The sequence below is a fragment of the Bombina bombina genome, chromosome 3 (genome assembly GCF_027579735.1).
Source record: "Bombina bombina isolate aBomBom1 chromosome 3, aBomBom1.pri, whole genome shotgun sequence".
NCBI lineage: Eukaryota > Metazoa > Chordata > Amphibia > Anura > Bombinatoridae > Bombina > Bombina bombina.
In genome coordinates, this window is record NC_069501.1 from 470,095,019 (window position 1) to 470,239,197 (window position 144,179).

At 40.2% G+C, this 144,179-nt stretch overlaps 1 protein-coding gene across 1 annotated transcript; it reads right to left on the reverse strand.

The window, feature by feature from the left end:
* Positions 1-30,588: 30,588 nt before the first annotated feature.
* On the reverse strand, positions 30,589-108,613 carry SORT1 (sortilin 1). Its single transcript, XM_053706761.1, has 20 exons — positions 108,342-108,613; positions 106,502-106,558; positions 106,273-106,346; positions 104,993-105,095; positions 104,727-104,891; positions 89,309-89,382; positions 84,382-84,431; positions 84,183-84,310; positions 72,295-72,442; positions 70,394-70,549; positions 70,167-70,273; positions 67,909-68,011; positions 67,663-67,831; positions 66,143-66,333; positions 65,659-65,848; positions 56,512-56,628; positions 56,184-56,298; positions 32,224-32,330; positions 31,588-31,708; positions 30,589-31,479 (listed from the first exon to the last, which is right to left on the reverse strand). Exons 1-20 carry the CDS (start codon positions 108,561-108,563, stop codon positions 31,465-31,467), a joined length of 2,412 nt encoding a protein of 803 aa, XP_053562736.1. The 5' UTR covers positions 108,564-108,613; the 3' UTR covers positions 30,589-31,464.
* Between the last annotated feature and the right edge of the window lie 35,566 nt (positions 108,614-144,179).

A 144,179-nucleotide genomic window follows, 5' to 3' on the forward strand; every position in this document is an offset into this window, starting at 1 on the left:
CTGATGGAGTCAATTTTGTTATTGAAGTGGCTGGCAAAGTCTTGAGCTGACAGAGAAGTTGTATTAGGAGGTGGGGGTGGGCAGAGAAGAGTATTGAAAGTGGAGAACAGACGTTTTGGGTTTGAAGAAAGATTAGAGATAAGAGTAGAGAAGTAATGTTGCTTATAGAGATTATGGGCAGAATAGTAGGAGTTCAAGATGAATTTGTAATGAAGAAAATCAGCTGAACTCGAGATTTTCTCCAGTGCCGCTCAGCAGTACGGGAACATGTGCGTATCAGAGTATTATTATAGGTACCGTATCAGAGTATTATGACAGGGCTGAGGATAAGTGTGTGATTTCCGAGATATGGTAAGAGGGGCCAGATTGTCAAGGACGGATGTGAGGGTGGAATTATAGTGGCAGTTAGATAGGTCAGGGCAGAAAAAGGAGGAGAAGGATGAGAGGAGAGGTTTGAGGGAATTAGCAAGCTGTTCCTGATCTAATGACATAATGCTTCTGTGAAGTTTGGTGTGAGGAGGGAGAGTTGTAGGGAGCAATGATATGTTGCAAGTGAGGAGATGGTGGTCAGAAAGAGGAAAAGGGGAGTTTGTGAAGTTTGAGATAGTGCATCGATAGCTAAAGATCAGGTCAAGGGAGTGACCATCTTTGTGAGTGGGAGAATGAGTCCATTGTGACAAACTGAAAGAAGAAGTGAGATGCAGAAGTTGTTTTGCAGAGGAGGCAGTGGGATTTTCAAGATGGATGTTGAAGTCGCCAAGAATGAGGGTAGGGGTGTCTGAGGAAAAGAAATAAGATAGCCAGGCAGCCAAGTGATCTAGGAATTGAGTTGAGGAGCCATGGGGTAGGTATATGACTGTAACACTTATAGAGAGGGGAGAAAATAAGCGAATCATGTGGGTTTCGAAAGAGGAAAATATGAGGGAAGAGATGGGTTGTATTTGTTGAAAGGTACAACGAGAGGAAAGTAAAATACCTACACCATCTCCTCGTCTATTACCAGACCTAGGAGTGTGGCTGAAGTGGATATCCTGAAGTGGAGAATCTTAAGAACTTGAAGTGATCCTTGTGTATTGGCACATGAAGGTAAGCATCCTTCAAGTCTATCGTGGTCATGAACTGTCCCTCTTGAACTAAGGGCAGAATAGACCTTATTGTCTCCATCTTGAACAATGGCACTGACAGAAACTTGTTTAAGCACTTTAGGTCTAGAATCGGGCAAAACGTACTCTCCTTCTTTGGGACCACAAAAAGGTTTGAGTAGTATCCCAGACCTCTCTCTGCTAGAGGTACTGGTACAATGACTCCTAAGGAGGAGAGATCCCTCACGCACCCCAGAAAGCTATCTCGTTTTTCTGGTCTTGAAAACAGGTTTGATAAGAGGAATCTGCCACTGGGTGGATGAGATTTGAAACCTATCCTGTAACCCTGGGCAATGACCTCCAGAACCCAAGGGACTTGCACATCTCCCAGCCAAGCCTCCACAAAGAGAGATAGTCTACCCCCAACACGATCCAGTGACGGATTGGGAGCCGCCCCTTCATGCCAATTTTGTCTCGGCAGGCTTCTTGTTCTGCTTGGATTTGTTCCAAGATTGAGATGGTTTCCAAGTTCCCTTGGACTGATCAGGTTTTGCGGAGGGCTGCTGGCATTGGGACTTATCCGAAAGAAAGGGACGACACTTAGGACCCTGTCCTTTAACTTTATTCTTCTTATCCTGCGGTAAAAAGGCACTCTTGCCCCCAGTGACCGTGGATATGGTTGCGGGAACTGGGAAAGATTGTGGCACCACCCTGCCCTCATAAACCTTATCCAGCTTAGGAATAGAAGGTTCCTCGGGTAACTTAGGTTCCGGAACCTTTAATATAGCCAACACTTCCTTTAACAGAAAGTGTAAGTGCTCTATCCTAAATCTAAAGTCTGGTTCCTCCGCAGCCAGAGGCTTAGAGGCCACAGATTCCGACCCAGAAAGAGCCTCCTCTGAAGTATCAGAGGCGTCTTCATCAGCGGATAATCTAGTATCAGATAAATCCAACAAGTTGGTAAATGACCCCTGGGAAGGATAGCAGTATTTAACCTTTCACTTACGCTTAGCAGGGCGAGGTAAAGCACTAAAGGCCGCAGACACTGCCGTTTGCAACTGTTCAGAAAAGTCTGGCGGTAAGAGGGACCCTCCAGAAGGAGGATTAGTAGTGCAATGGGGAGCTGCATGTGTAATAGGAGATGATTGCAGGGAACACACCTCGCAGGACGGAGACCCCTCAGAGGTGGACGGCTCACTAGCACTAAACATCTTGTTCTTTTTGGATATACCTACTTTATCAAGGCATGTGGAACATAATTGAGCAGGTGGATATACTGTAGCCTCCTCACAATAAAAACAGGTATTAGATTTGGTTAAAGAGGGCATACCCTCTAACACATCAGAGTCCTCCATAGCTTGCGCTTTTATGATGGACTACAGAAAAAAATAAATGCCACCTTTATATCCCCAATGGCCGGGGCACCTCCTATGACACAGGCCCCACAGAGAAACCACTTTGTCTCCTGTAAACCGCACAGTCAGGAAAGAGGAAGTTAATGAGGCCACACCCAGTCACATGGAGTGCCATGCAGGACCACCCCTGCTGCAGGAAGAAAAGTGCACCAAACTGACAGGCTGCGCAGTATCCAAAGCGAAAGTAAAAACCAGAATGTTCCCATATCTGCCAGAGTCTCATCTCACACATGTCGCAGCATAAAACATAATAAAGCAAATCATGTATAAATCCCCCCCTGTTCAATAATCCCCTTCCGGAGATATTAACCCTTGATTCCACACAGATAAAGGAGTCACACTGTGATCCTGTCTTCTTACGTTATCATATGAAATAAAATGGAACGATCTTACCAAAATCATAGCCGTGGAACAGACACACAGCCTCTCAAGTTTGACAGTCTTGTAGCATCGCACCTGACATGGACTTGAGTGAAAGAAGCAGGCATTGAAACTAGTCAACACTGGTTGCTTAGGAGTTCTTAATACGAGTCTGGATGGTTTCACAGAAAGACTCTCCCTGCATCTCCAGACCCAAACCTTTGTCAATGCTCTCACTGAGAGGCTGACAAGACTACTTGTTTTTACTAATTGTGGGAGGTGTATGTAGGGATAACCATTCTGTGGAATTAAACATATCTTTAAGAAGAAATCTTCCATTATTTCCGTTTGTGAATGCGCGCATCCAGTAACCAAGGATATAAGATCCACTATCGTATGGGCAGGGGTTTTCAATGGTCAAGCTTAGTCTCATACTGTGTCCGAACTTGCCTGTGTTAAGGCAAGTCCCGGACTTGAAAAGGGTCATTCTACTAATTAAGGATTTACAATTTCTATCCTTCCTGTCTAATGCACTTTTGGGTTTATATCCCCAGTCGGGGGCTGGCCCTGTATTCCATCCCACCGATTCCCAATACTTACAGTCCTTGCCCCAATAATTGTCCTCTACACAAATATAGATAGATCGGGAAGGAATGTCTTGGTATATGCTACACTGCCATGGTACAGGGGGGCATGAAACAATGTTACAAAAGTCAAAGGAGTAAGTGGCGACATGGCTATTGGAAGAATTATACCAAAAGGTGGTAATATAAGGCCTTTGCTTGGTTTGTGTAATGGCCACTTGTGGACAGTCCTTGTCCTGCATCAGGGTTCTCCTGAACCTGCGAAGGCTGTGAGATGGTTCATGCTTGGTTGTGTTCTGTTCCGGGGGTGAGTCAGGGGGGAAGCCGAGGAAGTTACAAGCAGGGGCAATAGTATGTTGTTCATCCGGTGTTTCATAATAGCAGGAGGCTATAATTCATGCTGGTACTGCAATCAGGAGCACCGAGGAGAGGAGGAAAAGGTACATCAGGCAGGGAGTTTTGGAACCCTGAATGGCGATCATGGTGCAGTGGATATAGATGTTACAGAAGGGAATATGCGACTAACTTCACCCCTCTTTGGACTGACAGCTGAGGACGATATAGGTGTTACAGAAGGGACTTTATGAACACTTCACCCCTCTTTAGGCACAGCTTTTATCCTGGATCGTCCTGGATGGGTGGTATAGATGTTTCAGAAGGGACTAGGCAGCCAGCATCACCCCTCTTTGGACAGAGCCTAGATGCGTGGATCCAGATGGGCTCCTGGGCTGTGAGGACGGCAGTTCGTGTGACGGCCACGACTTCAGTAGGAGGGCCGTATGGGAATCCTCCTTTCTTCATTTTATTCAGCTGTCTGATGCACACTGTGTCTCCGACCTTGAAGCTGTGGGTTGGTTCCTGTGAGGGAAGAGGGAAACGAGAAGCCACATTACCATAGTTGCCATTGAAATCAGAGATCAGTTCATGTACATATCGTTCTCTAATTAAGTCTAAATCACCAGTGACTATGTGTGGGGTCCTGGCCCAGGGGGTGGAGAACGGTCGACCCATTAAAATCTCAAAAGGGGATAGCTGAGTGGATTTGCTTGGGGACATCCGTACCTCAGCTAACACTGCAGGTAAGTGATCCTGCCATTTAACCCAATTCCCTCCCGTGGCCTTAAGGAGTTTTTCCTTAATGGTCCGGTTCATTCTTTCTATCACCCCTGAACTCTGGGGGTGGTATGGTATGTGAAATTTCCATTTTATCTGTAGGTGAGATACCAATTCCTGCAATACCTTGCTAACAAAGGCAGGGCCATTGTCTGAGTTAATCTGCAGGGGGCAACCAAATCGGGGAATGATGTCAGTATAAAGGTGTTTAACAACTGTTTTTGTGTCTTCCCTAGTAGTAGGGAAGGCTTCGGGCAAGCGGGAGAATTGGTCGACTATGACCAATAGGTTTGGATCCTGTTTTAGGGATGTGTGTGAAGTCTATCTGTAGGTGGGTGAAGGGTGTGGCTGGTAGTGTTAGGTGGTCATGTTTTGCGGGTTTGTTGTTGTGTTTGGTTTGAAGGCAGGTAATGCAGCGATCTATATAGGATTGCACATGTAACTGTAGGTTTTGTATGCAGAAGTAAGGCTTTATTAACGCTAGAGTGTTGTGGATGCTCAGGTGACAGACACCGTGGGCTTGGGAAATACAAATGGGTGCACTGGTTTCAGGAATACCAATGACCGTCCCACCTTTCCCCTCTTTCGAATAAAACCCATGGGGGTTTATTTCGAGATTCTGGGAGAACCAATATTTGATATCAGAGGTGGTGGCGAATTGTTGGAGGGAGGAAGTGAGTACATTGTCGACCAGGGAAGGTGCGACGAGGACGGCGTAAACATGGTCTTGTAATGGGGACGTTCGTGCTGCTTGTTTGGCTACTGTGTCAGCTAGTGCATTACCTCTAGCGACAGGATTGTTAAGGTTAGTGTTTGTGCGGCAGTGTATGACGGCTATTTCCTCTGGGAGGAGGATGGCTTGTAAGAGGGCGGTGATGAGAGTGGTGTGGGTAATACCCTTACCGTCGGCGGACTTGAAACCTCTTTGTTTCCAAATCATGCCGAAATCATGTACCACCCCAAAAGCATATCTGGAGTCAGTATAGATATTTACAGAGGCATCAGCAAAAAGTTCACAGGCACGAGTGAGAGCGATTAGTTCAGCTGCCTGGGTGGAGTTATGCATGACAGGGCCGGACTCAAGGATTATGTCGGGAAGTCGGTTTACTGCATACCCTGCACAGTACTTTATGGTGAGCTCAGAGGTGCTGGTATCTCGGAACCACTAAGTCTTTGGGCAGTCATGTGTTGTGTCTGGTTGTTAAGGAGGTGCAGAACCTGATGGGAAGTATGGAGGATGAGGGGTTGTCCCAGGGTGATAGGTTCGCACATCTCAACGGCCATGGCACACGCAGCAAGGGACTGCAGGCATGAGGGCATACCCTGCACAGGGACGGGGAGTTTGTTAGATAGAAAGGCTATGGGGCGGAAGGAGTTACTACCATGCTCTTGGGCACAGACGGCCGCCATGGTTTTACAATTATCCTTGCGTACAAATAGAAAGGTTTTGTGTAGTCAGGGAGTCCGAGGGCAGGGGATGTGGTAATGGACCTGGCAAGTTCATTGTATGCATGGGTCAGAGTCTCTGTCCAATGAATCGTGGGTGCAGAGTCACTTTAGCAAACGGTGCGGAGGATTGAGTCGTAGTGGGAGCAGTCTGGTATCCACTGTCGACAATAGTTTATCATCCCATGAAAGGTCAGCATTTCTTTGGGAGTGGCAGGCTTGGGCAGGCTTGAGAGGGCTTTTACTGTTTTGGCACTGAGTTCTTGTTTGCCTTTGGACAGGACAAAGCCTAAGTACTCAACTTGTGGATGGCAGATTTGAAGTTTCTGCTTAGACACCTTCGAGGAACAACAAAAGGTCCAATAAGTCCTGTTCCCCTGCCTCGTATGAAGTGTTACACAATAACAGGTCATTGACATATTGCTAAAGGACGGAACCACAGGGCTGGTCCAGCCCTTGAGCATGGTATTGAGGACTAGGCCCAATGTGGCCGGACTGTCCGTGAAGCCTTGAGGGAGTCTTGACCACGTTATCTGGGCTCCTTTATACACAAAGGCGAACAACTGTTGCGTGTCCCCGTCAACGGGTATAGAGAAGAAAGCATTGGCCAAATCAATGGTAGAATTTTTTTTTGCATTGTGGGGAATGGCCGTGAGTAGTGTGGTCACGTCTGGGACTAGGGGAGGGAGAGGGATGATTATTTTATAACGTATAGATGCCTTATATGGCGTGCAGTCAATGGTCTCAGTGTCATATGGACCGGTGGACCATAGGGTAGAGGGAATACGGTCAAAGAGAGTGTTTAAATTTGCAGAGGGTAGTTTACAGTCGATAATGTGGTGTAATTCGTCAACCAACTGTGCGGTCTCCGATGACAGTGAATCCTGGGGCGAATCGCCAGATTCACTGAGGCCAAAGTCGACAGTCATACCACTGTTCCGAGAAATAGTCATCATTATTCCCAATTTACCCATCAAATCTTGACCCAGGAGATTCGAGGGGCAACCCTGGATGACGTGAAACGAGTGGTACATTGTGTCGGGAGAGTCTGGGATTTGGACAGTGAAGAGTGAGGTGCGGAAGGTGGGAGTGGGCACACCAGTGATTCCCACAGAGGGGTTAGACTCCTGCAAGGGTCCACCGTACAAATCGCCTGTGATAGTGGAGCAAGTTGCTCCCGTATCCACGAGGAATCGTAATTCGGTACCTTCTATGTTAAGGGTAACATAGGGCTCACGATAATAATGTGATGTAACCTTGGGTAGGAGCAGGGTGCCTCCCTCCAGGCTTCCCTATGGCCATTGTATTCTGTGTTGTGGGGAGCGGTTGTCATGTCGGGGGGGGTGAATGTGGTCGGCCATTGTCTCTGGGGTGGGAGTTATCCTGACTATTTCTGGCCCCTCTTTGTCTGTTACGTTGTGGTGGTAGTGTATTGTCATTGAACTGGACATATGCGCCCTTGGTGCCCTTATCAAAACATCCCGCTACGTGACGGGATTCAATAGCTGATAGTTGTTTTGGGGTCATTGTGGGCCACTCGGGTATAAGTTGTTTTACCAAAAGGCTCTCAGAGGCGGTCATACATCCTAACATAGTCTGATTCTTTAATATGGCCATGTCATCCCCGGAGGATAAGCCTCCTTCCTCTGCTTAACATTTAAAGAATCGTTTAACAAAGTCTAAAATTGCCTCACCGGGCTTCTGTTTACATGCTAAAACTGCACTCATGGGTTGCCGGGTCTTACTACAACGTAGCATTTCACGCTCTAGTTCGGTCCACATGGTCGCTCTAGTAGCGGGGTCTGCTAAACCATATGTGGAGACCTGGCATCATTTTGGGCAATTGTATTAACGTTAGCCCAATCCCATTCATCATTTTCATGATAATTGTACAATTTATCAAGTATCATCCTAACGTCCGTCTGGGTATACATGGCTCCCTGCAAGTGTCATTTAAGGTGAAGGATACAGGTGGCAGGCTGTCTCAAAGGGTCGGGGCAGTCCTTGGTAATGTCACTTAGTTCACGTGCCGTAAGGGGTTTAATAATCATTTGGTCGCCTGCAATTAAGTATGGCATGGTAGTTAAGGTACTAGGACCGGGACCAAGTCAGGGGTCTGCCCAGTTATTGTCAGTGAATCTCTGTATAGGTATTGGTATACGGAGTGGTCTACCACGGTCAGATGGGTCCGGAGAACTGGGTGAGTCAACTCCAGTGACCAATAGTTGGGGGTCAGGGTCATTTTTAGGAGTTTCATGGGCGTCTGCAGGAGCAGACACCTTGGCCCCTTGTAAGTGTTGATTAAGGGGGGGTGGTCTGGTCGTAGTATAAGCCACAATGATATCCTCGTCCTTATGTTTAGTAATACTGGGATATAATCCTGTATATGGTGGTGGCGGGGCTGGCGGGGGTGGGGGCGGTTGACGTAGTCCCTGAAAAGTGTTGTAGGTAAATAGGGGGTCTAGATTTGCCTATATTGTGTTTTTTTATCAGTGGTGGATTTATATCCATCACAATATTTTAACCAATATCGGGCTGACATACTCATGTACCTTATATCCCAATCAGGGTCCCCCGTGTATGATGGAAATGCTTTTTCATCCCCTAAACATAAACCCCTTATCATATTTTTATGAAATGTACAGTTATCTCCATCCCTTGGAAATGCATTATGGGGGTCTAAGGATTCTGTCCACCCAGCAAGATTATCCACAAATGGATCCACCATGATCCAGCCTACATCTTCCTGTCTGGCCACATACTCTTTACATGTCTCCCCCGGGATTTGCTTTTTAGACTGGCTAGTCCCCATGATCCCCTGGGCAAGTAATATTTGTCGCACACACAGTCAATAGGATTAAGCGTCTAATGGAGGCAAGTCGTAACTAGTCTGTCACTAACATTAGCTGTACCATACACAATTACGTGTAGTCAACAAAACTGCTAGTTAGGACGAGTATTGGCACTTAAAGTTAGTTGTCTCCACTAACTCATGCGATAGTAGACACAGGACTCAGATACCACTTGCAATCATCTATCCGCGTATAATTAGGTTTCCCTTCAGCACGGTAAATGGGGCGTCTTGCACCCAAGTCCTTATGTCCTTATAATAGAGTAGCAGCACTAAGACACACAAGCCATGCAACACAAATAGCAGCAATAAGATACTGGTTTTGCCAAGACTTCAAGGGGTCAAATTATACTTATACTTTTACTCCGGAGGTCTGCCACAGACACTTTTTCCACCAGGGGTCTACCACAGACTAATCCCCTAAGTAAGTGGATGGGCCTTTATGGACCCCCCTCTAGGGACGAAATTTATAGACAAAATTACTTACCCCTTCAGGGAGCACCTGGACCATCCCACTTCTGACACATGACTGTTAGGACTAGGGACTTTCTCGGGACAATTCTTGGATGCTGAGTCTTGGCAAAAGCAGGGATCTTCGGAATTCCGAAGCACCGCAGGCATAATATTACAAGTGGTGTGGTAGCACATAATATTACAAGTGGTGTGGAATGAGTGCGTGTGAATAGGTAATATTACCTGACAATATATACTGACAACTACTTAAAGAATGGCATAGTTGAACAGCACAATATGATGTTGAATGCATGAAAAAGGGGGAAAACACCCTGTATAAGATGTACCCAGGTTATAATAGAATAACAATTCACACAACATGTAACTCATCTGGCACGTCAATAGCTAATTTCTCTCTCTTTATAGCAATTGGAAGGCAAACATAACATTGAACCAATGCATTATTTGGATATAAAATTTATTTCTTGGAAAGTTTTTGTCATGACTGCCTAAGTTCTTTGCTTTATCCTTTGTATAGCTGTGTCTTTTCACACTTACATAATCTCCTCCCCATCAAGCTGTTTAAATTTCCCTCCTACTCATACCAAATTGCTTGATTGTTGAATCCAGCTTTTCACCCTCAAACTTCCTTGCAACCTTTGAGACAGACGCAGCTCACCTCTCTACCAAACACAGGACCGGAACCGGCAAGCGGTGACGTCACACGCCATCGCACACGCTGCAAATCCCCAGACTCTGCAGGGGAACTACTCTGTGTCCGGACACCACTCACCCATTACTTTTATAGTAACTTTAAAAAGCGCTTCCTTCACTCCTGTACCGCAGTAAGTTACCATTATTCAACATTTACTCCAGACATGTCTCAGAACCTTTAGTTAAGATGCCTTCGTATTCAAATACGCTAATAATTACCTAACTTCGTTATTTGTCAGTCTCAGTACCTTAAAAAGCTCAAGTGTCATTAGCTGTATTTTGCCTTATTCTTGTACTGTTATCTGTGCTGCCAATTATGATCAGATACTATCTGTTTAACTCTTTAACCTTGCAATTGCATGTTATTATTTAAGTGGGAACCAGTTTGTCAATACTGAGTGGGGCTATATGCTCTGTGGTCTCAGCCATTGTCTCACCTATCCTTATAATAAAAGTGAACTGTATCCATTGATTCTGAACCTTGCTGCCTCCCTTCACCTATACAGAATCATTGATACTTTCACAACACTTTTAAAACTGCAGTTGTGGTCCTAAAATTCCCCTCTCTCCTTTACAGGGGTGAGATTACCTTCCACAGGCTGACAATAACAATCAAGCCTATACTATGGACCCAGCAGCCTTATTAGCTCATGTAGAGAAATTAACACAAACTGTAGATAACCTCACTACAGGGTTAAATACACTACAGTTAGAAAATTCTGCTTTAAAGCAATACATCAATGATAAAATTGATACACTCACTACAAGTATTGGTTCTAGTGAACCCCAACCTAATCCTCCACAAACATTTAGTGGTATTCGTTCAGAATTTAGGGAATTCAAAAATTCATGTTCCTTATACTTCCAACTAAAACCCAAAACATATTTCAATGATCATTTGAAGGTTCTCACCACAATCTCTTATCTGCGTGGTGAACCACGTATATGGGCTAATTTGTTTTTTGAGACCAATGACCCATTGCTGTACTCATTTGATCAGTTTTTTAAAGCAATGGGACAGCTTTATGATGATCCCTACAAACAGCTGTCTGCTGAGACAGCAATGAGGTCTCTGAGACAACATAAAAGGCCTGTGGAGGACTACATCGCAGAGTTTAAGAAATGGTCCCCAGATACACAGTGGAATGACCTCTCATTACGCAATCAATTCCGCCTAGGCCTCTCAGATACTCTCAAGGATGAGCTAGCCAGACAACCCCTCCCAGATACTTTAGAACTCCTAATAGATGCAAGCATCACTTTAGATAGACGCATCAGAGAGAGACGCTCAGAAAGGTCACACTTAGAATCATCCACTAAACATACAGCTACTACATTACCCCCACCTAAAACACCTACAAAAACTTCTGAAATTCCTATGGAACTCGGTTTCATCAGAGGTCCATTAACTCAACAGGAGAAACTAAGAAGAAAAGCTTTAGATCTCTGTATGTATTGTGGAGGGATTGATCACACTGTAAAGGACTGCTCTCAATTACAGCGTAGGAAGGGTAAGATGAACACTACAAATATATGTCTATCTGCTAAACAAACACAGTCTAATCATTGCTCCCTTCCTATCTTATTACAGTGGGATCAGCAAAGACTCAACTCACAAGCAATCCTTGACTCTGGAGCGAGCCATAATTATATAGATCACCAATTCACTACTGTAAATAAAATTCCACTCGTTAAGAAATTGGTGCCTAGTGTACTTCGATTTATTGATGGTAATGAAATAACTTCAGGACCCATCTTATACCATACCATACCATTAAGGCTCACCACACATGACCAACACACAGAGTATCTTACTTTTGATGTTATACCCTCACCTCTATATCCCATTATACTTGGTATCACTTGGTTTAAACAACACGATCCCACTATACAATGGTCAACTTCACAAGTTCTCTTTAATTCTCCATATTGTAAAAATTTGTGTCTCCATCAGGAACAAATTTTACTAGATGTTCCATTACAAATCCCCAAGGAATACATTACATTCGCTGATGTCTTTGATAAAAAAGAATCAGAGAATCTACCACCTCATAGGGTTTATGACTGCCCTATTGATCTCCTGCCAGGTGTTGATATACCTTACGGCCATATATTTCCCCTCTCAGAACCTGAGTTACAACACCTTAAAACTTATTTGGCTGATAACTTAAAGAAAGGCTTTATACGTCCTTCCACCTCCCCAGCTGGGGCTGGTATATTTTTTGTTAAAAATAAAGATCAGTCCCTAAGACCCATTATTGATTACAGAGAACTAAACAAGCGTACAATAAAAAACCGCTATCCTTTGCCTTTAATTCCCCAACTCCTTGATAGATTACAAGATGCTACTATATACACTAAATTGGATCTCAGAGGGGCTTACAACTTAGTACGTATCAAGGAGGGTCATGAATGGCTTACAGCATTCCGTACACGTTACGGCTTATTTGAATATACTGTGATGCCATTTGGCCTCTGTAATGCCCCGGCTACTTTTCAATACTTTATAAATGACATTTTTAAGGATTTTTTGGATTTATTTATGGTGATATATTTGGATGATATACTCATATTCTCTACCTCACGTACAGAACACATCAAACATGTTACCCTAGTATTAACACGGTTGAGAGAAAATTCTCTATATGTCAAACTAGAAAAATGCTTATTTCACTCCAAAGAAATAAAATTTCTAGGTTATATTGTATCACCCCAAGGTATCCAGATGGATAATGATAAGATATCGGTAATCCAAAATTGGCCTTCCCCAAAAAGTAAAAAGGATATACAAAGGTTCATGGGTTTCGCCAATTTCTACAGGAAGTTTATTAAAAATTTCGCTGATTTGACAAGACCATTAACTAACTTGACCAAATCTGATACACACTTTCGATGGAACGATGATTTAGAACAAATTTTCAATTTTTTAAAAAAGGCTTTCACTACGGCCCCTATCCTCCAATTCCCTAATTCTAAGTTACAGTATATCCTGGAAGTGGATGCATCTAATTATGCTTTGGGAGCAATCCTCTCACAGAGGCTGACTCCTAAGGACCCTCTACACCCTGTCGCCTTCTATTCACGAATACTTAATTCAGCTGAAATCAACTACCCAATTGGGGATAAAGAACTGTTAGCAATCAAGACTTCATTAGAACAATGGAGAGACCTTCTGGAAGGGACCATTCTTCCAATCTTGATCTATACGGATCACAAAAATCTAGAATACTTACAATCTAATAGGACTCTTAGTGCACGGCAGGTCCGATGGAACCTATTCTTGGCTAGGTTTAATTATCTTATCACCTACCGTCCTGCAAACAAGAACAAGAAGGCTGATGCCCTCTCAAGACACTTGGTGGACCAAGTTCCGCATCCAAACCTCTCACCCTTAATTCCTCTTGACAGGTTCTTAGCTTTAACTGTAGAACAAAACAATCAGTTCAAATCGGCACAACAGGCTGACTCAAATAAACCATTACAGGTCTTGGATTTACACACGGATGGGTTGTATTATCACCAACAACAAATCTATGTACCCAACAGTCTCAGACCAACAGTCTTAAAAACTTTACATGACTCCCCATCTGCTGGACATATGGGCATAAAGAAAACTCAAGAATTAGTCTCCAGATACTTTTGGTGGCCAACTTACCTCTCCGATATCGCGGATTACGTTAAGACCTGTATGATCTGCGAAACTACTAAAAAAGGGAGGACTCCCCCGTACGGAAAATTGATCCCCTTACCGACTCCTGACCGTCCTTGGAGAGACATAGCTATCGACTATATAGTCGACCTGCCTATCTCAGAAAGGAATAACACCATATTAGTAGTCGTGGACCTATTTAGTAAAATGGCACATTTTGTGCCCTACCATAAACTCCCAACTTCTTCTGAAACCATTTCCTTAATGATCCACCATGTGTTCAAGTATCACGGACTCCCGAATAGTATCACCTCAGATAGGGGTACTCAATTTACCAGCCACTTCTGGAAACAACTTTGTCACTCACTAGGTATTTCTAGACGTCTCAGTACCTCTTTCCATCCACAAACTAATGGCCAGACTGAAAGAACAAACCAGTGCATTGAACAATACTTAAGATGTTTCATCTCAGCTAAACAAGAGAACTGGACCCAACTTCTGCCATACGCAGAATTCGCCTTCAACAATTCCATTCATTCTTCTACTAACTCCTCACCGTTTTTCATTAATTATGGTTTCCATCCCTCTTTTGAATGGGATTCTATGGTCGGCAACACTTGTCCTGTTGTGAATGACCTCATCAACACTATTAGTGAATCCTTTTCATTAACTGCTGAAAATATTCGCATCGCCAAGGATCGGTATAAATTTCATTTTGACAAGAAAAGGATTCCCTCGCCTAAATATGCTGTAGGTGACTACGTTTGGTTATCGACACGTAATCTACATTTACCCCTTCCTTCCAGGAAACTGTCTTCCAGCTTTATTGGACCATTCCCCATCGTAAAGATTGTGAATATGAATGCTGTCACCCTCGCTTTACCAGCAAATCTGAAATCCCATCCTACCTTTCATGTGTCTCTCCTCAAGCCTTATAGACAGCTTCGTCACCATGATCCTTCTATTCCTATACTTCCTCATCTGCAGGATGCCACCCTGGAGTATGAGGTACAAGATGTGTTGGACTCCCGACGCTTTCGAGGGCAGCTTCAGTATCTGGTTCATTGGAAGGGCTATCCTGATTCTGAGGACTCCTGGGAACCGGCTTCTAATCTATCTGCCCCCTGATTGGTGGCCAGGTTCCATGAACGTTGTCCTGATCGCCCTGGACCCGATCCCCGGAGTTGATCCTTGGGGGGGGGGTCCTGTCATGACTGCCTAAGTTCTTTGCTTTATCCTTTGTATAGCTGTGTCTTTTCACACTTACATAATCTCCTCCCCATCAAGCTGTTTAAATTTCCCTCCTACTCATACCAAATTGCTTGATTGTTGAATCCAGCTTTTCACCCTCAAACTTCCTTGCAACCTTTGAGACAGACGCAGCTCACCTCTCTACCAAACACAGGACCGGAACCGGCAAGCGGTGACGTCACACGCCATCGCACACGCTGCAAATCCCCAGACTCTGCAGGGGAACTACTCTGTGTCCGGACACCACTCACCCATTACTTTTATAGTAACTTTAAAAAGCGCTTCCTTCACTCCTGTACCGCAGTAAGTTACCATTATTCAACATTTACTCCAGACATGTCTCAGAACCTTTAGTTAAGATGCCTTCGTATTCAAATACGCTAATAATTACCTAACTTCGTTATTTGTCAGTCTCAGTACCTTAAAAAGCTCAAGTGTCATTAGCTGTATTTTGCCTTATTCTTGTACTGTTATCTGTGCTGCCAATTATGATCAGATACTATCTGTTTAACTCTTTAACCTTGCAATTGCATGTTATTATTTAAGTGGGAACCAGTTTGTCAATACTGAGTGGGGCTATATGCTCTGTGGTCTCAGCCATTGTCTCACCTATCCTTATAATAAAAGTGAACTGTATCCATTGATTCTGAACCTTGCTGCCTCCCTTCACCTATACAGAATCATTGATACTTTCACAACACTTTTAAAACTGCAGTTGTGGTCCTAAAATTCCCCTCTCTCCTTTACAGGGGTGAGATTACCTTCCACAGGCTGACAGTTTTATTTTTGCTTCTATTCTCTTCTGCAAGGAAAGTATCAGAATTTTCAGCTCTATCATGTGAACCGCCTTATCTTTTTTTTTTAAGATCTATATTATACATATGTAAAAAAACAACAGGTGGTATGAGCAAACACAATGAGTTCCAGTTCTGATTATATACTCCATCTCATCAGATTTCCATTTGCTTAGAGAGCCAAAAGTTCTTGTGAAAGATGAGAAGGAAGGTGGTGGTTTATCCGGGATCTCGCTCCCAAATCAAAAGTCTGTATTTGCTCTAGTAGAAAGCTCCATAGATTTTCTAATTAAGTCTCTGAAATTCCATATACACTTTTTTAACATAACAAAAAAAAAATTTCATAATATTATATTTTTGCTTATCACAAACTACATGTTATTGATATACACAAGATTTAACCTGTATGAATGTCCGTTGTTACTACTCAGGACAGTATGGGTGTATTATCCCATTCATAGCTTGGTATAATCAGTGGCGTCCCCCAGGGATCAGTACTGGGCCCTGTTCTTTTTAATATTTTTATAAATGACTTGGAGCAAGGATTAAATAGCAACATCTCTATTTTTGCAGATGATACTAAGTTAAGTAAGGTCATTAGGTCAGAGCAGGACGAACTCTCTTTACAAAGGGATTTGCTAAAATTAGAACTATGGGCAAGTGAATGGAAAATGAGATTTAATATGGAAAAATGCAAGGTTCTACATTTTGGAAGTAAAAATAAGCAGGCTACGTATTTTTTAAATGGGACAAGACTTAGCCAAACACAGGAGGAAAGGAATTTGGGAGTAGTAATAGATAACAAGCTAAAGATGAGTGCACAATGCAGGGCAGCGGCTTCAAAGGCTAATAAGATACTAGCATGTATTAAAAGAGGCATTGATTCAAGGGAGGAAAGCATAATTCGGTCATTATATAAAGCCCTGGTAAGACCTCACCTTGAGTTTGGAGTGCAGTTCTGGGGACCGATTGCAGAACTAGAAAAAGTTCAGAGAAGGGCCACAAAGCTAATAAGGGGATTGGAGAAATTAACCTATGAGGAGAGGCTAGCCAAACTGGCTCTGTTCTCTTTAGAAAAAAGGCTCTTGAGCGGTGACATGATTACTTTATATAAATATATTCAAGGCCCATATATAGAGATGGCAGAAGCTATGTTTATTCCAAGAAAATTGTTTCTGACAAGAGGTCATAATTTAAGGTTGGAGGAAAGGAGATTTAATCTCCTGCAACGGAAACGTTTTTTCACTGTAAGAGCAATAAAATTGTGGAACTCATTACCAAAGGAGGTAGTGAATGCCAATACCATTGATACATTTAAAAATAGTCTGGATAAATTTCTGTATATAAACAAAATTCATGGATATGATTGCTAGTATTAAATGGGTCACATTTTAATGGGGTTATTTAAGCTTAACTGGAGCTTTTTGTAAGTATTTTAGATTTGTATAGGTTAAACTCGATGGACTTCAGTCTTTTTTCAACCTTATCTACTATGTTACTATGTATAGGGTCATAGTCTAACACAACATTGGGTATGGGGGCTACAGGACAGGATAGGCTATGGGAGAAATCAAGATAGGAGTCTATGGAGAAAAAAATAGGGAGGGAAAAGGGGGAACAAGGATGAATATCTGCGGAAGAGGGGCGATAGGATGAGGTCAATTGTTGTTAGGGGAGTTGGGTAACATTGAGAGCATGTGTGAGTCATTTGTGTCTGTCAGTGTGAATACCTATAAATGGGCATAGTTGTGTCTGAGTACAAGGGCACAAGTGGGATTCTCATTATTTCTAAGTGATCATGCGATTTAGTGTTCTGATGTTTGATCCCTATATTTCAAGCATGTATTCATGTATTTCGATCCTGCCATCTCTCAAGAATCGAAATCTCTCCAGCTGGAGAAATCTATCTACCTGTGTTCTCCAGTCTTTTATTTTCACATTTTTGGTGGATCTCCAAAATTTATGAATCAGGGAGTTTGCACTACTGAGCATAATGTAGAGCATGTTTATTTTGGCTTTATCTAATGATTTAAGGAGATTGTGGAACAGAAGGAAAGTTGGTGAGAAATTGAGTGTTGTATGTATTTTCTGTCCTGCCTTCTCTAATACATCTTTCCAAAATTTCTCAATTCTCTTGCACCCCCACCATATGTGTAGGAGGGTTCCTTCCTCCCCGCAGCCCCTCCCGCATTTCCCGTCAGTGCAATTGTATATTTTTTTAGCTTGTGCTGGGGTTTGTACCACCTGGAGACAAACTTATAGTTCATCTCCAAGATCCTAGCTGAGACTGAAACCTTTATATGATTCAAATGGATTCTCTACCACTCCTTTTCAGGAGAAGTAACTATAAAGCCGTCATTAGCCTTACTAGTATCAACAAATATTCTAATGTCTAGCATATGCCCCAATAGGAGCTGCAAAGTTATCCCCAAATTTTAGCAACAATTGTATCCAGAGCGGATATAACTTAAACCAAGCCGCTCGTGTATGCTGTGTAATTGCTAGCAACCACGCTCAAACAGACTCCGCCCGCCTAGACATTAGAATATTTGTTGATACTAGTAAGGCTAATGACGGCTTTATAGTTACTTCTCCGTTACATATGTATAGCTCAATTTGTATCCACTACATACAGGGTCACCTCTTTTTACTGATATAGACAAAGAGGACAATGATAATGACCGGTAGTATTGTACATAATATTTGTATGCTGCGATGTGTGTGTGACATATAGATATTGTATATAGGGAATTCAGTCAGAAATCGGCCGACTCTGTTAAATCAGAGCGGTACGCAGGTAGGAGGTCGCCTTTGAGCGCACAGCTTTATAGACAGTGTGAATACTGTTGGGAATTGGATTGATTGTGAATCACTAAGCATCCTACCTTTTTTGAGTTTCCTAATACAAGCCGACTAAAATCAAACGCCATTACAGACTCTATAGCCCTTATTTTTAATATAGATGCTATTTAAAGGCAACTGACTCATAGAAACTGGTAGTGGAATTCCCAAGTTTCTTTATGGCCTTTATAGTATCTTTTTTAAATTGTAGATAGATACTGTATTGCTTAAATCTTATCTGTGGGGACTGGAAGGAACTATACCCAGACTCTTTTTGAACTATAGTATCTACCTATGGTAATGTTTGTTTTTGCATATTTGTTAATAAAGTGTTAATTTAATTTTCTATAATTTATTCTAATAATGAGTGTATAATTCTACACTTGGCTTAAATGCTAAAATCCCCCCATTCTCCCTAAACTATAACAAAACTATATACCCCATGTCATTGCATAAGTATGTTTGCAGAAGTCAGTTTATGGAACTTCCTACAATGACTCTATACTTGTATAGAAAAGTGACCCAGTATGACACTACAACACTCTATACAACATTGATACCTAACAAATTTGACCATACACTTAGAAGCTAGTCACCCAGAACATCTTAGCACTAGATGATCTGCTTTCTGTATCTTATAGCCATCTTCATACTGTATATACTTTGGTACGTATATATCCTATAGTTAGTATTCATTACTTAGTAGAGACATATGGCTAGGAGAAGCTGGTCATCATATATCCTGCCCTGGTACTAAAATACATTTTATATGGCACAGATACATTTTACTGTCTCTTACCACAGTTGAGGTGGTTCACTGATTTTACTGAAGTGGGATGTGTGTTTACTATCTTTATTCCCATATCTACAAGATATCCTCCAGGATGGATTCATAGGGTTATATGGCTTCACTGTAGTGTCAAAAAACGCCAAGTTTATCTAATCTATGTAATTTTAAAACAAAGCACTAGCTTTTTCAATATGGCTTACATACTTATTAGAGCTCACCTTCTCCAACAACAAATTAATACTAGTAGTAATGACATTTCTGTTTGTGAGAACTGCAGATATATTGCTCACACTATTTTAATAATAATATACCCGTATATTATCTTTCTTATATCAGTTGCTCATTCCTATTTTTATTATATATTAAGGTCCAACAGTGACCATGACAATCAGCTAACTCCCCTTACTTTTATCATTTCAGATAAGGTAGGTCCAAGAGTGACCCTCTGTGTAATATGGGGAACATACGTTTCATTGATATATGTTCTAGACACCTATGTTTGCCATAGGCTAATTGCTTTTATTGTTATTCTTATATATCGTACATTTTACTTGTAGCAGAACACAATATCTCTGTCTATGCGATTAAAATACAAGACAAAGTACTATGGTTCCTGTTAGCAGCTACTCTCACACTATAGAAATTGCTCTATTATATAATATATATTTTCATTCATATATATATATATATATATATATATATATATATAGCGCTTATAATTCCAATACTTGTATCCTTTTGTTTATGTTCAAGTTTGTACATTGTATGAGATCTGCACGATTCTTATTATCATGTTTGATTTGTGTCTGGACATATTCTCTATGTTGTAATCTCGCATAACCTCAATAAAAAATTAAAAAGAAAAAAACTGCAGGCAGGGATGTGCTAGACTTGGTGAGGGTTAGCAGAATAGTGTCCGCATACATGGGCAATTTGTGTTCCGTTTGTCCTATTTGCAAACCGGTTATGTTTATGTTAGCCTAATTTTTTGAGTAAGTACTTCTATAGACAAGACGGAGAGTAGTAGGGATAAAGGGGACCCCTGACACGTATCATTCCGAATTGGGAATGGTTCAGACAATAGGCCATTTACTTTAAATTGTGCAGTTGCGTGTGTATACAAAGAGAAGATATTGCTAATAAATTTATTTCCAAATTTAATTTCTGACAGCCCTGCTCTTAGGAGTCCCCAATTCACCCTATCGAACGCTTTTTCTGCGTCGGTAGAGACTAATATCGTGGGGATATTATGTAGGCGAGCATAATAGGTCAAATGAATAACAGATAATAGTATTATCTTTCACTTCGCCTGGTCAGTGCGCCTTATCTTAGTTTAAATCAAGATAAAGCTGTTTTAAGAACTAAATTAGATTTTTTTTGCCAAAAGTAGTATCAGCTGACAATATAAATCAAGAGATTGTTGTTCCATCTATTTGTCCTAAACCACAAAACTCAAAGGAAATACTTCTTCATAATTTGGATGTGGTTAAGGCTTTGCAGTTTTTATTTGCAGGCTACCAAAGATTTCAGACAATCTTCTAGTCTCTTTATTCAGTTCTCAGGGTACCAGGAATCAGAAAGAGACGTGAAATGCTAAAATAATCACACCTTTATTAAATAATAACAAAAAAATAATACAGAGTCCATAAGCCAAACGACAAGCCAGGAGTCATAGCCAGAGCTGGTAGTCAGGCGAGCTGGGTCAGGAGCCAAAGCATGTAGTCAGACGAGCCAGGGTCAAGAACACAAAGATCAGCAGAGTCAGTAACAAGCCATGGATCAGGAACCAGAAGGGATGTCAAACAAACCAGGTTTTACACAGGAACTCACAAAGAAGTTTGAGATAATGCAAGGGCAAAGGAAGACTGAACTGATGCACTTTAAATAGTAAGTGATGACATCATAATTCTGGGACTGCAACCTGTCTCTCACTGATAATGTTCTCCAGTTTGGCCATAAGAGGGGGGCCTGGGTGTAGTGAGCAGCGTTACACACTCTGCAGCAGGCAAGGAGGGAGACAGGTGAATAAATTTGGCAGCCAAGCAGCAAGTAAGAAACAAAAGTAGGGTAAAACCCTAACAGGTCTTCAGAAGGGTTTGAAGGCATCATCAGCAGTTTCATTAGCTGCCTTTCATTCACAAAGCTTACTTGGAGACAGGAAAGTCCTCCTTAGAAGCAGCCTGTGGTAGGAAAGTTATTTTGGCAGCTCTATATGTAAAATATAATCTTGCAGCTTTCTTTTCTTATCAATCGTTACCCTCCCATCATTACTAGTGGACTCCACGGCTTTGGTACAGGGTCCAAAGTTTAATTAATTTGTGGACTCTCACCACCTAATGAAACAAAATTTATACTTTTATCTGATAAATTCCATTCTTTCATGGTGGTGAGAGTCCACAACCCCACCCACATTTTTAAGGGGTAAGAAAATCAGTTTGTTTTGATGATGGTCCCTATTTGCACCTCTGGTTTCCCTGCTTTGTCCTTTCCTACCATGTTTGTCTTCTATTCTCCTTGCTTGGCTATACGTATAACTGACATACCAGTGAGGTGGTTGGGATAAAGTACTCTTGAGAGTTTTGAGGAACTTTGCCTCCTCCTAGTGGCTAAGAAGGGAATCCCAGGCCTAATGAATTTGTGGACTCTCACCACCATGAAAAAAGGAATTGATCAAGTACACATACATTTCGTTTTTTTATATTTTAAATAGCTGTTTTTGTTAATTTAAATCACTACCAATTGTTCTTTAAAGAGACTCCAAAATTTTTTCTTTCATGATTTGGAAAGCGCATGCAATTTTAAACAACTTTCGAACTTACTTATATTATCTAATTAGCTTCATTCTCTTGATATCCTTTGATGGAAAGCATATCTGAATAGGCTCAGCAGCTGCTAATTGTTGGCTGCATAGATGCCTCATGTGATTGGCTCACCTTGTGTATTGCTATCTTTTCAACAAAGGATATCAGAAGAATGAAGCAAATTAAATAATACAGGTAAATTGGAATGTTGTTTAAAATTGTATTCTCTATCTGGATCATGAAATAAAAATGTGGGGTTTAATGTCCCTTTAAGAACATGCCTAATCAAATGGGACAAGCCTGCTGGAAGAGCATACCTCATCAGTGTTATTCACAGAAAATTTTGCCAGCCACTTTTGCTGTTTGGGGGCAGTGCAATACTTCATAATATTTTCTTTTATTTATAAATGTTACTTAAAGGGACACTGGAACCAAATTTTTTCTTTCATGATTGAGATAGAGCATGCAATTTTAAGCAACTTTCTAATTTACTCCTATTATCAATTTTTCTTCGTTCTCTTGCTATCTTTATTTGAAAAAGAAGGCATCTAAGTTTTTTTTGTTGTTCAGACCTCTGGACAGCACTTTTTGATTGGTGGATGAATTTATCCACCGATCAGCAAGGACAACCCAGGTTGTTCACTAAAAATGGTCAGGCATCTAAACTTACATTCTTGCATTTCAAATAAAGATACCAAGAGAATGATGAAAATTTTATAATATGAGTAAATTAGAAAGTTGTTTAAAATGTCATGCTCTATCTGAATCACGAAATAATTTTTTTTGGGTTAAGTGTCCCTTTAAGCACAAATTAATTGCACAATTTTACATTAATTGATTTAATAATAATTTGTAGAAAAAACACTGAAAAAATGCAATAGCAAATTTTAGCAACACCCTATTGCATTTATTTTTATATTAGATTTTGGAGTGCATAGCACTTTTTGTGTTAACTCATTTTTTATTTTATCAGGATTATGGGCGTCTGGGAACTTGGTGGGTGTGTCTGGGTGGTTTGAGGACATATCTGGGCAGTCTATTTGTGTTTAAGGGAAATTCTACAGAGCTCAGAAATAGGGACTGTACCCTAATAGAGACAGTTGGGAGGTCTGATACTTGTATTTTATATCCCCCATAAGCAAAGGTCAGTACTTAGGTACTGAAATGTTCATTATGGGTGGTGGTTTCAGTGGGCAAAACCAGCTATTTTAATTACAAGGTATCAGGGGCACTGGGCTGCAATGGTTAAACCCCTGCCCCGCTACTACCTCACCCCTGTTGTTTCTCAGCGGTATTGGGCTCCTCAGAGCAACTGCAATCTCTAGGAGTCTTAGTTGGCTTGTTTTTGTGTTCCTACAGAGCTGGTCTCTGACTGGAAAAACATAATTTATGCTTACCTGATAAATTTATTTATTTCCGGATATAGTCCACGGATCATCTTAATTACTGTTGGGATATCACTCCTGTCCAGCAGCAAAGAGCACCACAGCAAAGCTGTTAAATACCACCCCCTTACCCATAACCTCCAGTCATTCGACCAGAAGCAAGGAGAAAGTAAGTGACAAAAAAGGTGCAGAGGTGCCTGAGGTTTACATAAAAAATAAACTGTCTGAAAATAAGGGCGGGCCGTGGACTCACTATATCCGGAAATAAATACATTTATCAGGTAAGCATAAATTATGTTTTCTTTCCTAAGATATAGTGAGTCCACAGATCATCTTAATTACTGTTGGGAACCAATACCCAAGCCATAGGACATGGATGATTAGGGAGGAACAAGACAGGCAACCTTAAACAGAAGGTACCACTGCTTGAAGAACCTTTCTCCCAAAAGAAGCCTCAGCTGAAGCAAAAGTATTAAACTTATAAAATTTAGAAAAAGTGTGTAAAGATGACCAAGTGGCAGCTTTGCAAATCTGTTCCAAAGAAGCTTCATTTTTGAGAGCCCAAGATGAGGAAACAGCCCTTGTGGAATGAGCCGTGATTTTCTTAGGAAGCTGCTGTCCAGCAGTCTCATATGTCAAAAGAATAACACTCCTCAGCCAAAAAGAAAGAGAAGTAGCCGTAGCTTTCTGACCCTTGCGTTTTCCAGATCAGACTACAAAGAAGAAGACTGGCGAAAATCCTTAGTCGCCTGTAAATAATATTTCAATGCACGAACCACATCCAGGTTGTGCAACAAACGCTCCTTCTGAGAAGAAGGATTAGGACACAAAGAAGGAACAATAATTTATTGATTAATATTCCTATCCGAAACCACTTTTGGAAGGAAACAAGGTATTACGCAGTATCACCTTATCTGAATGAAAAATAAGGTAAGGAGATTCACCCTGCAGTGCTGAGAGCTCCGAAACTCTTCTAGTCAAAGAGATAGCAACCAAAAACAAAACCTTCCAGGTTAACATTTTAATATCCAAAGAATGCATAGGCTCAAACGGAGCCTGTTGAAGAACTCTAAGAACCAAATTAAGACTCCATGGAGGAGTAGCAAACTTAAACGTAGGCCGGATTCTAACCAGGGCCTGATAAAAAGACTGCACATCTGCCAGACGCTTGTGCAACAAAATAAAGCAGAAATTTGACCCTTCAGGGTACTTGCAGCTAAACCCTTCTCCAGACCCTCCTGGAAAAAAGACAAAATCCTAGGAATCCTAACTCTACTCCAAGAGTAGCCTTTGGATTCACACCAATAAAGATATTTACGCCATATCTTATAGTAAATCTTTCTAGTAACAGGCTTGCAAGCCTGAATCATAGTCTCAATGACAGATTCTGAAAACCCACGCTTAGATAGAATCAAGCGTTTAATCTCCAAGCAGTCAGCTTCAGAGAAACGAGATTTGGATGAAGGAAGGGCCCCTGAAGTAGAAGGTCTTTCCTTAACGGAAGACTCCAAGTTGGAAGAAATGACATCTCCACCAGATCCGCATACCAGATTCTGCGAGGCCATGCTTGAGCAATGAGAATCACTGACACCCTCTCCTGATTCGAGCAATGACTCGTGAAAGGAGAGCAAACGGAGGAAACACATACGCTAGGCTTAAGTCCCAAGGAACTGCCAGCACATCTATTAGCACAGCCTGAGTATCTCTCAACCTCGACCCATACCTCGGAAGCTTGGCATGCCATGAGATCCAGCTGTGGCTGCCCCCACTTGCGAACCAAGTTAGCAAACGCCTCCTGGTGAAGTTCCCACTGCCCGGGATGAAACGTCTGTCTGCTCAGAAAATTTGCCTCCCAGTTGACCACCCCTGGAATGTGGATTGCAGACAGACAACAATTGTGGGTCTCTGCCCACTGAATAATCCTGGCTACCTCTGTCATGGCTAAGGAACTCAGAGTTCCTTCCTGATGATTGATGTAAGCCACTGACGTTATATTGTCCGACTGAAACCTGATAAACTGGGTTGAAGCTAACTGAAGCCAGGCCAGAAGAGCATTGAAGATTGCCCTCATCTCTAAGATGTTTATGGGAAGAAACGCTTCGTCCAGAGTCCATAGACCCTGAGCCTTTAACGAGCCCCAGACAGCTTCCCATCCCAGCAGGCTGGCATCCGTGGTCACAATCACCCAGGAAGGCCTGTGAAAGCAAGTTCCCTGAGTGAGATGTTCCTGAGACAACCACCACAGGAGAGAATCTCTTGTCACCTGATCCAGAACAATTTGCGGAGACAGATCCGCATAGTCCCCATTCCATCGACTGAGCATGCATAACTGCAGGGGCCTGAGATGGAACCGAGCAAACGGAATGATGTCCATAGTTGACACCATCAGACCGATTACCTCCATACACTGAGCCACTGACGGCCGAGGAGAGGACTGAAGGGCAATACAAGAATTGAAGATCTTTGTTTTTCTGGCTTCTGTCAGAAAAATCTTCATCTCTAGTGAATCGATAATGGTTCCCAAGAATACCACCCTTGTAGATGGAACCAAGAAACTGTTTCCTAAATTCACCTTCCAACCGTGGGAGCGCAGAAAAGAAAACAACTCTGTGTGGGAGTTTGTTGTTGAAAAGATGACGCCTGGACCAGAATGTCGTCCAGATAAAGCGCTACTGCAACACCCCGCAATCGGAGAACTGCCAACAATGCTCCCAGGACCTTTGAGAAAATTCTGGGAGCCGTTGCCAGACCAAAAGGAAGGGCCACAAATTGAAAAGGTTTGTCTAGGAACACAAACCTCAGAAACTTGTGATAATTTTTGTGGATGGGAATATGTAGATACGCATCCTTTAAATCCACAGTAGTCATGAACTAACCTTCCTGAACCAGAGGAAGGATGGAGCGAATAGTGTCCATCTTGAAAGACGGAACTCTGAGGAATTTATTTACACTCTTGAGATCTAGAATTGGTCGGAAAGTTCCCTCTTAACAGATTGGAATAAAACCCCAGACCTTGTTCCTGTATTGGAACATGAGCTATTACTCCCAGGTGGTACAGATCCTGAACACATTTTAAAAATGACTCTCTTTTTATCTGGTTTACAGATAACCTTGAAAGATGGAATCTGCACCTGGGAGGAAAACTTTTGAACTCCAATTTGTACCAGTGAGACACTACGTCCACTGCCCTGGGATCCAAAACATTCCGAACCCAAGCCTGAGCAAACAGGGAAAGTCTGCCCCCCACAGGATCCACTCCCGGACCGGGGGCAGACTCCTCATGCTGACTGAGTCAGAGACGGGCTTCTTAGACTGCTTCCCCTTGTTCCCGGCCTGATTGGACTTCCAGGAGGACTTGGACTGTTCCTGCTTAGCAGAAAAACAGGAAGGTTTGCCTGAAAAGTTTCGAAAAGAACAAAAATTACTCTGGCGACCCTTGGTCTTATTTCTCTTATCTTGAATGAATGACCCTTACCTCCTGTAATATCAGAAATAATTTCAGCTAATCCTGGCCCAAACAAAAAGTTTTACCCTTGTAAGGAATAGACAAAAGCTTAGATTTTGACGACACATCCGCAGACCAGGACTTCAACCATAAGGCCCTGCGAGCCAAAACCAGACATTTTTGCTCCCAACCTAATGACCTGTAAAGAGGCATCCATGATAAATGAATTAGCTAACCTAAGAGCCTTAATCCTATCTTGGATCTCCTCCATAGGCGCATACTTCTGAATAGAATCATACAAAGCATCAAACCAATATGCTGCCGCACTGGTAACAGTAGAAATACACACCGCAGGCTGCCATTCCAGACCCTGGTGAACATAAATCCTTTTAAGCAACGCTTCCAACTTCTTATCCATAGTATCTTTAAAGGAACAGCTATCCTCAATGGGAATAGTGGTCCTCTTAGCCAAGGTGGAAATTGCTCCCTCCACCTTGGGGACTGTCTGCCAAGACTCCCTAACAGAATCAGCAATTGGAAAAATTTTCTGAAAAATAGGAGAAGGGGAAAAAGGAACCCCTGGCTTCTCCCACTCCTGTGCAATAATCTCAGAAGCACGGTCAGGAACAGGAAAAACCTCCACCTCTGAGGGAACATCAAAATACTTGTTAAGTTTATTAGATTTCTTTGGAATAACTATTAACGTAGTATCAGAATCCTCCAAAGTAGCCAAAACCTCTGTAAGAAGCGCACGGAGGTGTTTAAGCTTAAATCTAAAAATCACTGCTTCAGAATCAGAATAAACAACCATACTCTCTGAATCTGAAATTTCCCCCTCAGACGTTATGGAAGAATCCTCCCCCTCAGACCTATGGGAAGAAACATTCAGCATAGCCATACTTGATTCAGATACCTTGACAACTGAATCCTTATATCTCCTTTTACGCTTTACCTGAAACACAGAAAAAAACCGCCAGGGCATTAGTTACTGCAGAGTATATCTGGGTAGAAATGTCCTGCAAGGAAACTCCAACTGGAGTAGAAACACTGGGCACTGCATGAGAGGACACTGAATGAAGGGACACATGAGGAGAAAGCTGCAGCATATTCTGAACAGGAGACCCCTGAACAGCATCCACCCCAGCTAAAAATGGCTCAGGAAAAATCTTTTCCCTACACTGTAAGGTCCTCTCAATACATGAGGCACAAATAGGCATTGGAGGTTCCACATTAGAATCAAAACACAAGCTGCATGTAACGTCTTGCAAAGCTTCTTTCATCTTTACCAAAAACAAATCAAATTGGCTTAAAAAACAACAAAAAAAAACAAAACGTTACTGTCACTTTAAATTTTAAACTGCAACTTTTTTACTGCAAAAAAATAAGATTGCTTTAAAAATTAAAAAACACCTTCAGGCACCCTCTTTACCTCAAAAGACCCTGCTGAAGTGCCTACCTGACCCCCTGAAGCCGGAAAATATTGACAATCCGAACCCAGCAGCCTTTGAAAGCAATGAAAACCCCAAACAGATTAAGCCCCGCCCCGACGTGGATGCGGCTAAAAGACCGGCTTCCATTACAGTGAAGGGAAAAAAAACACACACACGCAGAGCCTCTCATAAGTGTCATACAGTGCCCAAATATAAACTCACACTGGTTTAACAGTCCCTGTACCCATCAAAGTGCCAAACTCTCTTAATAAAGAAATAAAAACCTACACTTACCTGAGTCACATCTGCCCGGCAGGAGGGCAGCTCACAGATATGAAAAGGCTTCCTCACTCCATAGACCTGTGGAACAAATGAAGGACTGACTAAAGTTAATCAAGCATTCAGGGTAGGGCAGCACCAAACATGAAAAGCACGGTGAAATGAAAAATCCCACCAGTTTTCAAGTGCTCAAAAGTCACCACAGCTCTACTGAAGAGATTGATGTGGAACGCAGCTAGACACCAGTAAAAAAACAGAACAAACAGCTCTGCTTTAAAAATAATAAACTCTTGATTGAAGAATCTACAGACACCTAAAAACACAATTTATGCTTACCTGATAAATTTATTTCTCTTGTTTATGGGTAAAGGGGTGGTATTTAACAGCTTTGCTGTGGTGCTCTTTGCCACCTCCTGCTGGACAGGCGTGATATCCCAACAGTAATTACGATAATCCGTGGACTCACTATATTTTAGGAAAGAAAATCCTCCTAGGCTGGCTGGGCTCCTGGAACTCCCAGTCAGGCACCTCACAACGGACACCTGCCTAACCCCTCTCAGGCTGGCCGGGCTCCTGGAACTCCCGGTCAGCCACAGAACACCCGCTAAATTTACCCCTGGTCGCTCCAGTGGCCCTTTGCCCCAGAGCTCCGCTCTTTTGGGGATTGGTAGCCCCTAGGGAGGACAAGAGTTGGGGGAATTACCGGAGGGAAGCTCCTTTGGGAACCATAACTTCAACGGACAGTATCTCCGGTGCCCAGTAACGAATCGCACATTTTCGGACTGTGGCATTTGGGGACCAAGAGCTTTCAAATGACACCCTGGAAGTGTCGCCGCTCCACCGGATCACCCCGAAACCGCCACCTACCCCCCTATCTTTACCGGGCTGTAACTCCGGTGCCCAGTAGCGAATCACAGCGGATTTTGGACTGTGGCATCTGAGAACAGAGAGCTTTAAAAGGACACCCTGGAAGGGCAGCCGCTCCACCGGGATCACCCTGAAACCGCCGCCCCTGGGTACTGGGATTCTGTGGGACTGTGACTGCTATAAAGGCGTCAGCCTGTCTGGAGGGGCGGGAATGGCGGAAAATTGTGGGATTGTCCAGTATCTTATCAAGATGAGCTTTGTGTATAAAAGGAGTGTGTGTTTTCCAATAAAATTAGTTCTTCTTTATTCCACCTAAATGCTAGTTGTCTAGTTATTTGGGTGGGGATTGCTGAAATCACTTTCTCTCTGATACATAGCGGCTGGTTCCAGATGTTGGAAGATCGTTTCAGCAGAGCTACCCAGTAGGGGTAGCAGGGGATCCGTCAATCCAACAGCAGTGTTCTTTTAAGTAAAAATTGCTTAAATGTAAAGTAAAACAGGAAACATTATCTCTTATATGTATAATGTCTCTTTAAATTCCTACAATGGTAAAATGGACTAAAGTATGAAAAGTGCTTAAAACTGCCCATAAAAATTGTGAGGTTTATAAATACATGTCCTCAGACTATGGGAATAATGTGCACATGTTCATACTAAGAGCAAGTGGGCTATAAAGGTGCTAAGTACTTGTCAGCACCCTAAACCACGGTGCTTACTTCAACTGCAGCAACTGCTTCCAGTAGACTGGCCCTTTGAGGCAGTGCAAGCACAATACCAAGGATATTCCATGTAACAGCATTGTACAACAAAGGTGATTGGCAGATAAATCCGCATTTTACCTGTGGATCCCATCAATTAAAGCTCACTGTAGACCAGAGAATTGGCAGATAAATCCGCATTTCACCTGGGAGGCTGGATTTAAACTCCTAGTGGTAAGGAGGATAATTCCCACATGTAATGTCTTGTGGACTCTCACCATCTGATGAAAAATCCCAGATAATTTAATCTTGATACATTTGGACCAACATCGGAACAAGCAAAAATGTAATGTGTTTTATTTTATTTTTTTATAACATTTTAAATCACAAATATACAGAGAAAGTTCAGTACAAAGTATTTATCACAGGCTATATACAAACCCTCCCGACAAGTGCTATACAACCCTTATACACACACAGATGCCTTGCTCCTGTGTACAAGCACTGACATTCAGCTCTGTAATCTGTATAGAGTTAAGACAAGGGAATTATGTTACGGTACCCTTCATTCTGGAAAAGGGGGATTTTCGATTAAAAAAACAAAACAAAACAAACAAAAAAGTTTAAATATTATACAAGATCCAAAATAACCAGGAGTAAAAACAAAGAACCTTCCACTGCGCAAATATCTGATGAGAAAATTAAGATTATTGATATTTGAGAAGGGGTGTGGGGTCAGGATATTAACTGAAAAATTCACAGTGTCTCAGCTAAAAGGTAGAAATCAGTGTTTTAACCCTATTACAATGAAGCAGCTTTCAGAAACCAATAATTACTGTATTATTAATAAGATTCTTCAATATTTACTGTACAGAGATTATCTTAAAAGCTAAGACCTGACATAGGATGGAAGTGATGTTAGGGTCATGATGATTTCCATGGCAGAGGGAAATTTTTTTAGTTTTCCAAATTTGAAGGCTACACATTTTCACCATTAAATATTAACCCACTGGCCAACATTCACTTTCTCCTATCAATTCTTCTGATCAGCAGTAGTAGTCTTTATCTGCAGAGTTGCCGGCACAGCCAGGGCATGGTGAAAATTAGGGTTATGGACACGGCCAAATGTCCTCTGTCTCATTTAAGATTCATGTCATTGTAAAGACAGAAAAGCAATTGATTGAACAATGCTATTATCTTGCTGGAGCTGTTAAGATCACTCTAAAAGATCCTGGAAAGAAAGAAAGGAAGAAAGGAAGAAATTAGAGAGGTATATACCACTTGTGAATGGTGGACTTTCTAACTCAGTCTTTCCCCTCCACCACTATCTTGCACTCACATCATCTGAGTCATCGTGAAACCCTCCACCTCTTCGAGTCTCCCCTATACTGGTGTCCAACTGCTCATCCCCTTGTGGGTCCATATGCTGCCGCAAGACAGAATATCTGTGCACCAGGAACCTGTAAGGAAAAGTATGATTGAAAAATAAAGATACGTTCTCATGAAACACATGGTTTACAAAATGGATCAATTAGTAAAATTGGAATATCCTTGGAAAGAAAATGGAAGTCAGTCCAAACATACAAAAACACAGACCTCAACATAAAAGCATAAGGCTGTTTGGAAGAACTGGGTTTTGCAGGTAAAGTGTGAGGGGGTAGAATAAAGAAGAAAGCGAGAAACATAAGAGTCACAAAATGGACGACATGAGGAAAATTCTACATATATATTTTAGGAAAGATCCATAGGGTTCAATTGTCTAGACAATTTAGATCAAAGAGAAAATGCTTTAGTAACCATTCATAGATCCCTATTAAAATAATGCCTCAAACTTTATGATGGTGAAGTCAAAATTGCAGGGCACCTTATGTTTATATGTGTTGGGCTGGCAAGTACAAACCTGCTGTAATACTGGAATATTGGAATATTTTATTCAGACACCTTCTTGCTATATAAAATGTTACCAGGTACTCACCTTCCACCACAGACATATTTCTTGATTATCAGAACAGCAGCAACTATTGCGCAAAGCAGTACAACAACCACAGAGATAATAACAGGAACTGTGGTTGAGGATGAAACCTGGAAAGGAGGGGGGAAGGGAGGAGAGGCAAACATTAATGGAAGAAGGGGATATATATAATATAAACATACAATATAGGAAAGGGTTTACTGAGCTAGAAACCCATCGGCTACATAAAAAAGGGAAGAAATATATCTCTTTAACAAGATTAAATTGCATTGTTTAAAGTGTGGAACATATTATAGAGACAGTCTACTCCAGAATTTTTAAATTGTTTAAAAAGATAGATAATCCCTTTATTACTCATTCCCCAGTTTTGCATAACCAACACTGTTATATTAATATAGTTTTTACGTCTGATTACCCTGTATCTAAGCCTCTTCAGACTGCACCCTTATTTCATTTTTTATAGACTTTAACCAATAAGTGCTGACTCCTAGATAACTGCACAGAGGGTGAGCACAATGTTATCTATATGGCACACAAACTAGCTGTCTATCTGTGAAAAACTTTTAAAATGCACTGAGATTAGAGGCGACCTTCAAGGGCTTAGAAATTAGCATATGAGCCTACCTAGGTTTAGCTTTCAACAAAGAATACCAAGTGAACAAAGCAAATTTGATGATAAAAGTAAATTGGAAAGTTTTTTTAAAATTGCATTTAAATCATGAAAGTTTAATTTTGACTAGACTGTCCCTTTAAGTTATAAAATAAAGTTTTTTACATATATTTTTTAAGCTTGGCAAGTAAACAAATTATGCTTACCTGATAATTTCATTTCCATCCGTGGGAGGAGAGTCCACTGCTTCATTCATTACTTGTAGGAATTAAGAACCTAGGCCCCAGGAGGAGGCAAAGACACCCCAGCCAAAGGCTTAAATACCGCGCCCACTCCCCTCATCCCCCAGTCATTCTGCCAAGGGAACAAGGAGAAAAATCAGGGTATAAATGGTGCAAGAAGAATAAATTAAAATTTAGGTCCGCCCACCGGAGAAACGGACGGGAGCAGTGGACTCTCCTCCCACAGATGGAAATTAAATTATCAGGTAAGCATAATTTATGTTTTCCATCTTAATGGGAGGAGAGTCCACTGCTTCATTCATTACTTGTGGGAACAAATACCCAAGATCTAGAGGACACTGAATGAACAAAACTGAAGGGTAAAAGGAGGCAGACCCTATACTGAGGGCACCACAGCCTGCAGAACCTTTCTCCCAAAAACAGCTTCCGCCGAAGCAGAGACATAAAATTTGAAAAATTTTGCAAAAGTATGTAAGGAGGACCAAGTAGCCGCCTTAAAAATCTGCCCCACAGAGGCCTCGTTTTTAAAAGCCCAGGAAGAGGCCACAGCCCTAGTTAAGTGAGCCGTAATCCTCTGAGGAGGATTATGTCCCGCTGTCTCGTAATACAAACGGATAATGCTCCTAAACCAAAAGGACAGTGAAGTGGAAGAGGCCTTCTGCCTCCTACGCTTCCCTGAATACACAACAAATAAAGACAAAGTCTGTCTGAAATCCTTCGTGGCCTGAAGATAAAACTTCAAGGCTCAAACTACACCCAAGTTAGTTAGATGAAGAAGGGTTAGGACACAATGAAGGAACTACTATCTCCTGATTGATGTTACGATCTGACACCACCTTGGGAAGAAACCCCAACCCAGTGCGAAGCACAGCCTTATCAGCGTGAAAAAAACAGATAAGGGGGCTCACATTGCAAGGCCGCTATTTCAGAGACTCTGCGAGCTGAAGCAATAGCCAGAAGAAATAGAACCTTCCAGGAAAGAATCTTAATGTCAAGCGTATGCATAGGCTCAACTGGAGCCCTCTGCAAAACCTCAAGAACCAAATTTAAGCTCCAAGGAGGAGCAGAAGTTCTAAACACCGGTCTGATTCTAGACAAAGCCTGAACAAAGGACTGAATATCAGGAAGCTCCGCTAGCTTCTTGTGTAACAGAACCGATAAGGCCGAAACCTGTCCCTTTAAGGAACTGGTCGGCAAGACCCTTATCCAGACCATCTTGGAGAAAAGCCAGAATCCTGGATACCCTAACCTTGTGCCAGGGATATCCACGTTCCTCACACCAGGATAAATAGGTCCTCCACACCTTATGATAGATGCGACAAGAGACCGGTTTCCTGGCCTGAATGAGAGTATCAGTCACTCTTTCCGAGAACACTCTCTTGGCCAAGACTAGGCGTTCAATCTCCACGCAGTCTCAGAGAATCGAGATTTTGGTGGAGAAAGGGACCCTGAACTAACAGATCTCTGCGACAGAGTAACCTCGATGGAGGAGATGACATTCCCACCAGATCTGCAAACCACGTCCTCCGTGGCCACAACGGAGCAATCAGAATGGTCGAAGCTTGCTCCTGATTGATGCGGGCCACCACACTAGGAAGAAGTGGCAACGGGGGGAAAATGTAAATTAGGTTGAACTCCCAAGGTACTGCTAAGGCATCTATCAGCTCTGCCTGGGGATCCCTGGACCGCGACCTGTATCTGGGTAGCTTAAAGTCGAGCCTGGATGCCATGAGATCTATTTCCAGCGTTCCCCATCTGTTGCAGATCTCCGCAAACACCTCGGGATGGAGAGACCATCCTCCGGATGAAGCGATTGTCTGCTGAGGAAATTCGCTTCCCAGTTGTCCACACCCGGTATGTGGATTGCTGAGAGCGAGCAATTGTGGGTCTCTGCCCATTTCAGAATCTGAGATACCTCCCTCATGGTTAGGGAGCTTCTCGTTCCCCCCTGATGGTTTATGTACGCCACAGAGGTAATGTTGTCCGACTGGAATCTGATGAAACGGGACAACCCCAAGAAGGGCCCAAGCCCTCAGAGCAAGGAATATTGCTCGTAGTTCCAAGATATTTATCGGTAGGGTCGACTACTCTTGAGTCAACCTGCCCTGTGCCTTTCTGGCACCCCAAACAGCTCCCCATCCTGATGAACTTGCATCCGTGGTCACAATCTCCCAGGATGGTCTCAAGAAGGATGTCCCGTGGGACAACTGTCCCAGACGGACCCACCAAGAGAGGGATTCCCTCGCTCGATTGTCCAGATCTGCTGGGATAGATCTCATTGATCGCCGTTCCAGTGTCTCAAAATGCATAACTGCAGATGTCTGAGATGGAACCTGGCGAAAGGAATGACATCTATGCTGGAAACCATGAGCCCAATCACTTCCATACACCTGGCCACAGATGGCCTTGAGGAGGTCCGAAGGACAAGACAGCTGGACGCAATCTTGGAACGTCTCTGATCGGTCAAGAATATCTTCATAGATACGGAATCTATTATCATACCCAGGAACTCCACCCTGTTGCTGGGAACCAGAGAACTCTTTCCCTCGTTTATCTTCCATCCGTGGGATCAAAGGAGAAGAGCCCTCGAGTGGTCCTCCGCAAGACTGCAGGACGGAGCCTGAACCAGGATATCATCCAGATAAGGAGTCACCGCAATACCTCTGGCTACTCGCTACCAGAACCTTCGTAAAAGAATCTTGGGGCATTCGCCAGACCGAAAGGTAGGACCACAAACTGGAAGAGTTGGTCCAGAAAAGCGAATCTTAGGAACCTTAAGTGGTCCTTGTGGATTGACACGTGAAAGTAAGCATCCTTCAAGTCTATTGTCATCATAAATTGCCCCTCTTGAACTAGGGGTAGAATCGATCTGATCATCTCCATTTTGAACGATGGGACTGACAGAAACTTGTTTAGGCACTTTAGAACATGCCCTCCTTCTTTGGGACCACAAAAAGGTTTGAATAGTACCCTAGACCTCTTTCTGCTAGAGGTACTGGAACAAATACTCTGAGAGAGGAGAGATCCCTTACGCACTCTAAGAAGGCGTCTCTCTTCTCTGGACTTGAGGATAGGTTTGACAGGAGGAATCTGCCCCTGGGTGGATGAATCTTGAACCCTATCCTGTAACCCTGGGAGATAACCTCCAGAACCCAAGGATCCTGTACGTCTCGCATCCAAGCTTCTGCGAACAGAGATAGTCTGCCCCTACGCAATCCAGAGACGGATCGGGGGCCAAGATTGAGCTGGCTTCCAAGATCCCTTGGACTGCTCTGTCTTTGCAGCAGGCTCCTGGCATTGAGACTTGTCCAAACAAAAGGGACGAAAAGTAGAGCCCTTAGGCTTATTCTTCTTATCCTGCAGAAGGAAAGCACCCTTGCCTCCCGTGACCGTGGATATGATAGAGTCTAGCCCTGGATCAAAAAGGACTTTCCCCTGAAAAGGAAGGGATAGTAACCTAGACTTGAAAGTCATGTCCGCAGACCACGACTAACCACAGAACCCTGCGAGCTAGAACCGAGAAACCCATCTTGGCATTCAGGCGAATAACCTACATATTAGCATCACAGATAAAAGAATTAGCTACCCTTAAGGCCTTAATCTTTTCCTGTATCTCCTTGAGAGGAGTCTCCACCTCGACCATAGCCGACAGTGCATCACACCAGTAGGTAGCCGCTCCTGCCACCACAGCGATCGCCGCTGCTGGTTGAAAAACAAACCCGTGAGTCGAAACATCTTCCTCAACATGGATTCTAATTTTTTTATCCATGGGCTGTTTGAACGACGAACTATCCTCGAGGGCAATAGTCTTACGATTCACAAGCGTGGAGATAGCTCCATCCACCTTAGGCATGGCCCCCCCAAAGATGCCCAAGGAAACAGCCAAGGTTAAGGCTGAGAAACACGTTGCATTAACCCATGCTTGTTATTGCTTTTAAATTGTTTTTAATAAACTAACTTGTTTTATACAAGCTATGGTTTAGCACCTTTTTTGAGCAGCAACATTTCTGCTTTTTGACAAATTCTATCTATATATCACTCACTGTTAACCCTGGGCCCAAGTTAGGAGTTAGCTGGGGAGGGGGAGATTGGCTTACCTCCTCCTCCTGATACTCCGGTGGCCGTTGGGAAGGGAGGTCGATGCTCTCCGCTTCCTGTGGAACATGCTGCGGCTGGGGAGAGAGACCGGTTGTCTCCTCTCCCTGGAAGGCACACTCCGGCTGGGGAGGGAGGTCGATGCTCTCCCCTCCCTGTAGCTGGGTCTGTCGCTGGGGATCTGGGCCGCCTGCCCAGCATCCCTGTAGGGCCGGTAGAGAGACTGCGGTCCCATCTCCACCTGCCTGCTGGGGGTCCTCCCAGGACCAGTCTATGAGGCCTGCTGCCTCTAGTATCTCTGGTTGGGGTTGGGGAAGGAGACCGGTTGTCTCTTCCCTCTGCACAGTATACTGCCGCTGGGGAGGGAGGTCGCTGCTCTCCTCTCCTTGTGGAACATGCGGCTGGGGAGAGAGACCAGGTGTCCATACCCTCAAACTCCACAGTTGGCGCTCAAAGGCTCGTGCCGCTTCGTTCTCAGTAGCCAATTCCCGGATGAGGCGACTGACTGTGCAGGGTCTGGACCATATCGGACTAGCCGCCTCTTTACCTCTGGAACGAAATCAGCGCCCTCATAGCGACGGATCAGGTTGAGGTGCTCTTCACAGGGTTCTGACCAGTGTCTTGTCAGCTCCATGCTGCTGTAGGTAGGGACGCTGCGCAGTGGCTAGCGTTGCCCTCAATTACTCTCTTACGATACCAGTGCTATTGTGGTGCTGCTCCTTGCGCTAGGACGCAATCCCACCGCTGCCGCCAAATGTTACGGTTGCCTCCAGGCTGGCTGGAAGTTGGACCGTAGAAAAGGCTGCTCCTAGCGCTCACCAAAGGAGCAGCAGCACCGTAGACTCTATAACTGCTGCTTAGCCACCATAAGTAATGCAGACTCTATGAACCACCGCTGCTGGGCTGGTATCTCGCCGTCTGCTCTGCGCCCTGGACCTACGACCAGGCTCCAGTAGGTGAACCTCTTCCTTCTGTAGCAATCCCTGTAGCTAAGGGAGTATGAAAAGCATAGCAATCCCTGTAGTGATTATAAGCTGTATCCTACAAACATGAGTCAAAGCTTCAAGTTAGAGGGTCAACATAGGTCTGATGTGCTGGAGCACACAGCCTGCTTTTTATTGAGGTTACATGCAAACAGGACACTCTCAGGGGGAGGCATAAAATCCCCCATCACACATTTGATATTAGAAATTGGGAAAATACCCTTTGACAGGCCACAACATTACTTCAGCAGATAACATTTTACACACAATAAAACAATGCAGTCCACCTTATCACTACTAGAAGTCTGATTAGACAATGGGAATGTTTTATCACTAAACTTAATTAGAGCTGATCCCAGCAAACTTGTATTTAGAATGCTTCTTGAAGCTGAACAAAGTTATCTCTGTAGTTCTGACCGAAGGGTCTGTCACATAGCACTTAATGGCACACAATGAAACTGAACCAAGTGGGAGAAAGCCAGGGACAAGTCATTTCACAGGTCTGGGGACATAGTCTTAAAGGGGCATTGTTCACCAAAGTCACAATATGTCCCCAGACGGTTCTTAAAGGGCCATACACACCCAATAAAAGTCAATATGTCCTCAGGGGCACAATCTTCCAGGGGCCAGTCATGTGGAAGGAGGCTGGCAAATAGGCTTCTCCAAAATCCAGGGAAGCAGGGCAATTTTCCATTTAAAGGGCCAGTTACAAATAGCAGTTTGTAACAGTGAGTATCCATTTGGCTCTTTCATCTAAATGTCCTTTTTTTGATACACTGATGCACACATGAGGCGCCCCTCTATTGTCTCATTTCATCCCCCCCAAAACTCAAGCTTTGAGTCCGGAACGGGGAACAACTTTTTAAAAGAGGTAGAGGGAGAAAAGGATGAGCAAAGTTTCTCCCACTCATTCTCAATAATAATAGCCATCTTCACGGGAACTGGAAAGGTCTGAGACACCACCCTGTCCTCGTAAACCCTATCTAGCTTAGGGATAGATGGTTCTTCCGGAAGTTTCGGTTCCGGAACCTCCAACATAGCAAGCACTCCTTTCAGTAAAAAGCGCAAATGCTTCATCTTAAAACTGGCCGATTCCGTCCCAGAGAGAGCACCCTCCGAAGAATCTGAGGCGTCCTCATCAGCGGATAATCAGAGACATCCAACGGAGTAGATGACCCCTGGGATGGAAGGCTATGTCTTTCCCTTCGCTTGCGCTTCGCAGGGCGTGGTAAGGCAGCAGAAACCACCGTTTGCAGCTGGGCAGTGAAATCTGGTGGCCAAGGGGCCCCTCCCGCGGGAGGATCAGTCGGACCCTGGGGATCTGCATGTGTGATCGGAGATGAATGTAGGGAACGCACCTCGCGGGATGGAGAACCCTCAGAGGTGGATGGCTCAGTGGAGCTAAATATCTTTTCAAAGCATGTGGTACACAGTTGAGCAGGCGGATCAACCTGCACCTCCTCACAATAAACACAAGTATTAGATTTAATTAAAGAGGGTGTATCCTCTAACATATCAGAGTCCTCCATAGCTTGCGCCTTTAATATGGACTAGATAGATTAAATGGCACCTTTATAAACCAATGGCCGGGGCACTCACCACCTCCTATGACCCTGAGCACAGAGAAACCGTTAAGTCTCCCGCAATTGGCGATAAGGAAAGAGGAAGTTGAAGAGGCCACACCCGGTCACATGGAGTGCCATGCAGGACCGCTCCTGCACTATAGAGAAAACACGCCAAAAAAAGGCCACGCCGATCTACACCTGACTGTTCACACATTGGTAGAGCCTCATCTCACACATGACGCAGCAACAAACACAAAGATATTATGCATAAATCCCCCCTATTCAATAATCCCCTTTCCAGGTATATTAAGCCTTGATTCTATACAGATAAAAGGAGACACACTGTGACCCTGTCTTCTTGCGTTATCATATGTGTATAAATGAAACGACCTTACCAGAATCTATGCCGTGGAACAGGAACACGGCCCTTCAAGTGTAACAGGTTAGTAGCATCACTCCTGACATGGACTTGAGTGTAGAAAGTAGGCAGTGAAACTCGTCAACGCTGATTGCTTAAGGAGCTCTCCCTGCATCTCCGGACTATAACTTTCACCCATGCTCTCACTGAGAGGCTGACAGGACTACTTAAAACTCCAGTCCCATTTCGAAGAGTACTACCCTCCATAAGAGACTACTCCAATCTTCTGACACTTCTCTGGCAACCTCGTTTGACAAAAGGCAAAGAATGACTGGGGGGTGAGCGGAGTGGGGGAGATATTTAAGTCTTTGGCTGGGTTGTCTTTGCCTCCTCCTGGTGGCCAGGTTCTGTATTCCCACAAGTAATGAATGAAGCAGTGGACTCTCCTCCTATTAAGATGAAAATACATGGTCACACTGCCATTTCCCCTTTCCTAAGTAATGACCAAAATATAATGTACTGTAAAGTAATGAGCAGCACAAACAATGAGAGTTGTTGTTTTTGTTTTGTTTTTAAAAGAAGACAACTTTTATGAATGCAGGATGTCACCAGCAGGCCAATCACAACAGATGTCTGTACTTTAAAATCTAGCACTTCCCTAACGAGAAGCACTGATGGGTTTATATAGTCATTGCAAGTGAGTGGTGGAGGAAAATATTTATTTTGTATGTGGGCAGGGATATATTTATGAATAGTTCAACTAAGAATAGGCCTTGGATTGGAAACATTAAAAAAGACACAGCAGGCAATATTCAAAGCATTACATATGCTGTGCTACAATACGAGAAGGTCAATAAATTTGTTTTTTTGTAGTTTTTTTTAAAAAACATACTTCTTATTGTGCTGAATGTAGTTTATATACTTTGTAAAATGATTAAGTTGATTTTCATGTTGTAAATACCTTTCACGTAGTCACAATTTCCGGTTTACTGAACCAAAAACAGTTTAATCTAAGTTAGGAAAGGATGATCTCTTTAAGAGAAGCAGTGTTAACAGATTAAAGGGCCATAATAGTCGAAAAACTACATGTTCTTAATTTTAGCTTTCCTATCCCTTTAAGTCCCCTAAGTGGCAGCTACATTTGAAGTTGTCCTATGCCTCGGTTTATTACAAACAGGGAAGCCAGAAAGAAGTGTCATTGCACATTCACTATGCCCAAGACAACTGTCTTATGTTTTACTGAAAGTTATGTAGGGGCGTTAAATCACTGCTCTGTAAGTGTTACTGGTAGCTATCGTGAGGGGAATTTTCGGTTTGTTCTACTGGCAGTTAAAGGTCTAATCATTGCTGTGTGCGCACACATGTTTGGAAGCAAGAGGGGTTTAGAATATAGCGTGTGTGTGTGTGTGTGTGTGTATATATGTATATGTATATATATATATATATATATATATATATATTTATATATATTTATTTTTTATTTATTTATATCTCAAAGACAAATTGCACTCCCGGATCCTCACTTAATAGCCTTGGGTGCAGCAAAAAACCAAAACACAGCTCCAAAAGAAAGCGCACTCCAAAGGTCTTAGCAAAAAGCCGGAATGTCTGAGGACAAGCCATTTCGGCTTGAAAACGTTCACATTAAAGTGATTTTTGCTAAGACCTTTGGAGTGCGCTTTCTTTTTTATATATATATATATATATATATATACACACACATATACATACACATACACACACACACACACACATAAATATGCACACACTATGTATATAGTTCACTTCACTTTCTAGTAATTTCTAGAATCACATCTTCACTTACACACAACCCCCTCCTCCTTTTTGAATGTGTTTCAATACCAGGCTGCATTTAGCCATGACTGCATCTTCACTGCTTTAAAAAGGGATAGCCTACTTGTTTTTTTGTTTAAAAAAAGATGGATAAGTACCAAAGGAGTTATCTAACTAGCTTTGCATAACCAACATCAATCAATATACTTTATAACCTCTTATAAGTTTATCTGTTTTTTTGTTGTTGTTTTTTTCAAATACATTTTGATTAATTTGTCATTTTTCATTATACAAACAAGACTGTAATATACTGATACATACATATAAGGATACAATTGAAATTATACGAGACAATCACAAACCTAAAATACATTTTTAAATATTGCTTTTAAACATCGTTTGTAAATTCGTCCCTTAGAAGAAAAGGATTATCTCTGTTAATTTAGCATTAAAGGGCCATTATACACTCATTTTTTCTTTGCATAAATGTTTTGTAGATGATCTATTTATAAAGCCCATAAAGTTTTTTTTGTTTTTTTTTAATTTATAATTTTGCTTATTTTTAAATAACATTGCTCTGATTTTCAGACTCCTAACCAAGCCCCAAAGTTTTATTTGAATACCGTCAGCTACCTTCTCCAGCTTGCTCCTGTTTGTGTAAAGGGTCTTTTCATATGCAAAAGAAGGGGGAGAGGGGGAGCGTCTTATTTCCCACTTGCAGTGGGCTTTCCAACTGCCTTTTCAACAGAGCTAAACTGAAAGCTTCTAAGTAAATTTTTAAACCATTTATACTGGATTATTATCTGTTATTTGTAGAGCGCCAACAGATTCCGCAGCTCTATAATGTTTAATATGCTTAATAGTCTCAATTTACCAGAATAAATGTGTGTAACCAAATCTCATCATGTCAATTGCAATCTAATATCTCTTTCGAGCAGTTAATCCAAGAAACAAAAAACCGTGAGAAGTGATTGAACTTTGCCCTGTGTGTGTGTATATATATATATATATATATATATATATATATATATATATATATATATATATATATATATATATATATATATATATATATATATATATATATATATATATATATATATATATTATATTTACTTTAAATTTGTTTGACAGTATTACATTTTAAACAGTGCATGCGCACATCTCGTAGCTGCTCCCTCTGAGTGCACATGCTGCAGATTTACATAATCGCATTCCACACATTGCTAATTAACATATGTAGAGTGTGATTACGTCATACAGAGCATGCGCACTCAGAGGGAGCAGATTCTGACAAAGGAGCAGACTCTGATAGAACACCAGCCCATTTTTGGATCAGCACCTGGCCAATTTTTGGATCAGCACCTGGGTAGCGCTTGCGGATAGGTGGCTAAATACAAGGTGTTGAACCAAAAATGGGCCGGCTCCTAAGCTTACATTCCCTTTTTTCAAATAAAGGTTACCAAGAGACCAAAGAAAAATTAAAATAGGAGTAAATTAGAAAATTGCATGCTCTATCTGAATCATTAAAGAAACATGTTTGTATTTAGTATCCCTTTAATGTACAAATAGGTGGGAACTGTTGCATGTAGAACCAAAGAGCTAGGAGTTGCAGTGGGACACTTATTATGAAGGACTTGTTTCTCTTTGTAAACAAAAAAATTAAATAGACATGACACCCATATTTTTTCTTTAATGATTCAGACAGAGCATAGCATTTCGTCACTATGACCCATGCTGGCCTGCGGAAACACATTCCCTGGGACAGATTATCCTGTGACAACCACCAAAGAAGAGAGTCTCTGGTCTCTTGATCCAGATTTATCTGAGGAGATAAATCTGCATAATCCCCATTCCACTGTTTGAGCATGCATAGTTGCAGTGGTCTGAGATGCAAGCGAGCAAACGGAACTATGTCCATTGCCGCTACCATTAGTCCGATTACCTCCATACACTGAGCCACTGACGGCCGAGGAATGGAATGAAGAGCTCGGCAGGTGGTTAAAATCTTTGATTTCCTGACCTCCGTCAGAAAATTTTTCATGTCTACCGAATCTATCAGAGTTCCCAGGAAAGGAACTCTTGTGAGAGGGGTAAGTGAACTCTTTTTTACGTTCACCTTCCACCCGTGAGATCTTAGAAAAGCCAACAAGATGTGAGATTTGGCTAGTTGGTAAGTTAACGCCTGAATAAAGATATCGTCCAGATAAGGCGCCACTGCTATGCCCGCGGCCTTAGGACCGCCAGAAGGGACCCTAGCACCTTTTGCTTGTCCAGAAAGGCGAACCTGAGAAACTGATTATGATCTTTGTGGATAGGGATGTGCAGATATGCATCCTTTAAATCCACGGTGGTCATATATTGACCCTCCTGGATCATTGGTAAAATAGTCTGAATGGTCTCCATCTTGAAGGATGGGACTCTGAGGAATTTGTTTAGGATCTTGATATCTAAAATTGGTCTGAAGGTTCCCTCTTTTTTGGGAACCACAAACAGATTGGAGTAAAACCCCTGCCCCTGTTCTGTTCTTGGAACTGGACAGATTACTCCCATGGTATATAGGTCTTCTACACAGCGTAAGAACGCCTCTCTTTTTGCCTGGTTTACAGACAATCGAGAAAGATGGAATCTCCCCCTTGGAGGGGAATCTTTGAAGTCTAGAAGATACACCTGGTCACAATTTCTAAAGCCCAGGAGTCCTGAACGTCTCTTGCAAAGTCTGAGCAAAGAGAGAAAGTCTGCCCCCTACTAGATCCGGTCCCGGATCGGGGGCTGCCTCTTCATGCTGTCTTGGTGGCAGCAGCGGGCTTCTTGGCCTGTTTACCTTTGTTCCAAGTCTGGTTAGGTCTCCAGACTGACTTGGATTGAGCAAAATTCCCCTCCTGCTTTGCAGCAAGGGAGGAGGAAGAGGGACCACCTTTGAAGTTTCGAAAGGAACAAAAATTATTTTGTTTGGTCCTCATCTTACTTGTCTTATCCTGAGGAAGGGCATGGCCTTTTCCTCCAGTGATGTCTGAAATGATCTCTTTCAGTTCAGGCTGGAATAGGGTCTTACCCTTGAAAGGGATGACTAAAAGCTTAGATTTTGAGGACACGTCAGCAGACCAGGACTTAAGCCATAACGCTCTACGCGCTGAATTCTTTGCCGCTAATTTAGCCAGTTGAAAAGCGGCATCTGTAATGAAAGAATTAGCTAGCTTGAGAGCCCTAATTCTATCCAGAATATCATCTAATGGGGTCTCAACCTGAAGAGCCTCCTCTAGAGCCTCGAACCAAAAAGCAGCTGAAGTAGTTACAGGAACAATGCACGCTACAGGTTGCAGAAGAAAACCCTGATGAATAAATATTTTCTTTAGGAGACCCTCTAATTTTTTATCCATAGGATCTTTGAAAGCACAACTGTCCTCAATAGGTATAGTTGTACGCTTAGCCAGGGTAGAAATAGCTCCCTCCACCTTAGGGACCGTCTGCCACGAATCCCGCATGGAGTCTGATATGGGAAACATTTTCTTAAAAGTAGGAGGGAGAGAAAAGGGAATACCTGGTCTATCCCACTCCTTAGCAACAATGTCCGAAATCCTCTTAGGGACCAGAAAAGCATTAGTGTAGACAGGAACCTCTAGATATCTGTCCATTTTACACAATTTCTCTGGAACTACAATAAGGTCACAATCATCCAGAGTTGCTAAAACCTCCCTGAGCAACAAGCGGAGGTGATCTAGCTTAAATTTAAAAGCCGTCATATCTGAGTCTGTCTGAGGGAACATCTTTCCCGAATCAGAAATCTGTCCCTCAGACAGCAAATCCCTCACCCCCAACTCACAACATTGTGAGGGTACATCGGATATGGCTAATAAAGCGTCAGAGGGCTCAGCATTTACTCTCACACCAGACCTACTGCGCTTCCCCTGCAACTCAGGCAGCTTAGATAAAACCTCTGTGAGGGTAGTATTCATAACTGTGGCCATATCTTGCAGGTTGAAAGAATTGGACGCACTAGATACTTGGCATCGCTTGTGCGGGCGTTAATGGTTGTGACACTTGGGGAGAATTAGATGGCAACTTTATTCCCTTCTGACTGAGAATCATCCTGCGACATACTTTTATTAGCTAAAATTTATTGCCCTTTCAGTGCATGAGGGACACATTTGAAGTGGGGGTTCCACAATGGCTTCCAAACACATAGAACATTGGCTTTCCTCAATGTCAGACATGTTGAACAGGCTATTAATGACCACAAACAAGCTTGAAAACACTTTATTTAGTGAAAAAATAACAATCTTAAAAAACGGTACTGCGCCTTTAAGAGAAAAAAAAGCATACACGTTTTGCAAAACTGCTTTAAAATACACCAATCGTTTTTTTGATATAAGATTCAATTTATGCAGATAAGTTTGCCCCACAAAGAAAGGAACACTTAACCCTTTACTGTGAAAAACCGGATAGTTAATAAGGCCTAAATCCGGAAAAAACACCCCCAGCATGGGGAAAAACGGGGTAAAAGCTTTGATTTGGCCCAACACTTCCACAAGGGCCCACCAAAGTTGGAGCTTGCTGCTTGCTTTGTAAATACAACTGCGCAACTGAGGCGCAAAAAAAGGCCCCGCCCATCTCACTCAATGTTTTTTCAGCCTAAATGAACCGCACCAGAGCGGTTCCAAACTAGCCATGTGGGTTCTGAAACCCAAAAAAAGAAGCCAAGTGTACCCTCAATAAAGTTTCAAAAAACGTTATAGCCAAAAACGTTATCAGCACTCCCAGTTCAAAAAAAGTTTGCCCACAAACATTCAAACTCAGTGTCAACCATTTTTTATTAGCCCCTATATGCAAGCTTAGTAATACCCCTTCTTCACTTTAGGATTACTGCTTACCCTCATAGGGATACTGTCAGCCTTTCTGAAATACCACAGTCTCTCCAGAAAAAATGACTGAACATACCTCACTGCTATATAGCATGAAAACGTTCCTCACACTGAAGTTTCTTAAGTACTCCTCAGCCATTCTGTGGGAACTGCTCTGGATCTTAGTGACAAATGCTAAGATTATCAGCCTCCAGGCAGAAGTCTTCATCCATCTGCTGCCTGAGAGTAAATAGTACACACCGGTACCATTTAAAATAAAAAACTCTTGCTTGAAGAAAATAAAAACTAACATTTTATCACCTCTTTCACTTTACCCTTCCTAGTACTTAGAGTAGGCAAAGAGAATGAGTGGGGGGTGGAGCTAAGGGAAGAGCTATATAGACAGCTCTGCTGTGGTGCTCTTTGCCATTTGCTGTTAGCAGGAGGATAATATCCCACAAGTAAAGGATGAATCCGTGGACTCGTCGTACCTTATAGAAGAAAGTATATTTATATAAAACTGTGTTGGTTATGCAAAACTGGGAAATGGGTAATAAGGGGATTATCTATCTTTTTAAACCAAAAAAACTTTGGTGTAGACTGTCCCTTTAATATGCAGTTAAAGGGCTAATATTGTTATAGTTAGCTACAAATTAATATTAATTACCTCATATTCAAAGAGTTATTGTTTTTGTTACATGTTTTTCATGTGGATATCAATATTTAAAGGGATATGAAACCCACAATTTTTCCTTTCATGATGCAGATAGAGCAGTGATGACTAACCTTGGTACCCCAGATGTTTTGGAACTACATTTCCCATGATGCTTAGTCGCTAGTCTATAGTCTAGTTGAGCATCATGGGAAATGTAGTTCCGAAACATCAGCGGTGCCAAGGTTAGCCATCACTGAGATAGAGCATATCATTTTAAACAACTTTCTAAATGTTCTTCTATTATACATTTTCTTTGTTCTCTTGATATCTTTTGTTGAAAAGCAGGAATGTAAAGCTTAGGAACCGGCCCATTTTTGGAGCACTATAAAGCAGCAGTTTTGTAAGAGTGTTGTCCATTTGCAAGAGCACTAGATGGCAGCAATATTTCATGCCATGTAGTGCTTCAGACACCTACATAGGTATCTCTTCAACAAAGATGATCATGGGATCAAAAAACATTTTTTTTTAATAGAAGCAAATTGAAAACTTTTTTAAAATTGCAGCTGTCTGAATCACAAAAGTAAAATGTTTGAGTTTCATATCCCTTTAATATAAAGCATTATATTGCAATGACAAGCATTTAAGTTTTAGAGGCCAATTATCTAAACCTTGCAAGTTCAGACGTGCTTTTTCACCGCCGACCCTTATAGGGACTGCCCTGGTAGAATTATCATAAAAGAAGAAGAGGCAGTCCCTGCGAGTTGTGAGAGGTCTTCTATGGAAAGTAATGGAGCTTGCTGGAAAAACAGAATTTATGTTTACCTGATAAATTTCTTTCTCCAACGGTGTGTCCGGTCCACGGCGTCATCCTTACTTGTGGGATATTCTCTTCCCCAACAGGAAATGGCAAAGAGCCCAGCAAAGCTGGTCACATGATCCCTCCTAGGCTCCGCCTACCCCAGTCATTCGACCGACGTTAAGGAGGAATATTTGCATAGGAGAAACCATATGTTACCGTGGTGACTGTAGTTAAAGAAAATAAATTATCAGACCTGATTAAAAAACCAGGGCGGGCCGTGGACCGGACACACCGTTGGAGAAAGAAATTTATCAGGTAAACATAAATTCTGTTTTCTCCAACATAGGTGTGTCCGGTCCACGGCGTCATCCTTACTTGTGGGAACCAATACCAAAGCTTTAGGACACGGATGAAGGGAGGGAGCAAATCAGGTCACCTAAATGGAAGGCACCACGGCTTGCAAAACCTTTCTCCCAAAAATAGCCTCAGAAGAAGCAAAAGTATCAAACTTGTAAAATTTGGTAAAAGTGTGCAGTGAAGACCAAGTCGCTGCCCTACATATCTGATCAACAGAAGCCTCGTTCTTGAAGGCCCATGTGGAAGCCACAGCCCTAGTGGAATGAGCTGTGATTCTTTCGGGAGGCTGCCGTCCGGCAGTCTCGTAAGCCAATCTGATGATGCTTTTAATCCAAAAAGAGAGAGAGGTAGAAGTTGCTTTTTGACCTCTCCTTTTACCTGAATAAACAACAAACAAGGAAGATGTTTGTCTAAAATCCTTTGTAGCATCTAAATAGAATTTTAGAGCGCGAACAACATCCAAATTGTGCAACAAACGTTCCTTCTTTGAAACTGGTTTCGGACACAGAGAAGGTACGATAATCTCCTGGTTAATGTTTTTGTTAGAAACAACTTTTGGAAGAAAACCAGGTTTAGTACGTAAAACCACCTTATCTGCATGGAACACCAGATAAGGAGGAGAACACTGCAGAGCAGATAGTTCTGAGACTCTTCTAGCAGAAGAAATCGCAACTAAAAACAAAACTTTCCAAGATAATAACTTAATATCAACGGAATGTAAGGGTTCAAACGGAACCCCCTGAAGAACTGAAAGAACTAAATTGAGACTCCAAGGAGGAGTCAAAGGTTTGTAAACAGGCTTGATTCTAACCAGAGCCTGAACAAAGGCTTGAACATCTGGCACAGCTGCCAGCTTTTTGTGAAGTAATACCGACAAGGCAGAAATCTGTCCCTTCAGGGAACTTGCAGATAATCCTTTTTCCAATCCTTCTTGAAGGAAGGATAGAATCCTAGGAATCTTAACCTTGTCCCAAGGGAATCCTTTAGATTCACACCAACAGATATATTTTTTCCAAATTTTGTGGTAAATCTTTCTAGTTACAGGCTTTCTGGCCTGAACAAGAGTATTGATAACAGAATCTGAGAATCCTCGCTTCGATAAAATCAAGCGTTCAATCTCCAAGCAGTCAGCTGGAGTGAAACCAGATTCGGATGTTCGAACGGACCCTGAACAAGAAGGTCTCGTCTCAAAGGTAGCTTCCAAGGTGGAGCCGATGACATATTCACCAGATCTGCATACCAAGTCCTGCGTGGCCACGCAGGAGCTATCAAGATCACCGACGCCCTCTCCTGATTGATCCTGGCTACCAGCCTGGGGATGAGAGGAAATGGCGGGAACACATAAGCTAGTTTGAAGGTCCAAGGTGCTACTAGTGCATCCACTAGAGCCGCCTTGGGATCCCTGGATCTGGCCCCGTAGCAAGGAACTTTGAAGTTCTGACGAGAGGCCATCAGATCCATGTCTGGAATGCCCCACAGGTGAGTGACTTGGGCAAAGATTTCCGGATGGAGTTCCCACTCCCCCGGATGCAATGTCTGACGACTCAGAAAATCCGCTTCCCAATTTTCCACTCCTGGGATGTGGATAGCAGACAGGTGGCAGGAGTGAGACTCCGCCCATAGAATGATTTTGGTCACTTCTTCCATCGCTAGGGAACTCCTTGTTCCCCCCTGATGGTTGATGTACGCAACAGTTGTCATGTTGTCTGATTGAAACCGTATGAACTTGGTCCTCGCTAGCCGAGGCCAGGCCTTGAGAGCATTGAATATCGCTCTCAGTTCCAGAATATTTATCGGTAGAAGAGATTCTTCCCGAGACCAAAGACCCTGAGCTTTCAGGGATCCCCAGACCGCGCCCCAGCCCATCAGACTGGCGTCGGTCGTGACAATGACCCACTCTGGTCTGCGGAACGTCATCCCTTGAGACAGATTGTCCAGGGACAGCCACCAACGGAGTGAGTCTCTGGTCCTCTGATTTACTTGTATCTTCGGAGACAAGTCTGTATAGTCCCCATTCCACTGACTGAGCATGCACAGTTGTAATGGTCTTAGATGAATGCGCGCAAAAGGAACTATGTCCATCGCCGCTACCATCAACCCGATCACTTCCATGCACTGAGCTATGGAAGGAAGAGGAACGGAATGAAGTATCCGACAAGAGTCTAGAAGTTTTGTTTTTCTGGCCTCTGTTAGAAAGATCCTCATTTCTAAGGAGTCTATAATTGTTCCCAAGAAGGGAACCCTTGTTGACGGGGATAGAGAACTCTTTTCCACGTTCACTTTCCAGCCGTGAGATCTGAGAAAGGCCAGGACAATGTCCGTGTGAGCCTTTGCTTGAGGAAGGGACGACGCTTGAATCAGAATGTCGTCCAGGTAAGGTACTACTGCAATGCCCCTTGGTCTTAGCACCGCTAGAAGGGACCCTAGTACCTTTGTGAAAATCCTTGGAGCAGTGGCTAATCCGAAAGGAAGCGCCACGAACTGGTAATGTTTGTCCAGGAATGCAAACCTTAGGAACCGATGATGTTCCTTGTGGATAGGAATATGTAGATACGCATCCTTTAAATCCACCGTGGTCATGAATTGACCCTCCTGGATGGAAGGAAGAATAGTTCGAATGGTTTCCATCTTGAAAGATGGAACCTTGAGAAACTTGTTTAAGATCTTGAGATCTAAGATTGGTCTGAACGTTCCCTCTTTTTTGGGAACTATGAACAGATTGGAGTAGAACCCCATCCCTTGTTCTCTTATTGGAACAGGATGAATCACTCCCATTTTTAACAGGTCTTCTACACAATGTAAGAACGCCTGTCTTTTTATGTGGTCTGAAGACAACTGAGACCTGTGGAACCTCCCCCTTGGGGGAAGTCCCTTGAATTCCAGGAGATAACCCTGGGAGACTATTTCTAGCGCCCAAGGATCCAGAACATCTCTTGCCCAAGCCTGAGCGAAGAGAGAGAGTCTGCCCCCCACCAGATCCGGTCCCGGATCGGGGGCCAATATTTCATGCTGTCTTGGTAGCAGTGGCAGGCTTCTTGGCCTGCTTTCCCTTGTTCCAGCCTTGCATTGGTCTCCAAGCTGGCTTGGCTTGAGAAGTATTACCCTCTTGCTTAGAGGACGTAGCACTTTGGGCTGGTCCGTTTTTACGAAAGGGACGAAAATTAGGTCTATTTTTCGCCTTGAAAGGCCGATCCTGAGGAAGGGCGTGGCCCTTACCCCCAGTGATATCCGAGATAATCTCTTTCAAGTCAGGGCCAAACAGCGTTTTCCCCTTGAAAGGAATGTTTAGTAGCTTGTTCTTGGAAGACGCATCAGCCGACCAAGATTTCAACCAAAGCGCTCTGCGCGCCACAATAGCAAACCCAGAATTCTTAGCCGCTAACCTAGCCAATTGCAAAGTGGCGTCTAGGGTGAAAGAATTAGCCAATTTGAGAGCATTGATTCTGTCCATAATCTCCTCATAAGGAGAAGAATCACTATCGAGCGCCTTTATCAGCTCATCAAACCAGAAACATGCGGCTGTAGTGACAGGGACAATGCATGAAATTGGTTGTAGAAGGTAACCCTGCTGAACAAACATCTTTTTAAGCAAACCTTCTAATTTTTTATCCATAGGATCTTTGAAAGCACAACTATCCTCTATGGGTATAGTGGTGCGTTTGTTTAAAGTAGAAACCGCTCCCTCGACCTTGGGGACTGTCTGCCATAAGTCCTTTCTGGGGTCGACCATAGGAAACAATTTTTTAAATATGGGGGGAGGGACGAAAGGAATACCGGGCCTTTCCCATTCTTTATTAACAATGTCCGCCACCCGCTTGGGTATAGGAAAAGCTTCTGGGAGCTCCGGCACCTCTAGGAACTTGTCCATTTTACATAGTTTCTCTGGGATGACCAACTTTTCACAATCATCCAGAGTGGATAATACCTCCTTAAGCAGAATGCGGAGATGTTCCAACTTAAATTTAAATGCAATTACATCAGGTTCAGCCTGTTGAGAAATGTTCCCTGAATCAGTAATTTCTCCCTCAGACAAAACCTCCCTGGCCCCCTCAGATTGGGTTAGGGGTCCTTCAGAGATATTAATATCAGCGTCGTCATGCTCTTCAGTAACTAAAACAGAGCAGCCACGCTTACGCTGACAAGGGTTCATTTTGGCTAAAATGTTTTTGACAGAATTATCCATTACAGCCGTTAATTGTTGCATAGTAAGGAGTATTGGCGCGCTAGATGTACTAGGGGCCTCCTGAGTGGGCAAGACTCGTGTAGACGAAGGAGGGAATGATGCAGTACCATGCTTACTCCCCTCACTTGAGGAATCATCTTGGGCATCATTGTCATTATCACATAAATCACATTTATTTAAATGAACAGGAATTCTGGCTTCCCCACATTCAGAACACAGTCTATCTGGTAGTTCAGACATGTTAAACAGGCATAAACTTGATAATAAAGTACAAAAAACGTTTTAAAATAAAACCGTTACTGTCACTTTAAATTTTAAACTGAACACACTTTATTACTGCAATTGCGAAAAAACATGAAGGAATTGTACAAAATTCACCAAATTTTCACCACAGTGTCTTAAAGCCTTAAAAGTATTGCACACCAAATTTGGAAGCTTTAACCCTTAAAATAACGGAACCGGAGCCGTTTTAACACTTTAACCCCTTTACAGTCCCTGGTATCTGCTTTGCTGAGACCCAACCAAACCCAAAGGGGAATACGATACCAAATGACGCCTTCAGAAAGCCTTTTCTAAGTATCAGAGCTCCTCTCACATGCGACTGCATGCCATGCCTCTCAAAAACAAGTGCGCCACACCGGCGCGAAAATGAGGCTCTGCTTATGCTTTGGGAAAGCCCCAGAGAAATAAGGTGTCTAATACAGTGCCTGCCGATATTATAATATCAATATACCCAGATAAAATGATTCCTCAAGGCTAAATATGTTTTAAAAATGAATCGATTTAGCCCAGAAAAGTCTACAATCATTAATAAGCCCTTATGAAGCCCTTATTTACCATCGTAATAAACATGGCTTACCGGATCCCATAGGGAAAAATGACAGCTTCCAGCATTACATCGTCTTGTTAGAATGTGTCATACCTCAAGCAGCAAGAGACTGCACACTGTTCCCCCAACTGAAGTTAATTGCTCTCAACAGTCCTGTGTGGAACAGCCATGGATTTTAGTTACGGTGCTAAAATCATTTTCCTCATACAAACAGAAATCTTCATCTCTTTTCTGTTTCTGAGTAAATAGTACATACCAGCACTATTTTAAAATAACAAACTCTTGATTGAATAATAAAAACTACAGTTAAACACTAAAAAACTCTAAGCCATCTCCGTGGAGATGTTGCCTGTACAACGGCAAAGAGAATGACTGGGGTAGGCGGAGCCTAGGAGGGATCATGTGACCAGCTTTGCTGGGCTCTTTGCCATTTCCTGTTGGGGAAGAGAATATCCCACAAGTAAGGATGACGCCGTGGACCGGACACACCTATGTTGGAGAAACATAATTTATGCTTACCTGATCAATTAATTTTTCTTTCATGGTGGTGAGAGTCCACAATCCATTACTCATGGGAATTACTCTTCTTTACCACTAGGAGGAGGTTAAGATTCACTAATGCCAAAGAGCCATATAAAACCCCTCCCACCTCACACATACCTCAGTCTAATGTCTAGCCGAGCTAGCAAGGTAAGAAAAACGAATAAGACAAAAAAGAGAGCAGGGAAAAAAAAAAAAGTGGAAAAAAAGTGGGAAAAAATTAAGCCCCAGAAAAAACAAAAAGTAAGGGGGTGCTGTGGAGTCCACGAGTAATAACATAAAGGAAGGGATACAACCCCAATATTTTTTTTTTATGCACTTAAAATAAACAGGCAAAGCAATCAGACAACTGCCTGAAGGCGTGATTGGAGGAAGCCAGATTCATCCAGAATAATTGGTACTCTGAAGCAAACCCAATATATTTGCACTAACAAGGTTATTAGAATACTGTTCTAAAAGACTAGACGACAACCAGTAAGTAGAAGCAGCAGCAACATCAGCAATAGCCAAAAACCTTGACGTGCGCATAGCCGAGCAAACGTGTGCGGAAACCAATGCAAGGGATGTGCCCTAACCCGACAGGCAAACCTGGCTCGCAAAAAAAAAAGAGAGACTAATGGGACGTGTGCTAATCAGATAAGCCTAAACCTGACCTGCGCTGAGGGGAAACTGGACCTCAATATAGAATGAAAACCCCTTTCTCTGAAAAATCACATGCACATCTTCATTCTTCAAACACCTCAAGTGGAGGTAAAGTAAAGACTGAGATATGTGTGAGAGGTTTTATAGGGCTCTTGGAATTTGGGAATTTTAGCCTCCTCCTAGTGGTAGAGAGTAATTCCAATGAGTAATGGATAGTGGACTATCACCACCTGTATGAAAGGGAAACTTTTCTTTGTAAAGCGAAATTAGCAGTGAGCACACTTGCAGCCAATATAACCACAATACGCTGCTTTCTGCGTATATCACCTTACCATCGTTTAAATTTTTGTATGCATGTTTTTCTCTATTAGGGTTATAAGTATTTTCAGTGTTTTGAGAAAAGCTTGTCAACTTTTAATGGCGAGAAAAAAAACAGATCTATAGTGTGAAAATCTTTACACAATTACGCTGGGTTAAGAGAGACCATTTCATATACGCCCATGGAACGAAAAAACAACAAATTACACTCTGTATTTTGTACTTAAAAGTACGAATTTCAAAGTGATTTTGGCACATTCAGTGTACTTTAATTACGATGTTTGCTGTGCATATTTAATAGGATTTATTCCCGAGTAATTTACATACACATTTTACATTTTTGATAAAAGTGGCTTTACATCATTCCACCAAGAAAATAAAAGAACTAGCGAGCATTCTTTATTAACATCGCCAGCCCAGAGACCTTTAAATCATCAGGCCGTAAGTGATTTTACGCCATTCTAATCTATGTGCAAAGTATCAAGGAACAAGCTTTATGTTGCATTTTATTTGTTCATATATTTATTTGTAGTTCTCACGGCATAGTGAGTTGGTTGTTGATCTTTATGGTGAACCTATCAAACTGCCAGTCATCAGACAAAGCTTGTGCTTGTGAAATTACTGGGGGGGGACCCTACACATATGGAGGCTGTATAACCCTTTCTTTAAGGTATTTTGCAATGTAAGTGGAATATTTGCATCTATAAAATGGGACAGTTGGAAGAGGTATACAACAATATGTAATTTAGACAATATTTACATGCCATAACACAGCTTGTTAATGTAACCTAAGGATAGTTTTGTATAATTTTTATACTTGTGTATACATAGTGCCATTAGAAAGACAGTACTGTGGTCAGAAAGGTATTAGTTGTCGTTTTAAATAAATATAGAGGATCATTTGCATTTTAGTTAGTAGTTTTTAATACTTTTATTTCATTTTAATTTTTGTAAAGGAATTTGAAAAAAAAAAGTTTGGATTTTGGAATAATTATGAATGCCAATTCCAAAGCAGTTTAATTTTCTTTTTTTTCTCCCACTTTTTTTTTTTTTTTTTTTAATACACCCCTAGCATACTATTATCCTTTTATGTCCCTTAGAATCTAGCAACAACCAAAACACTAATAAAAAAATACATTTTTGTTGCCAAACCTTAGAGGGAACGCTGGGGACAAGGAAGTCATTTGCACATTTTCTCTTCATACTTGTCTCCTCTCTCATAGGATTTATTCCATTAATGCATTTATCTCCTGGAATCTTTCGATAACTGCAGAACAAAAACAAGACATAATTTTATATCCAGCGCTGCAGAATTTTGCGGCTATATAAATAAATGAAAATAATATAAAATAAGTCGATATGAGAAGGGTAGCAATAAGATATAAATAGCCAAGAAATAACTATTTGGACTCTCCTTAGTCAAAGGAATGAGGATGAAGATGTGGAAATAATGAAGGTATTCTCTATTCTTCACGCTCACCCTTTAGTCTTCAGTTGCTCTTCCTCTCCAAAAACACAAAGTTCTAATTCATGGCCCCGTAGTTCGGGCTGTTCTACACAGGTTGAGTCATTTTCCTTACGATAATATCCAAAGTCACTGAGCAAAAGCAAGAGAGTTTGTGTTACTGGAATAATCTAGAAACACAGATTAAAAACAGAGGTCACATTGTCTGTGCTTCAATATCCCTAAACTCTTATTTATTTATTTATAAAGAACACTGGCTTATCGTTATTTAACCTCTTAAGGACATATGACGGAATTTTTCCGTCATAAAACAATTGAGCAAACTGAAAGCTGTGTCCTTAAAGGGTCAAATGTGCATAAGGAACCTACGTACATATGCCCTGCTTGCCTAAAACACAGTAAAAGCTCTAACTGGGCCAGATTTTTTTAAGCTTTCTGCTCTGGTGAGATTATCCAAGATGTCTCGTCAGTACTGAAGTACTGAAATCACTGTTTCTCTCACGATGCAGGGTTCTGGATGTAAAAGAGGAGGTACACACACACGACAATTTAAAGCTCAAAAAAAATGGTGTGATTTCACTCCATGTCAGTGAGTTTATGATAAATTGGCCCCTAAACCAGTGATAGCTTTTAATGGAAGTATTATTGCTAAAACATATGTGTAATGCAAAGCCGCTTCTATTCATAACTGAAACACACTAGTGCAATTTAATTAACTACTAATTAATTTAATTTATTTAATCAACTACTATGCTTCTTTAAAAAGGGACATATTACTCAAATATTTTCTGTCATGCATTTTAAAGAGCAATAGTTACACATGTTAAACCCCCACACACATTATTACTATTATTTTTGCATTTAAAAAAAGTTAAGTAAAATGTATTTAAAGGGACACAGAACCCAATTATTTTCTTTTGTGATTCAGATAGAGCATGCAATTTTAAGCAACTTTCTGATTTACTCCTATTATCAATTTTTCTTCATTCTCTTGCTATCTTTATTTGAAAAAGAAGGCATCTATGCTTTTATATTAGTTCAGGACTCTGGACAGCACTTTTTTATTGGTGGATGAATTTATCCACCAATCCGCAAGAACAACCCAGGTTGTTCACCAAAAATGGGCCAGCATCTAAACTTACATTCTTGAATTTCAAATAAAGATACCAAGAGAATAAAGAAAATTTGATAATATGAGTAAATTAGAAAGTTGCTTAAAATGTCATGCTGTATCTGAATCACAAAAGAAAAAAAATTAGGTTCAGTGTCCGTTTAAATTTATAAAGGGAAAGTAAAAGGACGTGCAAGATTATTTACAACGGAGTCCTGGAAATCTATTGCTTAATGGCTGAGAGTGACAACTGCCACAGGAGGGGAAAAAAATTGTTTATTGCGTAAAGGAATATTTTTCGATAAAACAAAATATATTTTGAAATATTCCATTCCAAACTGTATAGAGAAAACATTTGCATATCCTGTCGCTTTAAGTTCCATGGAGTTATCCCTGCCTTTAACAACTCATTCATTCTTGTTGCACAGCTTTTTTCTATTCAAATAAATACACAAGTAAATAAAAAGTGAACTTTGAATAGCCCACTTAAAATATATTGGCTTTCAATCTTTGTGTCATAGCTTGAAAAACAAAATGTATGCTTACCTGATAAATTTCTTTCTTTCCGGGAATGTAGAGTCCACAACGTTATTCCGATTACCAGTGGGATATTCAACTCCTGGCCAGCAGGAGGCGGCAAAGAGCACCCCAGCAAAGCTGTTAAGTGTAACTTCTCTTACCCATAATCCCCAGTCATTCAGCCAAAGAAAAATGGAAAAAGAAGTGTAAAAGGTGCCTGAAGTTTACTCAAAAAATCTGCCGAATTAGAATTTAAAAAGTGGGCGGGTTGTGGACTCTCCATGCCTGGAAAGAAAGAAATTTATCAGGTAATCATAATTTATTTTTTTTCCTATGGCATGGAGAGTCCACAATGTCATTCCAATTACTAGTGGGAACCAATACCCAAGCTAGAGGACACAAAATAAACAGGGAGAGGGAACAAGGCAGAAGGACCTAAACAGAAGGCGCCACCACTTGAAGAACCTGTCTCCCAAAAACATAAATTATGCTTACCTGATAAATTTCCTTTCCTTCTGTATGGGAAGAGTCCACAGCTACATTCCTTACTTGTGAGAAAGATTTTGCAGGCTAAGGTGCCAGAAGAAAAAAAAAAATCAAATTTAGGGCCACCCATCGGAGAACACGGGCGGGAGCTGTGGACTCTTCCCATACAGAAGGAAAGGAAATGATCAGGTAAGCATAATTTATGTTTTCCTTCTTAAAATGGGAAGAGTCCACAGCTGCATTCCTTACTTGTCGGAAACATATACCCAACCTCTAGAGTACACGGAATGCTAACGGGAGGAAAAAAAGAGAGGTGGACCCTAATCTGAGGGTAACACAGCCTTCAAAATCTTTCTCACAAGTAAGGAATGCAGCTGTGGACTCTTCCCATATTAAGAAGGAAAGAGGCCTCAGCCGAGGCAAAAGTATCAAATTTGTAGAATTTGGAAAAAGTATGCAGAGGACCATGTTGCTGCCTTGCAAATCTGTTCCACAGAAGCTTCATTTTTTGGAAGCCCAAGAAGAGGAGACAGCCCTAGTGGAATGAGCCGTAATTCTCTCAGGAGGCTACTGTCCAGCAGTCTCATAAGCAAAACGAATCATTCTTCTTAACCAGAGGGAAAGAGTAGTAGAAGTGGCCTTCTGACCCTTAAATTTTCCAGAGAAAACAACAAAAAGAGCAGAAGATTGCCGAAAATCTTTAGTAGCTTGAAGGTAAAATTTTAGAGCACGCACAACATCCAAGTTATGCAAAAGATGTTCCTTATGATAAGAAGGATTAGGACAAAAAAAAAAGAGGAACAACAATTTCCTGATTAATGTTTCGATCCGACACCACCTTAGGGAAAAACCCTAATTTAGTATGAAGGATCGCCTTATCTGCATGAAAAATAAGGTATGGGGAAATCACACTGCAGAGCTGAAAGCGCAGAAACTCTGCGAGCGGAAGAAATAGCAAGGAGAAACAAAACCTTACCAGAAAACAACTTTATATCAACAACATGCATCGGCTCAAACGGAGCCCGTTGCAAACTTTAAGAACTAGGTTAAGACTCCAAGGACGAGCAACAGGTTTAAACACAGGCCTGATTCTGACCATGGCCTGAATAAAAGCTTGAACATCTGGTAAAATCAGCCAGACGTTTGTGCAAAAGAATAGACAGTGCAGAAATCTGACCCTTCAGAGTACTGACTGACAAACCTTTCTCCAGACCATCCTGAAGAAACGATAAAATTAGAGGAATCCTCACCCGAAACCTTTAGCTTTGCACCAAAAAAGCTATTTACGCCAAACCTTATGGTAAATCCTGAGAGTACCAGGTTTCCGAGCCTGAAACATAGTTTCAATGATCGCTTCAGAAAAAACCATGTCAAGACAAGACTAGACGTTCAATCTCCAAGCAGTCAGCTTCAGAGAATCCAGATTTGGATGGAGGAATGGACCCTGAATTAGAAGGTCCTTCCTCAGAGGTAACCTCCAGGGTGGAAGAGATGACATCGTCACCAGATCCGCAAACCAGATCCTGCGAGGTCAGACAGGAGCAATTAGAATCACGGATGTGCTCTCCTGCTTGATACGAGCAATGACTTGTGAAAGAAGAGAAAATGGAGGAAACCGGTATGCTAGACCAAAATCCCAAGGAACCGCTAGAGAATCTATCAGGGCGGACTAAGGATTTCTTGACCTTGAACTGTACCATGGATGCTTGACGCCATCTGATCCAACTCCGGAACCCCCACCTGAGGGTTATCCTGGAGAACACTTCCGTATGGAGAGCCCACTCCCCTGGAAGAAAAGTCTGTCTGCTCAGAAAATCCGCAACCCAAATGTCCACTCCTGCAAAGTGGATGGCAGATAGGAGACAATTGTGAGCTTCCGCCCACTACAGAATGTGAGTCACCTCCTTCATGAGCAAGGAACTCCAAGTTCTTCCCTTGTGGTTGATGTAAGCCACTGAGGTGATATTATCCGACTGGAATCAGGGCTAAAGATAATTGAGGCCAAGCTGTCAAGGCATTAAAGATTGCTCTCAACTCCAAGATGTTTATGGGAAGAGAAGACTCTTCCTGAGACCACAGGCCCTGAGCCTTTAGAGAACCCCAAACAGCTCCCCAGCCTAACAGGCTGGCATCCGTAGTCAAATTACCCAGGAAGGTCTCAGAAATCCAAATGTTAATTACAGACTCAATGACACTTTACTGACTGTTACAGATGAGGAAGAGGACTTTGTTTACTAAGTTTTAAATCCTCTGAAATAATAATTCCAATGTAGTAATACAGCGAGTAAGGCTAGCAGCATGCTTGGGATGTATTGGTAGAGGTATTTACAGCAGAAATAGTAAGGTTCTTATGCCACTTTATAGATCATTAGTTAGGCCTCATCTTGAGTATTGTGTGCAGTTCTGGAGGCCATACCTTCAGAAGGATATTAACAAACTTGAATCTGTGCAAAGGAGGGCTACCAAAATGGTACATGGTCTAAAAAATAAAAAAAACTTACCAGGATAGGAGAGAAAAGAAAGAGGTGATATGATAGCAACTTAAACAGAGGGTAAAACAGAGGCCGTGGGTTTTTTACATAAAATGGAAAATTCAAGCACAAGGGGTCATGATCTCAAGCTGAAGGGTAGTAGATTCAAGAGTAATTTGAGGAAGCAGTTCTTTACAGAAAGAGTGATTGATTTATGGAATAAACTTCCTCAAGAGGTAGTAATGACAAACACTGTGGGGGACTTTAAAAATGCCTGGGACAAGCATAAGGCTATCCTACAAACTAGATAATTTTATACTGTTAGGTAATATCGGGCAGACTTGCTGGGCCTATGGCTCTTATCTGCCGTCAATATCTATGTTTCTATGAAAGCAAGTGCCCTGAGACAGATGTTCCTGTGAAATCTACCACGAGAGTCTCTTGTCAGGGGGTCCAGATTTATCCTCTACGATAAATCTGAATGGTCTCCGTTCCATTGACTGAGTATGAAAAGCTGCAGTGGTCAAAGATGGAACCGAGCAAAAGGAATGATGTCCATGGAAGCCACCATCAGACCAATCACCTCTATCCATTGAGCCACTGATGGACGAATAGCAGACTGGAGAGAATGGCAAGAAGTTTGGATTTTGACGTCTGTCAGGAAAATCTTCATGGACAGGGAATCTACGATTGTTTCTAGGAAACACACTCTTGTAGTTAGAACTAGAGAAATCTTTTCCAGATTCACTTTCCACCCGAGGGAACGTAGAAAAGACAACATCATCTCTGTATGAGATTTTGGTAGTTGAAAAGATAACGCCTGAACCAAAGATGTCATCTAGATAAGGCAGCACAGCAATTCCCTGGGATCTGATCACTGCCAATAGAGCTCCGAGAACTTTTGTGAATATTCTGGGGGCTATGGCAAGACCAAACGGAAGGGCAATAAACTGGAAATGCTTGTTCAGAAAGGCAAACCTCAGAAACTGGTGATGATCCCTGTGAATGAGAATGTGTAAATACGCGTCCTTCAGGTTTATGGTCGTCATGAACTGACCTTCCTGAACCAATGGAAGGATGAAACGAACAGTTTCCATCTTGAAGGACGGGACCCTGAGGAGTTTGTTGAGACACTTTAGATCTAGGATGGGACGGAAAGTTCCCACCTTTTTGGGAACAACAAATAAATTTGAATAGAATCCGACCTAGACCTTGTTACTCTAGAGGGACTGGAATAATAACTCCCAGGGAGGAAAGGCCCTCTACGAGATTTAAGAAGGCCTCCCTCTTTACCTGGTTTGAGGATAGTCTTGACAGGAGAAATCTGCCCCTTGGAGGGTTAGACTTAAATACTATCTTGTAACCCTGGGATACTATGTCCACAGTTCATGGATCTGGGACATCACGTATCCAAGCCTATCGGGGGAAAAAAGAAAGCCTGTCCCCCACCTGATCCAAACCCGGATCGGGGGCGGACCCTTCATGCTGATTTAGAGTCAGCGGAAGGCTTCTTGTTTTACTTTCCCTTATTCAAAGGCTGGCTTGATTTCCAAGAGGACCTGGATTGGTCTTGTTTGGAAGAGGAGGAGGAGGAGGAGGAGGAGGAGGAGGAGGAGGACGACGACGACTTCTGTCCCTTAAAGTTGCAAAAGGAACAGAAATTAGAAGTCTGTCAACCGATAGGTCTATTTTTCTTGTTCCGAGGTAGGAAAGATCCCTTTCCACCTGTAATCTCTCAAATTATTTCCGCCAGACCAGGACAAAAGAGAGTTTTACCCTTATAAGGTAAAGCCACAAGCTTGGCCTTTGAAAATACATCAGCCGACCAAGATTTTAACCACAGATCTCTGCGAGCTAGAACAGTGAAGCTAGATATCTTAGCTCCCAGTCTAATTACCTGCGTGTTGGCATCACAGATAAAGGTATTGGCTAGTTTAAGAGCTTTGATCCAATCTTGGATCTCCTCTACCATAGTCTCTTCTAAAATCAGATCATACAGGGCATTGCACTAATACGATGCTGCTCCCGCAACCGTGGCAATACTTGCTGCAAGTTGGCACTGTAATTATTGATGAATGTACATATTTTTTAAATTACCCCTTTAGCTTCTTATCCATTGGATCCTTAAAACAACAACAACTATCCTCTATAGGAATGCTAGATATTTTACCTAGAGTAGAGATAGCTCCCTCTACTTTAGGCACAGTGCGCCTTGAATCCCGAATAAAGTCAACAACAGGGAACATGTTTTAAAAAACGGGAAGGGGAAAAAGGAACCCCTGGCTTATCCCATTCCTGAGCTATAATTTCAGATATCTTGTCTGGAACAGGAAAAACATCCTCAGAAGTTGGAGAATCATAAACTCTATTAAAGGGACACTGAACCCAAATTTTTTCTTTTGTAATTCAGAAAGAGCATGCAATTTTAAGCAACTTTCTAATTTACTCCTATTATCAATTTTTCTTCGTTCTCTTGCTATCATTATTTGAAAAAGAAGGCATCTAAGCTTTTTTTTGGTTTCAGTACTCTGGACAGCACTTTTTTTATTGGTGGATGAATTTATCCACCAATCAGCAAGGACAACCCAGGTTGTTCACCAAAAATGGGCCGGCATCTAAACTTACATTCTTGCATTTCAAATAAAGATACCAAGAGAATGAAGAAAATTTGATAATAGGAGTAAATTAGAAAGCTGCTTAAAATTTCATGCTCAATCTGAATCACGAAAGAAAATTTTTGGGTACAGTGTCCCTTTAAGTTTATAGGACTTTTTGGGGTTGAGAGCAACCAAAGGTTCAGAGTCGTCCAAAGTAGCTAGAACCTCCTTCAGAAGCAACCGGAGATGTTCAAGCTTAAAACGGAAATTAACTTCTTCAGATTCAGACTATTTTTCCCCCATAGCGTCCGAGTCTGAGATCGTACCATCAGATGGTACTGAAGTATTCTCCTCATCAGAAATATAGGAAAGGTTGGCCAGCGCAGATTTAGAGGATTCAGAAACCTTACTATCAGACAAATGTTTAGATTTCCTCTTATGCTTACACAAAGTAGGAAAAGTAGACAAAGCAGCAGATACTGCAGACGTTATCTGTGCGGCAAAATCCCCTGGTAAATAAACACCCCCAGGAGGTTGAGAGAAAACAGAAGGCACCTTATGAGAAACAATTAAGGCTTGGTACGTTTGAGGAGAAAGCGGAGGTATGTTACGCACAGCATCATCCTGAGAGACACTTGGCGCAGAAGGGAGTAACTTGTCTTTAAATTTTAAAGTCTTTGCCAAGCAAGGGGAACAGAATTGCATAGGAAGGACACTTTGGGCCTCTTAACATAGCAAGAACTTATCCATAGTAATAGATTTATCCTGTTGCGAGTCAATAGCTACAGAATCAGGTCACACTAAAAGTGACAAAGTTATAATGCTTTAGGCACAGTTTTATCCTCAAAAGTGACTTCTAATAAATTTATGTCCAAATTTTTGAAAACCTGAGTGATATAAAATATACGGAGAACCAACAAAAAAATTGTCACCCTAAAAAGTAAACTCGGACCCTGAGGCTCCTACTGTGCGCGGATAGATATCCCACTAGTAAGAGGAAGCTTCAAAGTCCTTCTTCTCTTAGGTAAACTCCGATTCAAGAGAACCAGCCGCAAAGCCAACACCGGCAGACTAAGCTCCGCAACAGATACCGGAAATGCGGCCATCACGTGAGCGGCTCAAAAATGAACTGTGTAACATTAGAAGGTGTGTGATAATAAATGGCGGCTGCTGACAGAAAATAAAGTTTCCTTGCTCACAGTGTATCTCAAAACATACTCTGCTATAGCCTAGCTCTACAAATAAGGGTAAAAGTAATAATCCCTTAGAATCCCTTCAGCCAAGTGAACTCTCCTGCCCCTTTGTAGGGCATTAACCCCTTAAGTGTCTCACTGTGTGTAGTTAAATTCAAAGAATGAACCTTTTTTAAACACATAAAAGTGCCAATAAAGCTGCCCAAAACCATTACCCTTAACCCAATAAGGATAATATTGTCCCATAATAGATCCTGTTGAGGGTTAACCTCAAAAGTGCTGTCCTTCAGTACCTAAAAGGCAAAGGGCACTTAATTGTGGATCCAGCTGCAGGGCAGATAACAGCTACTAAGGTGTGACCGGTAATCCACTCCCTGTCAGGGACCTGTAGTAACAGAAAGAACAGAGTAACCAACCCTGGCTTTCTGCAAAGGGGTAGCAAACGTGTTAGAAGTAAAGCAAAGACCACCTTGCCGCCTTCTAACTCCTAAAAGCCACCACTACTCTTACTAAAGAGATTGACGTGAACACAGCTAGACCCCAATCCTTGCTTGCAGGGAAAAGTACCCATAAAAGGATTAAATATCTTCAGACACCATCTTCGCACATCCTCCATTGACAGAGGCAAAGTGGAATGACTGGGGATCCCTAGTAATTGGAATGACGTTGTGGACTCTCCATGCCATAGGAAAGAAATTATATTACAACCGGGGACAAGCTGAACTTCAGAACGGATCAAATGCTATGAGATATGTGCATGTTTTTTTAAATGAACAGCAAATTACCACATGTAATCATCCAGCGTGCATGTACATAAGATATGAGCCCTGGTTACACTGTAATTTCGTCCATTCTGACACATAGAGGATTTGCGTAAACGAAGATATTCCCTTTTGTATCCCAAAACACAACCGTCCTCTGAAACTCCTGGGTCAGTGGAATGTGCCAGCCATTTAATATAATCCAAATCTTTACCTAGAAAGAACACAGTATATAGCAGAGATCAAATTCATTGTCCGAGGAGAAGAAGAAGAAAGAGAAGAAAGAGAAGAACAACATATTTGGCCACATACAACATTCATATGCACCGGGCAAGAGATCATTAGGTTGATAGCTAATGCTACACAGCAAAGTGTATACAGAGGTTCTGTTAGGGATCATTGGGTTGAATAGAAAAAAAATATAATCTGGACAAGGCAATAAAAAAAGAATACAACAGATGAAATAGGCGAGAAGATATAAATATACAAAAATGGACACAAGACTCACAGTTTTGCTGCAACAAGGATATAAAGTCGATTGTATAAGACTTCCATATGTTCCTAAATAAGCCAGGCTGATGCCCCCAAACTGTGACATTAAGAGATCGAGCCCCTGGCTCGGTTGCTAAACCAATAAAAGTGACTGGCTCTTTGGAGAAGTTGTAGGAATACCAGCATTGGCCCTCGTCTGTAGAGAACCTGCAAAGAGAAGAAAAACAGACTGGTCAGATAAGGAAAAAAAAAAGTGATATAATATATAAATTAGTGACACTGAATTGAATTTGTGGTAAAGCAAAATTAAAACAAAAAAAATAATATATATATTATTATCATTCTATGTTTCTTCAATATCTCCTTGCCCAACATTAATAACCACAGGGTTAGAGATAACAACAGATTTGTGGCAAAAGTAGAGCTCTCTGTACAATGGGTTAGTTAGTCTGGTACTAAAAAGGTATTGATCAGAAAGGTTAAAAAACTCCATTAAAAGGACGGAAAACCCAAAATGTTTCTTTCATGAATTAGATAGAACATACCATTTTTTACAACTTCCTAACTTACTCCTCTTATATAATTTGGTTTGTTCCTTGGTATCCTTTGTTGGAAAGCATACCTAGGTAGGCTCAGGAGCTACAGTGCACTATTAAGAGCTAATTGACCAGCTGGAAATGTATGCCTTTTGTCATTGGCTCACATGATGTGTTCAGCTAGTTCCCAGTAGTGTGTTAAAGATACTTCAACAAAGGATAACAAAAGAATGAAGTACATTTGATAATAGACAAATTGAAAAGTGGTTTAAAATCGCATGCTCTATCTAAATTGTGAAAGAAAAATCTTGGGTTTTATGTCCCTTTAAAGAGTTTCAGACACAGTAATAATATACACCACTTTTGCACCCTTGCCTATCCTATCACCCTGCAAGTGACATCGTTGTGTGAAAAATTCATGATTTAATTCTTTTGAGCATGTCAATTTTGCACTACTGACTAGTAAAACTCTATGGGCCAGATTCCAAGTGGAGCACTATTTAGCGCTTTCGCTCTTGTGCTACACCACCAGAAGTGCACGTGTGGTCACATTTACTTTTAACTTAGTAATATGAAAAACAAGTTAGCAAGGGTGAGATATGTCAATATTGCGTGCCACTAGTAATGTAGCCCTATGTGTTTAACCCACGCAAACGGGTTAAACACACAGATACAGTCCAAGTTGGGAGCTGCAGAGACTGCTGGTCCCAAGCAGATAATAGTCAGTAAACCAACTGGCAACAGCAGTCACAGAACCCTGTAAATCACTGTCTTGTGACCCCCTTTGCAGGGGTTAAACACATAGGGCTACACAGCAAGTAGTGTAAAAATGACATACTCCCACAGAATGTCATTTTTGTACTAAATTTCTGTTTTACCAACTTCCCACCACTCCCCCATCTGCACACCTCTTTCTCATCTTCATCTGATCCCAGCTGCCCTCCCATCTTCATCCTACCTGCAATACAAAGCTTCACACACATTCTGATTTTAAGCTTACTTTACGGTGTTAATAGGTTCATCGCTTTGCTCTACAGCCACTATAAGTCCTCCAGAGTCCAGTATTGCATAGTGATGAGGTCCATCCAGCACTTTACTCCACGAGTACCCGCCATCATCAGAGAGATACACCGCAGGACGTGAGATAGATACTGCGTCTCCAACGCTACCTACAATAATACATTATGGTTACAGAACAGAAAGTGACTAACAAACAGTTCTCTTATACGCTCTATTGTGCACTTACCATGAGCAATGACAAGCCCCACAGCGTTCGGCTCAGACAGCGGCGGCATTGGGACAGTCAATCTCTGGGATATACTGTACTGAGCATGTATATGCAGACTGCACTGTGACACAGAAAGAGGCTATACTGAGTGTGCAAACAACAGACACCAGATCATGTACCAACTTTTTTTTTTTTATCAATATGGAGCATGTTTATTCAAACAGCATCATGTGACACAAAAGCATATACAGTATAATCTTATACACCCAGATGCAATCACATTTAGTGTAAAGTGCATGTAGACATCATGTTGCACATATTGCGCCAATAGCTACATATCTTGTAGTATATTTGGAAGCAAGGGTCATGAACAGTATTTCTTTTCATTTACATTTTTTCCCCACTGTGTTCTAGTTAAAGGAATAGTCTATCATCAAAGGTTTAATTTAGACTAAAGATAGAGCAGCAATTTTAAGCAACTTTCTAAATTTACTCCTTTTATTAATTTTTCTTCGTTCTTTTGCTATCTTTATTTGAAAAAGCAAGAATGTAAGCATAGGAGCCGGCCCATTTTTGGTTCAGAACCTGGGTAGCACTTTCTGATTGGTGTCTAAATATAGCCACCAATCAGCAAGCACTACCCAGGTGCTGAACCAAAAATGGGCCGGCTCCTAACTTTACTTTCAAATAAAGACACCAAGAGAATGAAGAATAATTGATAATAGGAGTAAATTAGAAAGTTACTTAAAATTGCATGCTCTATCTGAAAGTTTAATTTTGACTAAACTATTCCTTTAAGTTATGATGAAAATCTGGCCTGTTAGGGGTAGAGCACTGACAGAATGCCGACGGACAGAATGCCGACGGACAGAATGCCGAAGCATGTTCAGAGTTCAGCCAAAAGGCAGATACGCTCCAGAGTGCTCTGTTCTAATCAGAGCCTCGGGCGCCACAACCGCCTCTAGAACCTAACCATGGGTCCCAGCCCGCATGTCTTTTAGTTCTCTCTCTGAGAAATACTCTATTTATCTATCAAATCTATTTATCTACCTCGTGGCTGGACTATTATCGGACGGCCACTTTTCTGTCAGAATATTATCTGTCGGCCAAATGTCCGTCGGATAACAGTCCAGCCACTGTAAGGGTTACTTGAGGACTAGAGTTGAGAAATACCAAAACTAGACTACCCTAAAACACAGAGAAAAGAAAACACAGACATGCAAATAGTTTTATATTTACATACATTTACATAAACCAGTTTGCAAGCGTGTTTCCAAAACATTGTGGTTGTAGTTATTGCTTTTATGCACTGCTACCAGTTATTGTGTATTGGGGCACTTGATACAACTATTTCAAGGTATGTTAAACAGTAAATATGTATTCAAAGCAAAGGTTAGCCCTAGAATAATATCTAGATGTTTATTTACACTTATATTAGTTGGTTAAATATTAAAAATATAAGTGTAAAAGGTTTAGTTACTTTAAAGTACTTTAGTTTCTATAAAGTAATAGGCGCCGCCACCATGTTTGAACTAGTTTTCTATTTAGGTCTTTGAAAACAAAGCTGTGTGGAATCCTCTTTTAATTCTCTCTCTCTGTCTCTTATTGCCAGTTTATATCTGTCCCTTCAGCAGAAGAAACAGATAAGAAGCAAATTAAGTTAAAAAATGGCGGCACCCATTACTTTATAGAAATGAAGTGGAATTTAAAAAACAACAACAATTTACATGAAAAGGGAACAAAACAAATAACCAAAGCATAATGAAAGGTGTTATATTACAATCTAATACTGTTTATTATCCCTTTAAATGTCAAGAGCTCTCAAATAATGCTGTAAAATATAGGTGAAGCCTCAATGAATTTCAAACATGATATTACCTTTACAACAAGTCCCCTAAGCAGCGTCACATGCTTTAATGAATCTAGACCGTTGTCACACTCTGTGATGATACTCAACGTGCCCTAATAAGGATCATGTACACACACAGGAAAATAATAAAAAAAGTGTAGCGTGGCATCACCAGAAAGTAATAATGGGGGGGACACTTAGTTGAGGCCCACCAGAGTTCTGGTGCAGGACAGGGAATGTGTTGTGGGTGGAATTTGCTGTGTCATGGGTGGGTCTGGACCTGGGTGGGAGCAGGTAAGCCATCAGCATGCAGGTGATTTGAAAAGGAAGGGGGGAGACATGGTGAGCCAGCCATCCTGACGCCCCCTGGTGTGCATATCTTACTACTTATTTATACCTAGACTGTATTATGAGAGAAGGGTCTCACCTGCTCCTTGTCTTTAGCTGTTAAGTCACAATTGGTATTTTCTGGCTTTCTTAGGGGACTCCACTCACCACCCTGATCGAAGGTTATCACAGACCGGATTGAATTATCTATAAAAAGGTACAGAGAGAGCTGTGAAACAGTAAGGAATAAAAAAAAAAAAAGGATTCTGCAATCAGCAACATGACCAGTCAGTTAACCGCCTACAGCAGAGTAATCAGTCGGCCTACCCTCAGAAAGAACGCTGGTGATATAAACGCCATTTAGAGAGGTCACATTGGTAAAATCAGTTTCTCCTCCAGTCATGGTGTAAAGATGGCGCTCCAGAGACTTTGAATACACAATGCCACGGTCATCAGATGTATATATAGTGCCACACCCAGTGTCTGGCAAAGAGAAAAGAGAAAATGACAAATGCGCACGAGTAGCCTTCAGCTAACAAAAAAACAAAACTAAAAAAAGTCATGAAAAAAAAAGCATTAAAATCACATTATGCCACAATAAAATGATCTAATGCACCAGAACATTCTGTTATTTCAAACATGTAACCTGACCCTGAATTAGACAGGGAAGGTGATTAAACGCTACGTGGGTATGACATTTCTGAAAGGCTCACTAGCCAGGACCAGCTCCAATCAAATATACAACTCCTGAGCAGTCTTTAATTATATATCTATTCACAGTTCACTCAAGAATTTTTGTAATAAATAATAAGAGTATTTTGTTATTGCATTATAATGTCCCTGTAATAACAAATAATGTCAACTGTGTTGATGCCACACAGAAAAACAAACAGAGAGGTGGACAAAATAATCTTCTTAGAGAGTCTATAAATGTTTGATCTTGTAAGACCACAGAGAAAAAAAATATATATAAAAAAAATACTACATTTTCTTTCTGTCTGCCATGCATATCCAACCTCGAACATCTAGTTCCTTTGTTCACAATCACCAGATAATTTTGCATTTTGTTTTTTCTAATCCTGTAGAAAAGCTTAGCCTGTCAAATTACGAATTATTATAAAAGTCCTATAGTATTTGATAGGACTATATATTTATAAAAAAATAAATAAAATTCAATTAATCGCCGCGATTTAAAAACTGCGATAGTCGTCAGATGTGGCTGTAATGCATTGATTTGTATGTGATTTCTTGCAAACCAGCTCATCTAGTGGTTGCTTTTAGCACACATTTGTAAAATGGCTATTTTACTTTCACTTTCTGATCTCAGTAGCAGCTGATCAATCTAGAAGTCTAAAAGCAGAACCCATGCAGCAATAAAGAGGAGGGAAAGCCACTTACTATTACATAGCAGCTGCAGTTAACCCCACGGCTGCCAAAAAGGCTAAAATTGCAGTTCCCTATGCTGCTGGGTTAACCTAACTGCATCTACAATGTATTTGATATCAGCAAGGCACAGCATTTCTGAAAGGAGCAGCCCCCCACCCCTACTGCTATATGCCTGTATTGGATCCCTGGACAGGAGCAGGGCTCATTTTCAGTCAAATTAAAATGTTTTTAAAAAAAAAGTATAAATATATATATATATATATAATATACATACACACGTTGTATATAAATACATACATGTGGAATATATATAATCCCACAGAGAGAGCGAAAGCGAGCGAGAGAAAGCGAGCGAGAAAAAGCGAGAGAGAGAGAGAGAGAGAGAGAGAGAGAGAGAGAGAGAGAGAGAGAGAGAGAGAGAGAGAGAGAGAGAGAGAGAGAGAGAGAGAGAGAGAGAGAGAGAGAGAGAGAGAGAGAGAGAGAGAGAGAGAGAGAGAGAGAGAGAGAGAGAGAGAGAGAGAGAGAGAGAAAGAAAAAAGAAAGAGGAAGAGAGAGAGAAAAAGAGAAAGAGAAAGAGAGAGAGAGAGAAAGAGAGAGAGAAAAAGAGAAAGTGAAAAAGAGAAAGAGAAAAAGAGAAAGAGATAATCAAAAAGAAATTAATGCTGTAGTGAAACCTCTAAGGTAAAATCAATTTCTTTGAATGATGCAAATATCACCAGGTTAGTTTTTCAGTAATGTAGATACCACTATGACTAATGATATTGCCAGTTTTTTAAAGGGTTCTTTATTCTTATGTATTGTTTCTGGTCTGCTTTGGCCTGCTCCGTGTACCCTACACTCACCTCCTTCGTCATCCACATGAATAAAGACCATATCATCACTGGCTGCTAGTACAGAGTAGAACTGTTCATATTTCACAGACGGTAGCTGAGCTACATTCCATGTCTCCCCTTGATCTTGAGAAACATGGATCCTCCTCTTCGTTCTGTCCTACAAACCATGTGTGAAGGGGATGTAAAATAGAAATAGGAGTTAACAGAGCACTATATATTTTACTTTGTTTATGCTATATATTAGATTTAAAACTAGATTTACATATTCTAAATTAAAGGGACTTTAAAATCATAGCAGGATATGATAGATACACACACACACACATACTGTATACATACTGTGTGTGTGTGTGTGTATATATATATATATATATATATATATATATATATATATATATATATATATATATATATATATATATATATATATATATATATATATATATATATATATATATATATATATACATACACACATATACACACGCTGAGCGGAGTTCTGTGCAAACTGCAGTTACTCACAGCATTTCTATTAGCTCAACTAGAGCGGTAATTTTTAAATACAAGTGGACTTTTAATCCAACAACGAGAAGCAAAAGGATTGGCTGTGTGTACCACTGGGGATATTTGGAAGAACCGGAGCTGCACTATATTGGAGAACTTTTGGTGACAGTACCTGAGAAATAAGTGGGGACACTTTGATATCCACCTGCCTCTCCTTACCTCATAAGATTGAGGTTTTATTTGTGAGTAGGGAAGAACCGAAGGGTTATTTGTTTTTATATGCGTTTGTCTTTATTAAATTGATCTGCTCCATGAGAGGTGTTTTTGTGCGCTTGTTTCTATAGATTCCTGTATATATATATATATATATATATATATATATATATATATATATATATATATATGTGTGTGTGTGTGTGTGTGTGTGTGTGTGTGTGTGTGTGTGTGTGTGTGTGTATGTATGTATGTATTAATGTATTATATATATATATATATATATATATATATATATATATATATATATATATATATATATATATATATATATATATTTATTTCAATATCCTAACTCTACCCATCACTTGCCTTATATTCCTTATTTGGAGGAACCGATCTGGGTTGGAGTTTACAAACAGCAAGACTAGCCACGGACATTTGCATTTGTTATCCGCTAAATCTTATTAGGGGGAAGATGTGTAGCATGGTTACCCTTGAGAGATCTGACTGCAGAATGCATTTCCTACTCTAAGAATAAGAAAAACTATAAATTGTAAGAGTTAAAATAAGTCCAAAAGTGTATTGCAGGGTTGGTTTATTATAAATAACCAGGGAGGATAAAAAGCAATCACCCAGATTACAAGTTGTGCACTAAACCCGGTGCATAAATAACGCTAAAATGTTAGTGGTACCGCACTTTCCATAGCGCTGCCATTAAAAAGGTACAAAAAAACCTCCTTGTGTTGTACGATAAGCTCCATACCGCACAAAAGCCAAGTCTTGACTTGACGTGCATGTTTTCCCCCTAGACATCAATGGAGAAAAAGTGTTTTTTCTAACACCTGCGATTGCTATAAACACATTCCCCATTGACGTCTATGGAGACAAGAAGGTTATGTAAAAACCTAACCTAAAAGCCTAGTCTAATAAGCCCTTATCAGCCTCCCCCCCCCCCGACATCGCCAACACAAAATAAATGTATTAACGCCTAAACCGCTGCCCCCCGCATCGCAAATACTAAACCTATTAACCCCTAAACCGCCAAACACCAATGCCACTTTATGGGTAGCGTAGGTTTATTTTAGTTAGGACTTTTTTATTTTGGGGGTTTGGGTGGGTATATTAGGGGATGTTTTTATTTTGGGGTGGCTTTTTGTTTCTATAGGGGTATTCGATTAGGTTTATTTTTATTTTTTTTGGATCATTTTGATTATTTTTTGTAATCTTTGATTTTTTTTATTTTTCGTAATTTTAGACTGACACTTTTTGTAATGTTAGTTGTTTTTTTTTACTAGTGTTAGGATTTTTTAATTTAGTTTTTTTATTTTTGGTGTATTTTATTTTGTTAAAATAGTTATGTTAGGTTTATTTATAGTTTAAGTTTATTTTTTTATTTATTTGAAGGTTATATTGTAACTTTATGGGGGTGAAAGGTTTAGGGGTTAATAGTTTGAGGTAGTCGCGATGTGGGCGTTTGGTGGTTTAGGGTTTAATAGGTTTAGGTTAGTATTTGCGATGCGGGCAGGCAGATTAGATGTTAATAGTTTTATTTAGGCGTTAGCGATGGGGGGGTTGGCGGTTTAGGGGTTAATAGGTTTATTATAGTATTTGCAATGCAGGAGTGGCAGTTTAGGGGTTAATAGGTAGTTTATGGGTGTTAGTGTACTTTGTAACATTTTTGTTACGAGTTTTGTGAAACATTTTTGTTTTGCAAAATCCATAACTACTTGCTTTTGATAGCAAAATGGACTGTGGCGGTATAAGCCATAACGCTAGCGGAATAGACGGACCGCACAACCTGTAATACGGGTAAACTGAATATTCCATACTCAAAAGCCTTTTTTTTTTGGTGCGGAATGGAAAGCATTATAGCTGTACTGACGCGACTTTTGATACGGGTGAGCTGAATATTCCTCTCGAAAAGGCCAATTTTTAAGCGGTATAGCCGTACCGCACAACTTGTATTCTAGGTCAATTTTTTACATTTTTTTTTTTTTTTAATCTGAATCAGATTTTTTTTTTTTTTTTTTATTTAAAAAGGTTATTTGTTTGTTTTAATAAATATGCCTCTTTGATGAAAAATCTATCTAAATGAAATCCATCTAAAATGTAGTTTCTATTTAAGGTACATTATAATCCAAAAGGTTATTCATCCTGAAAGAAGGACTAGTTATGTTTAATGTTTTGATAAATTTATTCAATTGAAGGGACAGTCAAGTCCAAAATAAACTTTCATGAATCAGATAGGGCATGCAATTTTAAACAACTTTCCAATTTACTTTTATCACCAATTTTGCTATGTTCTCTTGGTATTCTTAGTTAAAAGCTAAACCTAGGTAGGCTCATATGCTAATTTCTTAGACCTTGAAGGCCGCCTCTTATGTGAATGCATTTTGACAGTTTTTCACCACTAGAAGGTGTTAGTTCATGTGTGTAATATAGATAACATTGAGCTCATGCACGTGAAGTTGCCTAGGAGTAAGCACTGATTGGCTAAAGAGCAAGTCTGTCAAAATAACTAAAATAAGGGGGCAGTTTGCTTAGATACAAGATAATCACAGAGGTAAAAAGTGTATTATTATAACTGTGTTGGTTATGCAAAACTGGTTAATAAAAAGGGATTATCTATCTTTTTAAACAACAAAAATGCTGGTGTTGACTGTCCCTTTAATCTATTCACAACAATGTCATGCTCTTCCAGAAGTTACTGTAATATTATTTGGGGCATATTGTCTGTCTAGAAAATATCACATATTATTGGTTTTGTAGTTCTCAAAACTGTGAATTTGTATCTGCAGGAATAACATGCCCCTTCTTCACAGCAAAAATGTTACACAATAAACAAACATATAGAGTTTAGAAATAGACCTAAAAGGACAAACACAATTTTTTTCTTTCACGATTCAGATAAAGCATATGTGCGCTGGTATTATAGGTTGAGCGCAATGCAAACCTTGCGTTCACATTGCATGGAAGCTTTGCACTCACGAGAGCGCACTTCCATAGACTTCAATGGGAGTCTCGTTCTGATGCCAATAGACATGGCACAGAACCGTTGGCAGCATATTTAAAAATTATATACATATACATACATACATACACACACATACTTTAAACACAGTCCCCATAGAATGCAATTTAAAGGTGCTTTTCACCCCACATCCGCTCACTTTAACACCTTATAACTGCTTCCTGCAGTTATATTTTAATTAAAAAAAAAGATACTTATATATTTTATTTGTAAAAACAAACCTATACTCTTTATATTGGGGGCAATTGGGGGACTTTTTTTTTTGCTTAACCCCTTAATGACCACAGCACTTTTCCATTTTCTGTCCGTTTGGGACCAATGCTATTTTTACATTTTTGCGGGGTTTGTGTTTAGCTGTAATTTTCCTCTTACTCATTTACTGTACCCACACATATTATATACTTTTTTTCTCGCCATTAAATGGACTTTCTAAAGATACCATTATTTTCATCATATCTGTCCAGCAGTCTCATAGGCTAAACGTATTATGCTACGAAGCCAAAAAGAGAGAGAGGTAGCCGAAGCCTTTTGACCTCTTCTCTGTCCAGAGTAAACGACAAACAGGGAAGAAGTTTGACAAAAATCTTTAGTTGCCTGCAAATAGAACTTCAGGGCACGGACTACGTCCAAATTATGCAAAAGTCGTTCCTTCTTTGAAGAAGGGTTAGGACACAGTGATGGAACAACAATCTCTTGATTGATATTCCTGTTAGTAACTACCTTAGGTAAGAACCCAGGTTTAGTACGCAGAACTACCTTGTCTGAATGAAAAATCAGATAAGGAGAATCACAATGTAAGGCAGATAACTCAGAGACTCTTCGAGCCGAGGAAATAGCCATCAAAAACAAAACCTTCCAGGATAACAGCTTGATATCAATGGAATGAAGGGGTTCAAATGGAACGCCTTGAAGAACATTAAGAACTAAGTTTAAGCTCCACGGCGGAGCAACAGTCTTAAAACACAGGCTTAATCCTAGTTAAAGCCTGACAAAAAGCCTGAACGTCTGGAACTTCAGCCAGACGTTTGTGTAGAAGAATAGACAGAGCAGAAATCTGTCCCTTTAACGAACTAGCAGATAAGCCCTTTTCTAAACCTTCTTGTAGAAAGGACAATATCCTAGGAATCCTAACCTTACTCCATGAGTAACTCTTGGATTCGCACCAATATAAATATTTACGCCATATCTTATGGTAAATTTTTCTGGTAACAGGCTTCCTAGCCTGTATTAAGGTATCAATAACCGACTCCGAGAAGCCACGCTTTGATAGAATCAAGCGTTCAATCTCCATGCAGTCAGCCTCAGAGAAATTAGATTTGGATGTTTGAAAGGACCCTGAATTAGAAGGTCCTGTCTCAGAGGCAGAGACCACGGTGGACAGGACGACATGTCCACTAGGTCTGCATACCAGGTCCTGCGTGGCCACGCAGGCGCTATCAGAATCACCGAAGCTCTCTCCTGTGTGATCTTGGCAATCAAATGAGGAAGCATCGGGAATGGTGGAAACACATAAGCCATGTTGAAGACCCAAGGGGCTGTCAGAGCATCTATCAGCACCGCTCCCGGGTCCCTGGACCTGGATCCGTAACAAGGAAGCTTGGCGTTCTGGTGAGACGCCATGAGATCCAGATCTGGTTTGCCCCAACGATGAATCAGTTGAGCAAAGACCTCCGGATGAAGTTCCCACTCCCCCGGATGAAAAGTCTGGCGACTTAGAAAATCCGCCTCCCAGTTCTCTACGCCTGGGATGTAAATCGCTGACAGGTGGCAAGAGTGAGACTCTGCCCAGCGAATTATCTTTGAGACTTCCAACATCGCTAGGGAACTTCTGGTTCCCCCTTGATGGTTGATGTAAGCCACAGTCGTGATGTTGTCCGACTGAAATCTGATGAACCTCAGAGTTGCTAACTGAGGCCAAGCTAGGAGAGCATTGAATATTGCTCTTAATTCCAGAATATTTATTGGGAGGAGTTTCTCCTCCTGAGTCCATAATCCCTGAGCTTTCAGGGAGTTCCAGACTGCGCCCCAGCCTAGAAGGCTGGCGTCTGTTGTTACAATCGTCCAATCTGGCCTGCGAAAGGTCATCCCCTTGGACAGATGTGGCCGAGAGAGCCACCATAGAAGAGAATCTCTGGTCTCTTGATCCAGACTTAGTAGGGGGGACAAATCTGAGTAATCCCCGTTCCACTGACTTAGCATGCACAATTGCAGCGGTCTGAGATGCAGGCGCGCAAATGGTACTATGTCCACTACCATTAAGCCGATTACTTCCATGCACTGAGCTACTGACGGGTGTGGAATGGAATGAAGGACACGGCAAGCATTTAGAAGTTTTGATAACCTAGCCTCTGTCAGGTAAATTTTCATCTCTACAGAATCTATAAGATTGTAAGTGGTAATAGAGAACTCTTTTCCACGTTCACCTTCCACCCATGCGACCTCAGAAATGCCAGAACTATCTCTGTATGAGACTTGGCAGTTTGAAAACTTGACGCTTGTATCAGAATGTCGTCTAGGTACGGAGTCACCGCTATGCCTCGCGGTCTTAGTACCGCCAGAAGTGAGCCCAGAACTTTTGTAAAGATTCTTGGAGCCGTAGCTAATCCGAAGGGAAGAGCTACAAACTGGTAATGCCTGTCTAGGAAAGCAAATCTTAGGTACTGATAATGATCCTTGTGAATCGGTATGTGAAGGTAGGCATCCTTTAAGTCCACTGTGGTCATGTACTGACCCTCTTGGATCATGGGAAGGATGGTTCGAATAGTTTCCATTTTGAATGATGGAACTCTTAGAAATTTGTTTAGGATTTTTAAGTCCAAGATTGGTCTGAAGGTTCCCTCTTTCTTGGGAAACACAAATAGATTTTAATAGAATCCCTGCCCGTGTTCCGTCCGCGGAACTGGGTGGATCACCCCCATTAGTAAAAGGTCTTGTACACAGCGTAGAAACGCCTCTTTATTTGGTTTGCTGATAACCTTGAAAGATGAAATCTCCCTCGTGGAGGAGAAGTTTTGAAGTCCAGGAGATATCCCTGAGATATGATCTCCAACGCCCAGGGATCCTGGACATCTCTTGCCCAAGCCTGGGCGAAGAGAGAAAGTCTGCCCCCCACTAGATCCGTTTCCGGATAGGGGGCCCTCTCTTCATGCTGTCTTGGGGGCAGCAGCAGGTTTCTTGGCCTGCTTGCCCTTGTTCCAGGACTGGTTAACTTTCCAGCCCTGCCTGTAATGAGCAACAGCTCCTTCCTGTTTTGGAGCGGAGGAAGTTGATGCTGCTCCAGCCTTGAAGTTACGAAAGGCACGAAAATTAGACTGTTTGGCCTTTGATTTGGCCCTGTCCTGAGGTAGAGCATGGCCCTTACTTCCCGTAATGTCAGCTATAATTTCTTTCAAGCCGGGCCCGAATAAGGTCTGCCCTTTGAAAGGAATATTAAGCAATTTAGATTTAGAAGTCACGTCAGCTGACCAGGATTTAAGCCATAGCGCTCTGCGCGCTTGGATGGCGAATCCGGAGTTCTTAGCCGTAAGTTTGGTTAAATGTACGACGGCATCAGAAACAAATGCGTTAGCTAGCTTAAGTGCTTTAAGCTTGTTCATAATTTCATCCAATGGAGCTGTGCGAATGGCCTCTTCCAGAGACTCAAACCAGAATGCCGCCGCAGCAGTGACAGGCGCAATGCATGCAAGGGGCTGTAAGATAAAATCTTGTTGAACAAACATTTTCTTAAGGTAACCCTCTAATTTCTTATCCATTGGATCTGAAAAGGCACAACTATCCTCTACCGGGATAGTGGTACGCTTAGCTAAAGTAGAAACTGCTCCCTCCACCTTAGGGACCGTCTGCCATAAGTCTCGTGTGGTGGCGTCTATAGGAAACATTTTCCTAAATATGGGAGGAGGGGAAAAGGGCACACCAGGTCTATCCCACTCCTTGCTAATAATCTCTGTAAGCCTTTTAGGTATAGGAAACACGTCAGTACACACCGGTACCGCATAGTATCTATCCAACCTACATAATTTTTCTGGAATTGCAACCGTGTTACAATCATTCAGAGCCGCTAATACCTCCCCTAGCAATATGCGGAGGTTCTCAAGCTTAAATTTAAAATTAGAAATCTCTGAATCCAGTCTCCCTGGATCAGATCCGTCACCCACAGAATGAAGCTCTCCGTCTTCACGTTCTGCAAACTGTGACGCAGTATCTGACATGGCTCTCACCTCATCCGCGCGCTCTGTCCTTAACCCAGAGCTATCGCGCTTGCCTCTTAATTCTGGCAATTTAGATAATACTTCTGTCATAACAGTAGCCATGTCTTGCAAAGTGATTTGTAAGGGCCTCCCTGATGTACTTGGCGCCACAAAATCACGCACCTCCTGAGCGGGAGGCGAAGGTACTGACACGTGAGGAGAGTTAGTCGGCATAACTTCCCCCTCGTTGTCTGGTGATAATTTCTTTACATGTAAAGATTGACTTATTTAAAGTAGCATCAATGCAATTAGTACATAAATTTCTATTGGGCTCCACATTGGCCTTTAAACATAGTGAACAAAGAGATTCATCTGTGTCAGACATGTTTAAACAGACTAGCAATGAGACTAGCAAGCTTGGAAATACTTTTCTAAATAAATTTACAAGCAATATAAAAAACGCTACTGTGCCTTTAAGAAGCACAAAAAGCTGTCACAGTTGAAATAACAATGAACCAAAATAGTTACAGCAACCAATTTTTCACAGTAAATGTATTAAGTTAGCAAAGGATTGCACCCACCAGCAAATGGATGATTAACCCCTTAATACCCAAAAACGGATTAACAATTTAATAATTAACGTTTTTCTCACAGTCAAAACACACTGTCACAGGTCAGCTGTGACTGATTACCTCCCTCAAAATGAATTTTGAAGACCTCTGAGCTCTCTAGAGACGATCTGGATCATGGAGGATGAAGTAGACAGATTGTGACTGAATTTTTACTGCGCAAAAAAGCGCTCAAATAGGCCCCTCCCACTCATATTACAACAGTGGGGAAGCTCAGAAAACTGTTTCTATGCGGAAAACAAAGATGGCCATGTGGTAAAAATCATGCCCCAATAAGTTTTATCACCAAGTACCTCACAAAAAACGATTAACATGCCAGTAAACGTTTTAAACATACATTTGAAAAGTTATGAATTGTTATTAATAAGCCTGCTACCAGTCGCTTTTACTGCAGTTAAGGCTCATACATTATTTCAGTATTAACAGTATTTTCAGAGTCAATTCCATTCCTTAGAAAAATACATTCAGTGTACACACACTCATCAGCCTAATACCAGTCGCTATCACTGCATTTAAGGCTGAACTTACTTTACATTGGTATCAGCAGTATTTCCTCAGTCAATTCCATTCCTCAGAAAAATAATTTACTGCACATACCTCTTTTGCAGGGGGGCCCTGCATGCTATTCCCCTTCTCTGAAGTTACCTCACTCCTCAGATGAGAACAGCCAGTGGATCTTAGTTACGTCTGCTAAGATCATAGAAAACGCAGGCAGATTCTTCTTCTAATGCTGCCTGAGAATAAACAGCACACTCCGGTGCCATTTAAAATAACAAACTTTTGATTGTAGAAATAAACTAAGTTAAAAAACACCACAGACCTCTCACAGCGACCTATCTTAGTTAGGCTGCAAGAGAATGACTGAATATGACATGTGAGGGGAGGAGCTATATAGCAGCTCTGCTGGGTGATCCTCTTGCAGCTTCCTGTTAGGAAGAGATATATTCCATAAGTAATGGATGACCCGTGGACTGACTACACTTAACAAGAGAAACACACTTTTTCTAACTTTGACCCCCAAAATCTGTTACATATCTACAACCACCAAAAAACACCCATGCTAAATAGTTTCTAAAATTTTGTCCTGAGTTTAGAAATACCCAATGTTTACATCGTCTTTGCTTTTTTTTGTAAGTTATAGGGCCATAAATACAAGTAGCACTTTGCTATTTCCAAACCATTTTTTTTTTTTTTCAAAATTAGCGCTAGTTACATTAGAACACTAATATCTTTCAGGAATCTCTGAAAATCCATTGACATGTATATATTTTTTTTAGTAGACAACTCTAGGCCCATTTTGGTATATTTCATGCCACCATTTCACCGCCAAATACGATCAAATTAACAAAAAAAAAAAAAAAGTTCCCTTTTTCACAAACTTTTGGTTTCTCACTGAAATGATTTACAAACAGCTTGTGCAATTATGGCACAAATGGTTGTAAATGCTTCGGTGGGCTTTGGCATTGCTTTTTGGTAATTAGAAGGCCGCTAAATGCCGCTGCGCACCACACGTGTATTATGCCCAGCAGTGCAGGAGCTTCATTTTAGCTTTAGTGTAGTAGACAACCCAAAGTATTGATCTAGGCCCATTTTGGTATATTTCATGCCACCATTTCACTGCCAAATGCGATCAAATTAAAAAAAAGTTCCCTTTTTCACAAACTTTAGGTTTCTCACTGAAATCATTTACAAACAGCTTGTGCAAAAATTTTCTTTTTCTGTAGTGTAGCTTCCCCTCCCCCCAAGACCAACCCCCCACCCCTTCCAGATCCCTTAGATGCTTTTTAGATACTTAAATACCGTTTTTTTTTACTTTTATCATAAGTTTTTTCGGTAGTGTAGCAGTTACCGCCCGCTCCCGCCCTGTGCATGCACACGCCCGTGCGCCCCCGCCCCCCTCCACAGAGTGGCTCTCTCTGGATCACATGTCCATGCAGGATGCCTCCATATCGAGGCATCACTGCAATAACCGGAAAGCAGCTGGAAGTGAGCAGGATCGCTTCCAGCTGCTTTCCAGACCGAGGACGTGCAGGGTACGTCCTCGGTCGTTAAGGGGTTAACCAGAGGTCGACATCTGAAAGCAAAGGCTTGTTATTGAACGTGCGCCCGGTAAAACATGCAAATTTGCCCTTTTACGGGTGCACGTTAAAATTAGCGCTCCGCTTGTAATCTAGCTCAAACGATTGAATAAAAGCAGTTGAAATTTAAAACACACACTCTATTCCAAGGTATTCTTTACACACTGGCTGATATGGACAAATCCCACGACTGAAGAAAAACAAGTCTGACAAGAACACAAACAGGACAGCTTTATAGGATTAAAGGGACACTGAATACCTCTTTTTGTGTAAAATTATGTTTAGTACCATGCTCGCTAGAAGGGGCAAAATGCAAATTCTGTAACATGCAAATGAAATATTTAGTTTAGGCAATTTTCAGTAGAACTACTAAAGCATCCGAATGCAGAAGAAGGCGGCAGCCACTCTTGCCGTTAGGCTCTTTTCAGAAGAAATGGGGCTCCAAAAACAAACTGCCTTCTTCTGCATTCGGCTGCATGCCCCAAATTTCCAACATTTTGAAACTCTATATTACAGATTTTGCTTATGAAATCTCTAGGGAGGGCTAATCAAAGCACACAAAAAAAAACCCACATTGTTTAATTTATATTTAACTAAACAAGTTACTGGCAACTGACTAATCAACTATGATATACTTTAAACACTCTGAAAATCCATCTTATTAGTGGGCCCCAAGGAATGTAGTATGCAAACCCTGCCTCAAGGGATTCCATTTTTGAGAGAACCTCCCCCCCCCCAAAAAAAAAGTAAACTCATTCAGCGATTGCTAAAAATTTGGGTTTTAAAATAAAAATATTATGACACATATATTGGAAAATGTACAATAGCAATTTTGTAAACTATATTGTCCTGCTTTTCAGAAGAAAAAAAAAATGGTACGGCAATCGTGTCACCCATGCAGGTATTCATTTTTTTCTTCTTGGTATAGATATATATCTCAAAACATAAAATAATTAAAGTAAAAAGAGAGTAATATTCACTTGAAACAAAAAAGTGCCCCTTCCAAGATATATATGGGACACTTAATACATTTTAGAAGCTTAGTACTGAGGTTATTTCCTACCTCCCTCTACAAATATGGCTTTCACTGCATTTCAGTGCTGACATGTGCAGCAACTTTCCTTCAGATACTTGCAGTGAAACTTAGGTTGAAAAATGGCAGCATCCATAATCAGAGTGGGGTGCATGAAATGTATTTGTTTAATGTACATTTAAAGGGACATAAAACCCATTTATTATTCTGATGACTCACCTGTTCCAGCACAGATGCAAGCAGAAAGCGACCCCATAATCCAAATGAGTGGACACGTTCACCTACGGTTTTGAATGTGCTTCCAAAATCTGAGGTTTTTTTCAAGGAAAGTGATCGATAGTCTTCACCTAATGAAGGAGAGCAGCAGCGTTAATAACTGTACACTCTTGAGTTCCCTCACTATGACCCCAATACATACGGCAAGTGGCATTCACAGCTGTTGTGAAGAGAATGGTATCTCCAACTCCCCTAAAAACAGATACAGAATTAGAGATATGAAACATAGATCCACCAGTAAAAACAAATATGTTAAATCAAAGTATACATAGTAATTGTGTTAAAGACAGCATTCAACTTACTTGTGTTCTAGCTAAATGAGCACTACTCTACTAGAGCATGGGCAATAAACTGACTACGGCTAGAGCAGATGTCTCCTAGCAACACTTCAAAGAAAAAGCTGTTCCTTTGACTTCCTGTAGAGAACACAGCCCCTTGTGGGGCTGTAAAATGAATGAATGGACCCTTCACAGATGAAGGGATCTTGGAGCTTTTATTTGTTATGTAACTTGTAAACTGTGCAAAAAAACTGCAAAAATGTAATGTTTATACCCCCTTTTATTATTTGAGCTAAACTGAAGTTAAGGTATAGCTGTCAAAAAGCCAGTAACATCACTGATCTGTGAGACTGCACTGCTTCTGTCACAGTGTACCAAGATGGCGGCCCCCAGTATAAAATGCAAAATGTAACCAATTGGATTTTACAATGAGTTAAAATAAGAGAACACTTTAAAGATAGCTGCAGGTACAGGGACAAAAACAATAGCATGTTAAGTTATAATCCTGCTACTGTAGTTATACTCAGTGGTTTAATGTCCCTTTAAGAGCTATATTAAAAAATTTAATTTTATTATTATGGTTACTAAGAAGGCTTGTAATTTGTTTTCTTTTTTTAGATATGCTCTTTAATTCCTGAAAATTGACTCTTTACAATGCTGGCAGGGTGTGGCAAGTACTAATACATTTTCATAGTAGTAAGGCATGCAAGAATCATACTGTAATAGAAACGTAAAAAGGGATATCAATTAAAGGGAGCTCACTAATGCACTATTCTGCACAGGCAAAACTGGTAACATTAGTCGCGCTGTAAATTCCTTTACAATATTAAGGTCTAGATTACAAGTTGAGCGCAAAATATTGCTTCTGCAAAATCGATATTTGAGCTTAACTTAGTAATACCAGTGGATGCAAATGTGCGCTGCTATTACAAGTGAGATAGTAGATTACAAGTGAGATGCATTCGCATTGCACAGAAGCTTCCGTAGGCTCCAATGGGAGCTTCGTTCTCATGCAGTGAAACACAGCATGAGAACTAGTGCAGCGAAGGGGGTATATGTTATATATATATATATATATATATATATATATATATATATATATATATATATATATATATATATACATATATATATATACACACACACATATATATACATATACATACACAGTACATATATTTTTACAGGGAACACACAGTTCCCATAGACTGCTATGTAAAGACACTTTTCAGTGCCATTTTTTTTTTCCAAAAACCCCACAGCCTCCAAAAACTGCATAGTGCAGTTATTCTTTAATAAAAAAATATAAAGTATACTTCCATTTGGGGTACTTTTAAAACATTAACCAGAGGTCTGACCTCTGGTTAATAGTATGAGCGCTAATTGCTACCGATCAGCCCTTAGAAATTTATACAAAAATTGCATTAAAAAATTATATTACAGAGTTATTATGAGTGTAACTGTGTATTAAAATGTATTTTTGATGTGTTTTGTGCACTTTTTTGTCTCGTGTACAGTTCATCAGAGCTCTAAAGTCCCACTATCCCAGTGCGCGTTAAATTCAATTGCACTAAAGCGATCTTGTTTACTTTCAGCTCTTAATACCGAGCTACTTCTAACGCACACAAAGAGCCGCGATAAACCCCTTTTGGCTCATGCGCAGCAGTTAGTGTGCCACTCGTAATCTAGCCCTATGTGTTTAACCTCTACAAAAGGGATTACAAAAGTAAACTGAAAAGTAGCAATGCACTAATGGGTCCTAACTGAACACATTGCATGAGCCAATGACAAGAGACATGTGAGTAACCACTAACCTAATCTAGGTATGTTTTTTTGGCCAATGATACCAAAAGAACAAAGCAGATCTGATAATAGAAGTAAATTGAAACATTTTAAGTCTTAAAATTGCATTCTCTATCTAAATTATGAATGTTTAATTTTGACTTTTACGTAACTTTTAAAAACGGAAAAGAAATGTTAAAAAAGGCAATTAATACATTTAACACATGGGAATGGAAAAACATTAAGATTTAGGCCATAGAAAAGGGAAAATATAGTAATTTATTTCACGGTTTTCTTTAAAAGGGACAGTAATGTCAAAATTAAACTTTTATAAATCAGATAGAGCATGCAATTTTTGCTTCATTCTCTTAGTAAAATATTGGAGTAAAACTAGCTAGGCTCATAAGAGCTCAGGAGTGTGCACGTATCTTTAGTAGTCTATGGCAGCAGTGTTTTGCAACATTGTATAACAAAGCTACAAATAATGTTGCAAACCACTGCTGTCATAGAGTACTAAACACACATGCACACTCCTGAGCTCTTATGAGCATACCTAGTTTTACTCTTCAAAAAAAGATACCAAAAGAACACAGCAAATTTTTTAATAGACGTAAATTGAAAAGTTGTTGCATGCTCTATCCGAATCATGAAATAATTTTGACTTGAGTATTTAAAAAAAAAAATAAAAAAAAAAAATATATATTTCAAAAGGTTTTAGTTATTCTATTTTGAAAAAATGCATTTTACTGTGCTGAATAAACAAACCTATTATCCATATTCACCAACTGAAAAGTAGGAATTGTCCTAATTAGCCATTGAGCATTAAAGGGACAGTCTAGTCCAAAATAAAAAAAACTTTCATGATTCAGCTAGGGCATGTTATTTTAAACAACATTCCAATTTACTTTTAACACCAGTTTTGCTTTGTTCTCTTGTTATTCTTAGTTGAAACATAAACCTAGGAGGTCCATATGGCAATTTCTTAGACCTTGAAGGCCGCCTCTTATCTGAATGCATTTTGACAGTTTTTCACCACTAGAGGGCGTTAGTTCATGTGTGCCATATAGATAACATTGTGCTCATGCACGTGGAGTTACCTAGCAGTCAACACTGATTGGCTAAAATGCAAGTCTGTCAAAAGAACTGAAATAAGGGGCAGTTTGCAGAGGCTTAGATACAAGGTAATTACAGAGGTGAAAAAGTATATTAATATAACAGTGTTGGTTATGCAAAACTAGAGAATGTGTAATAAAAGGGATTATCTATCTTTTAAAACAATAATAATTCTGGTGTAGACTGTCCCTTTAATTGCAGGTATACAACTGATACTGCTATATTAGCTTAATTTAAAAAAAAAAAAAAAAAAACTTATAGTTGTTCATAATAAATAATTGTTCAAAATAAATAATATATATTATATACGTATACATTGTTTGCATGAGAGAAAAGTACAATGTCCCTTTAAATGGAAGAACACTGATCCATAGGCCAACCTGGTATTTAATGACCAAAAGTAATTTATCTTCAACTTTAGAACATTGCTAGTTGGGTTTCTGTTTGCATCCAAATAGCAACAACTTATTTGCTTCTAGGTATGCTCCAGCAGATAATCACTGTGTACTTCTGCATTCTACCAAATCAAAGGCAGATATAGCTACAACCATAGAAGGAAATGTGTGGGGGGAGTTATAGCTGTAAAATTCAGAAACTTAAAAGAAAGGGTTAATGGTGAGGCACTGCAATATACATTTGCAGGTAAAGTAATTAAAGTACATATGATTATATTTTGTCTCTATCCCAACTTGTTTTGTTTTATGTCCCTTTAAAGGAACAGCCTAGTCAAAAATAAACTTTCATGATTCAGATAGGGCATATAATTTTAAACAACTTTCCAATTTACTTTTATAATCAATTTTGCTGTGTTCTCTTGATATTCTTAGTTGAAAGCTAAACCTAGGTAGTTCTAAGCCCTTGAAGGCCACCTCTTAGCTGAATTCATTTTGACAGTTTTCCCACAACTAGAGGGCATTAGTTCATATGTGCTATATAGATAACATTGTGCTCACGCACGTGGAGTTACCTAGAAATCAGCACGGATTGTCTAAAATGCAAGTCTGTTAAAAGAACTGAAACAAGGGGGCAGTCTGCAGAGGCTTAGATACAAGGTAATCACAGAGGTGAAAAGTATATTAATATAACTGTGTTGGTTATGCAAAACTGGGGAATGGGTAATAAAGGGATTACCTATCCTTTTAAACAATAACAATTCTGGTGTAGACTGTCCCTTTAATTTTCAGAGTTAAAATTACATATAAACACATAACTAAATGTTTTATATAAAAATCTCAAGGTGTTTACTGTCCTGGTGAAATATGAACAACTTCACAACAGAAGGGCAATAAAGTTTCCTAACCATGAGAAGTTGCCATCATTAAAAAGGGACAGTAAAGTCAAAATTACATTTTTATAATTCAGATAGAGCATGCAATTATCTAAATTGATTGGTATTGTTTGTTTGAAAGCACACATGGTTTTCTCTGGTGCAGCTATGCACTACTTAGAGCAAGCTGCTGATTGGTTGCTGCACATGTCTTGTCATTGGCTCACCTGATGTGTTCAGCTGACAATGGACTTATTGGGCAGGGTCAGACTGATATGCTACAGGATACGTTTTCTATGTGAGAAGGCATAGTGTGCTAAAAGAGTATGCACCCTAAGTGGCACTGAAAATGAACAGGCATGGAAGTTATTCTAGATTTTGTTCTGTCTCAGCTGAGTGTGTCTCTCTATTTTCTTATTTGTGCTAAGCTAGCTCCCAGCAGTTCAAAGCTAATTCTTTACCAAAGGATACCAAGAGAATTAAGAAAATTTGATAGAATAAAAAATAATTTGATTGAATAGAAATAAATTTGACACTTTAAAAGTGTATGCTCTATTGGAATCATGGAAGGGGGGGGGGGGGCAATGTGGGTTTCATGTCCCTTTAAGATATTCACAAAGGTTACTTACCATTTGGCAGAGCACACAGATGGATGGATTTCATTCCATGTCTCACCAAAGTTTTTGGAAATCCACAAAACATACTGAAAGTACAAAGATAGTGTGAGAATTAGTGCTGCAGTTCCAACAGGGAAACAATATACACTGTCTATCAAATAACTGCCATATTAGCCCCATTTATCTCAATTCACTGCTGGATTACAAGCTGATGAGATCTGCACCTACTGCATTCACATACTGGTATCATGCATATATTGACATTACTGACATCTGGGGAGATACTGTTGTCGCCTTATATAAAATAGATCACATACTAAATACTTAACAACTAATATCTAAAAACACCCATACAAACTATCACACACCACATTCTGTAACTGTACAGTACACAGCCCAACATTTTCCTGGCTTAATCATTAAAAACTCCTCCTTTGGTGCTTGTTTACAAGTTACACCTAGCAGGAAGTCTATGTTCTATATAAAGAGCCACTGCTATGATTTAATTGCTACTGCCAGTTAGGAACAAGCTTATTATTTTTATTTGCTACAGCAAAATTATTATTTTTCTTGTTTGTAGACATGGAAGTCACTCAAACATTTTTCCCCCCAGACACTACATTAAAAATTAAAAAAAAAATGCATCTAACTTTAACCTATTGCTCTTGCTATACTTTGCCTCGGTAGGTCAATTGTATTGTGCAGTATATGTATAACATTGTTACAAACATTCGGGCCGATCACAATTTTTTTGAAAAATTTATCTAATGATTTATCAACAAATCACATGTAAATGACCCATTCCCAAGCAAATCTCCATGTGTTTTATTGTTTTTTACAGCTCCACGACCACCATTAGAAAGAGCAGACAATTATCTTTCATATGAAGGGTCTTGGGGTTTGTAGCTGCTAAGGGAGCTGAGATCGAGAGGTTTGAAGAACCTCCCCCCATCCAACTCCCTTGCAGCTACCTTCAGGTGCGTACGTGGTGATTTCACCAACACTTCCATGAAGCCTTGGAGTACTGCCCACTAGGACTCCAACAATTTCCGGCCTGCCAAAAACAGTGTTTGATCTGTGATCCCCCGTCATGATGAAAAGAGCTTGTCATTCAAATTGAAATGGTTCATGGTGATTTTCTGCTAAAAACTAGTATATATATTATTGGCTAAAGAATTGTGATCGACCCCATTGTTGCAAACATTGCTGCCATAAAGGGCTAGATTTATCATGATGTGAAAGTCCTGATTGGTTGCAGACTTGCTCATTTGAGCCTGTAACAGATATTTATGAAGCAGCAGTTTAAACTGATTTGGCCGGGGTGTTTGTCAAGCCCTGCTCTCATACAATTGGCTGTGCGAGGGAGCGAGGCGGGTAAATATGGGGAATAAATGTGCCCCACAATTTGTGATGAAACAAAAAGTGAACCCTGTACTTCCCCAAATTGAGAAAAAATCTGGTCCATAGTGCTCATGTGCACACTCCTTAGCCTACCTCAGTATGCTCTAAATAAAAAGGGAAGTTTTAGCAAAGGACACCAAAAGATTTAAAATTGGAAAAAAAAGGGGGTGGGGTGGGATTTAACTGTATGCTCCGAATCATTAAAAGTTACTTTTTGATATTAACCCCCCTTTAATAACGTTTTTGTAGCATTTCCCAATATAAGTATGAGCTTGTTTCAGAGCAGCTAGTCTAGTGATTACACAAAAGGTGGCATTGTCCATTTAAAAAGTCAGAAATAGGTTTGCCACAAGCATCCTCACTCTATAATGTTTTTCCTGCTTATATAAACATTCACGTCAGCAAAAAGTCTAAGATGGTGTTAGTTTCTCTTTTATATACAGCAGGCTTCTTAAAAGATTTACACATGACATTAGTCTCCAAACTTAAAAGGGACAGGAAACCCCAACATTTTATTTTGTGATTTGGATAGAACATACACTTTAATCAACTTTCCAATTTACTTCTATTATATAATTTGCTTCATTCGCTTGTTATCCTTGGCTGAAGAAACACATCTAGTCAGCCAATCACAAAAGACAAATGTGTGCAAGCACCAATCAGCAGCTAGCTCCCACTAGTGTAGGATATGAGCGTATTCTTTTTCAACAAGGGATACCATGAGAATGAAGCACATTTAAAAATAGAAGTGAATTTAAAAAAAAAAAAAAGTGTCTTAAAATGACCTGCTTTATCTGAATCATGCAAGTTTAATTTTGACTTTCCTATCCCTTTAAAAAGGGACACTACGAGGAGGAGCTAGCCTAGCAAAGGAGACAGACGTGCTGTGCATGAGCTCTCACACAAGCTGCCTATATTTGCACAATAAAGGTGCTTTTCTATACATATTTTAAAAAGAAATCGACATGGCTGAACAGTGGGGGATCTGAGGCATCCGGCAGACAAGAGATTTGCAACTCTGCAAGCAATTAACAGGAAATTTCTGACCGGACCCTGCAGAAACCCAGACGCTACACCGGAGACCAGAGAACCTACACCCCTTCAAAGCCACACCACAAACAATCAGAGCGGTTGAGCAGAAAAACTCCGGTGAGTTAAAAATACATTGGGGGACTCACCCGGGAGTTATTGCAATCAGCGGCAACGAAAAGGCGCGAAACGGCGCCATTACCCAGGGACACCACACTCAGAAACCGGAAGTGAAGGTGGGAGCGAGCTCTGTAACAGACATTTGACTAGAGAACTGTGGGCTGATTTGAGTCGAGAGGGGAAGCGGAGTAAAGTGCCAATAGTAAAGAATTAGCACATACAGCTACAAACACGCCAACTAATCTGTACTAGAGCCTCTTAATCAGATACTCAGACGGCTCAGAAGTGCTAAAGCGATATCAGCAGTTAAAGCACCCGCTCCTTCTCTAGGTTTAAAAACAAACAAGTTGAAAGCAGGGAGGCCTCAGATTCAACCCCTGCAGTTACACCAAACACGCCACCCTGTCAATAAAAAGGGAGAAGGTTATTTTTACACTACACACCGTTCACTGCTTTTCCCTTACAATATAGTGTAGCTACCTCAAAGGCTCCATTGCATAGCTGAACCTTCACACTGACTCCTTAACCACAAGACAGAAGTATACATTCAACTACCACTACAAAAGAGCCCTCAAAGTAACGTTCTGCAGGCACATCAGAATCACCTTATCCACTCCTTATCCACATTCTAACGTCTGCTCCTATCACTAAGTGGACATTTAAAAGCTCCCTCCAACAATCAGCTATAGCATAGCAGCAGTGCTATAGGAGGACTTCCTGTCACCTCCCTCTCCTCCCCCCTTTCCTGCCAGCCCAAAGTGGTGGCAGGTCATACCCCTTGAACCTTTTCCCGAGATCATCCTGTGAGGATACCTACCCTGAGGAGAGGGAGATCACTAATTTACAATATTTTATAACTAACCTTGAAGTCACCCTATAACTGAGAAAAGTAACCTACAGTAGACACATTGGGTGCTAAAACACATACCTCTCAGCACTCCCCAGAGTCCAACTACCCTTTACCTACCTCCTGATATACTCCTGGGATACAATAACATAGGAGTACAAGGGTAATAAAATGTAAACTACATCCTAAGAAGAAAAAAATTCTAATGGGGGAACCGAAGGAGATCTAAAATAATAAACATAACACTGATATGAGCCATACCATGTTTTAAAGATTGATAAACATACCTCTTGTTATCCTAAATGAGCTGCCTCCCCGAGACAAACAACTAAAACTGAATCTGGGTTACCACAATCAAAATACAAGTACATACACTGTAAGGCTTTTGATCTGGCAAAAAACAGCTACTCCAGAAGATAGCAGATTCATCCCTAGCAGTAAACAATACCACTCTTTTGGCTATATCTGTGATACGACAAGATGTCCACTAAAAGGCTCACTAAGGGAGACAAAACAACAGCTGTGTCCACATTCTTCAAGCCATCACAGACAGCTAAACACTTGACAGACACAGAAGCAGAGGAGGAGCTGGACGCTGACCATCAACAATCACCACAAGACAAAAGTCCTTTAACAAAAGCTGACCTCAGAAATTTACTATCTAAGCAGGACATTGCAGAGAATTTTGACAGGCTATGGGAGAAAATTGACACTATTCACTCATCTGTGACCAGCAGCCTATCCGAAATCAAATCCGACCTACAAGAGATGGGCAATAGAATTGAAACACTAGAAGACCAAAAAGACTCCATGGTGGAACAAATGGACGAAATGTCCCAAACCATGTCCTCACAACAACAACAACTATTGGAGGAATTCCAGGATAAAATGGAAGATCTGGAGAACAGGAGCAGGAGGAATAACATTCGACTTAAAGGAGTTCCTGAGGAGGTGGGCCCCACAGAAATCCCACGCTATCTTGCCCAACTCTTCACCCAAATCACAAACTCCCCAGCTGACTATGTTTTCCACTTAGAAAGAGCACACAGGGCACTAAAAGCCAAACCCAAACCAGGCCTGCCCCCAAGGGACATAATAATTAAACTAACTTTCTTCCCAGACAAAGAAAAAATCCTACAAGCAGCAAGAAAAAACCCAACTTATAAACACCAGGGCAACGTTATACAATTTTATCAAGACCTCAGTGTCAGAACACTGCAGAGAAGAGGATCCCTGCGCCCTCTCACCACAATGCTCAGAAAACACCAGATACCATATAGATGGGGGTTCCCGTTTGCCCTACACATTATTAAAGACTCCAAAACAATCACACTAAAAGACCCTGAGGATATTCCTGAGATCTGCAACATCCTATCACTGGAGACACCCAGTATCCCAAACACAACACCAAATCAAGAGAAAAACAAAGGCCAAGACAAACACCCAGATTCTCTAAAATGGCAGAATATCAATTATAAAAAACAAAAAATAAAGGAAACAAGAGGGAAAACCTCCTAGATGGTATCCTCTTTGTGGCATGGATACAGGAACTCAAACTATACTTCTTTAGGAGCCTGAGAGTCAGAAAGATTGACTGAGGGAACAATATCCAGAGATAGCCTTCGCTCACCTTGAAAGCATCTGCAACTACAAATCTCTGGACCTTTCCCACCTATCACTCAGAGACTCCTGTTAAGTTTCACTACTAGAAAAGTTATCAGTTGTTATAGAAATTTAATTTCCCCCAAGACAATTTAGTATCATACTAGTTTATGTTTACTCTTAGAATGCATAATATTTTTACTCCTAGGAATACTCCTGTTGAGGATTCCACAGCACTGTTTGCTATGTTATTAACATTGTATTTTGTTCCTAGCTTCCCTCCCATCCCCAGTGACGACACAACATTCCCTATCAATCACATTTCAGATCGACTACAGCCGGTAATGTCAGGTTTACAGCCCGGAGATCCTCAGGTAATAAAAATCTCACTACACCAATCCAAAACAAACACACTAACATGATCCCCAAAATAAAACTAATATCCCATAATGTTAGGGGATTAAATACCAATATAAAAAGACGGATGGCGATGACACAGTACACCTCTTTACATGCCAACATTCTATTTCTTCAGGAGACCCACCTACTTAAAGATAATATCCCAAAGTATTGGGCAAAAAATTTTAATACCCATTTTCACTCAACTGCCACATCTAAAAAGCGGGGCACATCCATCCTCATTCATTCTTCACTTAATTTCAAACAGGAAGACACTATAGCAGATACTGAAGGGAGGTATATAATAGTGAAAGGTAGAATTTCAGATACCGAAATTACCCTATGCAATGTTTATGCTCCAAATGAGAATCAGCACAGCTTCTTCCAACAAATTTCAAACTTACTAACACAATGGTCCCACACCAAAATATTTATAGCAGGAGATTTTAACATCACCATGAGACCTATTAACCCGACCGAATCCAAACCCTTAACCAACAAACAAAACAGACACAATCGCATTGTCAAATCAATCCAGGAACACCTACTACCTCATTCCCTCATAGAAACTTGGACAACACTATATGGCTCGACCAACGACACTACATTTTACTCCGCTGCACATAAATCCTACATCAGATTAGATTACATTTATGTAAGTCAGATATTACAACCCTTATTACACAACTCCCAGATACACACTTGCGTATGGTCGGACCACTCGATCCTCACTCTTCAGGTAGAAGGTTTGTGTGACCCAAACAGAAGTAAAACTTGGACCTTTGACAAATCATACATTAGAGACCCCCAAACACATGACAAGGTACTGAGATTACTAACTGAATACTGGCATATAAATATAGATACAGCGACCAATCCAGGTATCACATGGGCGGCTCATAAAGCGGTCCTAAGGGGGATACTTATTAAGGAAAAAGCGCAGCAGATTAGAAAATATAGACAACAACTAGAACAGTTCTACTCAGAAATTGAGGAATTGGAAAAACGACATAAGCTCACTAAGACAAAGGCCAATGCAAATGCTCTCCACTTAAAAAAAACAGCATTAGCTACACTGCTTCATTCGCAAGCCACCAGAACAATACAACGCCAACAATCACAATATTTTATATTTGCTAATAAGCCTGACAGATTCATGGCACATAAAATCCGAGAACGCTGTAGAGCCTCAGTAATCTCCGCGATTGAAACACCTCATAACACAGTAACCTCACACCCACAAGAAATTGTAGACACCTTCGCAACATATTACGGTGCCCTATACGATGGGGAAAAAGTCCTACACAACACAGACACTGAAAAACTTACCTCAACCTTCTTCAACCACGACTTACTACAGACTATATCTAAGGAACAATTAGAATCCCTGAATTCCCCCATATCCACTGTAGAGGTACTAGGGGCTATCAAAGACCTCAAACCGGGAAAAGCGGCGGGCCCAGATGGCTTCCCAGGCGACTATTATAAATTGTTTAAAGTAACACTGATTCCACACCTTGTCAAACTATGTAATCATCTCATGGAAGGGGGGGCCATCCCACCTGAGCTCCTGGCAGCAAAAATAGTTGTAATTCCCAAACCAGGGAGAGATCACAAGAAATGCCAAAATTACCGCCCAATTTCCCTGATTAACCAAGATCTTAAAATATTTACAAAGATATTGGCAAACAGATTAAAACATATTATACCACACCTAGTCCACCCAGATCAGGTGGGCTTTGTCAAAGGTAGGGAAGCTCCAGACAATATCCGCAAAGTCACCAACTTAATTCAGACCTTAAATGAAACACAAACGCCTTCTCTGCTCTTATCATTAGACGCGGAGAAGGCGTTTGATAGAATTGACTGGAATTATATGTTTGTAGTAATGCATAAAATGGGGTTTGAGGGGGCATTCATTAAGGCACTAAAAGCTGTCTATTCCATGCCGGGAGCTCAGGTTTCATCTGCAGGATACAAATCACAACCCTTCCCAATTCGTAATGGGACTAGACAAGGTTGCCCTTTGTCTCCATTACTTTTCGCTCTTTGCATTGAACCTCTGGCCGCCAAAATCCGCTCTCAATTAGACATCTCGGGAGTTAAGTTAGCTAAGGTGGAACATAAATTGGCTTTGTTTGCGGACGATATTTTATTGACTGTGACTAACCCCTTAGTATCATTACCCAACCTTTACCAAACATTAGCAACCTTCTCTACCATATCGGGATTCAAAATAAACACAGAAAAGTGTGAAGCTCTACCCATTGCACTACCACAAATGACTCAGACGCTATTAGAAACTAATTTCAACTTTAAATGGATGAAACATTCATTAAAATACCTTGGAGTTCACCTTCCTTCCTGCCCTTCACATCTATACAAAGTAAATTATATCCCATTGTTCAAACAAATTAAAAAAGATTTATCAAAGTGGAAAACCTATAAATTTTCATGGCTAGGCAGAGTGGCCGCGGTTAAGATGACAATCTTGCCAAGGATCTTGTATCTCTTTAGAACACTCCCTATCCAAATTGTCAAAACAGATATAGACTCATTGCAAAAAGAGATACTAATTTATATAAGAGGAGACAAAACGAACAGGATTGCTAAATCAATCCTGACTAGACACAGGACTCTGGGAGGCATTGGGGTCCCCAATTTAATGGAATATTACCACGCCGCCAGATTAGCACAAGATAGTCTATTACTAAAAAGAAATAAAGAAATTATCTGGCCCACTCTAGAAACAATGCTAGGTGGTTGGGGGGAAATGGATACCATTATCTGGGATCCTGAGAAAACACAATCCAAACAAGAATCATATAGACCTTACACTACAAACACCACAATAACAACTTGGAAGAAAGCAAAAACCAAATACAATCTTATTCCACAATATTCCTTATATATCCCGATAAAATATATTTTGCCCAGAGAGCTCTGGGATCAACTGCAGAAATGGGAAAATAAGGGCCTCTATAGAGTAGCAGACTTTATAGAGGGAGGAACTACACTTACATTTAACCAACTTCAAGAAAAATTATCCCCCTTGAAATTGAGATGGTATTTATACCTACAGATTCATTCAGCCACCCAGATATATATGAAACACCCAAGAGAAAGGTACACCGCGCCACTAGAACATCTTTGTAAATCGCAAGAACGAGATAAACATACTATTTCTATCCTCTATACAAATATTCAAATATCACAGAATAAAATCAAAACCCCTGCTATGATAGCTTGGGAAAGGGATCTCCACATTTCTAAAGAAACTAAAGAATGGGAAACGATATTTCTAAAGGCTGAGAAGGGACTTATAAGTGTAGACCTTAAGGAGAACATAATCAAGACTATACACCGATGGTATCTAACACCCATTAGAACGGCTCATATGCACACACAGGGAAGTCCCTTATGTTACAGAGGGTGTGGAGAGGCAGGAACATATAAACATATGTGGTGGGACTGCAAAGAAATTACAGGGATATGGCAACAGCTATCCTCCTTCCTTAGTCACATACTGAACGAAAATATAGATCTTACCATACAACAGGCCCTTCTACACATAAATATTAGTACACTTAATAAACATATCAACACATTTATTAGGATATTGTGTACAATCACAAGGACATGTATAGCCAGATATTGGAAGACAGGCAGCCCAACCTGGACAGAAATTTATAATAAAATCCAATATACATATACTATGTATGAGCTGGCATCTCACACCTTAGACAATAGAGAAACTTTCCTAGCGATATGGTATTACTGGATAGCTAAATAAAACATTGAAACACAAAAATAATGAGCGATCTTACCTACTGCGAAATCACTCCCTAATAATCACAACAGGTTGTGTCGTCCCTCCCCCCCCTTCCCCTTTTTATACCCTATTTATATAATTTTACCTCCTAAGGAGGATATACCTCTTTAAAGTTAATTTATGTAGAGTTAATTCAAGTGACCTCAGATACTGTGAAACTGCTACCGTAACTCAACAACAGGTTAATATGGAAGTTAAATTAGATATTTGCTCTACCCCTTAAGAGAGATTCCCTAACACTATAGAAGATACTCAAATAAATCATCACGGGAAAAAGATAACCTACGAATATTACCACCTATCTTTCATCCCAGAACCTAAAAGGACATTCAAATATCTTTGGGAATGTGTAGAGCACGATAAACTCTACCACATTAGCTATATTGTTTGCTACATAAATGATGTTATATTGATTGTCTTCTTCCTAACCTTCATGCAGAGGGAACTACATGGAGGGGAAGGTATGTCTGTAATTGGTTTTCAAAGTTTCAAAATAATGACAATAAAAAATATTTAAACATAAAAAGGGACACTAAACAAAAAATAAATGTTAGAAAGAATGATGTTTTCAAACAAAGATTAGCATGAGAATAATATAAAGATGTATTTTATATTAGTTATGTGCTGGGAAAGTGTACACTAGTTTTCCCTATATTACCAGAAAAGGGAAAATCACAAAAAATACAGTATAATAATAAACAATATAGTAACACAAAGCAGTGATTAAACTATAAAACGCATTACTTATCTTTGGGTTTCTGAGAAGGTATTAATGGCATGCAACAGCGCTGAGTTATTCAGTGGAACACAGGCGAATTCCACAGGTTTTGTATATGAGACTTCTCTCCAAGATGTTACCCAAAAGACTCCATCACCCCCTTTGCAATTCCAATAATGAAACCTTCAGTTTAGAAGTCGTGTCTAACGTTATGTCAATCATATTATTTACTAGTCCTAAAGCCCGTGTACACGGGACATTTTTTGCAGTACAGCGGTCCCACCCCTTGCTCTCTCTCTATCCCCCCTCTCTTTTGCTCTCTCTCTCCCCCCTCTCTTTTGCTCTCTCTCTCCCCCCTCTCTTTTGCTCTCTCTCTCTCTCTCTCCCCCTCTCTCTCTCTCTTTTGCTCTCTCTCTCTCTCTCCCCCTCTCTTTTGCTCTCTCTCTCTTTTGCTCTCTCTCCCCCCTCTCTTTTGCTCTCTCTCTCTCCCCCCTCTCTTTTTCCGTCTCTCCCCCCTCTCTTTTGCCGTCTCTCTCCCCCTCTCTTTTTTGCCATCTCTCTCCCCCTCTCTCTTTTGCTGTCTCTCTCCCCCTCTCTCTATCCCCCCCTCTTCTGCTCTCTCTATCCTTCTGCTCTCTCTATCCCCCCTCTTTACACCTCTCTGTCTCTCGTCATCTGGCCCCGCCCGCGCCACGCCCAGTCTCACCCGTCGGTCACGCCCACTCCACACCCGCCCGGCTACGCTCACACACCAGATCAGTTGGAAGGCCAGGTGTGTTTGTCCTCGCGCACAGTCTCTACTGCGCATGACAGCTTCGGACAAACACACTTGGCCTTTTATTATATAGGATTTAGCAAAAGTTTTAGCAAAATAAGAGGGTTTCTCATAACATGCAAATATTCTCATATTAATGCCTAGAACTATCATTCCCTAGAGTTTCACATCCCCTCTTTCAAAATAAAAACATCTGCTTCAGCAGACACCAGGAAAGCAGAGTTAAAACAAATGTAACTTATTTATTAAAGGCAATTAAGTCTCAACTCTTAAATGCATATATTATTATTATATACACTATCTAATTTATCTATGTGTAAGTGTGTGTGTTCTCAAAAAGCAAAGTTTTTACATGAATTTTTTTTTAGTATTAAAAACGATGACATTTTTGCACTAGGATGGAGATCTTGGTATACTCAAAATCTTTTCCTGCAACATTGTGTATGACAAAATACATTTCAATACAGTGAGATATGTTGACTGTAAACAAAAGGGAACATGATACTCTATAGTCTACGCTGTAAGCTAGGGTAAATAAAAAATTTAAAAAAAATTACAGTCTACAGTGATCACTCTCTCTACAATCCTTATACTGTTCTATGGAGCTGATAACACAAAAGGTTAAAAGAATCAGATGGAGCATGGGATTTTAAGAGACATAAGATATCTTCATCTAGGTCCCAGTAGTGGATTGTTGCTCTGCAGCTGACTAACTATGAGCTTAACCCTTTTGCAGGGATTAAACACATAGCTATAAGGAAGTAAAAGAGCAATAATAAAATGCTCTAACAAATTAAATCATTTTAGTTTGGCACTTTTATGTCTATGTATATCTTTCTCCAAGGAGTGTTCTTTGCATTTTCAATAAGGGAAGTGTTTTCATAATTAAGTTTGCATGAGTATTCTACAGTAATCAGACAGCTGATCATTGTTTGAGTGCAACTACTGGAAAATAGCACTCACATTCACTTAAGCTTGATATGCCCGTTCAATATTTTTTTTTTCTGCTTCAACAGTGTGATCATTTTTGTTTACAAGTTAAATACATTAGTCTTAAAGTGAGATTATAGTCTTATATAAAACATACACAAAATATATGTCAGCAATTAGGCACAGCAGAGCAAAACCTCTGCAAACAAAACAAAGGTTTAGAGAAGCTTTTAAAAGTAATTTGCATCGTTTTGCAGTCAAGGGACATACTCTGAAAATCCTTGAGTATGTTTATCTTATCTTCCCTGTTGTGATAAATTGGCGATATATAAACAAACAAATAAGTATAAAATTGAAATCACGAGATTGAACTCACGCAATTGCGTGAGTTTAATGATTGGATCGGGTCAGGGGGGAGTGCCTATGACATTAAGCACACCCTCTAGCCCGCAATCCCAGTTAGGAAGCAATTACTGCTTCAGTACAGCAGAACAGCTGGGACATTCCATGCCATCTTAACGGCGCTAAAGCCCAGCACGGCAAGGACGGCATGGAACATCCTAACGGCAGGAAGGGGTTAAATTACAGGAAAAGCCTGCAAAATAATGAATGTTTTTATTTACTACACATATCATCATCATCATCAATTTGTAGAGCACCAACAGATTCTGCATCGCTATAAACAAAGGGGGGAGTACAACAAAACAATTATAGGGATCAAATGGGTAGAGGGCCCTGCCAAGAGTTGCATTGTTGTAGTCAGCTCTTAAGAAGGTGATCTACAAACAGCTGGACTCTTAGGCTTACATGCTAAGGGGGTTCAGGGTATAGTAATGGAGGAGTGGAACTAGTATAAAGAAAGGTTAGTGTAGGTTGTATGCATCCCTGAACAGTAGAGTCTTTAGGGAGCACTTGAAGCTTTCAAAACTAGGGGAGAGTTTTGTGGAGCGAGGCAGAGAGTTCCACAGGATGGGAGCCAGTCTGGAGAAGTCCTGTAAACGGGAGTGCGATGAGGTAACCAGAAGGGAGGAGAGTAGGAGGTCATGAGTAGAGCGAAGGGGACGGGAGGGAGAGTATCTGGAGACAAGGTCTGAGATATAGGGGGGGGGGGGGGGGGGAGCAGTGCAGTTGAGGGCTTTGTATGTCAGAGTGAGAATTTTGTGTTTGATCCTAGAGGCAAGAGGAAGCCAGTGAAGGGGTTGGCAGAGAGGTGCAGCAGATGAAGAGCGACGTATAAGGAAGATGAGTCTGGCAGAGGCATTCATTATGGATTGTAAAGGAGATAGGCGGCAGGTGGGGAGACCAGAGAGGACAGAGTTGCAGTAATCGAGGCGGGAAAGAATGAGAGTGTGGATTAAAATCTTAGTTGTGTCTTGTGTAAGGAAGTGTCTAATTTTAGAGATGTTTTTAAGGTGGAAGCGGCAGGCTTTGGCCAAGGACTGAATGTGAGGAGTGAAAGAAAGATCTGAGTCAAATGTGACCCTGAGACATCGGACGTGCGGGGTAGGGGTAATGATGGAGTTGTCGACAGTAATAGAGAGATGGGGGGGGGGGGGGATTATGGAAGAAGGGGGGAAAATGAGTAGCTCAGTTTTGGAGAGATTTAGCTTGTGGTAGTGAGAGAACATCCAAAAAGAGATGTGAGAAAGACAGTTAGTGACATGGACTAGCAAGGAAGGAGATAGGTCTAGTGCAGAGAAGTAGATTTGGGTGTCGTCGGCATACAAATGATATTGGAAACCGTGGGACTTTATTAGGGAACCTAGTGATGACTACTAGATTGAGAAGAAAAGGGGACCGAGGACAGAGCCTTGCGGTACTCCGACAGAAAGTGTTGACGGGGCAGCAGAGGCCCCAGAGAAGGCTACACTAAAAAGGTACGGTTTGACAGGTAGGAAGAGAGCCACAAAAGGGCTGTGTTACAGATGCCAAAGGATTGGAGGGTTTGGAGCAAAAGAGGGTGGTCAACAGTGTCAAAGGCTGCGGACAGATCAAGGAGGATAAGCAGAGAGAAGTGGCCTTTTGATTTTGCTGTAAGTAGGTTGTAACCTTAACAATTGCTGTCTCTGTGGAGTGATGGGGACGAAATCCAGATTGCAGTGGGTCAAGAAGGGAGTTTGATGTAAGGAAATGGGATAGGCGTGCATATACTAGTTTTTCGAGAAGCTTTGAGGCAAGAGTGAGGAGGGAAATAGAGCGGTAGATGGATGGGGAGGAAGGATCAAGGGAAGGTTTTTTGAGGATAGGAGTGACCAGTGCATGTTTCAGCGATGAGGGAAATATACCGGTGCTGAGGGAGAGGTTGAAAGTGTGTGTTAGTATAGGGGTAAGGGTAGCAGAGAGGGAGGGGAGTAGCTATGAGGGGATAGGGTCAAGGGGACAGGTACTGAGGTGAGAGTGCAGTATAAGTGCCGAAACTTCTTCCTCAGTAACAGGGGAGAATGAGCTAAGTTTAAGGTTATGTGGGTTGTGGTTGATTGAGAGCATTTGAGGGGGGGAGAGAATGGAATTATGTTGAGAGCCGATTTCATTTCTGATGGAGTCGATTTTGTTATTGAAGTGGCTGGCAAAGTCTTGAGCTGACAGAGAAGTTGTATTAGGTGGTGGGGGGAGGGCGGAGGAGAGTATTGAAAGTGGAGAAGACGTTTTGGGTTTGAAGAAAGATTAGAGATAAGAGTAGAGAAGTAGTGTTGCTTATGGAGATTAAGGGCAGAATAGTAGGAGTTCAAGATGAATTTGTAATGAAGAAAATCAGCTGAACTCCGAGATTTTCTCCAGTGCTGCTCAGCAGTACGGGAACATCTGCGTAAATACTGTGTCAGAGGAGTATGCCAGGGCTGAGGATGAGTGTGTGATTTCCGAGCTATGTTAAGAGGGGAGACAATGTCAAGGACGGATATAAGGGTGGAATTATAGTGGCAGATAGATTGTTCAGGGCAGGAAAAGGAGGAGAAGGATGAGAGGAGAGGTTTGAGGGAATTCGCAAGCTGTTGCTGATCTAATGACATAATGCTTCTGTGAAGTTTGGTGTGAGGAGTAGAAGGAGGGAGAGTTGTAGGGAGGGATGATATGTTGCAAGTAAGGAGATGGTGGTCAGAAAGAGGGAGTTTGTGAAGTTTGAGAGAGTGCATAGATAGCTAAAGATCAGGTCAAGAGAGTGACCATCTTTGTGAGTGGGAAAATCAGTCTATTATGACAAACCGAAAGAGGAAGCGAGTTGCAGAAGTTGTTTTGCAGATGAGGCAGTGGGATTGTCAAGAGAGATGTTGAAGTCGCCAAGAATGAGGGCAGGGGTGTCTGAGGAAAGGCAATAAGGTAGCCAGGCAGCCAAGTGATAAAGAAATTGAGTTGAGGAGCCAGGGGGTCGGTATATGACTGCAACACATACAGAGAGAGGGGAGAATAAGTGAATCATGTGGGTTTCGAACGAGGGAAATGTGAGGGAAGAGATGGGTTGTATTTGTTTAAAGTTGCAACGAGAGGAAAGTAAAATACCTACACCACCTCCTTGTCTATTACCAGACCTAGGAGTGTGGCTGAAGTGGAGACCCCCATGTGACAGAGCAGCAGTGGATGCCGTGTCTACGGGAGAGAGACAGGTTTCTGTTAGGGCCAGAAGGTTGAGGGAGCGGGAAATAAAGAGGTCATGTATAGAAGTGAGCTACATTTATGTAATGAGGAATTACATAAAATATAATTCCTCATAAATTATTTATGTTTAATGTCCTTTTAAAGAAATGTATAATGGTTTTAAAGTAATTTAACACAAGTACTCACATCTATGCTAAGCAGCAGCAAGTAGTTTGAATTCACTGGATTATAGGTCACTGGTACAAGCGGATGGAAAGGCAGATCAGTCTGAACAAAGGTCTTTGCAAAGTCCGAGGATCTGAATATGCGACCACCAAGGCTCCCTCCAGATACCTCAGCAATAAGAATGACCTAAAAGATGAGAAAAGTAAGTATGCCTCCAAAGAGAACTTTTTTTTTTTTTTTTTTAAAGGAAAAAGGACACATACTCTTGGCCTACAGTTATCACTCACCTTTCCTGAGTTTTCAGGCCCAACTCCCATACCAAACTCTGTGCGTATGTAAGTGTTGTTGATCTGGGATGTTATTTCTTGGAATGTCTTTCCATAATCAGCACTGGGGGGGAGAAATGTAATGCAGAGCTGGTTTAAAGACAAAATTATCTAGATACCTGCATAAGATCCAATCCAGTGTTCTCCCCAAGACCCCACCCGATCACTTCATAATGCCACCAGGCTACTTTATAATGTCACCCGGATGGTAAAACACTGCAATCATAATAAAAAGGCCTGATTGGCCAACTCATTTGTGGTCCATAGAAGACAAAACCATCACAAGAAAGACGTTATCTTATTCCTAGCTAAAATTCCCAGACTGCTGCCTCACTAGGTGTCAAATATTGCTTTAACCCAAATGTTATATTTGCCACCTATCATTAAAGACAATTTTTTATTTATTAATATATATATATATATATATATATATATATATATATATATATATATATATATATATATATATATACACACACACACACACACACGCATACACTCGATGGCCACTTTATTAGGTACACCTGTTCAATTGCTTGGTAACAAAAAATTCTAATCAGCCAATCACATGGCAGCAACTCAATGCATTTAGGCATCTAGACGTGCTGAAGACGACTTGCTGAAGTTCAAACCGAGCATCAGAAAGGGGATTTAAGTGACCTTGAACGTGGCATGGTTGTTGGTGCCAGACAGGCTGGTCTGAGTATTTAAAAAACTGCTACTGGGATTTTCACGCACAACCATCTCTAGGGTTTACAGAGAATGGTCCAAAAAGGAGAAAATATCCAGTGAGCGGCAGTTGTGTGGACGAAAAATGCCTTGTTGATGTTAGAGGAGAATGGGCAGGCTGGTTCGAGATAATAGAAAGGCAACAGTAATGTAGGGAATATTTTCTTGGCACACTTTGGGACATTAGTACCAAATAAGAATTGTTTAAACACCACGGCCTACCTGAATATTGTTGTATATGTATATATATATATATATATATATATATATATTTTTTTTTTTTTTTTTTATGTAGGGAAGTAGTGTGATAAAATGTATTGTTAATATGTTTTTTTAATGGCTGTAGAGGGTCCTTATTTAGCTTTTTCCCTACTTGAGTAGAGTGGTTTGAATGGATTTAAAATAAATAAAATTAGAAACTTGGCTATAAGCAAGACTGAGGGTAGTCGTAAAGTAAAGATTATTCCCAGAGTTAGTGCACACTCAGAATAGTTAATATAAAAATCACTTACCTTCTGTATAGCCTGGACTGTGCATATGTTATGACAAGCAGAGGCAAACGGAATGTTGTCAGAACCAGGATGACCTATAGATGTAAAAAGGTCAGAGGTCAAGAAGAACGTGATTGACAAACATTACAACAAATCACTTTGAAGATGCTATGAACTATTATGAGTTCCAATTTTGAGAATCACACCCTGCTAGCGTTTTTACTTCTTAAATAAATATACCAATGCTTACCCCAGTTCCATCTCCAATCCACACTAGAGACAGCTCACCACTTAGGTCAAATGAGCACTAAGAAAGAAAATAAAAATTATTTATAATATTTATCAAGAAAGAAAAAAGAAAAAAAAAAAAAAGTCAGAAATAGATCTCCAGAATTAACAAAAATCTCAACCATCACAGAATGACAAGTCAGACTTGGCAACTCCATTGCCTTAACAGGGCTCCTTTAAAGAGCCAAGCTTGGCAAGCTACTATGTTCAACGCAGCCCAGAATTCTGTTGTAGAATAAATATTGACTAGCGCTGCGGTGAAATTATATCTGAGATTCACACCCTGTCATTAAGTGGCCCAGCATCACAAATCCTGAATACAGCATTAAAGGGACACTGAACCCATTTTTTTTTCTTTCGTGATTCAGATAGAGCATGACATTTTATGCAACTTTCTAATTTACTCCTATGATCTAATTTTCTTCATTCTCTTGGTATCTTTATTTGAAATGCAAGAATGTAAGTTTAGATGCCGGCCCATTTTTGGTGAACAACCTGGGTTGTTCTTGCTGATTGGTGGATAAATTCATCCACCAATAAAAGTGCTGTCCGGAGTTCTGAACCACAAAAAAAAAAAAAAAAAAAAAAAAAAAAAAAAGCTTAGATTCCTTCCTTTTCAATTAAAGATAGCAAGAGAACGTTGAAAAATTGATAATAGGAGTAAATTAGAAAGTTGCTTAAAATTGCATGCTTTATCTGAATGACGAAAGAAAGAAAAATTGGGTTCAGTGTCCCTTTAATGTGCATTCTTATACTGTGAGAAAGTGATCTTAACATATTTATACCCAATTACTGGTTTTGGGATACATTTAAAATATATATCTTTAGATTAATAACACTCCTTTCTATATACACAAAGTGCTGATTTCATAATCTTTAGCATACAGAATATTAAGGGAGAATATGCATGGATTACACTCAAACCATATGATAAAAATCCATTCACAACTAATCCCAAATAGGTACCCACCACCCAAGCAAATTTAGTCAATCAACGCTTTTCTGTAGTTCTATTTACTCCTCTTTGTAAAAGTATTTAAAGTAAAAGAACAGGACAGCGCCAAAAGGTAGGGTCATTACTAGGACAGGCCCACATAAAGCACCTGACAAACTAGAATTTCAGGTTTCACTAAGCACTGCAGTGTTTGTGCAGAACCATTACAAAGACAAATGCAGAGGGTGACAGAATGGGCAAATGTCAGATTTAATATTGCAGGATCAACAATTTAATGTAGCAGAAGAAGCCCTTGTACCTGACAAATCAGTCTTGAGAAGGCAACTCTATAATCTGTATAGTACATTTCACATTTTTTATTGTATAATTTAACCTTGAGCACCAAAAATAAAAACTACTCCATGGTCTGTCATCTAGAACACAAATGGGAAGACCCATTTGATTTTAATAGAAAATTCAAGTAAAATAATAACTCTTTATTATACAAAGCTAATACTGTCAACAAACAATAATATGACTATATCAACAATGTATGAAAGATAGAAAGGCAATGACATCATTGCCTAATGCAGCAAGCAGGCTGGCATCATGTGGCTACCCATATTGCACCTTGTGACCAACACGCAACCACCCCTTTCCACCCTTCAATTGCTGGCAATAGACACCAGATCGTCCCTTTAAAAGGGAACGTTTATAATATATCCATGTTGCCGGGCTACAAAAAGCTGGAGCAGATTCTGAGCTGTAGTACACAACGGCAAACTGTATTTTTAATATAATTCCTTATTTAAAAGGAGCCGTACACCTACTCTAGCATTACCCCAATAAACCACTATTATTTACGCACTGTGGATGTGTCCTTGCTCAGCAGTCCATCGATGTCTTTTTGATTTCTGCACTTCCCATCAGATGCGGGTCCTGGGCTGCTGGTCTCCAGGCTCCTCCGTATCCGAGGCAATACGGGTTTAGCGTCCAGCAAATCCAAGGGGAAAGCAGCCTGGGACAGACCGACAATAACGAGTAGAAATAGGCCAAAGAGCCCCGTCCTATTCTCAACAGAGAACCCCATTACAACACCAACCCAGGCGAACAGCTACTGCAGACAGGTACAGAACTCCCTGTCACTGATAGGCTGGATAACCAATCACTCACTGTACTATTTGCTTTCTATTGGGTAAAACTCCTTCTGCAATATTGCCGGGATTGAGTAATCCCGCCTAATATGAATATGCTAATAAGTAACCCAGAAGTCTGCTTGGTTACTTAATTTTGACTGGCTCTAATACATTCTCCGAATTTTCATTGGTTACTAATGACAGACCTGTGTTTATGTTAGCTTCACGTGTAGCAAGAGTTAAAGAGAACATGCAGTTATAATGTTATAATTCCGTATACTATATATCATGCTATATAAACGTTACCATAGAAGATATAGAAGGGATACATACATAGTTAAATACGGTATACTATTCTTTTTCTATCTATTATTATTATAACACCACCTCTATTCCTTGTATTGTTCCCAGAATCAACAATATTATTCAATTATAAAATTATAGTCCAATAATCCAAGACAGGATACTATTAGAAAATAAAAGGGACATAAACCCAAACTTTTTCCTTTCATGATTCAGATAGACCAAACAACTTTTCAAAGTAGTACTATTATTATTTTCTTTGTTTTCTTGTCATCCTTTGTTGACAAGCAGGAAGGTAAATTCAGGAGTGTGCACTTGTCTGCAGCATTATATGGCAGCCGTTTTGCAACAATAATATACATTTGCAAAGGCACTAGATGGCAGCACTATTTCCTGACATGCAGTTCTCCAGACATGTGGGTTCTACCTATCTAGATATCTCTTCAACAAAGAATAACATGAGAACAAAGCACATTTGATGATAGAAGTAAATTTGGAACTTTTTTAAAAAAAACTGTATTTTTTATCTGAATGATGAAAGAAAAAAAATTGGGTTTCATTTCCCTTTAGGAAGCAATATACACATCTATGATAAAGTATAAAACCCCTTAAACGCAATACCTTTTTAAACACTTTATATACCACAAACTGTTTTTCACACAAAAAAATTAAGCTAATTCATATATTAAAGGGATACTAAACCCAATTTTTTTTCTTTCATGATTCAGATAAAGCATGAGATTTTAAGCAATTTTCTAATTTACTCCTATTATCAATTTTTCTTTGTTCTCATGCTATCTTGATTTGAAAAAGCAGTACTATAAGCTTTAGAGCCAGCCCATTTTTTGTTCAGCACCTGGGTAGCACTTGCTGATTTGTGGCTAAATGTAGCAAACCAATCAGCAAGCGCTACCCAGGTGCTGAACTAAAAATGGGCTGGCTCCTAACCTTTCATTACTGCTTTTTCAAATCAAGATAACATGGGAACAAAGAAAAATTGATAATAGGAGTAAACTAGAAAGTTGCTTAAAATTGCCTGCTCTATCTGACTCATGAAAGAAAAAAATTTGTGGTTAGTATCCCTTTAAACTTAAAATGTTCCACATACAATGATTAATTATACATAAATACATTTGCAATGCACTTTCATTATTTAAAGGGACAGTGAAGTAAAAATTAAACTTTCATGATTCAGACAGGACATGCAATTTTTAAAAAAAACTTTCCAATGTACTTTTTTCATAAAATTTGCTTTGTTCTCTTGGTATTCTTTGTTGAAAGCTAAGCATAGGTAGGCTCAAACTGATTTCTAAGAGGCTGAAGGCCGTCTCTTATCTCAGTGAATTTTGACAGTTTTTCACAGTTAGACAGCGCTAGTTCATGGGTGACAAATAAATAACATTGTGCTCACTCCGGTGAATTTTTTTATGAGTAAGCACTCATTGGCTAAATGCAAGTCTGTCAAAATAAGAGGCAGTCTGCAGAGGCTTAGATACAAGATAATTGCAGAGGTAAAAAGTATATTTATATAACAGTGTTGGTTATGCAAAACTGGGAAATGGGTAATATATTGATTGACTGTCCCTTTACTTTTCCTGTAATTTACCTCTGAAAGTGGAAGTGCTTCCACTCCTCCAGAGAGAATAGAGTGCTTTCTATGGCATGCAGAACCCTGACACTCCGGCATGATGCACATATGTTAGCTGATATGTCACAGAGCACCTTTATATCTGTTGCTAATAGCCCACAGCAAAGGAAGTAAAATAAGATTGAAGATCCTTATCAAGGGAAGTGTCATGAACCTGAAAAACAATGCAAATTTGTTTTTTGATTTTAACAAACTTACAGTAATGCTTTTAAAACATTTATTTTGCATGCAGATATTTTTGCAGTGCAGTGAATACTTTATGCATATTAAAATTGAGTTAAAGGGATATGAAACCCAGAATTTTTCTTTCATGATTCAGATAGAGCATGTAATCTTAAACAACTTTAAAGGGACAGTCTACACCAGAATTGTTATTGTTTTAAAATATAGATAATCCCTTTATTACCTATTCCCCAGTTTTGCATAACCAACACAGTTATATTAATATACTTTTAACCTCTGTGATTATCGTGTATCTAAGTCTCTGCAAACTGCCCCTTTATTTCAGTTCTTTTGACAGACTTGCAGTTTAGCCAATCAGTGCCTGCTCCCAGATAACTTCACGTGCACAAGCACAGTGTTATCTATATGAAATACATGAACTAACACCCTCTAGTGGTGAAAAATTGTTAAAATGCATTCTGAAAAGAGGTGGCATTCAAGGTCTAAACAATTAGCATATGAACCTCCTAGGTTAAGCTTTCAACTAAGAATACCAAGAGAACAAATCAAAATTGGTGATAAAAGTAAATTGTTTAAAATTACATGCTCTATCTGAATCATGAAATTTTATTTTGGCCTAGACTGTCCCTTTAATTTACTTCTATTATCATTTTTTTTGTTTTCTAGTTATCTTTTGTTGAAAAGCAGGGATGTAAAGCTTAGGAGCCGGCCCATTTCTGGAGCACTATATGGCAGCAGTTTTGCAAGAATGTTATCCATTTGCAAGAGCACTAGATGGCAGCACTATTTCCTACTATGAAGTGCTCCATATGCCTACCTAGGTATCTCTTCAACAAAGAATATCATGGGAACAAAGCAAATTTGATAATAGAATTAAACTGTAAACTTTTGAAAAATTCTATGCTCTGTCTGAATCACAAAATTATATATTTTTTGGGGTTTCATATCCCTTTTACCTTGTCCACAGAAGCCAGATATACCCTGCTACATTATTTGTGTGTGCTCTTGGAGATTTGCTAAGTCAGAGGCAGATGGCTAACCTGACTGGGTTTCAGACTTTTCAGAAGCCAGATCTATACATTTGTCTATGTTAATAAAAAATAAAAATGATTTCTTCTTTCACGTTTATCACATTCATGCTGAAGTGTGGACCCACTTCTTCCGTCAAAAATTGTACTATACTATGTGCATTATTTTGTTTATATTTCAAGGTGGAATTGGTGGTGAAGAAGACTAACGCATGGTTCATGTGATTTGCGTGTCTTTCTTGTTGATAGGGGTTGCCAGCCGTGCTCCATAAAAATACCGGATGACCTATAGGTGACTGGACATGGGACGTAGCTAGGTTCACACAATGTCCCTTCAAAAGCTCAACCTTAGGCCCTACCCTTGATCCCACCACATATATTTTTCACAACTAAGCAGTCATTTTATGCCCTTGGTTGCCAGTAACACATGTACAGAGCAGTGATGTGACCTCCTTGGCTGCCAGAAGTAAACACCCAGCAATGATTGAACACCCCCATGGTTGCCTGTAACACATATAAAAGAAAATGCTCAGTGTACCTTCTTTTTTTTAAACCATATTTCAAATGCATAAAGGCCTAGAAGGCCCTTTACATTTATCTGACATTGGCCTTTAAAGGGACATAACACAATTTGGGATAGAGACAAAATATAATAATCTTTAATTACTTTACCTGCAAATTTATACTGCAGTGCATTGCCATTAACCCTTTATTTTTTAGTTTCTGAATTGTAAAGCTCTAACTCCCCCACACATTTCCTTCTATGGTTATAGCTATTGTTGTTTTGGTAGAATGCAAAAGTGAATAGGGATTATCTGCTGGAACATTCCTAGAAGCTGTGAACTCAGTTGAAATACAATGCCTGTGTCTAAACACTGATAAGGGGGGTGGAGTTGGCTACTCCAGGCAGCTTAGCTATGTAATTCATTTTGATTATTTTTGAAAATTATTTTAAAATACTTCCCAGCAATTTTTAAACAGTTTCTTTATGCAAACTATTTTTAATTAATTAGCTCCTTTAGGATATGCACAGATCTCAACCTGTTTAATGTCCCTTTTATGTGTCTAGTATTTTAGTACAGATTATACTGGATAGCCTGCTAAAATACTGGACACCCTATTTGTATGGTTCAGATCAAATATAATTAATATAAAATTGATACAGACATAATGGCTTCTAAATGTGGGGAATCTACTATTAAATAATGACAGACCTGTAGTTTCCTAGCTACACTGCACAATTACATATGCTAATTAGTATGGCTGGTAACCCCAGAGGTAATCACATGACATGATCCTGAGGTTCATCCATAGCTCTGTAGATATTACCAGACCAAAGCAGATAATGTCATTTTAATAACCTATAACCAACTGGAAACTCAGGATTTATAATGGGAGTTTAGTTAGAACTTAAAGGGACAGTAAACACCTTGTAATTACAAGACATTTCAGTAACTGTCCTACAGAATAACATATCAGCCAAGTGTAAAGATTTGTTTAACAAAATAAAATCATGTTTACTGCAATTGGTTTTCAATAGAAAAACCGCACCCAACACTCACCTTATTTGGAGGAGCCATATAAGTTTGAGTCGACAGACAACAAGGCTAATTATTGCCATTAAGTTAGTATAAAGTGAATTGTTTTGCAGTTGTTATCTATTAAAGTCAATTAGGAAAACATTTGATGCAGAGTTAGCTCTGAAAAATCAGCAGGATGCAGTTCCAACTCAATGTGCAAGGGCTAAATTACATGAAAAGGTGCAAAATAAATAATGAGCATATTACAAAGTTGTTTTATTATGCATAAACATCTTATTTTAACCTTTTAAAGCCGTTATGCCGTTCTATTCCGTCATAATTAGACTGGGCTTTAAAGCCATTATGACGGAATAGAACGTCATAGCTAACGGCTGTCCTGAAGCCTTCTGTGCTGTCAGGACTTGATCGCGGTCTTGGGGGCGTTCCTAGGGTTGTAGGAACGATCCACAGACGCAATCCAATAACTGAAAACAGTTGTTCCGATGTAGGCACTTTAGCCCTGGCACGAAAGGGTTAAAGCAACACTAATAACATAACTAAAGTCATGGTATAATGTGATGCCTGGTTGTTATGGTGACAGTCTTAGGGGAGTGGCTTATGTGATGCAGCAGTTATGTCACAAAACCAACTGACAGCACAAAGCCACCACCCTCATAACTGCTGCTGACTTTACTAGAGTTGCCAGACTGATCCTGCTGAGCTTCAGTAATCACTGACATGTAAATATTAGTTATCTAATATCTTTATTTCTCAGCTAGCACATTACAGTAAAGCTAGTGCTTTACAACTACAGCTCTGTATATGTGCTGGTATGAAGAACAGTGACTACCTCCAACACAATGCAATTGGCATCCAGTGGGAGCTACAGGTATGAACACTAATTACTACAGGTAGTGTTACCATGATCACCCCAACTCAGTAACTGAATAATACTAAATCACATTTATATACATTGTAAAATAATACTGATAAATTACAGAAGTAATAGCTTAAACTTTGTAGGTTCCTATAGGCACCAGTACTCTGAGACAAAATATAGCATACAAACTGTACATAATAATGATCAATATTATCGTCACACCTTTATTTAAAAATACATATAATTTAATAAACGTTTTAATTTTTAAAATGATCATTTTAAACATATTATAGCATTATAAGTATTATATCCATAACTGTAGGACACACCAATGCCTTTCTGTGCTTCCTCTACATATCTTTATAAGACAGTAAAGGTTTTAAGGATGGTAAGAATTACTGCATCATTAGTCTGCAAATACTCTAAAGCAAGGACTTCTAGTAAAGGCCTAGAATATAAACCCCACTGCATAGGTCTGCAATTTATGCACTGCAAACTCACTGGTGCTGGGACCCTCATTAAACACTGTATTGTAAGGTGCCGCATCTGTGATGCAGTTGTTTTTCTGCTTGACCCGGATGAAGAAAAGGCCAACTGACGATCTGAAATAAATTCAGATCAGAATGATGCGCATCTGTCCAGCAGTATACACGCTAATGGCAGATGTCCTCACGCTGCAAACTCACAGGTGCTGAGGCCCTCATTAAACACTGTACTGTAAGGTGCAGCATCTGATACAGATGTTTGTTCTGCTTGACCCGGATGAAGAAAAGACAACTGGCGATCTGAAATAAATTCAGATCAGAATGATGCGCATCTGTCCAGCAGTATACACGCTAATGGCAGATGTCCTCACGCTGCAAACTCACAGGTGCTGAGGCCCTCATTAAACACTGTACTGTAAGGTGCAGCATCTGATACAGATGTTTGTTCAGCTTGACCCGGATGAAGAAAAGACAACTGGTGATCTGAAATAAATTCAGATCAGACTGATGCGCATCTGGCCTGCAGTATATGCGCTGATGGCAGGTGTCCTTCAAGGATTTTTATTTTACTAAACTGTAAGTATCTAAGGTAAGATTTTCTGAGATTAACAAGTTTGTAAGACATCTCATTGCCACACTAGATTGTAACTACAAATCCTACTCCAAGAGCCTACAGACATGTTCAGTGAGGTCAGATCATTTCTCACATTTCTGTCACGCTTTTCCTGTACTTTCTCATTTCATAAAAAGCTTTAGCTTTAATTTAGTTCTGTATGTTTAAAGCTGTCTGTACTTTTCAAGGCTTATTGATATAAGATATACAAATCATCTCTGTAACACTAGAACTTGAATCATAACACCAACAATAAAGCATAATTACACTTACACTGCTATAACTTTAATAAACTGATATTAAATCAAATTGAATGGCTTAAATCCACTCTCACTGCACATATCTGTATAATGTAATAATGTTCAGGATCTTGGCAAAGAGAATACAATGATATGATTAATATGTTTGCACTTATATCCTCAATGCAATGCCTTGATGTAGGGACACCATCAAGTGCTTAATACTAAGCACCTTGCAGCTGGTTTACAATTTTATTTGAGAACTTCAGCACCCTGGAACAAGGACTGCCATGTCTTTAACACTAAACTTGAATGTCTACAGTCACTGTGGAACAAGTACTACTGTTGGATGTTTGAAGCAGAGAGTCCTAGTGAAGCACAATATTTGATATGTCATGGGATGGTCCTGTATTTTATATCTCAGATTAGAAACGGAAATAAATACTGCATTATAAGGTACAGTGTGTCATGCACCTATCTTCTTGCATTGGATGAAAAATCCTTACAAGATGTGCATAGACCAATTCATATCTGGCAAGCAGTATAACGAAGACTGGAATACTCTATGGCAGTGGCAGGAAGATTGAAGATTTCAGAGGGATTAGTGTTATGTCACATGCTGAGTGTAGAAGCACAGAATAAAGGAGCACCAGCCAGGAGATTGGAGTTAAAAAATAACAAATTTATTGAAACACTCATTAAAAAGCCAGGATACCAGGCTTTTTAATGAGTGTTTCAATAAATGTGTTATTTTTTAACTCCAATCTCCTGGCTGGTGCTCCTTTTAATCTGTGCTTCTATTACGCTTGACCTACCCAGTGAGCACAGCCGGTGAGGATTTCGGATCCCTGATATAGCTCCAAGCGATGAGCTATAGGAGCTGACCCGATACGGACCAATCACGGAGAAGTGGAACCCACACCCCCCCGACGCCATCGCAAGAGAAGTTATCTTATTGGCGAATTACTGACTAAGGGGTAGTTACGTCCCACCAACTGACCATACACAGAGGATTTACACAGACATGCCCCCAGTGACATCAGAGGAGATCGCGGCATGGATGCGTGAGTGTGAGACACTACACATTACGTTCCGGCAGGGCATTCGATGCAAGTTAAATACTGCAGGAATCGAGTGAGCCCAGTGAGTCCGTTTCTACCGATTGGTTGCTGTATTACTACAAAAGTGGTAAGCTGATAAGCTCAGTCTGATATAGCCTCATATGTTGTGGACTGTTGGTGGTATGGTCTGTTTTTGAACAATAAATTGGATGAACTTTGTTTGTTCCCTCCTTACATTTACAACACTATTAGGAGAGATCTGCCTGTGTCAACATGCTGAGTGTAGTCTTACATCAGGGATTTCTTTTATTTCTCTACACTGTCAGTACCCAGAGGTAAGTTCTCCTTAAATACAATATTGTAAGCTCTTTGAGCAAAGTACTGAAACACTAGATTGTAAACCTCTTGAAACAGGGTCTGCACTTACACCCATGGAAATCCTTCAGAGCAGGGACTCCCATTGTACCAAACAAATGTATTGTTGTTTATAGAGTGAGATAAACCCTCCATTTAATTAGTTCACCAATGAATAAATATACAATGAATAGAATATACAAATTATCCCACAGAGTGTATTACTAATTTAAAATGCATTTTTAATATGGCACCCCTTATGCTCCTGTCAGTTTAAACCAGTAGTGTAGCAAACTGTGAAATAGGTGAGGCTTAAATAACACAGCATCAACCATAGACAGCCTGTTTCGCTACTTTGGGACTCTTTCTCACTCAAGTCATTATGGTTGATGCTGATGTCCTCAAGCATTCCACCCTTTGCTAAAGGGCTGCCCATTATATTGAAATGGATTTTGAATTATACGTGTTGCAATTTTGCACAGATAAGTATATTTGTTTTTTGCCAAGATTAATACAATGGAGGGATGAGCCCCAAATGGGCCAAACAGGCTGTCTATGGTTGGTGCTGCTGTTCTGCTTAAGCATTCATTTCACGCTTTGTAAGTGTGGCTAGGAAAATTAATGTAATCATGGCATATAGCCGTGAACCTAAAATCAATGCTTGAGTCCAATAAGATAGCACCTACATCATACTGAAGAGCCCCAACAAGGGTGAAACAACCTGCCTATAGTGAAAAAAACACTTTAAATTTCTAGTATTTCAATATATTATTCCCCTGCAAGACACCACTTTTTTTGTATTGAGTTTGTATGTAAGCAGAACTACTATAGAATAATAAGGCTTTCATATATTATAAGATTTGAGATTTTGTCTGAATTCCAAGTGCACTTGACATATTAAAAGGGTTCCTACCTAAAACTATGAAATGGTCAGATGTTCTGCACATATCTGCAATAAATATGTTTGTATATTTATATATGAGGACACAAAGAATATCTGTTAATGATAGCAGCAACTGGATCACCCGAAAAACCCCTAGAAGTTATATCCATGCTTATTTCAGTGCAGGCCTCCATTTCCCAAGTTGCCTACTTGCCTCATTTGTCAGTGCCATAATGGTCTAGCTATCTATAATAGGACTACTACTCAAATAAACAGACAAGCCCCCTTAGAAAATGTTACCCACACTGCATAAATGTATACTTCAAAATCCTCACATTTTCATATATGATGTAAAAAAACAAGCTCATCACACTGTAACACACCTAGTAAAGAAGGCTTAATTACAGTATACTGAGAACTTGAAAAACAGCTCTATTAATACCTAGAAATCAGCTATTTAGATATTTTAAATTGCACTTTTGATATCAAAGATCTGGTGTGAGATCAAAGCAATTGCCCTAGAAAGAGGATAATTACATTATTTGTTTACAAACTGAATAATAAAGTATGAATTTTTGCACATGTCTAGTAAATTCTTTATGCTTGATAAAAAAATATAATGTTCTAATTCTTGAGAGCATTTATTGATAAATGTTTGCAGAACACTACAGGTTACATCCTATGGGATTCTTTCAGGATTCAGATAGAACGTTACAGGCAATTTTAAAGATTTTCCAATTTACTCCTATTATCAAATGTGCTTAATTCCCTTGATATACTTTGCTGAAGTCACAAATCACATCAGCATTTAAAAGTACAGTTACACTCATAATAACACTATCTGATAAAAAATATTAAATAAAAATACACATGTCTAAATATGTATGTGTGTGTGTGTATATATATATATATATTTATTTATATGTTATACATGCGCATATATATATATATATATATATATATATATATATTTATATAGTCCAAAATGAAAGGCACTCACTGGGTCTTGAATGTAGAATTAATCTTTTTATTAAAGTGACGTTTTGGGTGTTATCCCGTCCTCAAACCGACAATGGATGTCGGTTTGAGGGCGGGATTACACACGAAACGTCACCTTAATAAAAAGATTCATTCTACATTCAAGACCCGGTGAGTGCCTTTCATTTCAGACTATATGTATTTAACTTTATGTTTTAATCTTTTTATTGAAACAGTTTTTTTAATAAAATATATCATATCAATCGTTATACAAAAAGTATAAATGTTAATAAATACATTGTCAAACTTGCAATCGTGTTATTGACTCTTTTTTTCTTCCTGATTTTTCTGTTTCCCTTTTTTGTTTGTGCTATCTGGAATCAAAGCATCAAGTCTTGTCTTTGGGAAATCAATAAGAGTCAGTTCCTGGTATTCTTTACATATTGTTTGACATTAATCAACAGGGTATAGCAAAAACAAAGTAAATTATAACAAACATTTTTAAACTCAAACTTAAACTGAGTGCCAAGGACTACATTGAATATAACAATTGTTTAATGAGTTACTTTAGGAGCTCTTTAATAAATAGCAAATAGGTGAGTGATACAATAAGTCTGTTTAATATACACAGTTTATTTCATTATAGTTTGAACCATTTCTCAGGTTCCAATAAAACCACACTTCATCATTTGTGTCTTTTAGGCCTAATGTCCACGCTGCCAAGTCATACATTGTATAGGTGTATTAAATCTTTTTATGTATTTCGGACCAAGAGGGAGTACCAACCTTCCAATATCTTGCTATACATGTCCTCGTCCTTGCTATATACAGAATTTTAATAAAATTATTGATGGGCCTATTAAACTCTTGTATATGTTTGTGAAGTAATGCTTGTGTAAGTGTAAGTTGTAGGTTTTCTTCCAATAAATAGCTAAGCATAGAAGATAGAGATTTCCAGATCAACTGTACTTCTCTACAGTCCCACGATGTGTTTGTATGTTCCTATTTCGTTGCAACCCCTATAGCGTAGTCTAGATTTATTGTGAGTCAGGTGTGAGGTTCTCAGAGGAGCCAGGTACCATCTAAACATTGTTTTTAAAGTGTTCTCTTTTAGATCTGCGCTCAGCAGACAAATGGTTGCCGAGTTATATATTTTGTGCCACGTCTCCTTGTCTAGGGATAGTTCTGCCTCCCATTTGGTCATTACTGAATTTTTGGTCATTTTTCCAGCTTGTTGTGTGGCTAAATATAATTTGGTTAAAGTTTGTTTTGGTCTACATTGTGAGGTGCATATGTTTTCTAGCGTGGTCTTAGTGCTGTTAGTATGCATCATGAGGAATTTATGTATGGAGGAGGATATTTGGAGATATAAGTACCAGTGAATCCTGATTGGAACTAACTTCTCCTGTAGTTGAGAGAATGTTATCAATTTATTTTGAATCAAAAGATCTGGCACCCAGTAGAGGCCTTTATTTTCCCATTTGCTTATTTCAGCTCTAAATTCATCCGTTAATAAGTATCTAATTGGTATTAGTATAGATCTTTCCGGCCATAACCTTCATTTTAGTGCAACTTCAGACCATATAAACCTTGTCGTTTCTATTGTGGGTGGATTGTAGCCCCTCATCAATGCTTTAGAGGGCTTGTTGTCAGGGTTTTTTCCCTGTTTTGTTTGCCATGTGTTGCTGGCAGCCATTTTACTCACCTCTCTTGCTGATTCTTACCATTAAGAATGCTTTTCCAGGGGGGCGGAGCCAGCTGAACAACTGAGCAGACGTGTTTTTTCACAGCTCCGGCTCTAAGCCGACAAATTTTATGATTTTAACTACTCAAGATCATCTAAATTGCGATATGGCCGTAGCTACACCTGCACCCTGACAAAAGGATAACCCTAATCCTACAGAAATAACCTAAAATGCGCTAAGTGGCGTTTACTTCCACATCACAGCCAGCCGTTTAGAGTACTGGAGAGCGGCCATCTTAATATCTAAGCAGCACCTAATATATTGCAATCCCCTACAACGGTGGGAATTGGTTGACGGCTATCCACACATGGAACCAACTACTTTCCTTAGAGCTCTGGAGGGCCTCCTACGCGAGCATTTTCACAAGATGGAAAGACACATGGCAGCGGCTTTCAGCTTAAGCCCAGATCCCTTAACAGTGACCCTCTTGAAGCCGGAAGGTCTCAGATATCCTAGCGACGGTGTGACTCTTGAGGCCACCCAGGACATAACAACAGTAGACTCTCAGGTACACAGCATGGCTCCACTGCGCACTCATTTTGAGGGTCATATTAGATGCTCACGCTCAGCTGATGCACGCGAGCCGACACAGTGTTCTTTGCTAGCCACGCACCTGAAATTGACCTTCAATCTACCCACCATCCTACTTGGAGGCCTTGCCCGTGTGGGGGCTGAAGCACAATTGTCATAGTCGCCCGCCCAGCAACCCTACTGCCACTGCCGCTATGTCCATTTCTCAGATCGGAAGTGGGACCCTGGAGGCACTTTTTTGGGGTTAACTTGAGGGATTGATAGCCCTACAAGAAACATTGACAGACTGGCACATTTCTTTCTAATCCTACACAAGATTTGGGACACTTTCACATTTGGCGAGCAGATGTAGGATGAGACTGTACAACCGGTGACATCTTGTGCTGCTATACTATTGAACTCTCTTACTGCACTTCTTCCCAGTGAACTTTATAGGTATGTTCCACGGGTCTCTGCAGCTAGCTCATGTTAGATACTGGTTATTATGTTCTGCAGCTATGCCTAGTTAATTGTTTTACTGTGCTTAGTACTTAAGTGTGTTTTTAGTTACAAGTGAGCTATTTTGACATAAACTATTACTGTTCTGGGCATTAATGGCGGTCACTGGCCTGAGCTGACAACGCATTTAGTCTGCACCTCGGGTTGCAGACTCACACTATACTACTTCCCATCTTTTATGCCTGTATTATAATCTACTCCGCAAATGTTGTTAAGTTAATTATGTGTTTTGTCCTGTTTCAAGGTTTGTTGAGCTTTATGTTTAATTCTCTCCTGCTCATATGATTAATCTTACATACTGGCCACATACTGGTATATATTTCTGGTATAGGATCCTCTCATGTGACTACTATACTGGTCTCTTTATTAGGATCCTAGAACGCAGATACAGGGCACTCATGTAGGTCTCCACTTATTATTATTGGTCAATATAGATGCTTTAGAGAGCAAATTTCATTTACCTTAGCTGTTAAGATAGCTACATTACAGAGAAAACTGATTGGGAATTGAATTTATATTCTTAGTATATTTGTGTATGGATTGAAGACCCCACGCACTCCATTCTTTGCAACTCTGCGGATTTGTGGGCTGCGGGGCGGCTGCCAGCGGCCGAGGCGGCGCTCTGTATTCCATTTTATCTGCTAGCATATCTAACATAAAATATTGCTCCCCTCATGTAAACTATCTTCAATTCCCATTCACGCCTATACTCGCTACAGTACCCCACACAAGCCATATATCCTTAGAATTCAGAGAGTCTTAGGTATATTTGGTTTAGCATGTTCTGGTTTATCACTACTATACATTCCCTACACATAATCCTCGGGTGTATAATGCTAAGCCTGACTCTTTTGGAGTGCACTACAGTTTTGCTCTTGAGCCCCCCTCTGTTCCCATGTTGCTATTACATTATATTATCAGATATGGTAATCCCAGTCCTTATATCTGTTATGTTTGAGACAATGTCATCTATAACTACCATGCTTATGTTTTTTGTTTGCCTAAAAAGCCAGTTTGTATGCTCTTCTTTATTACTTGCAAGTTCTGATCTGCAAAACCTATTAACCTGTCGATGCGGCCTCTATTGGGGTGCAGCGTGACACAGCACTGCCACATTAGCTATGACATCACGGTGGGCTGGACCTACGCTGATGTCTACATTCATGGTTTCCCTACCTTCTACATTATTCCTGATATCGTTAGGCCTTGCTTTACTTTACAATATGAGATATGCTTTTAGTGCAGTCTGGTCTCACGCTAATGCTACTTAGTTATTGAGGCTAAACACAGCGCCGGCCAAGCACGCAATCTTCCTATCGCATCTAAATAACCACCTCCCCCCCCCCCATAATAAACCTCCTAGTCCAGGAGGGCTAACTATGCGGCTTCTCTAATCTATGCCGCACCTTCACTGTTCTCTTTTAATACACACTCAATCTATATAAGCACGTTATAAAACCCTATAAAATCGAGGTTTACTAATGAGATCCGAAAGTGGTCTCCTTTGTTCATAATTGCCTTCTTCCACCTTAGTGTTTTCTATTAGTTATGATGATCCGAGAGTGGTCTAGGGTGTCATGTAGAAGGTTTCTAAATGATTGGCATCCCATATATACAATGGTCACATGGTATGTAAATTATTGTTCTTACGTTTCTTTTCTGTTTGTTTCACCATTCCTGTAACATTGAAGCCTTACTGTATGTGACATGTGATGCAAAAACTTATTTTTACGATTGATGTATGCCTTTAAATACACCTCAATAAAAATATAAAAAAAAAAAAAAAGAATGCTTTCCCTATTCCGCTCATTACAGAACTCTTTGACTGCCTCAAGGGAGCTACGGTCTACTAAACTTAATTTGAGAGGAGCGTACAATCTCGTTAGGATCAAGGAGGGCCACGAATGGAAAACAGCATTATGAGTATCTTGTAAGGCCCTTTGGCCTATGTAATGCTCCTGCTGTTTTCCAGGAATTTATTAATGATGTCCTACAAGATATGTTGCAACAGTGTGTTGTGGTGTACTTAGACGACATCCTCATACACTCACCCACACTTGAGGCTCATCATTCTGATGTTACACGGGTTCTTCAGAGACTACGTGAGAATTGCCTGTTTTGTAAACTCGAGAAATGTGAGTTCCATCAGACTCAAGTAACCTTCCTAGGTTATGTTATCTCAGTTGCAGGGTTCTCCATGGATCCTGACACGTTATCTGCAGTTCTGCAGTGGCCTTGCCCAGTTGGTCTTCGGTCTATTCAACGTTTTTTGGGGTTCGCCAATTACTATAGAAAATGTATTAAAAACTTTTCTTCCTTGGTCAAACCTATCACAGACATGACCCGTAACGAGAATGATCCACTCCATTAGTCACCTACTGCCATTAAGGCCTTTGATAGTCTTAAGACTGCCTTTGCTGCCGCTCCAGTTCTGGCTCATCCTAATCCTGTCCTGCCTTTCGTTCTTGAGGTCGATGCGTCTGAGACTGGAGTAGGTGCCCTCTTGACTCAACGTCCTACGCCTGACGGTTCCTTGCATCCATGTGGTTTCTTCTCTAAGAAATTGTCTCCAGCGGAGTGCAATTATTAAATTGGTGACAGGGAATTACTGGCCATAATTTTGGCACTCAAGGAATGGAGGCATCTACTCGAATGTACTAGCGTGCCAGTGCTCATTATTACTGACCACAAGATCAGACCGGGTAATAAATGTTTAAGTCTATTGGCTAGAATTTTAGTAAATATTTTCAAGTCCTGATTAATCAGGAAATTTGGGTGGTAACTGGGGCATTTTTTAGCGTCTTTTACCCTTTTTAGGTATAACCACAATTTTGGCTTGGGGTAGATCAAGAGGAATCGGGTGTCCCTCCATGATATAATTACAAAATTTGGTCAGGTGAGGGATGAGGCTAGTTTTGAACAATTTATAGTACTTCCCCGGAAAACCATCCAGGCCAGCGGCCTTCCCTGGTTTAAGAGTCTTGATGGCAAGTATCACTTCTAGTTTTGTTATGGGGGCGTTAAGGTTCTTTTTGTCTTCTTCAGATATAGTTTCTAATGGGGTATTTCTCAAAAATTCTATTGTAGTGTTTTCTATTTCAGAAGTATGATTTACCTTTTTCCCATCGTATAGCTTCCCATAATAATTTGCAAAAGTATCTACTATTGCTTGTGGGTGGGATATAAGGGAACCATCTGTTATCTCAATGCATAGGAAGGCTGAGGCTCTACATCTCTCTCTAATTTTATGGGCTAGAAATTTATCGTATTTATTAGCATAAATAAAGAACTGGGATTTTAGCTTTAATATGGCTCTACTATCTTGTGAAGTCAATAGTTTGGTAATGCATTCTTTTTAGTTTATAGTGTATGTAGAGTGGAATTTTGTTGGGTAAGTTTATGTTGTCGTTCTAGATTGTCTATTTCTTTATATAGTTGGGTCAGTTGATTTCTATATTGTTTGGTGTGGAGAGTTTTCTCTTGAATGAGTAGTCCTCTCATAACTGCCTTATGGGCTGCCCATGTATGTATTGCGTTGGTGGTAGAATCTACATTAATGTGCCAGTATTCCATTAGTTGTTGTAGTGTCTTGTTATAAGTTAAAGGATCTTTTTGGGATATTGGGTCGTATGTCCACGATCTAGTTCTGTTGAGGTCACATATTTCCTTCAAGTGGAGAGAGATTAGAGAATGATCTGACCATACACATGTATGGATAGAGGATAAATCAAGGATTGGTTGTATAATTTGACTAGAATATATATATAGTCCAGTCTTTTGTAGGATTTATGTGCAGGAGAATAGTATGTTGTCTCTGTTGTAATACCGTTTATTGTGGTCCAGGTGTCTATCAAGAAGTGGGGTGGCAGGAAATCTTGGATTGATTTTGATCAATCGGTTATGTCTTTGGGCTTTATTGGAGAGAGTTTGGATTTTTACTGCTTTTATTGGGGACATAGTTATATTACATTTTCCTGCCATTATGATTTTGGTTTGTGACCGTTGAGTATACAGTTGTGCAATATGCTCAAAAAATGTGTGTTGATTTTCATTGGGTGCATAAACATTACAGAGGGTCATGTCTGCACCGTCTAGTTGGTCTCTTACTATGAGATATCTTCCCTCCACATTCGCTATTGGTGTTTCATGTATAAAATTAATTGATGAATGGATGAGAATTGAGACACCCCTTTTTTTAGTGTTTGCTGTTATGGTAGTGTTTAGTGAATTGTCTGGCCCAATACTTAGATATTTGTGCTTTAACAAAATGAGTTTCCTGGAAAAATAGGTGTGCCTTGAGTGTTGAGTATTGTGTCATAGCTGTTCTACGTTTGAAATCTGTATTTAGCGCCCTAACGTTATGAAAAATTATATGTAGCTCCTTCTTATCCCCCTCAAGCTCTAAGCTCCCTATCCCTGTTTACGGCATCACCATTTCCTCGCCCCAAGTCCGCTGCCTCAGAGTTACACTTGACTCAAATCTATCCTTCGTCCCCCATATCCAATCACTTTCTACATCCTGTCGCAACCATCTACGCAATATTTCCAAGATTCGCCCTTTTCTGAGCGCTGACACCACAAAGCAAATAATCCACTCCCTTGTTATTTCCCGACTTGACTACTGCAGTAACCTACTCGCTGGCCTTCCTCTTTCCCGCCTCTCTCCCCTTCAATCCATCCTAAATGCCTCGGCCAGGCTGATCCACCTTTCCAGTCGCTCTGTATCTGCTGCACCTCTCTGCGAGTCCCTTCATTGGATCCCCATTCACAACACCGCTCCCCTCTACCTATCCTCTCTAATACACAAGTATACTCCACTAAGATCCAACAATGACCTGCTCCTTGCATCCATGACTATCACCTCCTCTCATGCTAGACTGCAGAACTTCTGTCGTGCAGCACCTACCCTCTGGAACACTCTCCCTCGTGCTGTCAGGCTTTGCCCTAATCTTTCATCCTTTAAATGTTCCCTGGAGACTTTTCTGTTCAGAGAAGCCTTCCACCCAACTAAATAATAAATTAATTTCACTTACCTATCATTTCCCTCATATAACTCTGTATTAACATCTTTCTTAATCTTGCAATCCTCACCTCCTGTTTCTCAACCTCCAACCCTTCTAGATTGTAAGTTCCCATGGGAATAGGGCCCTCAATCCCTCATGTATGTGTTTGTAAATTTTGTCCTGTCTCTTACAAGTCTTGTATTGTTTTAATTATATGAATTGTATCCATGGACAGCGCTGCAGAATATGTTGGTGCTTCATGAATAAAGTATAATAATAATAATAATATGTATGTTATAAGTCTTTTCTGTAGTTGGGTGAAATCATTGAGTAGTCCGTGTTTTTAATGTATATAGCTTAGTATGACATAACTGTATGTCAGTGTGGTGTAATTTATCACTATCATTTAGTAATGAGCATCCTTGAGTCCTGGCAACATGGAACATAATATACAATATACATAACAACTTCTCTTGTGAACTAAAAAAATAAGAAAAACTAACAACCCCATTTTTTTTTTTAATTAATTAACAGTTTAGCAAAAATCAGCAGGTTAGAGGGTGTCATTAGAGCAGCACATAGCCATATATTCTATAGATAGCTATTACTATGGGCAAAACTATGCTGTAATAGGGTGAGAGTAGTTAAACTTAGGCTATCACAACAATGGTTAGCCAATACAGAATTATTTTAAATCAGTTAGTAAATAGAGTATATATAGGATAGTACCATATTTCAATCTCGAAACAGTAAAAGGATACCAGTGATGACTTTGAGACTTCCAGGTTAGTCTCGTCTCGCTTGGTAGCTGTTTGATCATAGGTAACAATAGCAAGATTGTCATGGACACCACATATATCACGGTTCTCAGGTATTTTATCTCTTGCGATTAACCTTGGTTCATTTGATGGCTGTAGACTATGGGGTCTATTTTGGAGAAAAGAGAGGACTTGATGCAGAGGCTGGTAGTGGTAGTGTTGGTGCTTCCAAACCTAGTATTTTACATATCTCTGGTATATCTTCTGGTTCTCTTAAAGTTATGGTTTTGGAGTCTTTGTTGATGTAAAGAGCAAATGGAAAGCCCCACTTGTACTGTATTTGATGTTTTTGTAGTAGCGTCGTTAGAGGTCTTAAAGAGCTTCTGCGTTGTAAGGTTCTGAGGCTGAGATCCTGAAAAAAACTGAATGACGTTGCCTTGGAACTTTAATGTAGGTTTATTTCTTGCAGCTTGGAGAATTGTTTCTTTATCCTGAAAGAGCAGCATTTTAATTATCACATCTCTAGGGGGCAAGCCCTCCCTGGGTTTAGGCTTGAGAGCTCTATGCGCCCTTTCAATCCTCATGGTGTTGTTATCCGATTCTTCTGTCATGTGATGGAATAGTTGTGCTACATAGGAAAGGAGGTCTTTATTGGAGATCAACTCTGGTACTCCTTTCAGTCTAATGTTGTTCCTCCTGCTCCTATTCTCTAAGCGTTCAAGTTTATCTCTGTTTGTATTTGGTGTTTGTGAGCCAACTGTTTGAGAAACCTCATTAAGATCTTCTGTGAGGGTGTCATTATGCTCTTCCATGGAGTCGATTCTATCTCCCAAATCAGCAATTTCTGTTTTGATTTCAGATAGACTGTTGGTGACAGCTGTGTGCATATTATCTATTTTGTTACAAAACTTTTCAAAGTTGGCTGTGATGTCCTGCTTAGAGATTAACGATCTTAGGTCAGTTCTTGTGACTGGTGTCAAATCCTCTTCCAAGTGTGGTGTCACTACTTCTGAATCTTCCTGTACCTCTAGATCTGCATTTACTGCACTGGCAGTTTTGAGGGTTTGAGGAGTTTTAAAGAAAGTGTTCATGTTAGTCATCTTGGAGGACTTGTCTCCCTTTACAGGTTTTCTAGAGGATATTTTCAAGTCCAATTTGTGTATAGTTTACTGTCTTGTGAAAGGATATAGCTGGAGCTCAGTGGTGTCTTATGAAAGCTGAACTTCAAAGCTATGCTAATCCTTCTCTGAGGCTTCAGTGTTCTTCTGGATATATAGTGATATTTACCACCATGAACGACCTCAGATCCCTGGGTGTTTGATTTCCCCTAGGCAGCCTTATTAAGGGGCTGTGAACATAGCTTGGGGAGGTTCAGCGCTGTGCAGCGTCTATGTCTCTTATGGGAGTCTTTCTTAGCTTTCTGATTGTTAAATCGCTTTAGTAGTAGTTCATAGTCCTCCAAAGCTTATTATACAGTTCCTCAGAGCCTCTTTTGTTTGTTTGATAGATTATCTGTTTCAGTGTTACCTCTCTTGCTATTTATTCATGTTACGTATTATTTTCCCTATAAATCAATAGCATCTTAACGTATCATCATTTTAATACCCTCTACATGTATTTTGCATCTTATAGGCAGGTGTCACCCTTTATCAGCTTGTATCTATTGTTCTCCAAGAGGTATTTGGAAGATGCTAGGTATATATGAAAGTATTGAGGCGGATTACCGTTTTTTCTCTGACCAGCGCCATTTTAATTGCGTGTGATGCTGCGATTGCAGCCTACCTTGTCTCCGATAGCGGTGGTGTTGCTTGGGCAAACCCCCGATTTGCTATATTTCTCACACTTGGTATGTCTTAGCAGGAGGATTCGGTCGCCAAGCCCGCCGGTACTGTGAGTTTCTTATGATAAATGACCTTCAGCGTCTATGCGGCATTGCTCAGTCTTCTGATAGTTGTGCTTCAAAGCTTTTCCGGCTCGTTATTCCTTGTACCAGTCTCGATATTTAAGATGCAGGAGTGATCCCCTTATTGATCTGCCTATTTATGGGTCATGCTGCATGGAGCTCAGAATCTAAGCTGCCATGTCCAAACTCGGTCAGGCCACGCCCCCCATGTATTTAACTTTAAAGTGCACCCTGGGCAGAAAAACATTTTCGTTTATTGTCACTGAGAGTGCTGCACCACCAATGACTTTTATAAATATATATATATATATATATATATATAAATCAATGTAAATATTTGCATAGGAAATTAGCACATCTAGGCAAGTATCCCCGCTTGCTTTTCCCCAGAAATTCTTAATATACAATGTTATCAATGCACAAGAAAATTGTGGGTAAGATATGCAAATTAGATATGCAAATTCTCAGTTTTTTTGCTTCAAAAATACTGTTTTGACACAGCGATCCTTTTAACAGGATTATGACAGCAAACCAGAAATCACTCACTAGACAAGCCTGTTTCGTTCTGTTTGGAACTCATCAGTAGGAGATAGATTTCTGGTTGCTGCATTGGTAAAGCTATTTTCATGGTTAAACCAAAATTCATTAAAATTATGGGAGGAGATAAAAAACTGAAATTAAAATCCTCCATGTCTCAAAATTAAATCAATGTAAATATTTGCATAGGAAATTAGCACATCTAGGCAAGTATCCCCGCTTGCTTTTCCCCAGAAATTCTTAATATACAATGTTATCAATGCACAAGGAAATTGTGGGTAAGATATGCAAATTAGATATGCAAATTCTCAGTTTTTTTGCTTCAAAAATACTGTTTTGACACAGCGATCCTTTTAACAGGATTATGACAGCAAACCAGAAATCACTCACTAGACAAGCCTGTTTCGTTCTGTTTGGAACTCATCAGTAGGAGATAGATTTCTGGTTGCTGCATTGGTAAAGCTATTTTCATGGTTAAACCAAAATTCATTAAAATTATGGGAGGAGATAAAAAACTAAAATGAAAATCCTCCATGTCTCAAAATTAAATCAATGTAAATATTTGCATAGGAAATTAGCACATCTAGGCAAGTACCCCCTTGCTTTTCCCCAGAAATTCTTAATGTACAATGTTATCAATGCACAAGAAAATTGTGGGTAAGATATGCAAATTAGATATGCAAATTCTCAGTTTTTTTTATTCAAAAATACTGTTTTGACACAGCGATCCTTTTAACAGGATTATGACAGCAAACCAGAAATCACTCACTAGACAAGCCTGTTTTGTTCTTTTTGGAACTCATCAGTAGGAGACAGATTTCTGGTTGCTGCATTGGTAAAGCTATTTTCATGGTTAAACCAAAATTCATTAAAATTATGGGGGGAGATAAAAAACTGAAATTAAAATCCTCCATGTCTCAAAATTAAATCAATGTAAATATTTGCATAGGAAATTAGCACATCTAGGCAAGTATCCCCGCTTGCTTTTCCCCAGAAATTCTTAATATACAATGTTATCAATGCACAAGAAAATTGTGGGTAAGATATGCAAATTCTCAGTTTTTTTGCTTCAAAAATACTGTTTTGACACAGCGATCCTTTTAACAGGATTATGACAGCAAACCAGAAATCACTCACTAGACAAGCCTGTTTCGTTCTTTTTGGAACTCATCAGTAGTAGATAGATTTCTGGTTGCTGCATTGGTAAAGCTATTTTCATGGTTAAACCAAAATTCATTAAAATTATGGGGGGAGATAAAAAACTGAAATGAAAATCCTCCATGTCTCAAAATTAAATCAATGTAAATATTTGCATAGGAAATTAGCACATCTAGGCAAGTATCCCCGCTTGCTTTTCCCCAGAAATTCTTAATATACAATGTTATCAATGCACAAGAAAATTTGTGGGTAAGATATGTTCTGCACAAAGGGGAATATGTTATATGTATTTTTAAATAGATATTCCTATATATATATATATATATATATATATATATATATATATATATATATATATATATATATATATATATGTATATATCTAGACCTATATATAATCAATATATATATGTGTGTGTGTATATATATAAATATATATATATATATATATATATATACAGTATAGAAAGAAATAAAGAAAGAAAGAAGAAAACAATCAACAGACCACTATTATCCAGCATCAGACCATTTACTAATAATATAACACTTCACCAGGTAAGTTAAATGGCAAATGACAGACATAAAAATATACATCTCAATATGACAAGCAACATTATAAATCACAGAAAGCACCAACAGTGGATAAGTAACGTGATAACAAAGAATCATATATGTACAAAAGTTCAGCATCTGTAACCAAAGTCAGAGAAAATGGAGCAGTTATTTATATGTATATAATCGATACACTTTGGTTAATTAAAGCAAATTAAATCCAGTGAAGGGTTGAATGGTTGCCTTTGGGTCTGAGAATCCTCCTCTGTCACAGAGTCTCACCCATTTAAGGTGCAATAGTCCTGTTTCTGCTGAGAGAGGCTAAATAACCCCAGAGCACAGAAATGTAAGCACCATGTGTAATAAAAGATAATAAAGATAATATTCATAACAGGGGTAATAAAACAGCAGGACCACTGACAGTCTTACATTTAGTGTATTGTAGGAAGTGTTACTGCCCATTACTAGAGGATCTCACTATCCTTCTAACCATACTGTGCTCCAGCTCCTCCCACCAGCAGAAGCAGTGTTTACTGAAGTGCTTCTGTTCTCTGCCCAGATGAAACTTAGTTCCTCATGCAAAAACAGTGCAGAAACTACGTTCCCATGCGTTCCCACCCGACTTGACCCCTGTAAACATTACAGTAATTAATGGTGGGGGGGGGGGGGGCACTTCAAAATGTTTCATACAAGTCATCTTTATTAACAGTCTTAGCATAATACAAATGAATACAATTTTAGCATAATACATTTAACAACTTTCTGCAAATCTGTGAATTCTATTTCTCATTTAAAAAAACAGTCTACTCCAGAATTGTTATTGTTTAAAAAGATAGATAATCCATTTATTACCCATTCCCCAGTTTTGCATAACGAACACTGTTATATTAATACACTTTTTACCTCTGTGATTACCTTGTATCTAAGCCTCTGCAGACTGCCCCTTATTTCAGTTCTTTTGACAGACTTTTAGCCAATCAGTGCTGACTGGAGTGAGTACTATGTTATCTATATTGCACACATGAACTAGCGCTGTCTAGCTGTGAAAAACTGTCAAAATGCACTGAGATAAAAGGCGACCCTCAAGGGCTTAGAAATTAGCATATTAGCCTACCAAGGTTTAGCTTTCAGCAAAGAATACCAAGAGAACAAAGCAAAGTTGACAATAAAAGTAAATTGGAAGGTTGTTTAAAATTCCATGCCCTATCTGAATCACGAAAGTTTCATTTTGACTGGACTATCCTTTTAAAGGGACATTATATACTAGATTTTTCTTTGCAGAAATGCTTTGTAGATGATCCATTTATATAGCCCATCTGGGTGTGTTTTTGTAAAAATGTATAGTTTTGCTTATTTTTAAATAACATTGTGCTGATTTTCATACTCCTAATCAAGCCCCAAAGTTTTAGATGTATACTGATGTATACAGACTTCAGACTGCTGCTGTTTGTATAATGGGTTATTTCATATGCAGGGGAGGGGCGGTACTGCTATCAGCCCCTTTCTGTGGGTGTCCCAGGCTTATCTCATTAACAGTGTTAAATTGGGAGCTTCTAAGTTTTTAAAAGGTTTTACACTTGATTTTTATATCAGTATCTGTGCATATTAGTCTTTATAGTGGTGTCTAAATGCAGTTAAATGAAGATTTGTGTATACTACCCCTTTAAGACACAGTGGTAGTAAAGATATGAAACTGTCAAATACTTCAAAATTATGAACTAGAGTAACATACATAGTAACATATTAGATGAGGTTAAAAAAAGACAGAAGTTCATTGAGTTCAACCTAAAAAAAATCTTAATATATTTAAAATAAAAGCTCCAGTTAATCTTAAATTAATTCCATTAAAAAGGTGACCCAATTACCAAAAGGAATCATATCCCTGAATTATTTTTCTAGCCATTTTTAAATGTATCTAAAGTATTAGCATTTATTACCTCCTTAGGCAATGAGTTCTACAGTATGATTGCTCTTACAGTGAAAAAACATTTACTTTGCTGGAGATTAAATCTCCTTTCCCCCAGCCTTAAATTGTGACCTCTTGTCACAAACAAATTTCTAGGATTATACAGAGTTTCTGCCATCTGTGTATTCTGGCATTAAATACAGTAATAAAAACTGTCTTAAATGTTTGAAATTAAGATTTTACATGTAGTAAAAAATAAGGGAGAAAAACGTTATAAGAGCAGATAAATAAGGGTAGCCTGGGAGAGTTTCATATATAAACCCATGCACAGACGCCATTTTCTTCAGTGTGTTTGGATGGTTCGTTGAGCTACAGCACACTACACTGGAGTGGAGGATTAGTCAGAGTAGAGAGAGAGGCGCAAACAGAGGAGTTAGTTAGGTTGCATTGTTGTTTGATTAAGCTTGTACACTTACACATATTTTTACATATTGCACACATTTTGCATACATACATATACAGACACACCACACTTTTTTTCTAACACCTCACACATTTTATTTGAATTTTACAGTGTGATAGGCTGAGTGTTTAGTTGTGATTGTGTGTGATTGAACTGGAAGTGAGTGTGAGTGTGTGTAGTGTGATTTAGTGTGAGGATGGCAGGGAGAGGTAGGGCGGAGGGGAGGAGGAGAGAGGAGTGGCAGGGAAAGGAGTATTGGAGAGGAGGAGCAGTGGGGTCCACGTCAGGGAGTAAGTGGAGTGGGGAGAGGGAGAGCTAGAAGGGATGATGGGAGGGGAGATGCCCAAGAGCCCCAGAGACCAGGCACATCTAGGAGAGGGACAGAGGGTGCACATGTGGACAGAAGGGGGGAGGAGGGAGAGGATAGGGAGGAACCCACTCCAGGGACATCACAGGGAGCAAGCCAGGTGTCCATGGAGGATGAGAGGCTGAGATGTCCCAACTTCTCATTTGAGGAAAATGTTGCCCTAGTCCAGGCCATCATGGACAATTACAGTGCCCTCTTCAGGCAGGAGAAGGGCAAATACAGTGCCAAAAGGCGAAAAACGGCATGGTTGGCGGTAGAGGATGCCGTCAACAGTGTGGCCCCGCAGAGGAGGACTGTTGAGGGCCTGAAAAAGCGGTGGAATGACTGCAAGAGGCGGGTCAAAGAAAAGATGGGGCAGGAAGCTATGCACCAGAGGGGAACAGGCGGTGGTCCATCCCTGGACATAGAGTATAACACCTGGCAGGAGATGATACCCAGGTCCCTGAGTATCACAGCAGTCCGTGGACTTCCAGGGGCTTGTGACTCAGGGGCTGCAACCACAGCACGTCATGCTGGTGAGTAACATCCCACACACCAGTATTATATGTATTTGAGATATAACATCCTTTAATATCACACATTCATGTACACAATGAGGAGCATGGTATTTGGCCTACTAACAAAAACATCTACAATTATATTTGACATTAATGCTACTTAACACAATGCAATTCATGATATGAGGTGGAATAGTGCAATACTAACATGTCTCAGAGTAACACAGGCCACAAGCCACATGTAGAGTTTTCAGTAATTGGACACTATAGCCATCACAATACGTTTAGCTCAATAAAGCAGGTTCTGTGCCTACATCAGGCTAAAGTAAATTGTGTGACCATAGTGTCACTTAAAGAACACATTTTTTCCATCATTGACATGTACACATAACTATTGTATGAAACACATACCTATATACTGCGCATATTAAAATCCCTCATAGCACATATCACAATGTGCACATGCATGTTATAGAGTTTGACATGATAATCAGTATAGGCCCTAACATGTATCAATGTGCATTGTATGCCCACATGGACATATATCTGACTGTACCAATCCCTCTCATCATTTGACTCCTCCACAGAACATCCTGTCTCGAGGATACAAACAGGCATGCCGCCACCACCACCACCACCACCACCAGTCACAGGCATGCCGCCACCACCACCACCACCAGTCTTCAGGCAACCACATGAACAGTATGCTCCTAGGCATGAGCAGGGTTGGATTGCTTCAGTTGAGGACCCGGGTATGATGCCACCACCATTTCCATATGACCCCTGGCAAGATTCCTGGCCAGTGGAATATTCTTCTTTTGGCTTTGAGGGGGAGCCAAGACAGCCACAAAGGGTCCATGTATTTACCCCCCCCCCCAACACAATCTCAGGGCAGTCATGGCTTTTACCCACAGACTATGTCACAAGAAGTGCCAACTGGACAGGCTGAGTGGTCACACACTGGTCATCAGTGGGACTATCAATCAACCCTGAGAGCTCCACCATCCTCATCACTTGGGCGAGTTCCACCATCCTCATCACTTGGGCGAGTTCCACCATCCTCATCACTTGGGCGAGCTCCACCATCTGCAGATGAAAATATAGTTGAAAGTACTCAAGCACCAGCAGATGCAGCTGAACCTGCCCCACCAGAAACATCAGATGCAGCTGAACCTGCCCCACCAGAAACATCAGATGCAGCTGAACCTGCCCCACCAGAAACATCAGATGCTGCTGAACCTGCCCCACCAGAACCAGCAGATGCAGCTGAACCTGCACCTCAAGCAACTAGAAGCCCTGCTGCTCAAGAGCCTGTGGATGCATTGTATTCTCCCCTGGGTGAGGAATACATTGCACTCCAGAGGAGGCTCATAACAAGCTCCGAGAGCAGACAAAGAGGCCAAGAGAGGTTTCACAGGAGCCAAGAGAGGTTCTTCAGGAGCCAAGAGAGGTTCTTCAGGAGCCAAGAGAGGTTACACAAATGTAGCATAGAGCTGCAGAGGGACATGGCAGCATCATTAAGTGGAAGTGTTCAAAACCAGTCACAGGTGATGCAAATTCTGTCTGATATGCAGATGCAGATGGACAATAGATGGCGAGAACAAAATCAACTCTTGGGTGTGTTGGTTGAGCACTTTACACACCAGCAGGACACTGCCTCCAGCCTATCATCTGTGGCCAGCACACCAGCAGAAACATCAGAATCTTCTCAAACCAGGAGAACAAGGAAATCCACTACAGTCACCTCAGCTCCCTCATCTAAGAAGCCAAAAAATAAATAAATATTCTTATAGTTCACCATAAATCTTGTCCTCTGTAATTTACAATATAATTGTCATCCACATCCATGTGAGGTGTGTTTTAGTACACTAATATTGTTAAAACATATAAGACCTGTGTGGAAATGGCAAAAAAAAGGTAATATTATCATGTTTATGACATATTCATGTTCTATAAACCACATCAAATAGTTGTGTATGAAGGGTACATATAGTAATATTCACTTATAAGATGTAAATCAAGGTTTCTCACATCCAATATAAATTGACACATGGGTTTATATATAAATAATAATGTATTTACAGAAGGTGTGAACATAAGGTATAAACATCCATTTTCAGTCTTATTAATGATAGTCAATAAATCATAGTGGCCTAAACATGAATTAAACAAATGAGACATTTTCAGTAATTAGGGTGGTTAAGGGAAGTGGGGTGGGATGTAGTAGTTTCACTTACATGCAGTGGAAATCTGCAGTATGTAAACATGGTGGCTAATGAGGGTGTGCATTGCCAGGTGTTTTAAGGCTGCAGGTGAGAGGTTGTGCTGTTTGTGATTGGTTTGACACACTTGCAGGGGCAGGAATAATAAATGCTTAGAAGAGGTTGAACTGTTTGAGATTTGCGGCTGATATGTATGTGATTGCGCATGCGTTTGTTAGGCCTTCAGGGAGTTACGTTGCTTTTTTAGTCAGTGCAAGGGTTGCTGCGCCTGCAATATGTGGCGAGATAAGAATGGAGTAGATTTTCTGAATTCTGTGCGCGTAAGTCCTTACGCTGTATATTGGATACCAAATTGCGCGGCTGTTCTATGTTAGTCTGTGGCTAAAAAAAATACGTCCGAAGGGTGAAATATATACGCACGTAACTTGTATGCTACGCCGTATATGTAATACTAAAATCGCGTAAAATCTGGCGGTGGAGGATTTTGCGGGCGACGCTGCATATGTAATGGAGGCCCAGGTGTTCATTATAGCTGAACTAGAGCACAGGTGAAGTAATCAGCTGATGGGTGAGAGCAGGTTAGTTACCATGGTTACTGATCAGCTGATTATTTCACATGTGCTCTAGTTCAGTTATAATGAAAACACGGCCTGTTGGAGGTACTTGAGGACCACGGTTGAGAAACACTGTCCTAGGGGAACACTGTTCTGTCAAAAAAAAGTGATCTTGTTACCGCTCTGTAATTTGTTTGTGGAGACAGAGACTCCATTAGTTCTCCTCGCTATAAAACAAACCGACTGGTGTCTATTGGTTCAGATTTTAACATTTTTTAAAACTATTATCTGTATCTTGGTGACCTTTAAGTGGAAAAACTAACTTCCCCTCCCTGGGATGTAGTGAGTAAGATATTTAAAGGTCCAAAACGTCTTGTGGGACACTCCTGAATTGTTACACAGTCTTGTCCTTCTCTCTGCATTTGCAGATTTTGCCCTAGACCATCAGTTTATGTGTGAAATACACATACTATACTTCTACCAACAAGATGCATCATAACTAAGGCAATATGCATTATCTTCTGCCCCCCAATGAATGAATAAATAAGATGATAAACAATTATTATGATTATATGATTATAAAAGATTATAAAAATGTTATGCATGAGTTAATTTATACCTTTGTAATGAAAGAAGAACATTAAGCAGTGCATCCTGTTGACAGGTGACACATGTTTTGCAGGCCTTGTTTTACAACAGTAATTTATGCAACTACTTCAAGAAGTTGTTAAGATATAAAGAAACATGAAAGGAATGAGGAAGGAAATACATAATGAGATGAGACAAACTGAAAGCAAATGAAAAGAAATGAAGAAAAAGCAATGGTATACATAGATCATGAGTCTCATTAGTTAAAGGATCATTAAGTTATTCTCATTCCAAACTGTGGCATCATCAAACGTCTAGAAAAGTTGAAGCTACGTGAACATTTATTAATTTTAATTGGTTCTTGCATGTACTTTATTAAAGGTATATGAAACAGTGGACTTTCTGTTTCTCAAGTATTTACTGAATAGTAAAATAGCTCATGCTACGTCTAGAAGATTTATGACATCAAGTTAGATATGCCTTCCTATAGAGAGCCTAGAACCCTTGTGAGGCTGTGACAGGAAATAATGGACACTGCACAAATATATATATAAAAAAAAAGTGCCAACTGTGCCATAAAATACTGGCTGGATTGCAATTTGCAACCCTATCAGCAGTCAAGGGGTTAACATAATTTTGCAAAGCTGCCAGCTTCCAAAGGTTGCAAAGCATAGCTGAGCAAGGGATTAAAGGGACATGAAACCCAGCATTTTTCTTTCACGATTCAGATAGAGTATAACATTATAAAAGAAAACTTTTCAATTTACTTGTGTTATCCAATTTACTTAGTTCTCTTTATTGAAAATCAGGTAGGTAGGCTCAGGATCCTTTGTAAGAGCACTAGGTGGCAGCAGTGTTTACTGCCATGTACTGCTCAAAACATGTGCACACTACCTATCTAGGTATGCTCTCACAAAGAATACCAAACTAACAAAGCAAATTTGATAATAGAAGTAAATTGGACACTTTTTTTAATTGTATGCTCTGAATCAAGAAGGAAAACATGGGTTTCATGTCCCTTTTAATCATAAACTTTGCAAATAATGAAAACATGTGTTGTCACCTCACACTAGCTGTTGTTACCTCACACTAGCTGTTGTTACCTCACACTAGCTGTTGTCACCTCACACTAGCTGTTGTTACCTCACATTAGCTGTTGTCACCTCACACTAGCTGTTCTTACCTCACACTAGCTGTTTTCCCTCACACTAGCTGTTGTTACCTCACACTGTTGTCACCTCACACTAGCTGTTCTTACCTCACACTAGCTGTTGTTACCTTACACTAGCTATTGTCACCTCACACTAGCTATTGTCACCTCACACTAGCTGTTCTTACCTCACACTAGCTGATGTACCTCACACTAGCTGTTGTACCTCACACTAGCTGTTGTCACCTCACACTAGCTGTTGTTACCTCACACTAGCTGTTGTCACCTCACACTAGCTATTCTTACCTCACACTAGCTGTTCTTACCTCACTAGCTGTTGTACCTCACACTAGCTGTTGTTACCTCACACTAGCTGTTTGTACCTCATACTAGCTGTTTTTACCTCACACTAGCTGTTCTTACCTCACACTAGCTGTTTTTACCTTACACTAGCTGTTGTCACTTCACACTAGCTGTTGTCACCTCACACTAGCTGTTGTCACCTCACACTAGCTTTTGTTACCTCACACTAGCTGTTGTTACCTCACACTAGCTGTTGTCACCTCACACTAGCTGTTGTTACCTCAAACTAGCTGTTGTCACCTCACACTAGCTGTTGTTACCTCACACTAGCTGTTGTTACCTTACACTAGCTATTGTTACCTCACACTAGCTGTTGTCACCTCACACTAGCTGTTGTACCTTACACTAGCTGTTGTTACCTCACACTAGCTGTTGTCACCTCACACTAGCTGTTGTTACCTCACACTAACTGTTGTACCTCACACTAGCTGTTGTTACCTCACTCTAGCTGTTGTCACCTCACACTAGCTGTTGTCACCTCACACTAGCTGTTGTCACCTCACACTAGCTAATTACAGCAGTTTAGAGATGTACTGTTTGGATCATTGCAACTATACTTAAGTATAACTTTTTGTTTTACCTAGCAGATTCCATAAATAAAAGTAAAGCAATATTTTCAGGTGTTTCATGGTGCTCTGTGCCAGTCAAGGTTTGAACAAAGTGTTATAATCTGGGACATTTCATATAATTTCAAACGTTAAAAAAATAAAACTTATTTTGCTTCACCCTGAAATACAATAATACTTTATCACAAAGCAATAACTCTCAGCATTAAGTCTCAAGGCGGGACACATGCTGTGAGCATTGCCAAGAAAAGGGAGCGGTTCGGGACTTCGGGTCATGTCATGAGCAGATTTTGTTTTATACTCCTTTACGCTTAGTTTATCTATGCATGAGTGATATTCTTCAAGGGACAATGTACTGAGGCAAGCAGCTAATAAGAGTTTATTGTATTCAAAGGCGCTACAGGATAACTGGTACATTTGCCCTGCAGCGGAAACTATGAGAGTAACAGTGGGATAGAGCTCCGAGACAGTGTCAATCCTGTAATAACCGTGATGGTTTGAAGCTCTGATAACCTAAGCCAGTTTTACATGAACAATCATCTACTGAAGCACCAGAGTAAACCATGCATATGATAGAGCACAATTTAAACGTTATCATCTTTTCTACAGAAAAAGTATGAGTGAAAGCTGCATATTTTAAAGATAACATGAAGTGCGCATGTGTACAACTGGGTTTTAAAGGTGCATAAAATGCTCTAATATGTTGGAGCATTTTATTACACTATTGCTTGCAAATGTCAATGTATTTAATCTGTGCAAAGTGATTAAACACATAGGGGCATATTTATCAAGCTCCATATGGAACTTGATGCCCCTTGTTTCCTAAAGACCGCTGCTCCATAACTTGTCCGCCTGCTCTGAGGCTGCGGACAGAAATCAACCTGATCGAACACGATTGGGTTGATTGACACCTCCTGCTAGCGGCTGATTGGCCGCAAATCTGCAGGGGGCGGCATTGCACCAGCATTTCACAAGAACTGCTGGTGCAATGATAAATGCTGACAGCGTATGCTGTCTGCATTTATCGATGTGGAGCGGACATGATACGCTACTTCGTATCATGTCCGCTCCTACATTGTTAAATATGCCCCATAGTTTAAGTCTGCTCCAGATCACTATTGGGCCTAGCTGAGCACGTCTGGTGAGCCACTGACAAGACAGTGACTAGAGACATATCACAACCAATCACCAATAACAAGCTAGATTCCACTAGTGCATTGCTGCTGCTAAGGATATGTAAATATGCTTCTCAACAAAGGATACTAAAAGAACAAAGTCAATTTTATATTAGAAGGGACTTTAAAAGTACATACTCTGTTTGAATAATGAATCTAATTTTAACTTTTATGACTTTAAAGACTGATTATGCACTGGAAGAAAAGCAGAACTCTCACAGTTTATTGGTGGACAGAGACACACCTCACAATAAGGGATGCCAGGGGTCTAGTCTAGTATTTAACTGGACAGTCCAGTATTTTAGCAGGCTGTCCAATAAATATTCAAAAAAATACTGTACACTTAAAGGGATAGGAAAGTCAAAATTAAACTTGCATGATTCACATAAAGCATGTAATTTTAAGACACTTTTTAATTGACTTCTATTTTCATATCTGCTTCGTTCTCTTAGTATTCCTAGTTAAAAAATGAATACGCACATAGCATACACTAGTGGGAGCTGCTGCTAATTGGTCCCTGCACACATTTGTCTCTTGTGATTGGATAACTAGATGTGTTCAGGTAGCTGCCAGTAGTGCAATGCTGTCCCCTCAGCAATGGATAACAAGAGAATGAAGCAAATTTGATAATAGAAGTAATTTGCAAATTTGTTTAAAATTGTATGTTCTATCTGAATCATAAAATAAAATATTGTGGTTTACTATCCTTTTAAATGTCCAGTTTTTAGGCAGCAAGATATTCCTCCTCATTATATTTGTACAGTCTGAGTCCTAACCTATATTTAAAGACAGTACACTGTAAAATTGTTTTTATATGAATGTATTTTCAATTACTTGTTATACCAACTGCAAAGTATAAAATGTATGAGAAATTGCGTGTTTAGGTTTATTTGTGTATATGAAGTAGCTGGTTTTGTGCTTTTAAACCACAGCCTATTACAATGGGTTGAGCTTCAGGTAATATCATATATCATTATGGTATCACTTTGTGTACACACACTTGTTTCCTTATCTTATATTTGTCTGGAAAACCTCAAGCTCAATACTTAGAGAGAAGAATGGAAAATTATTATTTTATTACTTAAAGGATTACTTTCTGTTATAATTTTTAAGCTAAACAACTAACATATTAAAGTTAATAAACATTAATTAAAACCTACTGACCTATATTTTCTCCAAAACGAAGTTTCATAACGTTCTAAAAGTTATATCTTTTATTCACCGATGATGTCACGTTATCCTGCCCACTATTTTTAGCACTGCATGTTCAAAATACTTAAACCTATAACTTTGTGTTTAAAGCGCCATTTTGAAACCTAGGTATTGTAAACGGATTGGTACAGAGCAAAGGATACCCACTGCGTGGGTTTGGAAAACAATTACATTTGCAGACAAGATTTCTGATATACGGTAGAGATATGTTAATGACATGCTATTGATAAAAAGCGTATTTGGGGTTGTTAGTTAGTAACAGGCATAGAAAATATTTACTTACAGTGGCCCTTTAACTATCTTGCCCCCCACTGAGACTGTAATCTCTTCTGCTGGCTGTGTTTACTTAGACTATTCAATAGAATATACTCCAGTATAGAAACTTTCAGTATAGGTTGGGATACCACAGGCTAAATCAGCTAGTTCAGATGCCAAAATAGGGGTAAAGGAGCTACTTGTAAACAATTTAAAACACTCCAGCAGGTAAAATAAATAATTGGGAACAATTTCAAGGGGAGAACATTTTTTGGTGAACTGTCCCTTTAAGAGCTCTGAGAAGGTTCACTGTTTGTACATTAGACTAGCTTTCAATTACTGTCTTTATAATAGTCACCAAATTTATAGATCCAGATATATAGAGAATACTAGTATACATGTTAGAGATACAAGTTATACACTGAACTTTAAGCGGTGGCCTATCCTTACTCGAAGATCTGATGTATGCTATAATGGGTAATTGGTTAGAAGAGAGGTCATCTCAAAATAACTACACTACCCTCACTCAGGACTTTCAACCAGTAACAGGGTTCCACTATGAAAAAGAGGTTGGATAGTTTATTAATTCATACCTGAGCCCTTTCCCCTAAAATGCATGGGAACAAGAATTGGGTAATTTATGCTAGTAATTATGTAGGTAGTTTTATGTATGCATCATGGTAGCTGTCATAAGTTAGTTTTTTTCAATCCTACAGGTCAGATTTAGCAATGCTATCCTTTACTCCTAAGATGTATGTCTTTTATAAGCAGTTATGATTACTAGTCTGTCATGAAATGGTGCATTATATTATAATATGCTGTATAACCCAGATACACATTTAAAAGGTGGACATACATTCCCTTCAATGCTGTGCTCCCCACGCCTTATAGTATATACCCTATGTATGTTTAGATCCCCTGAGAATGGGATTACCACTCTGAATTACATTATTAGTATATGGGAGTGTATAGTAGGTCCAACAAGTGACATTAACCATAGGTACAAATACTAAAAGAGTCTATAATCTAACCAGGCTACAGCCGAATTTGCTAACATGCTTTTATATTTTGTATACAGTTATGACTATTGTGTATTGTTATTCATAGTCACCTGTTATACCTGATGTTTATTGGTACATTTTGTACTTTCCTTTTGCTTAGGGCACCAATAACCTCAATGCTTATGCATATAACCCATAGAATTTCTCTATATTCCCAGTCAGTCATCTTACTGTAACTTTTATCAGTAGCAGCCCCCCCCCCCTTCTATTCCCTATTAAGGTTTATTTGTTCCCAGATTGTTTACCATATATGTAATTTTTATTCTATTAACAGAAATCTCCACAGCTTATCTAGAGCATGTATATCTCATATTATCAAGATTGCTTAAGC

What these genes read in the sequence shown, in the direction of transcription:
- SORT1 (XM_053706761.1), bottom strand. Translation starts at nt 108,563, where the DNA reads ATGGGGTTCTCTGTTGAGAATAGGACGGGGCTCTTTGGCCTATTTCTA. An exon ending in CAGTCCAGGCTATACAGAAG is followed by an intron (nt 105,096 to 106,272) that starts GTAAGTGATTTT and finishes TCTCCCCCCCAG; the next exon opens with TGCTGATTATGGAAAGACAT. An exon ending in TCATGTGGATGACGAAGGAG is followed by an intron (nt 70,550 to 72,294) that starts GTGAGTGTAGGG and finishes TCTCTTTGCCAG; the next exon opens with ACACTGGGTGTGGCACTATA.